Source organism: Melozone crissalis, unplaced genomic scaffold (assembly GCF_028551555.1).
Source record: "Melozone crissalis strain CALT ecotype California unplaced genomic scaffold, PUWL_Pcris_2 ptg000005l_1, whole genome shotgun sequence".
In the NCBI taxonomy this organism is placed as follows: Eukaryota; Metazoa; Chordata; class Aves; order Passeriformes; family Passerellidae; genus Melozone; species Melozone crissalis.
This window is the reverse complement of record NW_026535783.1, coordinates 46884244-47028422: the sequence shown is the minus strand read 5'-3', so window position 1 is coordinate 47028422 and position 144179 is coordinate 46884244. Positions and strand designations below refer to the sequence as shown.

Genomic DNA, 144179 nt, shown 5'->3' with positions numbered 1-144179 from the left:
TTGCTTCAGGCTTTTCAATAATGGAGTTCAACAGGACTCATGGCTACTGCCAGCAAACACTAAAAGCCTGTTCATGACCAGTGATGTCCCTCAGGGCATCAGCATGCCTCCAAGGAGGATCTCCAGAGGAGCCAGTATGGCTGAGTTAGCGTTGATTAGGGGGTTGAAATCCTTTGAAGAACTAGCTGAACAACTGGCCTTATCCTCTCCCCACAGTATCTCACAGAGTGCATCTAGTTAAGCCCTCAGGATATTTATAATAAGCCTGGAAGAAGGCTTTTTATCACCTCCAGCTGAGCAGGAGTCATCCCTTCTCTCCAGATAAGCAATGGTCACAATGACCCAGGCATGATCACTTCTGAGCTGGATTACTCTCTCTCTCTCTCAAAGGCTAGATGCAGACTGCACCAAACTTCTCTTTCTCAGGCTGTGACAAGAGTGAGTGAAGGCTCTGCTCAGTTTTATCTACTGAACTCCAGTAATTTTCAGAAGATAGATTATAGCTTTGGTCCTTGTACTCCACACACATAATGTGTGGGCCAAACAATCTGTCAACAGTCAATATGCCTAAAAAGCCAGTTTTCAGCCCACCATCTACCTTGAGACTTCCCTGGAGTAATGAGCAAGGCAACTCCATGCAGGAACATGACAGCCAAATCCAAGAGCATCTCAAGTGAGAGGATCCAGGTCTAGAATAAGGCACTACAAAAATATAGTTAAATTATGACTTCACAGTTTTAAGGAAACTTTTAGGAAGTCAGAGAAAAACTTCTCTGCTGTCATGATGTTGGAGATATTCTGTAAAAAGGAACAGCATCTCGCACCCCAGAGACTGCATAGCCTTTTCCAAAGTTTGTGTGGATTTGCTCACACAAATGGCAGACTTGAACCTGGTTCAGACCTCTGAACTTGGAAGGGGAATTATTCTGCACGAGGGACATGAGAGAACTCCAGTGGAAATTTTTTCCAGGTAGGCAAGTAGCAGCCTGAAGTGGGGCCAGAACTGTTCTCCCACATAACCCTGTGGCAGGTGATGGGTGCTGGGATGTGGCAGGTGAGGTCACTCAGCATCTGACAGACCTGCCTGTGACTAGTCCAGAGCTGTTGGCCCCCTGCAATAAATTTCCTGGTTTCTTTGGAAGAATCTCCAGGATCTCCACCAGCTGTACAGTTAACAATGGGGTCAGAAGTTTATGCAGAAAAATCATCTGCTGTGGCTACCATGCCTGGAGGACACCTTCTTGTTTGCAAGGGTGAAACAGTGTGTTGGAAGGGTATGAGGCAGAGTGATACACAAGCTTGTTGAAATAAAATATAATTAGAGGGTTACAAATTTACTGAAGTACGGTGCAGGACAAATAAAAGAGGTCATTCCCTCATTTTATTTAAAGAGAAGGAAGAGCCAAGCCTGCAGGAATCAAGAGCCATGACTCAAGAAGTAAGAACAGGACACTGTAAATCAAACTATTGAAAAAAAACCCCAAACTTGTTGATAAAACTAAAGAATTACTTTGACTGAACTTTGTATTCATCTTAGTCACTAACACAGTAAAATCTCTGCCCATAGGTTATGTTTGCCCCTTACACAGGCCTCTTCTTTGTAGAGCATGAGCCATGTAACAAGTGTGCACTGTGTCAAAGACAGACAGGAGAATGCTAAGCAAGGACTACTGCTTTAGGTTGTTATATATATGGGAAATGCCAGTTTTTAATTTTAAAAGTCATACTGAAGGTGTGCTAGCTTTGTGGATTTACCACCTAGCACCCATCTCTGCACAGAAATGAAATTAATAAGTCCCTCAACCCTGAGTGCGAATTGGCTTCATACACACTGAAGTATGTGGCTTTCACTGGGTGAAAGAACACATATTTGTGGCCACAAGCTGAGAAAGTAATTTTTAAAGGTGTTGTGGATGATTTCCAAGTAGATAACCCATATCTCTTCAGGTCCTGAAAGGCAGTTTGGTTTCAAAACACATCTTGCTCTTCAGATGAAATTAAGAAGTTGCAAAAGCCCCTCTTAAGTCTCATTCTTGCTTTATATAGACTGAAGTTAACACTTCCAGCAACATAACATCTGCTACCCATATATATTCTTCTCCTCCTCCTTTTTTTTTCTTTTTTTTTTTTTTTTAATTTACCTAAGTACTTTCTCCTCTTGCCTTCAAAACTCCCATTTACGTAAGTAACCTCTGGTCTTTTCTGCTTTTTCTCTTCTTTCTCTCTTGCTATTTCAATTGTTTTAGATGTCTGTCCTTTGAATGTTCTTTGCTCATTTCAGAAGCAAGATAAAAACCCTGCGGCAAGTCAACAGCAGATACTACTAAATGGAGATACTTGTTCCCCACTATGACATACCACAAGTGAGCAGCAAAGCCTTTCCCTGTACCCAGCCTCCTATTTGGTCTATGTGGAGAATTTCAGGGGCCTGAAGCCCCTGAAAGGGGTGCAATGCCATATTTTGTGAAGACGAAGTTGTGCTGATCTGGGGGAAAAGATTGGAGCAGGCAGTGGTTATGGGAGGTTTTAAGTTAAAGGGTACTATAAGAAGACAGTTGTGCTGTCGAGATTCAACAAGAATTATGAAATGCACTGAATCTACTGTTTCTTCCACCACTTTGGAGTTCAGTATAAACAATTTTAATCCTTCAATTTAATTAAAGAGGAAGTAGACTTTAAGGTATATGTCCTCTTGTGTAATCACAAACACCCAACAAACAAAAACAATTTGACAAATTGTCTGCCTAACAAATTAATTTAGCTAAACAAGCGGCAAAGCAGAACCTGCTGGATGTAGCTGAGTAGTAGTCCCTCCACAAGGACATTAAAATCTCAGATATGCTGTTATCCGATTCCCAAAGGAAATTAAGAACATTTAGAGCTAACTAGTGCTATTGCTTACACAGTTAGCAAGCAACTCAGCGGACTACAGCTGGATGGTAATGCACAGCCCAGTTCCCTGAACAGCTGAAGTCCAAGCTGCTGGCTCTCAGGAGAGTGTGAGCCACTGGGTGTGCTCTGCTTTCTTTTCTATCTATGCTATCTTAAACTATCTGGCACAGATAAACGAGCAGAACATTGTCGTTGTCCCAGCACCTTCATTTAGCTTCAGGGAAACACCCTTCACTAAGTGATAAGCACCACCTCTCTGCCTTTACAGAAGAAAAAAGCTAAGGAATAGCAGAGGCTATTCCTACACTTCTGTTTATTTCATCACTCTTTTTGTCTATATTCCTTTTTGTTACGAAATCAGAAAGGTTCTTTCCTAAGTAGAATCAAGTCCCTCTATGCAGGCTACAATTTTTCTCAACGAAGTAGTTGTGACTACCATGGTCACTTCTCTTAAGCAAACAAGCCTCACCAGTCAGCTGTACTTTAAATTTGAAGTGACTGGAGAGGTCTCAGCAATATTGTAAACTAGTAGGCTTTGTATCCTGGCTGCTTAAAGAACTGGAAACAACACTTCGGTTTACAGCAGTGCAGGAAGGAAAATTAAGTCTGAAGACAGAAGTTCACTGAGTAGCTTCTCCTAAAAATATGGGCCTTGAAGCCTGTCTGACTCAGATCCAGAAAAACTGCTGTCTCCAAAATTGCTTGAGTCCCTAAGGTCTGTAGCTAGAGAATTGAACACAAAGTCCCTAAAAGTGCAAGAATCTAGTAAGGTTCATCAGTCACACTTGACCGCATTCTCAGCAGGTTTCTGGATACCCATTGAAGATAGCTATCAGGAAAAGCTGTATAGTGTGGGCGCTGAGCCATGCCCTCATTGATTGGAAGCTCCAGTACATGAGGTAAATGCAGACACTATATCAGCAGTAATTTGTATCATATGTTTTGGGAATAGCCATAAGTCCATTTGTTCCAGAGATGTGCTTAATTAATTACTGATTTAATTTTTCCTATCAGTTAGAATTACATTACATGCTACCTATGTAATGTAAACCTTACAAAACAGAAAACAAGTGACTGTATTTGGCTCACACTAGCACTAATCATTGTCTGCGACTGCTTTAACAGACTGGCCCATCACAAAATATATTGTATATCACATCAAAAGTGCCCCAGATGAAGATTTGAAGATAGAAGGTGTCTTTTCAAAGTATTTTAATAAATTTAATTGCTGTCTTACTCTCCTCACTTATCTGTTAATCTGTAGCTCAGCTTTGGTACACTTTAGCAGATAAGACCAATATGCAGCTGTGATTTCCTTGGCACACCCAGGACGACAGAAGAAGTAGGATAAATGCCCCCTTGTTTTACTCCTCCACCTAGAACGGTGGAATTATCCTTAATTCTTGGCAAGGTTTAGAGAAGCCCTAAAATGCTTTTTCACTCTCAGGAGCATCATCTGCCAGCTCTGTATCATTCAGGTGCATTCATGCATCCTGTCCTGGTAATGCTACGTCACAGCCTTTGGCTGCAGGCCTGTTCAGTTTCTGTTTTCACATTGTCCTTTTCCACACACTTTAAATAATCTTCCCAAAAGTTAATAATTTGTAGCTCCTAACACCGAAGGCTTGCAGTTCATAATCTTAGAAGATGAAAATTTTACAGTCAAAAGAGAAAGATATTTTTCTAATCAGTTCCTGGCCAATTCCATAGCACCCTGAATTGAGAAACTGAGAGCTGAGGAATGTATTTTAGTTCTTGTTAATTAAGTACAGTGCAAGAGACAGACTCTGTAATCCATATTTCAAAGATTTGGTGAAGATTATAATAAAGCCTAAGATATTTGTTTTACACTATTGTTAGCTCTCTGCTTTTCTTTGAGAACTGTTTGAATAGTGTCCTCACAGCTCATTATGAGCTATTAGGCATGAGAGCAGTGGTGGCTTTCCTGATTTTGGAGTTTCCTGTCATTTCAGGTCAAGGAAGTTCAGGATCTGTTCTGAGAATCTAGGGGTGAATGGTTTGGAATTGCTTGAAGACAGTATTATTTCACAGCTTACCCCACTCAGAAACACGCAGGCTGTATCTCATGTCACACTTCTCTACAGTGCTAAAAGTGATGTGTGTTGTTAGCACCATTTCCTTACAGGCTTGCACTTGGCTACTGCTTTTCAGAGAGTCTCCAGTGCCTATCCAGATACCCCTCCTACAAAACACAGAGGTAGTCTTTGATTTTTGTTCTACTACCATCGGCATCCTTAGTACGTGGTCCACAAAAAAGAATATTTGATACAGCAATCTGAGACGAAGTCTGCAGCACATTGCATGTAACATCTGTCACAAAGTCCTCATGAAAACAGCCGTAAATAGCTCATTGACATGATGGAGTTTTGTTTGCTAGTGAGGATGATGATGGTGGTAGTAATAATAATAGCAACAATAATTGATGTGAGACAGGTAAGGTTTGAGCCAAGAGATAGGGATTTGTTGAAAGTTCTGCCTTGGAAAAAGAGGTGGAGAAGTCAACTCCTCTCTTTTTAAGCTGAGACTGGCAATATTAGACATAGAGTTAGACACATTGTAATGATGAATATTTTGAGACTATTAATTAAATAATATGTTCTTATACTTGGTTTATGGCTCCCACTGAGACATTACTGGCTACTTAAGTACATTACAGTCATTTGACAAATTTTATAATCCTCCATACACTGTTTTCTGGAATCGTATGATACAATACTCAAGCAATGGATAAACAAAGAGTGTGTTCACTTGTGCCTTCTCTTTTGAACAAGAGCTCTTCCACAAAAAAACCTGTAGAAAATGCCTTCAAGAGTACATTATATAGTTACATAATTTGTCTGATCTGGTGGTCCCAAGATGCTGTGTTCTCTAAGGGTTGTCTGTAAAGGGTCTTTAACATCTCAGTAATGGATGTTTGAACCTGCTCAGTTCCTGCAGGCACTTCTCAATTCATTCAAAACAGCCCAATGAAAGTATCTCTGACTTTAGATCAAACCAAATTTATTTTGAGAGGCATCTTGGTTTCTAGCTCTTAATTCTTTCCATATATGAAAGAGAGGAATTTCGTACTCATATAAGTAAAAAAATAAAAGTATCCCAATATAAATAAATATACTAAGGTACCTAGAAACAGTACTCTGACATTTTTTGCCACAATTAACTACAGTGAAGCATGTAATTCCTCATGTTTCTTATTACTATCACCACACAGTCTACTCATCCTTCTGCAAAACCCAGTACAGCAAAATTTTTGAAGTCCAGTAGTGCAAAACTCTTTACCAGGTCATGCTGACTGACAAAAGCAAATGGTGGAGTTCCTTCATCTCTGGAAAGGGTAATTCTACTGTTCTATGCAGTAGAATCAGCTAGAAATGGAAGATACAGACAGAGTAGGAATTTAAGGAGCTTGATGTTAGGAAGAAGAAGAGCCAATTTGCAGAGAATGAACGTGGAGAAGAAGGACACTTGGGAAGTGGTGTTAGGAAACACACAAGTCACTGTCAGCTCAATCAATGGAGAAGGTGTTAGAAACAGAGAAGGAGCACAGAGTAACAGTATGCCCTAATAACCTAAGGCCAATCATGTACCTTTCTGACTGACTTACTTTTGGCTGGTTGTGCTTTCCCATGCAGAACAAGGATGAAAGAGACTGCAAATATGAGCTTCCAGTACTGACAGACACTTTTTTTCCTCACCATCCCACCAGTTGTGGGTTCACAGTCAGTACAACCAAAACAATGTGGAATGCTCACTTATGTTGCATAACATTTATCCCACTAAAAAAAGAAAAGCTTCATTTTCGCAACACAGCCAGGGTAGCTGCTAATGCCAGCACAAAAGAGGCAGCAGGAGTGTATAGTCTGGAAGCTGAGACCATTGTGAACTTGCACACTGCTTAAGGACAGGGCCATTGTACTGTCACTCCAGGAATACTCTGTAAACAGAGAAATGCATGACTGGCTTTTGAGAAGCCATGGTTTATCATTTGCCAAACACTGCTTTGTTCTGATGCAATGCTCCTCCTTGCTCCTCCAAGAACACATCAAAGTTGTGTAAATTGTCAGAAATGCAAAAGGGGTACATATCTGTGTAAAACACTGCTGGTCACAAAAATCTCTTCACCCATGTGACACAACCTGGAAATAATTACAGCTTCTGAGCATTTTTTGGTTCTTTTCTTTTATGGTTCTTCTGCTCAGTTCTTTTTGACTGAATGAATAAGAAGATACAAGTATTTGAAGACATGTCAAAAGTTTCCTATAAAAGTATTTAATTTAGTAGATAGTCTAGGAAAAGCTGATTTTAAGGCTCCTGCTGTGTCAGTGTCAGAGATTAGTTTATTAAATGAAAGATATTGTCAGTACTGAGACCCAGGGAAAAAAAAGTTTAGGTCACTTAAATGCTGTGGCAAAAAATCATTAATTTGGCAGATGCAAGAATGGACTTTTTCAGGTGGTGTTTAACTTACTTTCACTAAGATGTTCCAAAAGCAGCAGGAAGCTTTGATAAACAAGGGTTTAGGGTTGAGAAATTTTGAGCCTCACTTCATTCAGCATTCTGGTTAACCACAGATTTTTGATGTGGAAATCATAAGCAAAGACTGCAATAGAAGCTAGTTTATAATTTAACTAAAGTATATACAAATGTGTGTGTGTATCAATACATATATATGCCTATATAGACATATAGAGATAGAGAAATAAATCCAGAGCTCAAATGGTGATTACAGTGAAGTCATTCCCTTAGCCTAAGACCAGAAAGGAGACAGCAGGAGTGAGACCCTGCATTAAGTCCTGTTGCTAAAATATCTTTAATGACCATGCAAACAGATGATGAAAGTGTCATGTGCCATCTGTTCATACTACATAATAAAGCAGACAGATAAGATAGCACATTTCCCTAATTTTTGTCACCTCTGTGTGACAAATTTCTTTGGATCACCAGAGCTGAAGCAACACCACAACAAAGTGACTCTGAAGAACTGTCTCAGCATTCCTAATGAAGAATAAGCAGAAAAAAATCCCACAGCTTCATGGGCAGCCCCCCTGTCTGAAAGTTGGAAGATACAATCATTCACAAGCAGTACTTACACACAGAGTAATGCTAGACAAAGTCAAAAATAGCTCCTTTTGTGGATAAACTCTCAGACTGAAGGCCTTTGTTCAGTGTTCATGCTTTGGGGGTCTGGATTAAGATGTGGGCTGTGTGTCCCACAGAATTAGAATTCTATTTGAAAAGCTGGTCTCCTTGAATCTCAGCATAGTGAGGCAGTATGATACACCTGGATATGGAGATGGTTACAGGCTGTGGCAGAAAGCATCTGTTGGGTCATGCTTTAAGGGAGAGCTTTCTGTCTTTTTACATTTACAGCCTCAGGGGAAACAAATACTAGCAACTGCTCCTATACTGTGTGAACTTCCAGTGCAAATAAAAACTGGGGAAAAGAAAATAAACTTTTGAAACTGCATCTTAGACTTCAGTTTTCCATTTTAAAAAATATAAGAATTTGAAAAATATTTTAATCAGATCCAGAACTTGTTCATTTTAAAGCATTGTTTGTCAGGAAATATCTCACTGACCAAAAATCTGAAAGAGTACCTCGTGATCTGATTTCATAAAAAGGAGCTCTGATAGTATGAATGTGCATGATTATTTCAGTTTTTTGTTTTCTGAAACAGTGATTTAGTGCTGTTGTGTTGTTTGCTATTAAACTATTGTGGAAGATAGCTCACAAGATCAAGTCTTTCTGCAAAGAAACAAACCAGATGTTTCCTCATCTTTTCTATTAGGGGTTTTTTAAAAATTATTTTTGACATCAGAAATAATGTTATTGCTGAGAGGAAAATTTGCCTTGTAATAAAAACAACTTCTCACCCATTCCACCTAGAAATTTTTTCATTCTTACAGTAAATTCTTCTCAGGGAGCTAATTAGAAAGTTCTTTAATTGATGAGCATTCTGACCATTAGGGCATTTTCAATTTTTCAGAGCTTCCCAGATGACACTGTTACAGAGAGGCGTAACTGAAAAGAGACTAATTGGAACAATTAATTGAAACAACATACAGTTAATTTCAATTATAAGAATCATCCTGACTGCTCCCTTGCCCCTTGTTGTGTGGCCTGCTGCACTGCAGTGATGTTCCTACAGACTCCTCAGCAAAAGCCGTGTGAAAATCCCATGTGCTGCTGATTATTCCTGTATTTACTATTTGTATTATCATAACACACATCACCTTACACAGTACCCAGTGTAAGGTGTTCTATAAAAGCAGAACAAGAAGATTTGTGACTGTAGATGGGAGCGTGGCTTTGCATGCTTGAATTACCATTCAGTCAGGAAAAAAGTTAAGCCACTCGCTTGAATGCTTTGGCTTTTAAATGTTCTCATCACAAATTTCCTCAAGAAATGTCAAAGAATGCTTCTAAGCAAGAAGTCAGTTTCCAGCTAAAAATTCAGCTCTGATACTAAATAAGCTCTGGGAAAATGTTCCAAAATGTGCTTTTTACAGGCAAAGGTTTCATGCTCCAATTTGGAAGCTCACAAACATTGAGCTACAAAGTCCTACCACCCGTTCATCCTAAAGCAGGAGGCTTCTTGCTGTCATTTTTACAAGAAACAACTGTGTATCACTGTCTGTGGCACCCTGCTAAAGGGTGTGCACTCATACCCTGTTGGCTGCTCTCAAAGCCCTCACCCTCCCTTGCTCCACCAGTTTCTGCTAGCCATAGCAATTAATGAAGTTATGATTCTGTCAAATGCATGCCAAGGCTTCCACTGCTTTCTGTGGGGTTAGGATTTCCTGCTGCATCATGTAGCGGATGCAATTGCTTTTGTGCAGTGCGCATAATTACCATATTCACCTGCAGAAGTTCTCCAGGCTGTAGCTTGAAAGAGCAATTGACTCTTTCATCTTTACACAGCTGGTTTTGACCCCAAGACTTAAGCAGTGCTACAACTTCTTATGAGAAAATCTGTTTGATTTTTTTATACTAGCATTCATTTCCTATGCCATGACTCCTAAGTCTGCCACAGGGATCTTATATAAACAGCCTATTCAGCAAGCTGTGCTGAGTTTGGGACATGACTAATTATAATTTTATATGGTTGAGAGAATCAGGACTGTTCTGTCAAACAAAGGGCTGTCTGGAGAGTTACATTTATTCATAACATTCACCGATATTTTACCTCACTTTCTCATGTATTGTCCTCCCTTCGACAAACTAGAGAAGCCATTCTTACTCACATCAAATTAATTTTTCCTTCTGTATGATTCCCCATGCCCTTCTCATGGACTTTGACAGCTCCCTATAGGAAATACAATAATTTCACAGTTCCCTTTGCAGGAAATATCATCTGAAGCTGCATTTCACACTGACATAATCTCTTCTGCTGGAAGTGAAGTGAGCAACCATCCTGATTATCAACTGGATTAACAACTCCTGAGCCTTTGAATCACTGTGAAAACACAATCTATGGAAAGTCTGAACAATGATACAGCCTTAAATGTATGTCAAATCCCTAATTTTTTTTTTGCAAACCACTCTGTTGAAAAAGTAACATTTCTTTGTTAATGCAGGCTATGCGGATGGGCTTTACATTGAAACAAACCTAGACTTGTACTGACTTTCTGAATGAATAAAAGTAACCCTAATGCCTGAGAACCTACATCAGGAATATGATGTTGTATAATGCAGTGTGCCAAACCTGTTTATTGAGATTGGTCATGTTGGTCTCATTTTAAAGTACAGTCTTAGGTAAGACAGTGGTGCACTGACAAAAGCCGGCTGGCAGACATCCACCCAATTGCTCTCTCAGTCCCCCTCCTCTGCAGCAGAGAGAACAAAAAGAAGTCAAAAAAGCACCGGGATTGAGACAAAGTCTGTCAAGTAAGAAAAGCAAAAGCTGCATCTGGAAGCAAGGCAAGAAAAGGAATTTACTCACACCTTCCCATCACCAAGCACATGTCCAGGGCCTTGGTACCTATATAAGGATTGTTTGGGACAGCAAATGCCATGAGTGGAAGTGTCCCTGCATCCTCCTGTTTTCCCTCAGTTTTTATTGCTAACAATGATGCCATATGGTACAATAGAACGTCCCTGAGATCAGTCTGTGGTCCCTCCCAACCTCTTGCCCATTCCTAGCCCACTGGCCTCAGGAGGTGGAGGGCTGGTTTAGAGGGCAGGCCTTGACATTGCAAGGCAATACACTCAGATAGTGCTCCTAGATCAACAGAAGTTGTGTAACTGCCATGAGAACACGACCTACATCCTCTGTGGGCAAAGAGAAAACCTACATTGCAGTGAAGTCTGCAAAATGCCACTTGTCAGGGCCTGGCAAAACTAAAAATTACAGGGAATTGAAAAATGGAATACAAGAGATTTCAGAGTTTAATTAAGCTAAGCCATCAAATAACAGGCTACACACTCCCAAGCAGGTGTAGCATCTTCATGGCATCTTCAAACACAAAGGAGAGCTTCCTTTGACTTGTTTCCATCATCACTTTTCTACATTTTCACCTATCCTACCACATTTCTATGGTTAGAGAAACCAACTGGAATGTCTCATACAAGTGGCTTGTGAATGAGCTTTTCTAAAATATCCACAACTTCTGAGTCATTAAAAATCACCAGGAAACTGATTGCAGCAAAGGAAACACGTTGTGAACTGAAAAATCTGAATGAGGGAATACTTCATATTTTTGTGTTCATGAATGTTTTCAAGGGTTGATGAGAGGGTCAGTGTTCTGTAAGACTCTTGGCTCCTCTGTAGAATATAGCCTACAGCTCAGGATCTGGGTGGGAGATTTCACAAAATTTCCAATTTCCTTTGCTAAAATTCTGCCACTGGCATCAGGTATGACTGAAATAGACTCCATATATTTGTCATATGTTTGTGTTCATATCTAGATACAACAGCACTCAAGATAGGTTGCTTTATTTATGTTTGTCCTGCCAATGTATTTCATGTCAGTATGGTTCTGCTATTCAGTAGAGATAAAAGAAAATTTAGAACTTCCATTTGTTCACACAAGAAACAAGACAGGGACAATAAAATCTCATTTACTGGCATAAATGGACTGATCACTCGCAGAAGGAATTTCTCTGTGATGTAGTCCTGTTGCACAGTTGGTTAGATGCAGACAAGAACAGCTGATTTTAAAAATATAATAACTATTATAACTGATGATGATGACTGGAATCAATAATCTGATATGCCATACCAAGCCATATGGTTTACTACTTTCATGGCAGTATGTAATGTTGCTCTTGTCTTTAGGTTTACAATACTATAACCTAGGCAATATTTCAGAAATACTGATTTTTCTTTTGAGGCCTTTTGTCAATCTGAAATTTTAGGCATATATTACTTTGATTATAAATAGCCCTTTTCAACTAAGCTATCACAGCAGTTGCATCTGTATGTAATCACCAGTACTGTGTAAATTTTAAAATTTCTATAGAAGATAGAGTATTTTCAGATTTTATAACAGGCTTTCATGACTTCTAATAGTCTTAACCAAAATGCAACATTCTTAAATAGTGGAGAATACATCACTGTTTCAGCTCTTAATCCATTTTAGCTTGCTTGTGGGCTGTATGTGCAAGAAACAGAATCCTTGCATCTGGTTGCAACACAAAATACTTATGGATGATTCATTGATCCAGATGTAATAATAAATGTCACCTAAGTGCGCAGCAGAACAAGACTGTACTAAATTGGACCTCGAGCCTTGCTTTGTAATAGTTGTCTGTAACAGACTGTAACCCATGAAAAATGCTGGAAATCTGGTACTGGTGTTTGCCAACATCTAGGTCTTTATTTATTCAGTACCTTGGTTATTGTGGTCAGCTGTTAATCCCATTCCCTCTCCACTTACGCAGGTGTAGGCACAAATCCTCCATCTCTCCTTGGCACGCCTACACTGCACTGGCAACATAAAGAATCTTGGTAATTGAACAGTTGTAAACACAATTGGACAGAACTCGAGAGCGTCTCTCTCACTATGCCACAGTGATACAACGCAACCTTCTTGCCAGTGAGGTTGGTTACTATGCAACTTCTGTGCTTCTGGGTAAGACACAAATAATAAGAGCTGAAAAATGTTACCCCCAGAGACAAGCCAATATCCAGAACACAAGGCTAATCATACCTTTTTGTTGAAACACATTATAAATATGAACACTAGTCGACCAAGAGTCACTGCAGGATCTCAAATCTATGTGGAAAAAGAGCAGTATAAAACCTGACAAAGAATCTGGGGCATGGTGCAGGCACTTCCATGCATAACATTTCATTACTTTTTTGAGTTTATACGCAGACCTATGACCCACTTCAGTTCCCACTGAAATCCATGGCAGATTTAATAGGTGCTCTATTTTTTCTTTTTAATAGGCATTCTATTTATAGAAAAATGTGTAACTTAAAACAATGTGAATTCTAGTCTTGCTTCACCTCTCTTCCTCAAGGGATACTTCTTACTGAAGAACTAAATATTATTCCACAGCATAACTGTGACAGCAACCATACACAGCACCTAAAATGCCCGTCATAGTATGTTCAGCATATTATCTTACACTGGAGAATAAACTTTATTTCCCAACAACAAAGATACCATGATCACAGTTTGTCATTAAGGCTGTGCCTACTTTTGACAGATCATCCATCAAAATAAAATAAAATTATTTTATACTTCCTCATCTTCAACTTCCACCAATCAGTATTTGTCAAGGCATAGGGCATTCAGAAAAGGTACTGATGACACATGAAAACAGCAAAATGTGGAGCTGCTTCCCATTAGGCAGTCTTCTACTCTCTTCTGCAAAAATGTCTTAAAAGATATGTCTTAAACAGGTCTTGATTCTCTGATACAGTCCACCTTTTAATTTTTTAAGATGATCTGAAAAAAGTCCAAACTGTCCCTGCTTCTACATCTGGGAATTATCAAGGCCATTTCCTTATGAAAGACTTCATTCTCAGTACCACGTACTCAAAGTTCAGTTCCTATGATGGGCCTAATACAGCTTTCAGGACTTCAGAAAAGGTAACATCAGGCAAAAAAAACCCCAACACATCTGTTTCATAAAACTAAGTATATATACAAGAGGGGAAACAAAAACACCAAGAAAACTCCAAAAACAAAACAAAAAACCACCACACAGATATTGTCAGGAAAAACCAGAGTGATGCTTAAGCTTACAGTCCACTGCAAGCCAGATTGGAACTTAGAAGCAGTGCCCACAACACCTGGGCTATGATGTGCCTCAGGAGAAGTGCAATTTGATGTCGAGCCATACAGGCATACTCCAAGAGAGGTAGGCAGTGTGCAGGGACAGCTGTACAGGCAGTGAAAATCAGGGCAGCAGCAGAATGAGTGGTTTCACCCCCTTCTCCCAGCCCACAGCCATTTTCCCCCTCGTGCCTGTGCCATCACCCTGGTGGCCACACAGAGGGGCTGGGACTCAGAAGCTCCTCAGCTGAATGCCAGCTACAGGGAAATAAAAGATTTTAGGGTTCAGTCAGGTGGTCCACCAGCGCAGTTCTCCATGGGGTGCAGAGATCTCCTGCTTGCAGCAGGAGGCCATGGGGAGGAGCAGCCAGACACAGTGGCATCTGCAGGGGCAGCCCACACTGCAGCCGAGTGAGCAGCCAGAGAGCTGTGAGTGGGTAAAGCCAACCTGCAGGTCAGGTGTGCTTGCAAGCCCTGCACAGGACAAGGCTGGCATAGCAGCATTTTCAGTGTGTGTTAGCCTGCCTTAAACTAAAAGCCTTTAACCTCCCTTTCCATGGCCTTTAAAAGTATATGAATGACAGTCTACAAGTAATATACAAGCTTGGTTAATAAAACTAATTATGTTCAAAAGAGCCCCAGAGCATTCTGTTCACTTTTCTTAACCTCTGTGTTACTGCTTATCCTCATAAGCTCTTATGGGATGTGGCTAAAAGAGCTACAGAAAGTACACAGGAGCTCCCTTTGCCTGCACACCAATCTAATGGGCCTCTAGCCAGCACCGAGCTGAAAACCCTTGTGACCTTGCTGGGGTGACACTGCGCCCAAGCTAATAAGCTATATGCCGAGGCTGAGTGATCTGGGCTGGGCTTCACAAACATGCTTTTGAACTGGAGCTGGCTGGTCTCCAGGAAGCTGAGCACCCATGCAGAGGGCATTTGTGCACGAGCTCAACCAACCATAGACACATATTTACAGTATCATCAGACTGCAGGCTACCGCTTCTCTCCACAAGATCTCAGTCTCTGCAAAGCCTCTGCTCTAGATTTCAACATACTGCCATGTATCTCACCTAAAATTCCATTCTGAGACAATGGGAACTTTCTGCATTATCCAATCATCGTCTGGCACGGTTAACTCCCAATAAATCATAGGATAGACTTGGCTGTTCCTCGCTGCAGGGACCACCCACTTCCATGTGGTTTGGGGAATAGTCCTGTAATTACCATTGTTTTGCAACACATACAAGGCACCATGATGTGTCTTCCAGTTTGTAACTGATATGCCTCACAAACCTAAAATTTGGCCATATTTTTTATTCAAGAAACCATGCATTATGAAAGTCCTCTTCAGCTAAGCTTTTTTTTTAAGAGATCAATAAACCTATACAAATGATGACCATGTAAAACAGTTAATGTGTGTTTTAGTTCATATTACTTCAATCACAACATAAATAAAGGCTAATATGTTTTCTAACTTGGCCATCATTGGTTTTAGCCAGTTCCTACTGGACACTTCAGCAGGGATATTGGAATTATTTACCACACCACCACTGACAGAAAAACAAGTATTTTTACTACTTGCATTATTTTATTAATACAACTGGAACTTAACTCAGTTCTTTCATTCTTCCACCCCCAACCCAGTTTTTCTCTCCTCTCTAAGGCCTGCTGACAAAGCTGGATCCCTTCATACATCTGAAAACATGTAAGCTTTTGCAAACAGAACACAAAATAAGTGTAGAAAAAGCAACTGGAAAGCAAGAATATTCTCTGTCTATGCATAAGAATAATAGACTGTTTAAAGTATTGAGCAAAAAATCGCAGCTATAATTAAATGTTAGAGAGTACTTCCAGCAGGAACAAATAATCTAAAAGTCAGAACAGGAATGGGAGGGAGAAATAGGCCTACTATTGTGCAAGTCAGGCAGAAATCAAAATGTGGTATTTCAAGTGGGGAATAGGCACACCATGTATGTTAGGCAGCTATTCTGACAACTTAGGCGTGTCTGGCAAATATCTGCATACTAGTTGAATGTTGAAACTTCCTTTGAGAAGTACGCCTGTACAACTAACACATGTAATATCTCAAAAAGAAATTCAGATATTTTTTCTGACTAAGTTATGATTTAATTCTGTGCCTTTACTGTGTAACAGCTATCTAATGTTAAGAAAGGCCAATTAGGTCTTATTTAATTTCCCACATTGGTCACAAGCAGTTGCTTCATTTATTTAGAAATTGTCTGTATTATTTGCCATTGTGTGTCTTGCAGCCATCTCAGTATTCATAATACCTTATTTAAACTGGAACTAAGAAGCGTGATTTACAAGCTTGACACTGTGAAAACAAACTTCTATTAAAAATGGTGCCATTATTTATGTGTTAATAAACAGGTGGGAAAATTCTGTTGGCACCAAAAAATATGTATTTAAGCATACCAACTAGCATAATGAAAGCAGAAACTTTCAAACTGTTTAATTAAGCTACTGCACTTAATGGCTGAATACAGTTTGCCTGCACTGAAGGAAATAGCTCAGTTTCCTGGATTTCCAAAATCCAATAGCAAAAAACACACAATTGATATTTTTCCCCTCTGGGAATGGGAGCAGGTACCAGCTGCCACACTGTATACATAACTGAGATCTGGCTCGAGGAGCAGTATTCAGATTTGCATAAGAGTGAGCAAGGAGTGTTTTCAAACTGCCTATGTGACCCAGGAACGTGTAAGGGCTCCAAGTGCTCCTAGTGAGAGTTAAAGCAAGCAAGCTAAACTTGATACTTTAAACTCCCTTTAGGTATCTTTACCCTGACTCACTTAAATATGCCTCTAGGAGATGTCTTTGACAGGAGCAGAGGGAAATCTGAGCACAGTAAGAACCTACTATATAAATGGAGGGATTTCCATCAACTCTAAGGTGGGCAAGAGATGGGCTTACATGTAAACGAAGCATTCTCACAAGACTTGCAGTTTGGCTGCATTTGATGGTAAGAAATTCCTGCTAATGTAACTTTGTTACATGTCACACCAGTGCAGCATACTGCAGCAGAAAAAATATAGCTTGTGGCCATGTTTTTAATATGCAGCGCAGCTAATCTCGTCCATTTGGGAACATGCACCAGCTCTTACAGGGCTCTAGCCGTACCACTCAGAGAGAAAGGATCTGCACTGCTGCTGCCCAAACTCTCTGCTCTGTCACAGAGGTCCTGCCACAGTACTGGGAAGGTTATTGAATCTCTTGAGCTCTCAGCTCCCTGAGCCTGTAAAGCTAAGGTAACAGAGCATCCCAACTCCCATCCCTGCCCTGATGGGAAATACATTAGAGCCTAAGAGCTTCTGAGCTTCTGATATAGGACATGACTGATCACTGCAGTTACAACATTATCCTTAATCTAGGCCATTATGAGAAAATTAAGGCTCCTTTGTGTCCTCAGTGTTTTGAGACACAAATTTGGTTCCAAATAAGGAATTACTCCTTAGTTAACAAAGTCTTTCCAGCATCATGATTTTCAAATGTTTTAAAATTTAAATAACAAAACAAACCAACAAAAACAAACAAATAAAGACTAAATAAAATTAAGCCTATATAAGGGGACCAATATTAATTCAACTGAAAGATTGTACCAGTTAAAAATGGCAAAGTAAATAACACTGAAACATAAATACCTGAAATACAAATGCTCTGACCTTCTGTGAAAGATCATTGTTTCTGTATTATAAAATTGCATTCAGCTATCCTGCTGTACTGGATTTTAATATGTAGGTCTTTCTTTAAACTCAAATTAGATTACAATGTTAGTAGGTCATAATGGAGGTATTGTTCTCATAACATGTGCCCTCCTGTGCAATTCTGCTGCTGATAACTATTCAAATTAAGGAATCTAGGTGGAAGCAGAATGTTATGCCTTTTATGTCAAGCCATCTAACAAATGTGAGTGTAAAGAAACAATAAATTCTACATCAACAAATGCTCAAATAAGTTTTCACTTCTGACAATACCAGTGAAGATAACAACCTCAGGCATCTTTCTAGTGAGGCAAGCTCTATAAAAACTTACCTAGTCTGACCTTTCAAATAAGATCTCTTGAAATGAGAGCAGGGGAGAAGTGAATTTGGCCATGAGTGTTGTTTTATCACACTGCCCCTGCAAACACAGTTTTGAGATGTTGAAGTTTTCAATGACAGAAAATTGTGCTTTCTGCATAAACATGTTGAAGCTACTGAATGGAAAAGGTGGGACTGAGAGGGAAGTGGGATGTTTATATACTGTGTCAGCACTCTGCCCTGTAGCCTGGCTCAGTGAGGAATTGCAGTACAGAACTCCATCTGCTACCACATGAATTTACCACTTCAAAATAATTGTTTAGAGCTTGCAGAGGCCTCTAGCACCGGGCTAGATGTCACCTGACTTTGTTCCTGCTTTGCAATCCACAAGTGCAAAAGTACCATGTGATGGAAAACTTTGCCTTGGAAACAGCAGAGGGCTGGGACAGGAGCCCGGGAGGGGCCTGGCTCATTCCCTTTCACCAGAGTCGGAGCTGAAGGGGTACAAGATGCACAGGGGAAAGGGAGCAAGCTGCTGGCTGCCATCCTGCTCTCTGCTTCCTGCCCTCTGGCTAGCAGAGGGTAGATTTCATCACCCACCTGCATCATGACTATTAGGAGTGAGGAGCCCAGTTGGCAGTGTGAACACCGAGCATTTTATTCACAGAACCCAGATCCTTTTGACTTCTGGTGTGAGCTTTCACCAAATCACATTCAGATCAACTCATCAGGTGAATTTGTGCATAATCCTAGGACTGTTTCTGGCACAAAAAACAGCTGTAACTGAAGTTCTCACCTCTCCTAAAGTGCCCTTGAAAATTTCTTCATACATTAGACAGGCATGCTGTTAGCACCTGGCTTGTTAAAACAGGAATAAAACTATGTCATTTAAATTTGCAAAGATACCCTCACAGCCTCTCAGTCTTGTCCAAAACATAATACAAACACTGCATCCTTAGCACAGTTAACCTCCTCTCTGTAAGACTTTGTGCATCTTAAATGTCAAGCGGAAAACTGGAGGTAACAAACTACAGAGCCAGTAATATCCTGCTGTTGCAGAAAAAGACCTGGGGTCTCCACTGTTGAAAGGTTTTAAAAACATGTTATGACATACTTTTTCCCATATCAAGAGCAACCCGGGAGTATCGGACTTTTCTAGAAGCAGGAGGGGATCAGATGATTTTGGAGCAGCAGTTCTAGCCCAGTTTTTCTATAGGTCTGTCTTGCACTACTTACCACCAACCTGCACTTAGCCAGATGTAAGTTTACAAAGGCAAATACTAACATCAGCCTTTGCTCACCCCTAAGTCTGATAAAAGTCTCACTGGAAGACTTAAAAAATTCAGTGAAGATGTTAAGATTTTATTTATTATGTGATTAGTATTAATTTTTAATAATAATTAATAATGATGAAAACAGCTATAAAATAATAGTATCTAAGACTTAATTCTATCATAATGGTAAGACAACTCTCTGATGATTCACATCACTATACTTTGGGTTTTTAAGGAACAACTACACTTTACCTTTACAAATATTTATTTTTTGAAGTTTTTTCTTCACTTGGGATGATCTGTCTCCAGCTTACAAACAGAATGTTATATACTACCTTCATGCAGGGAGATATGCAGCTGCTTACCAACATGTTTGCAACACTGACAGACATTTCAATTCGTGGATGCTACAAATGCTTTTTGTTAAAGTAGTTGACTGAACATTTTACTTTATTAGTAAACTCTTAAAAAATAAGAGCGAAACTAATTAGTTAACTGACCATATAAGCACTTCCCCAGCTGCTAATGCAAAGTTCAATAATACAACATCCTTAGCCAAAATTGAAGCCTGGGAAGAAAGTTTGTTGCTTCATTTATAGCCATAGTAAAATCAGAAACACAGTAGCTAGCTATACCCAGGCAGCTGCCAGGTGCAAGATGCTGCTCTGAGAATTCTTTTGGCCTACAGTTACATGGGGGTGAAAAGCAGAAAACCAGACAGATTGACTGAACCAGAGGCCGGCAGTTCAACTACATAAAAAGTCCTTAACTTTCAGAGTGAGTAGCAAGATGCTTCTGTTTAAGGTCCAAATATAGAATTTGTACCCCAATATAGAGCATGTATGTGTTGACCTTATTGAAGAATCTGGATTCAAATGGAACTGATGGGGAAAAGCACATCTAAAACTGCATAAAAAATACTCATATCAACATTTCTTTAAAAAAGTTGAGATAAGATCTCACTTAGAAAGTGTCATCCACTTGGCACAGGAGAAATTTAGCACTTCACTATCCAAGGAGGGTTGGCCCTGAAATATAGAGATGCCCCTGCTTGACAAGCCTAAGGATGCCTGGGAAGATTTAGGGGCTTTGGCTTTTTCAAACCCAAAGTTTCTCCCTCAGATTGACTGCTCCTGGGGATCACTCGTCCAGAACCAACTCCTGAGGCAGTAACTGCACTGAGAAGTGAAAACAAATAAAGCAGGGCTAAAGACTCCATGGCGCAGTGAGGCAGCAAGATTGGATAAACAAGCAGGGCAGCTTAACATGGCAATTGCCTTCCTGCTGAACCAGTCCTGTGGCTGTCCCTCAGGCTCACATGCACGAGTTCCTTCACAGAACTGTCGCAAAACTTAAATTATTGATACCTATGGAGCACAGCCTGTCAGGAGGTACCAAAGAATGCTCTCCCTGCAAAATAAGTATGAAAGAGAGTAGATCCTGCAGCCACTTAAAGCCTGCTGACAAAGGGCTGAATGTTGCTCTGAGCTTGACCCTGCAGATGGGCCTTCCACCTCCAGCTGAAAAGCAGCATGTAGCACCAAGCCTGGTCACATTTCCATTTTGCAGTTAAACAGTCATGTTCCCAAGCTGCAGTTTCTTGCTGGAGCTGTTTATTTGGAGCCTAACACCATTTCTGAGCTAACTTTCAGGTTAAAAGCAGGAAGTCTCATTGCTTGTTACTTGCTCAGAGCAGTGTAACAACCATGAGTAAGGGCAAACTATCAAGTAAAAGTTGTTGAAATCAGCGGACAGTCTGGAGATCAGTGCATGAAATTCCCTGCTTTTTCCCATCACGGGAATGACTACCTAACAAAACCACCAAAGATAAAACAGGGACGGTTTTTCTTGGCAATTTGCACTAATGAGGACCTAGAATTTCTAGTTCATAACAGGAGAGGAACTTTCAGGGATCAGGAACTTTCCTAAGATTTCTTTTGTGTTTTTCTCTGGAATGTGCTAACACCACAAGGGCTTCTGCTATATCCAAGCCAAATGCAAGTAGACCTTGACTCTCTCTTTTTTTCTTTTTTTTTTTTCTTTTCTTTTTTTTTTTTTTTTCCCTTCAAATAACCCAGGTAAAGCCTAAATAAGCCACACTGATATATTCACCTGCTGGAATTAGTATAGATGGTGTCATTAGCACAGCAACAAGTGGAGTAAGATACACAGGAAGAAGGAACAGATTAGGGTCACACTGGACCTTTCTTGCATGCTTTTGCTGATGCTTACACAATAGATAAGCACTGCAGTGCACTTGAACATGACAATGAAGATGACAATGAGAACTTACTTAGTGAGTAAGCAACAGTGAGAGAAAGATGAGGCCTGCTGGGAAAACCAGAGCAGAAGACACGCTTAATTTCAATAGAAAATGAGACAAGGCAGACCCTTATCTCACTGAAGCCACTGGGGTTCATGATCCTGACTGCAAAGAGGCATTTCAGTATGATAGCCCATTGGCCCAATGTGACTGCCAGCTGTAGGAGGATTTATGAAGATGATGTAGAGAAACAGATTGACTTTTGTAAGCTCTTGAAATAACTAGCAGCTGGAGAAGCTCATCTACGTCACCTAATCTGTCCAGCTCCACTTTGCAGGAATGCTCATGGCCTCAGTAACCCATCTGCAGTGCCACTGCACTGCCCTCTAGTTCACTGCACAATTACTCTTATTGAAAGAAACATTGAGATTTTCTTGTTTCAGCTTCAGGCCATTGCACCTTGTCTTTCCTTCTTCTGAGAATGTGGTAATTCCCTTCTTTCATTTATACTATTATCTCTGCAATTATTTATAGTCTGTAACTGTAAATCTCCTGAGTCCTTCATTTAACACAGCTCTTTCAGTGTCTTTTTCTGCAGTCTTACTTTTCTGTCATCATGCATTACCGGCTTTGTATCACCTCTGTTTTTAATAATTGTTATGATACGGGGTCTTGGGTGAATTCACCATTCTAACTGTAAGAAAATCACACCTATATTAACCACAGGACTCATTATTTTAATACTATTACTTGAGAAAAGGTAGTGTGTTTTATGTGACAATGAGACTCAAAAATCACAGGCAACCTCATTTTCAAATGGCAAATCACATGTCCCAGACTTGGAGTGCAGAAGCAGAGCTCTGAGAATTCTCAGAATGAATGCCCAAAATGTAGCAGATTCCTTCAACTATATGGTAAGAAATACAAGAACAAGCAATTTTCTGCTAAACTGATAAACAGTGATGAGAACATCAGTCTGAAAGCAGGATCTCATAATAGAAATTATCAACAAAACCCTTTTTCTAGGTGACAGTTATTTCCTTTTACATATATCAACAGAAATTTAAAATTTGAATAGTGGTGTGTATTTACCTGAAAATAAGCCAAGAGCTCCAATAATAATAACTACTGGGAAAGGCATGGATAGCATTTATTCTACAAAACAGTTGTTGTATTTTGAAATTTTTCTAAGCTTTCATTTTCCAGAAAAGAAACCAAAAACCCGGCAATGTATTAACTGCTGTTCCGCAGGCTGAATCAGTCACTATTTCTGCTGTATTTACTACTAAATTACTTGAGCTCTGGCCAAGCACTGATAAATACACCCCCTGGAAGTGCCTTCTGACACAGGGGGACAATTTTTCCTTCATTTTACTGGGCAAAGAGACATCAAAAAACTGATCTGCACAAGAACATTTGAAAAAGATTTCTACAAAGCCAAGTAATAAACTGAATTTAGATAGCCTGGGCTGCTGTTCAGTATCTTCACAGCAATATTCTTAGAAAAAAACCAGGGAAGGTAACTGCAGTTGAAAATCCTAAAGAATCACGTGTTATATGCAAATAAGATTTACATTCTTGTAACAGGAGATACTATGCTGTATGGACTGAAACTAACTGCAGAGATCACGATAAAATGGATCTCCAAGGAATAACAGAGATCCATTTTGCAACCATGACAAAAACACAACTTTGAAAAGATACTCACCTCTATTTTAAAGATTTTGGGTAAAATGAAATAAGGTTACGACAGTGTAGTAGTTTTGCATACTAATGATGTGACAGACTTCAGGGAAAAAAGATCCAAATAGGTCTGGAACAGACAGATTCTAAGGGGATACAGCCGGAGTCTTATATGGGCTACCAGACAGGATGGCAGGCACAGCTCTACAGTGTTACATGGAAGAAAGATATGTCAGGATTTTGTATTTTTACTTGAACTTTCCATATGCAGAAAAACATACTACTGACTGCTGTCAGTTCTGGCTACTTCAGCACATGAATGATGGTGTACCTTCACCAGGTAGACAATAAACCAACACTACTGTAGTTGAGGAGTTTTTTCTATTAAGTTTTCCACATCAGAGCTGGTAAAATATCATTTGAATGATCACCAGCCAACTTACTTTAAACCAAATTAACTGTTTATTGTAAAAGATCAAATTTTAAAAACCTGAGAGAAGTGGAGAGTTCAAGAATTTGCAACTCCTTCAAATGATCATTAAATGTATTAATAAATTTAAAAAAGAAAGTCCATTGCACACATATTAAATATGATATTAAGACCAAAGATCCCCTAAGTATAGATCTGTAACTAAATTAATACTTGATTCACTTTTCAACAGAACAATCACAATGCTATCAAGTGTAGGATGGTTAAAGGAAAAAAAGGAAACAGTTCAAGTGGAGCAGAGTTGAAACCCTAAAACACTTGCGGTGGCAAAAGACATGCTAAGACATGCTTTGGAAGAACAAAATGAACACAGTTTACATTTAAGGAAGACAACGGAAAGAGTTTCTCCAACTGCTCAGCCAGGCACCTACAGTCTCAACTTCAATAATATACTAAGTTTCAGAACTAATACAGAATAGAAAACTTCATAAACTTCATGTGTGCTTGGAAAACGGGAGAAAGCAATTGGGATTTACTGGAATTTGACTGTACCCAGCTAACTTCACTCTTTCTTTCAACAAGCCATGTGAATTTTTCAACTAATTAGGTAGATCAAGTCCACATGTCACTCAGTAAAGAATCTAAATGAAATGAACATGGGGAACTATTAGTTAAGCAGCAAATGCTGGCAATTTGTACAAGAGTTGCCAGATGGGGTAACATATATAGCTTGAAGGGTATACGAGGAGTAATGGCGAAAAGAAAATTTAAGGAGCTTATTAAGAGGTGAACAACCATGGGACCTATCAAATAGTATCACCATAAATCTTAAATATCACCACCGATAATCTAGAAATTAAAAAGGAGGTTAACGAAATTAAGGACATGAAGTTGGACGGCACACTTTAACAGACAGCCAACAGACAAACACAATAATAGAAGTTGTATCAACGTCTCTGTATGGCCCTGCAGAAATGTCCATTTCTCCCCTTTGATTATAAAGGTTCACTTGCTCCTCAAGATAAATACTTAGGGGAGGTGGATATGTACACCAGAGACCATGACACCATGTGATGCAGCCAGAGGGAGAGCACAGCATATCAATCAAGGTACTTCCAGCAAGGAAAATTATCAGTATCAGCTTAATGTCAGCATAGAAGACTTGAAAAAGTCCTCCTGTGGAGCTCTCTGAGCACTGGAGCAACACCTACATTTTTGTTCAGCCAAACTCAGGAAAGGTGGATTCCAGCTGAGAGAGGGCCTGACGATCCCAATCACAATGGTTAGATGAATGGTCTCTCAACAGTGAAGAGCTTAAAAGAGTTTGGCTAGTTTAGCTTGGAAAAGAGAGAGCAAGAGGACAAGGAAGAATGTCAGGCACAGTCACTGAACACAAATCTCAGTCTCAGAAGCAACAGGAACAAAACTAACAGAATAAAGAAACTGTGTAAATTAAAAGGAAACTGAGTAACACAGAAACAAGACATCAGGTTACTCTTCCTAAGGTTTACAGTAAACGTCTCATTGTAAGCAAAAAATAATCAAGAAACCCTCATTTTCCTTTTGAAATCAGTCATAAGAAGGAAACAACTGACCTTAAAAGGATAGAATATTTCTATCCTATCTAGGTATGCCCTAAGATGGCCCAGTCCTAGGAAAGCTGATTTGCAGCTTTCTTAGGCCTGGGCCTAAGAAATTGAGAGGCCTGGGCCTGCAGAATTGAAATTGGAGTCTATGTACTGCTATAGGCAGACATATTTTATTATACACATTATGCTACTGAAATAGATTCAGAAACTGTATTTCATGGCATCATTTAATTTCACAGAAGCAATTTCCTTGTAAGCAAAATCTAACAATATTTCAATATGCAGAACAATAGAATCTTGCAGATAGATGCAAAGGCATCAGAACTGATCAATACAATGTAAGTTAAAATGTAAGAGAGTGCTGTTATATTGCATTTCCTTTAGTTTATAAATCTGTCTACCACTTCTTGCCAAACACCACCTGCGGCAGAGACAAGCTTGACCACTTGCCTGTCAAATATTACACCTCTTCCCTAACGAGAGTATCCAAAAAAAGACTGAAATTTAAACATATGGGGAAGAGGAAGGGCTAATGAATGAAAATGGCAAGAGTTTACAACACCCTTAGTGATGAAAAATGATATCTGCATTTAAAATATGAGTAGGCAATGCAGAGTGTAACAACAAATAATTTTTGCAAGAATTATGGGACATGGAAAACACAATACACTGTTAAGTCCAAATAACTGATGAGCCTAGGGCAGTTCTCTCACCATGTCCTTAGTTTGTTCTTTTTTTGATCAGCAAGTCTATCTGCACAGAAGAGTGAGAATTTCCCCAGTGAGCATGGTCCTCTGCTGCTTATTCTTACACAGAGGTACACACAGGTGTTCTGCACCACCTGTTACCTTTTGTGTGAAGCAAGAACGTGTTTGGGGATTTCTATATTACACTTTATAAGCACAATATACTTTATTCTGTTTCCACATTATCCTCCAAATCTAAATGCACCCAAAATAGTGCAAGAACACCATGGCCCACTCCAAGCTTGCCAGTAACATCCTTGCTCTGCCTTCTATTTTCTATGCTCTACAGGCACAACACCACAATCAGAAGTTTTAAGCCACTTAATTAATCACATTTCTTATTTCTAACACACACCATATCATGTTTTTATCCCTAGTAAAGAAGAAAACAAGTATTAATATCCTTCTCCACTACAGAGTTTTTCGGAACACAAATGTCAGATTTACCATGTGAATGCATGTGTACTCCCACAAAGGTGAACATATTAAGAAAAACATTAAAGAAGAACAAACTTCAAATTCCTCATTTTCCAGTGCAAAACTTTACAAACATGCACTTCCAGTTGAATTTTAATATGTCTTCATCCTAGCAGGTTTTCTCACTAGATAATCTGATCAGAATATACTCCAGTTTATGTATAATAAATCTTGCAATATCAGCAAGATCAAGTTTATTTGGTTTATTACTAAGCATACAGAATTGGTGCCACATCAGGGCATGATATTCTATAGAGTTCCTCATTTCTAAAGATAAGAAATGCATAGCTGTGAAATTGGTTAGGGTATATTCTGAAGCCACATCCTATGCCACATCTGACAGAAACTGAAGCTCTTTTTTCACAACTAAAGTTTTATCACATATTACTGAAACAAATAAACAAGCAAACAAACAAAAAGGATAATGGAATTTTTGGTTCCAAAGCATGACTTACAATTCTCTCATTTTCAGGCTTACACACTGCACATTACCACCAATGAAATGCAAACTTGTGTTTTGAAAATAAATTAAATGCTTCTGAGGTTCCATTCCTAACATGACATAGCTATTATGAAGTCTTCTAGTACTGTAGCACTAAGAAAAATGCATTTGTATTCATAACAGACATGCTCACAAATAGGGGAGCCCCATTAATAAGTAACCATACAAAGAAAACTGACTAGTTTGTAGCACAGAGAAGGAAATCTTGTCCTTACAGAAATCAGAAGCAAATTCCAATTGTTGATATTGGGAATTGGTGGTGGTTTTTTTTTTTTTTTTTGCCATTGTGAAGAATACAACCAAAGGAAGTAACTATTTTCTAGACTCCTTCAGAGATGAACGATACATTTCTTGTACCACAAATGATCGGAAAAAAATAATGAAAAAAGTGGATTAAAATCACCAGTGAAACTTAAGTTCTGCTTTCTCTTTACAGCTCAGATAATAATGGGGGGTAAATAGGACTTTTCTGTGAGTCCTGATTCACTCCTAGATATCTTGAAGAACACAGGAATGGTGCATTTTCACTGCAAAGTTGTGTATGTGTTTCTTTGTTCCCCTTCTTTTTGTGTAAAGCTGCAGACAGAACACAGAACATGGACATGAGCAGGACTTTTTAACCAGGGTATAAACCTCCACACAGTTTGTAGAGAAGCCTTTAAAAAATAAGAAATAGGCCAATTTATCCCTCAGATACAGACACGCAATCACATGAACCAGGATTCATGCACATACCTATTTTAAATTATTCCCAAAGGATGCATTCTCTCACATCCTCTGTAGAACTCCTCTGAAGTCAGTAATACAGATCCTGGCTCTGCACTTCCAAAATACAGCCATGAACACACCTCCTTCCTTTACTGTAAGTTCAGGCATGCAACCTCAAAAGCAGTTAATGTCTTTAATGCCCACACACAATGATGAAAATATTTCTGCAACTGAACCTAAGGCAGGGTGTTATCCCATCATACATAGCTGCTGCTTTTTCTGCCCATAAGACTTTCCTTTTCTTTATTAGATTAGGCTGAATATTGTAGACACATCCTCACTTCATGTCCTCCACCAAAGGAGCCGAAGGCAAAAGTCCCACTGATTTAAGACCTGAGGCTTCAGGAATTCATTTTGAAATGGAGGCTATATGGTGTTTAAGGCAATAAGAGAAAGGAACAAAACACACTGAGTTCATGTTACGTGTACTCCAGAAGGTCCTTTTTGTTCTTTATTTTTTCTTGTAAGCTGACTTTACACTCTATAACCAACGAGTAAATTAATTATTCCAAAGGATCCAAACCAAAGGATGGGACCACTTATCCATTTTTTTGTGAGTCCAAATGCGTTAACCAGTGAATTGATGTTATAAAGTTTCAGGAAGACCATATCTGCCACAATTCCCAAAAGGACAGGTAATATGATGCCTTTTCTTGTTGCGTCATATTTTAAGGTGAAGGAAATGCCTAAGTGGTTTGCTTGGCTTCTTGGCAGTACTTTACAGCTTTTTCAAGAGAACATCTCATACTCAAGAATATTCACCAGTTACAGCCAGAAAAGAGGGTGGAGATTTGGAGACTTTGCTAAAAACAATTAGCAGTAATAAAACAATTATGCATAATATTCAATACCATATACCACGTGACTATGGGAACTTGCTTAACTGAGATGGCAATGCCAGGCTTCTCTACACACTCCCTCTCTGTAGTGAGGTTGTGCACTTACTTATCCACATGCTGTCTGCAGCTTCCTGACTTCGTCTGAGCTGAAGAAGTTTAACTCAAACACGTATTGCAAAAAACAAAGGCTGCAGGTCACTAATGGAAACAAACAAATGTTAATGCATTTTCCCCAACAAAATGAATAAAGGAGTTACAATTACAAGAGCCAGATCACATTCCTTTCAAAGTTCAGCACACTTCCTAAACCTTAGACCATCCTGGGTGCTTTGCTCCTACATTATCACTAGCACAGTAGGACTGATATTCTTCCATGTATTTTTAACAGACAGAAACCCACAATTTTATTCTATTCTCCTGTAGAGATATATTCTGGCTTGTATCCTTGTATGAACAAATGACTCTGTATTCATTATACACACTGCAGACATCCCCAATATACCGTTCATACCCACATGAAGCAAGATTTTGAAAGAATATAGCTGCTGCAAAAGCATGAAACCTCAGTGCAGATGGCACCCATCTTGCAGACCATCTCATAGCATCCTGATTCCTGCCCCTTTCCTGAACAGAGTTCCTGTAAGGATGGTGTTAAGGATGGAGAAAACTTTTCTGTCTGGAAATCCTTTATGGAGATGCCACCAAAACCTGTAGATTGTAAGATTCATACACTAACTTACTCAAGCACTTTAATATAGCTGAAATCATAAACATTACTTTATACCAAGTTCTGCTTTGGAGTCCAAACCCTGAGGTGTGTGAAGAGCTAGGTAAATCCCAGACAGAAAGTTGGACCCCCATCACAAAGCCAGGTGCAGATGATTATGGAGCAGCCATAATGCAGGGCACAATGAATGATTTTTCTCCCTCCAGTAAACCTGTATCTTCTACTGACAAACAAGGAAGGCCATCAGCTACCAGGATACACCAAGGTATGTCCAGCTTTTCATTTCTCCATGACTAGAGTCTTCTTGTGCACTGCATACCAGGATTTGGCTTATAAAATATTTCTGTAATGACAGCAGGACCTTTATGAAAATTCTGTTCAGCTCAAAGCACAGCAGACCATGCAGCAGTGAGCTCTGAAGGCAGTATGTTGTGCTGTAGATCTGCAAGGGGAATTATATTTTCAACACACTACTTACACTAAGCCGCCTTCTTGAGGACCCCAGTCAACCCCCGTGTACACAAAAGATTTTTCTTGCTTGAAGCAGCATATGTTTGCAAGAAGGCTGTAGCATCTAATGCCACATAGCAGGCAGGCTGGGAAAGCAGTCTTTGCCCTTGAGGCCATGAAGTGGAAGAGCTGTAGGAAGGCAAACACTAGGAACTGCTCTCTTCATATTTACACATACATATGAGAAATATAATCCCCAGATGTATTTCAGTTACACTAAAACAAATCTTGACTTTTAAAAATCTTTTAAAGTCTCTGATACAGCAGCTATTTGCCCATTTGGATGGCATGTGCAGTCATTTGTTACATGAACTGCAAGAGATAATCCACTCCAAAGTTATTCATGCAGTAGTATGGTTTGACTTTAGTGTAGTCATGATACAACCAGATGTGAATCAAAAAGAGCTTCACTCTGCAAATAACATACAAAGAAATATGTTATGACATGGAGGAAACATGGAAAATCAAAGATGCTCGCTTCACTGGAGGAATCATTCATGTTACTGGAGAAAACTTAAAGTATTAGGCTAATAAATCAAAATTTCATTTCCAAGGGAAGAAACAGCAATCAGCTTTTTCATCATTTTTGGATGAAGCTGCTTGCTGAGGTTTGTATCTGCACAACAGTATTAAAAAGCACAGCACACAGTACCACCATGAACTAGCAGGTCTATAAGCATACTTTTAAAAAAAAAAAAATCAGAGTATTTTAGAAAGCACAATTTCAAATTCGAAGGGTGCCGCGTACAAAAGCAACTTTGCATTTTATCAGTCCTTCTTTTCTATGTATATTTCACCGAGACGTAATTGGATGTATGAAACGCTACAAACGTGGCATAAAACGACCAATTCTCCTCCTTAAATAAAAGGTTAAGCTTGTAATTACACGATTTTGACATATCGTTTTGTAAAATTACTGATTAACTACGATCCTTCGATCGGATTAAGCAGAAGTAGCGCTTGTCTTCCTCTACAGCCGCGCCTGCTTCCTTGTAAATCAAGTTCCGCTACGGAGGGAGGGGAAAACCGCACAAACACGAGAGCATGTGCGCATGGGGCGGTGAGCGCCGCGTGGAAGAAAAGCTTCTTCGGAGGCAGCCCGGGCGCAGCGCGGGTTTCGGCACGCCCGGACCGGGGGAGCCGCATCCCCCCTCCCCGTGGCAGCGGCGCTGGGGACACGCCGGGGAAACAAAGCCGCCGCTGCCGCCGCGCCTCCCGACCCGCTGCCGCCGGGAGTGCCGCGCTCCGCCGCCCCGGCGCAGGCTCTGGCGGCAGGGTCGCACCGCGCCCGTCCCCGCCCTGCGGAAGGAGGGCCGGGCGGGGGGGCGCAGGGGCTCAGCCCGCAGCACCTCACCGCTCCGCGCCGCCGCAGCGCCACTCACCGCGCCGCCCGTGCCCCGCCGAGCCGCGCCGAGCGGTGTGCGGGCGCGCCGCGGCGGCAGCAGGTGCCGCGGAGGAGGCAGCGGGGGCGGGCGGTGCTGGCGAGCCAACCGGGGCCCGGCGCGGCGCCGTGAGTCACTAGCGGGCGCGCAGGGCGGCCGGGCGGCTGCTATAAGAGCGCCGTGGGGACGGCCTCCCCCCGTGTATGTCTCCGGCTGCCGCCTCTGCTCCTCGGCTCCCCGCCCGCAGCGCCTGCCTGCCCGCGCACCCCGTCCCCGACGCGGCGATGCGGCTGGACCGGCAGCGCGGAGAGCCGAGCCCCTCGGCCGGCAGGCGCGGCGCGGAGCGGAGCGGGGTCCCGCGCTGCTGGGCGCTGCTGCTGCTGCTCGCCCTTGGCTGCCTGCGCGCCGCCGCCGACGGTGAGTGCGGAGCCGGGGAAGTGGGCTGGGGCCCGCACCGCCGGGGCGGCTCCCGCCGCTGCCCCCGCGGCGACGCCGTCTCCCACCGCCCTTTACTTTTGCCTCGCTCTCGTTATTTTCTCCCGCTCTTTCGGACTGCCTGCCCGCTGCCCCGGGGGGAGCGGGGCGGGCCCGGGTGAACAGGGGGGCGCTGCCGCCGCGTCGGCCCCGCCGCCCCCCGTGCCGGGCGAGGCGCCGCCTTCCCCCCGGGGCCCCGGGCGGCGGGAGCGGCGAGGGGCGACCGAGCCCCGGGAGCCCCCCGCCCGCTGCGGGAGGGGCCCGCCTTCCTGATCGATACTAAGGAGGAGGGTCTGAGGGGCTGAGGCTAACGCGAGAGGGTCGGGGAGGATTGGGGCTCTATTGTGGACGGCGAAAGAGGAGCGCTTGGGAAGCTCGCGGCGTTAAAGGTGCTGTCAAACTGCGGTGCAACTTAGGCTTTGTGTTATCCAGCGGTGTTGGCATGGCTCTAGTTCAGGGTCCGGAGCAACCACCGTGAGGGGTCTCCACCTGGTGGCAAGGCTGGGTCCTGCCGGCGCCGGGTCCCTGCTCCCGGGGCTGGGCGTTCGCCAGTGGCGCTGCTCGTGGCCGGCTCCCGGGCTGCCTCGCGGCGTAGAAGCTATTGCCCGTATTGGCAGAGGTTTAAAAACGACCATCCAACTGGCTTATTTTACTCTTTAGTGGAGGTAATAATCATTGGCTGACTCCTTTCTTCCCTGAGGAGCTGAGCTTCAGCCTGCTCTCCTAGGTAGGAGGAGGGCAGTGGGAAGTCTGCATTGTCTTATTGCTCTTAAATCTCCTGACTATTGTCCTAAAGTAGGCCTAAGTGTCTGATCTCGGTAGTGTTTCCTATAACGGCGTGCGGTTGTTTAGACACCAGGTATGTTGGGTAGAGCCCTGTCAGCATGTTGTTGTATCCAGAATTCATAAAAAGAGAGGGAGGAGAAATGTCTGCTAGTCACCTCTGGTCTCCCAGTCCTGTAGGTTGCTCACGTGCCTGGTCACAACAGACATGGTTAAATAGTTGTAGAATGAAAGATCAAGCTGGCTGGCACTGAAAATGCTACTTCACTGTGCTCAGAAGTCATCACAAGAGATATACAGTTATGGGAGTTAGTAGGCTTGCTAACCAAGTTATTCTGATTGTTCTTTCAGTTTGAGTTAGTGGCCCCATCAGCTCTCTTCTGCTGCTAGTTGTAATTGCCAGGGTCTGGGAGAAGTCTAAGCTAGTTCCTATATGAGCTCTCACAAGGTTTCCCAATCACGGTCGGTCGAAGCTTTTCTGGGACTTGGTGTCAGATGACAGTACGCAAGTGTCACATGTTTGAAGCTGCCCAGACAAGTAATCTGGCAACTTGCTTAAGGGGCTGAGACTAACAGTGATAGCAGAGATATGGAGAAGGGTAGTTTAACTTGGGTAGCCAGTGTAACTGTGCTCCTTCACCCTACACCCATTGCTGCTTCTAGTAAGTAGTTATCTGGGGAACAGTAAAACAATATGTGTTAGCAGTCACAGGCTCTGTTGTTACTGTTATCAACATTTTTCAGCCTAAGATATATTCCAAGGAAGAGAAAATGTGTGAAGGTGCTTCTACTGTAAGAAGAGCACATAAAGAGAAGCTTTGCATTTACACATCTTCAGGAGCAGTAGCAGATGCTGACCTCTACCTTTGTGCACCTGTGTAGGTGTTGGGTCTTGTTGATTTTTTTTACTTGTTTGTGGGCTAAAAGTAGTACCTCTGACATTTCCCTTGGTATCAGCTGCAGAAGCAATGATATATTCTTGGAACGGTTTGTTGTTAGGATTGTAATTGTAAAGTTACAGCTGTTGCTCCAAGCTCAGCTCTGGTTTCTGTTAGTCTTGTGTGTAGCTTCCCTGTAGCATTTGATCAAAATGGTGTTACATTTGTAAGTCCCAATGTACTAGGCAGCCTTAGCGATCCTTTTCTGGTTATTCTCGCTTAGAGTAACTAAGGGCCATGGAGTTATTTTGGGATCTCCTTAGTGGCAGGCTTAGTCTAATATCTCTGTATGCTATTTTGGGAAAGGTTGACTGTTCTCACTCTGAACGCCTGGATGAGGAAGTCCTGAAACTAGCAGGAGTTGGTTGTTGTTTCTTTTATTTCATGCAGTGGTACAGTAAAACCTGAAATATGTCACCAGGGCCCACAACTCTAACCCTCCTTTAGAGATTGCTGGACAACAAGATATCAGGCTTACAACAAGCTTCTAATTGTGGCACCTACTCCCACTCTTAGGTGGCTGGGTGTGCTGTCTAGCACAAGGCAAGCTAATTGACTGGCAGCTCATGACCAAGTAGTAGTAGCAACTTTACAAAGCCACGCTATTAGAAAGCACATGCTGCTGTAATTCCCAACCAGAAAAGGAAACAAGGGAATGGAAATAGTATACACAATAACTGATGTTCTGATTTTTGGTACTTTTTAAACATAGTTCCCATTAAAAAGTTGTTAACTTTGTTCTTACGACTGGGTTACCGCTCTACTCCCCCCATAAGGCTACTAAAACATTAGCAGAACTCAGTAAGGTGCTTTTTCACATCCTTGCTCAGGGATTTACATGAGACATTCAGCAGATAGAATTGCTCATGTTCTTGCTTGTACTGTCCAGCATTTGAATACCTCATGCCCGATGGCTAGCCAGTATAATGTAAAATGGCTGAGTACCTTCCTTCTGCTTGGAAACTGTCCTGCATCTTGCGTGTCATACTGAGAGGACATAAAAATAGCAAATAATACTCTACTAAAATTTGATGCCCTTTGAATGCCAGGACAAAGCACTCTCACTAAATGATGCAATAAACCAAGAAGGATCAGGAGTCTTGCATCATGCTCTGGGCATGTGCAGCCAATACTGATGCACAATCTTACACACTTGCCTGCGTGCATTAAGTGGAACAGCTCTGGCTTAGCTGCTGAAGATGCAGGCTGCTGCTTTTAGTGACAGTTATAGCAGGGCTTCCAAGTCAAAGCGCATTCCCTTGAGGGATGGGGTCATACAGTTGTAGAGCTGAAGATACACTGGAAAATGCACTCCAAGGATCTTGCAGAAAGCAGTACCCTACTCAAACATACTAGCAAACCAAGATTTGCCAGTTGTGAGACAATGGACTTAATTCCAGAAGGAGGTGATAAATTACCTTGCTCTTTTAGCATCACACTTTTTTTAATGTATACCAAGGAATGTCTCTGGATGCCACTTTTTGAGGGGTTACATAAAGCATGAAAACTTGCTCAGCTACAAAGCAGTTATCTAAGCTACCTTTACAGATGTCTTGGGGATTCTGCTGTAATGTGTTAGCAGCAGAGCATTGAAATGCTAATCTAGCTTGACATTAATCAAATTTAAACCCAATTTGCTTAAAGTTTGAAGAGTTTTGAGAATGTGATGCTAGGTGCGAGGCAGCAAAAGTGATTTTGGGCACGCATTTTTGTAAGCTTGACCTTGCCTTGAAGAGGAAAACTGAGTGAGAATAACACTGAGACTGTTTGCTGCTGTTTGGCAGGTGAATGGCTATGGTGCTTAAACTTTCTTGTACTGTGAAGGAAAGCTTTTGGCTTTACTTTCATAATCTAATAAGGTGATTGCAGAAATTTGGAGCTCATATCTGGTTTTGTGTTGATGTTATGCTCTTGATTAGGCTGGGTAGCTTCTTGATCAGTGGGGAAAGCAAGAAGGTATTGCTTTGTGGGAATCTATAAAAATCAGAAGGTTTTAGGGAGGTGGTAAAAAAGACAGTCTAGCATTGCTTAACAGTATTGAGGTGTAGGTTTTTTTTCATTGAAGGTGCAAGAGCAAAATGTGAAGAATCTCAGTTTGCATGTGGTAATGGACGCTGTATTCCTCAAATCTGGAAATGTGATGGTGATGAAGACTGTTCAGATGGCAGTGATGAGAGTGCTTGTGGTAAGTAATCAAAATAATACCTCTGTAGTAGTACTTGCTAGTTGGAAGTGGGGCTTAACAGTAGATAGCTGGAGAGATACTTTCCTGCTCAGCACTTCAGGCAGTTGGAACACAAGGACAAATTTCTTAGAATAACCACTATTGATTCCTTGTACCCATCTGAGGCAATTGAATTTTCCTGAGTGTTATCTAACTCTCCTGAAATTGGCAACTGAGACAAAGCTTGTGACCAAAATTCTTCACTTGTGAGAGTGATGACTGACAGGAACAGAATATAAGCCTGTTCTCAGTTGTTTCTTGAATACATAATAGAAAATGTTTGCTATTAGCACTCTGCTGTTGGCTATTCCATGGCTAAAAGCCCTGTTTTATATGTGGAAGTAATTCTGCTGTGTCTCCTATAAACATTAAGTCTAGCTTTGGCTGCCAACCTTTGCTTTAAGCAGGCATAGAAGCCAAGATAGATGACTAGATTTACTTGGAGACCAGGCAAAGCATACTCTATATCCATCACTGGTGTGGTTGAACTGCCAGTCTCCTCAGGCAGACCTAAACTATTACCCTAGAGTTACATAGTACCATGCTTCTGTAATGACAAATCAAATGCCTTGACTATAAACTCAGAGTTCAAAACCTAAATATTAATATCAGCAGACTTTATTTTAACTTAGGTCTGTTTAAAGCAGCAGCTAATATAAACTAACCTGCTTAGTCTCCTTAGCAATAGTGGTCCTTCAGTGCCTGATTAGGTGCATATAAATGCTTCTCTGTACACAGAGAAATACTTGACCCCTTTCTACTCTGTAGGAAGTGGTCAACAGCACTGTTTACTAGGTTGGTGGGGGGCAACACCAGGCATCCACAAACCAAGGACATTGAATAATTTTCTAGGGCAGCAAAGCTGATCCCTGTTAGCACTAAATAAGCTAACCTCTGGTAGCTAAACAAGTGTCTTTTTCTCCCTTGCAGTGAAGAAGACGTGTGCCGAATCTGACTTTGTGTGCCTCAGTGGTCAATGTGTGCCTAACAGATGGCAGTGTGATGGGGATCCCGACTGTGAGGATGGGTCTGATGAGAGTTCCGAGCTGTGCCGTAAGTGAACCTGGCGTGGTGGTGTAGCCAGGCCTCTGGGGAGGAGCATTTTGACTTCCTGCCTGCTTGCAGTCTGGCTCTCCTCCTGAAGCAGGGATGCACTTGTCTTGGGGAGCACCTTCCTAAGTGCTTGGCCTTGTCAGGGTCTTGAGGAGACTTTTCACTGCAGTATAGATCTATAGTATAGAAAGTGTCATTTTCCTTTATCAGTAGGATCCACAGTGGGGAATATTTCAGCCCAAGTCCTAGTGCACTTTGGCATTACTCCTCCCCACTACTACTTGTTGTAGCTCAAGCTGCTACAGTGTAATCAGCATGCAGTCACAAAGCTACCACTACAAAGGTACCCTTAAAATATTAATCTCTTAGGAATTAGAAACATCTTTTTTTAACTGAACATTACAGAATAGTATAGCCTTTTCCATCAATTTGTACAGATGTTGGCATCTAAATAATTGCAATTTTGCCCAGACCTGAAGCCTTTCAGTCTCAATTTTCAGCACAAAGCTGATACCCAAGTGGCTCCTAGATTGAACTAAAACTTTTTTTCAATAGACACAAGAACATGCCGGGTAAATGAGATCAGCTGTGGTCCTCAGTCAACTCAGTGTATCCCAGTGTCCTGGAAATGTGATGGTGAAAAAGACTGTGACAGTGAAGAAGATGAACAGAATTGTGGTAAGGAGAGAAATGGCAATTGCATAACTCTATTTGAAATTGACTTGTCTGGAAAGGAGCTACCTGGGCAGTACATCTGGGAAGATAAATTTTTGATAGTGTCAATATCTCTCCTACATTAATCTTGTTTTGCAGCTACTTAAAGCAAACTTTTTGTAACAATCCTCCCTCCTGCTAAATTAAGAGCTACAATAATGTAAGCTTTTTAATGTGTGTCTTTTTTTCTCTGCTCATTTTGGCAGTAGCCATAGGTATGTTTAGTCACTTGGCAAGCCAACTGTCAGAACTTGTTTTCTGGAGAGTTCCTGAAATTGCTACTTACATTAACAAATTGTCTCCTAAAAGTGTAGCAGCAACTTTTAGCAAAGAGCATAGCTAATCTACCTTATAGTCCTATCCTGAAATATCTGTGGAGCTGGATTTCTGATGTTTGGGTGGCTGGGGCAGCGGGGAGGGAACTTCAGGCTGGTATGCAAGTAAAGCTGCCATTGCAGCATTAAAGCCAACATTCCTGACTTATTCAAAAGAATTTGCATACATTTGAGTTTTCTGAGGTGTTCTGAGACATACTTGCTGTAACCGAAGGCACAGGGCTGGCTTCCATCAGAACCACCTTACGTGGATGGCCTAATGAAACACAGATCTCCAGAATTTTGCTGTGTCTGTGGAGTTGCCATCTTACTCAACAAACTAATGCCTTAATCTACAAGTAAATCTACAGGCAGTGTTTCTAAAGGAGCTGATAAAACTATGAGCCTAGGCACACTGAGCTATTAGCTACATTGCTGTTAAACCAGCATAATTTGTACTGACATAAATTGCATGGGTGTGCTTAACCACAGGATCAACTCAGGCAACACCTTGGTCTGTTATCCCTACTGGTCCAAGCGAATGGGGCACTGCTGTCATGGGGACCAGCACAAAACACTTTAATTTCAAATTACAGTACATGCTGACCATCAGACTACCTTAATCTTAGTCTGTACTCTTGAGTTAGCATTTCTTTTACCTTCTGTCTTTGGTTCACAGTGTTAGACCCTGTTTTCTGAAAGACTTGCAATCTGAAGTGCAGGACAGCCTAGCTACTTCAAAAGGTTATTTTCACTCAGTAGTTCAAATCTGATGCCTATCACTTACAATGTCCAAAGGCAATGAGGATGGTCTGTGGAACTCAAGTGTCCTGTAGGTGGTCATTTGGGCTTCCCTATTGCCTTGTACAGGATGCTGATATTGTGTCAGCTAGCAGCTGAAAAACAAAATATCTTCACACAAAAGTCAGCCTTCTTGTGACAATGTATTAATCTCTCTTACTCCCATTACCCCAGGCAATGTGACTTGTAGTCCAGCAGACTTCACATGCAGCAGTGGGCAATGTATTTCCAAGAGCTTTGTCTGCAATGGTCAAGATGACTGCAGTGATGGTAGTGATGAGCTGGAGTGCGCACCTCCTACCTGTGGAGTTCATGAGTTCCAGTGCAAGAGCTCGACTTGCATTCCCCTCAGCTGGGTGTGTGATGATGATGCTGACTGCTCTGACCACTCAGATGAGTCTCTAGAGCAGTGTGGCCGCCAGCCTGCACCTTCTGTGAAGTGCTCTGCCAGTGAGGTGCAGTGTGGCTCAGGTGAATGTATCCACAAAAAGTGGCGCTGTGATGGAGATCCTGACTGCAAGGATGGAAGTGATGAAATCAACTGCCGTAAGTTCACTTGGTCCTTCTCTAGGAGATACTGCTTGACTCCTCTTTTATTTCCTTTGCTTCAGTAACCCTCAGGAGTAAAAGTCTGTAATGACTGTGTCCTCAGCTTCTCGGACCTGCAGACCAGACCAATTCAGATGTGAAGATGGGAACTGCATCCATGGGACTAGGCAGTGCAATGGTGTGAGAGATTGTCTGGATGGCACAGATGAAGCAAATTGTAACAATGGTAAGTGTGGAACTGAGCAAGAATAAAGTCTTTGCAGAATATCTGTTGAAGTTGGGAGTCACCCTCACAATCTTCTTTATGTCAGTTATTCAGTGCTCTGGACCTGGCAAATTCAAGTGCAGGAGTGGCGAATGCATAGATATCAATAAAGTGTGTAACCAGCAGAGAGACTGCAAGGACTGGAGTGATGAGCCCCTCAAGGAGTGTAGTAAGTGAATAAACTCTTTGCACAATGCTGATTACTAGATATGCTTAGATACAGCCTCTGAGTTGTCAGATGTCAGCTGGAATGCCCATTGGCACTTCTTGGTGGCAAATTTACAACTGAGACCAACCTAGTTAATAGGCTAGTTTTATCATAGCCAAACTGGCTGATAGGATGATTTCTTTGTAGTCAGGAAAGCACTTGAATGCATTAGAAACACTGAAACTTCAGGAACCTCAATCTTTATTGCTGCCTGCTTGTAACACAGAGAAAGTGCTGGTAGCTGAGCGAACGTGAATTTGGGGGGGTTCTCTTGTATATGACTTTGCGTGCCAGAACTGTTTATCAGATGTGGCAGGCATTGTTAGAAAGTGGATGCGTACCTGGAAAAGTGCTCCATGGCTAAGACTATAAAACTAAACAAGAATACCTTCTCAGAAGTGGCCAATTCTCTCTTCTAGACATCAATGAATGTCTGGTGAACAATGGTGGATGCTCTCATATCTGCAGAGATCTCATTATTGGCTATGAATGTGACTGTCCAGCTGGATTTGAGCTTCTGGACAGGAGAACCTGTGGAGGTATGTATCTAATAGTTTGACATGGCCTCTACTGGTGATATTGGAAGTGAGCATAAATTAAATTTTTGTTTTTACAGATATTGATGAATGTCAGAACCCTGGTATATGTAGTCAGATCTGTATCAACCTGAAAGGGGGCTACAAATGTGAATGTAGCCGTGGCTATCAGATGGATCTTGCTACTGGGGTGTGCAAGGCAGTTGGTGAGTGTTGACATGACTTTCATATCCCCACTTTAAAATGAGTCAGCAAATGATGCACTGTTTATACTACTGTGGTTTTTACACTAGCTATTATGGTGTTACTGATCACTATTAACACTTCAAATGATGCCATGATACAGTAATTAAAGCTGCCTGACGTAAACTGCTTGTGTCTACTCCCTGGGCAGGAGGATCCTCCCCATCAAGTTGTGGAGGGAGAAAAGGATGAGGTATGGTACAGCCAAGACCTCTGTCAGCATCTGCTAGCAAGTGTGGAATGGCAAATGCTAAATATGATGACTCTTAAAACTTTCTGTAAAAGAAAAGCATGTGACTGAATATCCAGAAGTATAGATAACAAACTCTTTTTACAGGGAAAGAACCAAGTCTAATTTTCACCAACCGCCGGGACATAAGGAAGATTGGCCTTGAGAGAAAAGAATATATTCAGCTTGTAGAGCAGCTAAGAAACTCTATAGCTCTAGATGCTGATATTGCTGAGCAAAAACTTTACTGGGCAGACTTCAGCCAGAAAGCAATCTTCAGGTAAATGGGCTTAGCTTTTGAACCTAGTGTACTTCCCTAAACTATCCCATGGTTTTACCCAAGGAAGACCTATTTCTCTAGTCTCTGGTAATGAAAACTAGATTCCTGGTGTCCTAAAGACAAAGTACAGTTGATGCAAGCTCCCACAGCTACCAATGTGTATGCCTGCTGCACTTCCTAGTAACTGCTGCTACATTTGTACAAAAGGCACTCTGTGGAAAGTCCCACATGCATCTTCTGCCTGAAATCTTGTGCAGTATTTGCTGAGGTGTGCCAAGGGATAGTATCTGCAGTGGAAGTGGTTGAAAGCAAGTAATTCTTGTCTTCCAGTGCCTCTATTGATACCCGTGATAAAGTTGGAACACACATCAGAATCCTGGACAACATACACAGCCCTGCAGGAATTGCTGTTGACTGGGTTTATAAGAACATCTACTGGTCAGACTCAGCTGCAAAGACCATTTCAGTGGCTAGCCTAGATGGCACAAAAAGAAAGGTTTTGTTTCTCTCTGAGCTGAGAGAGCCAGCTTCTATTGCTGTAGATCCTATTTCTGGGTGAGTATTTGTCCAGGCTCTTTTAAAAGAGTACACCTACCAGCTATGTGTTCTGATAACTGACTTAGGTAGCCTTTGTTAGTTATTGGTCATAATAAAGAGTGATACTACACAGTACTATAGTGCATCATACAACATAAATTCTGCTTCACAGCTTTATGTACTGGTCAGACTGGGGTGAGCCAGCAAAAATTGAAAAAGCAGGAATGAATGGATTTGACAGACAGCAGCTTGTGACAACAGAAATCCAATGGCCTAATGGAATTGCTCTAGGTATGTTGAACTTGTCTCTGCCAGAGGTATTCTGGAGCTTAAGCAATTTTTTTGCTACCAAGGTCATTCTTCAGAGAAGTATTTTCAGCTTCTGAGAAAGGGAAGCTTCTGTATGCCTGAAGACACTGCAACAGGCATCAACACTTCTCAGATACTGAAATAGTAACTTTTCCTAAACTGCTGTATATTATAGTTGAGGCACAGGCCACATAGGCATCACTGCAGCAGCCCTCTGTATGCTGGAATGGTAAGAAACTAGGGCAACACTGCCACCATTCTCAAACCTGCGCGTTTCAATTCTTGCAGCGAGCTTTGGAGGTTTCCTCCATGTGGACACTAAATGCATTGGTGTTTTCCCCCTCCTAGATCTTGTAAAAAGCCGCCTATACTGGCTTGATTCCAAACTACACATGGTGTCAAGTGTGGACTTGAATGGCCAGGATCGTAGAATTGTGCTGAAGTCACATATGTTCCTTCCTCATCCTCTTGCTCTAACCATTTTTGAGGTAAGAATGACTTCCTGTGGTCATTGTCAAAGATCCTCTTCTTGCTGCTATGGGGCTGATAGCACCATGGAGGTAATGGAATGCAATGGCATTGTCTTCTAGGACCGTGTGTACTGGATTGACGGAGAGAATGAGGCGGTCTATGGTGCCAACAAATTTACTGGAACAGATTTGATTACTCTTGTGAACAACCTCAATGATGCACAGGACATCATTGTGTATCATGAACTTGTTCAGCCTTCAGGTAATTTCAATACAGTTTATAGTTAAGTGGGTGCATACTTGTAAGAAGCCTGCCCTGCCTGGACAGTGGCAAATGTTATCCCTTCACTGTACAGCTGTCCATTCCTACTCCTGCTCTTGGAGCTTCTCATATAGGCAGCCCCAAGGGGGTTGAGAGGTCTAGTTGCAATTGCTCTTTCTTGGGCAGAGCAGATATAAATCTATAACCAGCTGAGACATGTAATTTTACTAAAACAATTACTGACCAAATACTTCAGCAGAACACCTGGAGCATGAAGGCTCACTCTTGTTCACTCCTGAATTGCTGTACCAACAGGTAGGAACTGGTGTGAAGAGCACATGGCAAATGGAGGTTGTAGCTACCTGTGCCTGCCTGCTCCTCAGATAAATGAACATTCTCCAAAGTACACCTGTGCATGTCCTGCTGGATACTTCTTACAGGAGGATGGTCTGAGATGTACAGGTACTGTAACACAACTGAGATAATTCCCAGGATGAATGGCGAAGGAGTATGAGAGTGTTGAACCATTAGGGGGAAGGAAATACACCACTATAGGCTACAGCTTTGCTAAAGTTAATCTGATGTAATTAATCCTGGAGGGGAGGTCCTTATGCATTAATGTGGCCCTTAGAGTCTGTAGGTGCTGTTCAAAGTCCATGCTTTGCTTCTGTGTCATCATCATCATTTGCAACAGGATCTTGTACCTCCATGGCTTTCTGCAGACAGCAAGCACAAGGACAAAATATACTCAGCCTCTTACAAAACAGGGGTATAAACTAACATGGCTGTACCTATAAATACACAGATCAAAAGGTGATTGGCTAATGCTGCTGCCCGAGGAAGCTTTTACCTCCCTTTGAGCATGCTGCTGTACTAGAGTTGTCACTACTGACTATACAGCAGGCTTGCTTTGTCCTGTGGAGTGGAACTAGAAACTCCAAGGTGCCACTGACTATATTGCATATTGATTCTGACTGCCACAGAGTGCTAAATGCAAGGATGCTGGTCTCCCTTGGCTGCACTAAAAGGTTGCTATGGGTATCAAAGGCTGTACTTAACCAGTAAACTTGTAAAACTAAAATCTTATTCAGAAAACCTTATGCGAGGGGTGGGATGGCTTGTGACTGTTGTGACTTTAAATGCCTGTAATTCATTCCTGATTCACTGCCTGGCCTTGTTCTTGGAACTACTTTCCATCAAGAACTCTCTGCTAAGGGTGTGCTAGTGAAATAGTTAAAGTCAGTGTTCCCAGTGAAGCTAACAGCCTGCATGATCATTTTTGCCATCTGCTGAACCTTCACTACCATGGCTCTCATAGCAAAGCCATTGCAGAACTTCAGGATTAACTGATCTATAATTAGCTCTTGATCTATAATTAGTTTCAGGTACTGGAACAACTGTGGCTTACACTGAGGCTAAAGATACCAGCACAACAGAAAAATCTCCAACTGTTGGACTAGTTCCTGGAGGTACTGGTCCCAATAACTCACACTGCTAAACATTAGAGAAATTAAATGCAAACTGACCAACTAGCCCACGTGGAAGCTTTTTCCTTTGCATGCAAGTAGAGAACACAGGCCAGATCACTTGTGTAGTGTAGCATCTGGAGCATGTGTTAAACAGATTTAGTTCACATAGGACAGTGTGGAATCTGTAGGTTCCATGAAATCCCAGGAGTGCTCGGTAAAGGCAAGCAATAAAGAAAGCTTCCAACTAATACAGGATGAAGCATGTTAGGCTGTTCTAGCAGAGAAACTAATCAAATAGGAGCTTCTGGGTTTGGGAAATGCTTGATTATGGCAATCTGCCAGCCTGTCAGTACGCAAGCTCACTGCGTCAAATTCTCATGCAGCGTTCAACACTAGTGGTACAACCTCTGAAGTAACGGCAGCTGGAAGAACATCAGCAGCTTGGATCATTCTTCCTGCTGGTGAGTAGAGCATTTACTAGCTTTTTGGACCCCATATTGTGGGACAAGCCACTCTTAGGAGCTTGACCTGACTCTACTCCATGTTTGCAATCTCTCTATCTCCTTGCAGTATTGCTGATGATGGCTGCAGCAGCTGGCTACTTCATGTGGCGTAACTGGCAGCACAAGAACATGAAAAGCATGAATTTTGATAATCCAGTTTACCTGAAAACCACAGAAGAGGACCTCACAATTGATATTGGAAGACACAGTGGTTCAGTAGGACACACCTACCCTGCAGTAAGTAAACCTATTATGTCTGAGACTCCAGGTTAATAATTGGAGTAGAAAGACTGCCAAATGATACCTGAACTGAATTTAGGAGAGGTCTCTGCTTTTGAAAGCTGCTGGCTGCAGGCACTACTGGGTTGAACCAACTGACAACTTTACCCTATAATTAAGGTTAAAGTTCTGGTAGGTAACTAGTGTCTGTACCTAGGATGGAGTAATCTGTGCTGAATGTGGTCACTAGCCTGCAGAATTAGCAATGATGTGTGTTGCTTTGTCTTTTATTAGTGCAACTGTAGCTAACTTGTACTTACTTTTTTTACAGATATCTGTTGTCAGCACAGATGATGATATGGCGTGAGCACTGGGTCAGCAATCACTTTCAGTTTACTTGTGTCTTACACTCTTTGGGGATAGTAACCAGGTTTGTGGCTGAAGGACTTCCTCCATTCTTGGAAGAAAGAAGATACTTTCTGTGTTTATGGAACACTTGTGTAAATAGTTATTTTCTACAGCTTAACAACTCTGTAAATACCTGTCCACAACAATTCAGCTGTTAGTGGTTACAGTTTTATCAGTAACCCTTGGGTTGGTTAGTCAGTAACATCACTGACCAAATATAAAGCACTTTCCATAGAAAGCCATATTCCAGCCACAACTTGTAACACCTGTACATATGTCTATAGGCCACTTGTAAATAATTATTGGAAAATCACTATCAAGCACTTTGAAATACTTCAGATGTAAATTATTGTACACTCTCTTTTTCAATGATTGGGGCAATGGCAATAGGATAAAACGGGTGATTATGATTGCCAAAAATTTGTAAACATAAGTAATTTTATATGTACAATTGCTTCAGTGTTGTCTGTTACCTCCTAGAGGTCTACAAGAATGAATGATTTTCAAGAAACCACTGTAAAACTCAAATGCAGCCAAGGGGATAAAAATAAAATGAGTCAAGCAGTTAAAGTATTGTTCTTGATTATTATGCTAGCACTGAAGTAAAATGATGTATCTCCTAAGTTGAAAGCTTTAGTAGGCTGCACTACCACTGCCAGCCAGATCATGAAGTATTTCTTCAATTATTTCAGCAGCATTTTAGGCACAAGTGTCAGGTAACGTGTTTGTTCTTGAGAGTAATAGTCTGCGCAGAGTAATGGACAGTGTGGGTCTCCTGTTGGAGAAGCACAGCTGATCTCATAAGTTAGCACTGACACAGGCGAAAATGACACAACTACTGCTGCAATATTTTGAGAGGCAGCACTGGCAGACGTGCAAGATGGAGACAGGTCAGAGCTCACCTCTGCCGGGTGAGTGTGAGGTCCTTGCAGTGCCAGGCTATTGGCAGTTACTCCCTGTAACTTTTGTAGTATGAGGTGCTACTTGACTGTTGCTAATCCTTCCCCCTTCAAGGTAAGAAAAAAATTGTTTATGGTGGGAGGGATGCAATTTCAAGGCTAAGACATAATTTGGAAGAAGCAATAATCTCTTGGTTATGCTTTCGTGATGACATATTAAATCATTCTCAATCAATCCTGTCTCTAAAATAGTAACAAAAAAAAAATCACTGAGTCAGAACTTGGATCAGTTCCTCGGCTTGCTTCTAATGCCTGTTCTCATTGCAGTTACAGTGGGGTCTGTTCTCTCAATGGTCTTCTTGTATTGTGGACTCCTTTATTAACAGAGGAGGACAGCTGCCAACTTGTGCAGATTTAAAATAAGTTGTTTCTAGCAAGTTCGCAACTCTTCAGGGAGTTGAAGCTTCTAACCAGCTATCTCTGGCAACTCTTGACTGCAGGCATTTAAGATATTGGGAACTCATGTGGACAAAATTGTCTTGCAAAGATTAGGATGTCAGGGGGCCTCTATAGTTTCTGGCTAGCAATACTGTATCTATTTTACCAAGTACCTTTTGGGATAAAGTGCCTTTCATAGCTGTATGTGAGGTTCATTAGTTATGGGGTAGAATTCAGCTTTTTCAGTTAAACTCCTAACTCTGGATACTCTGAAGTTGTAAAACAAAACATAATTCTCAGTCAGATGGTTAATTATAAATTCACATGGCAGCTACTCACAGGCAAAATGCTCTGCATTCCCAGTCTTTGTACAGAACAGCTCTACTATTTTTGATTAAGTTCATTGCTCTTGCCAGTATCATATCAAATGGTATAAGGAGAGACCAGTAAGACCAATAAAGACATTTCTTCCTGAGGTTAATATTTATTTGATGTAGCAACTCAAACATATTTTGGGAACCCGAGGTAGTTTTTGCAGACACTGTGGACTCTAGGAATTTGTTTTCTGACTTTAGTCCAATGTGCTGAACAAAGAATAGTGCCTTGAGAAACAAAATTTATTCCTATAGTTTAGAGGGGACTTAACACTTTACCAGATAAAATTTATATGGCTTCATATAGCAGGAGGGAGGAGTGGGGAGTATAAGGCAATAGCAGGAGATGATACAAGACGGCTTGTACTTATTTGCAAATGTTGTTTGGTTCTTAGTCTCACTAGGTTTATTCTTTCCTGCCCCTCTTCATTTTTGTGTTATGAAATCATTGTTTACTTGCACAGCAGGCTTGGATAGTGGTAAGAGATTCCTTCTGTAAAAAGAGATCCAGCTTGCATTGACAAATACCATCCTCTCTTTTTTTGAACAGTTTTTTTCCCCTGCCATTTCCAAGTGTTTGACTCTGTTTTACTCCTTGTCTTATGACTCCTCTGGCATCTAGTGAAGGTGGCATAGCCTTACTGAGCACTCCTACAGCAGCACCCTGTGGCTGTGCTGGTGTCCACTGAAGGAATTCTCAGTCATCATCCCAGTCTCAGCTCGTCTGCTGCAGTTTTGTGGTACCCCAGAGCAATGGGACATTAATAACCTCTTTGGTCAGATTTCATTATTAGGTCCCTTTTATATTCCTCCTGAAGAATTTTCTGCTTATAGATACAAAAATATGACTGTAGGTGGTCATTGAGGGAGTATCAAGGTAATGGTATAGTATTGGCTTCCCAGAAAAATAAATAAGCCCTCTGGTTCTAAATACTGCCTATTTCTGTTCAGTGTCTGCTGGCCAGTGTGACTGCAAAGCTAAATTTAAATCTTGTAAGCATGCAAATTTCTCTTAATACCCCCACATTATGATCTGGCTTTGTTTTTATAGCACTGTAAACATTTTACATTATTGCTCAGAGGAAAATTAACATAAAGGGAATTAATGTTGTGTGTGTGATTTTCTTCCTCTTCTGCACCTTGTTCCTCTACAGCTGGCTACAATATACCTTTTCCAACCCAACTTGTATTTGCCTACATTTTTAATGGACATACCTTTTTTCCAATCGGATCTTTCCTGAAACAGCAAAGATACATTTATCTATTTTTATATAAGTGCTGAATCTTGCTAGATAAGAGAAGTACAAAACCAAAAACTTAGGCTGGAAGAAATAGTGTGAGAGTCCTCAGATAAAGGAAAAAAGCATACAGCTGCAGAAGCTCTCTTCATTTCACAACCTGGATATAAGTGGAGGTCTGCCAGTACTTTCTGTAGGTATGGTACAGCATGTCTGGGAAGAAATGTGCTCATGTTCCTTCTTTGAGCTGCCTCACAACAGTGCTTGGTATTGTCACTTACTGGAAGAAGGTGTTTGGAGAGGTTGGTCTGCTCTGTTGAAGCAAACTTAATACATTCCTTGCTTGCTGGTTTTTGCTTTTCCTCTCCTGAAAGAGCTTTGAAATTTGCCCATATTGATGAAAAACTCTTCAGAGCAGGGGAGGGACAGACAGGCTATGCAATCAGGCTGCTGAATATCTAGGCTGTTAAACATCTAAAATAAAGACTGCCTGTGGAAAGAATGATTGTCTTAATTCTCCTTGCACAACCCTAGTTGGGACACTTCCACACTACTGTCAAGCAGAGGAGAATGCTTCGTATCATCCATAAAACTTCCCTCCATCCCAAAAACCTAAACATGTAACTGAAAGCTAACTTCACTAACATACTCTTTGCTCTGTAATAAGTTGCTTGAAGATAGGAAACAGTAAGCATTAAATCAAAACAAATGATTGTGAAAAGCACATTTCACAGAAATGGATTTTTGCTGTGCAATGTCCTTTGTAGAAAAACTAGATGTTTTTAAGGTAATTTTTTGCCTCCTTCCTAAGAAGATCCTTTCCTAGATCCTTTCCTAGAGTCAAACTTCAAAATACATGGAAATGTTATATCATAATGTCAGTGCGTATACTTGAAGCTGATAGGTAGATAGCAATGTAAAAAGATTAACTTAACATTCAAAACACTTGTTTCTTTCCAGTGAAAGTATTTTTGAAAGGCTGATCATTGAATACAGTCAATGCCATAATCATCTAGAAACAGTGCTGCATGTTCTAATGTCCCCTTTGTGGATGTGTGCAGCTGAGAAGTGTGGTTTGGTTTAGACAGCTTATTCATTTTTTGGACCCTTAAATATGACAGGTCATATGTGCATTTAAATGAAGACTTTCTTAAAAGTTAGATTATAATTCCACAGTGTCTTGTGGCTACTACTGTCTAAGTTAGAAATGCTGTTAGTTTCTAACATTTGGCTGGTGCCTCTAGTGGTAAAAAAATTTAATCCTATTAACTTTCTACAAATAATGATCCTTAATGAAGCCTCAGTACAAAATTCAAGTTACATGTGCTATATTCATACAGGAGCAATGTGGTCATTCTAGTTTTACTAGAAGGTTTCACTGATTATTATTTAATTAGACAGCATTCAACTCACTGCCCCTCTTCTTTTTTTGGTGGAGGAATAAGTGGAAGTCATTTAGGGGCAGAGGGTGAATGGTATCTGTTGAATTAATGTGTAAGTTTTTGGTCATGATCCACACACATTGTCGAATTTATGGTGCCAGGTAAAACCTGGTGATTTTGTAATTGTAGCATACCTATATCTTGTCTCAGGAATAGAGTTTGAAGAATTGCTTGGACAGAAGTGGGTAGCTGGCAGATTGTAGCATATAAAGAGCTATTTCTTCATAGCCCTTTGTCTTTCTGGCAGCCTCCACTGTTAGTTTAATTTATGTAAGTGAATGTGGAGAAAGAAAAGTTGTAAAACTGCTTGCTTACAGAGAGCATAATTCAAATGGTGTAGTGAGAACTGCATTTCAGTATTTGATGTAGTGCATCCATCTGAGAGAAAAACCACTCAAAAAAGCCATTTTTCACCATCTTATGTTTCAGATGCAAATACTCCCTGACTGCTGAGAACTAATGTTTTGTTAGCTGTCTTTGTAATTTGAATGTCACAGGCAAGCAGTGGATGGTCCCAATTACATGATATCGCATGAGGGTCCCTTGCTGACCATCGAGAATCTCTGTCAGAAAGCTGTTTAGTGCTCCCTGTATTAGCATAACAGACATGACTTTCACTAGGAGCTACCCCAATGCTTTCTTTCAGTGCTCAGCAGTTAAGAGGATCCACTCCAGAGTAGGCCTCTGCAAGTGACTGTGACGTATAGCTTTAATAATTAGACCTGACATTCATTTTGCTCTTCTCATCTGACACTTCAGTAGCAGTTAGTTAATTTAACACTAAGTAGCAGTTTTTTTACATGGTACTGTAGGGGCAACTGAGAAAATGAAACTGCCTTTAAATTACCTCAGAATAGGAGGAAGTCACGCAGCCAGCCTGGTCATTAGGAGCCTAACAATCACGTTAATGAATCAGTGAAGAATTGAAATAATCACAACTTATGTAAATCAGTTATCTCCAGAGCCTGTTGGCCTGTAGGGAAGAAGTGAAGCTTCACTATCTGCCTCAAGAGACAGGGCTGAGCTAGGGGTCTGCTGTGAGAAGCTCGATCCTCATCAGAGACTATTCCAGTACCTCTGGTGTGCTTAAATATGTGGCACCTTCCCCTTTGCCTGCACCTCCTCTTTCAGTTGTTTTTGAGAAGACTCTTGATGCTGTAAAATGAGGTCTTCAGTGTTAGCCATAGTTCACAGGAAGGAATCTGGCCCAAATTCATAACAATCAGAAGCAATCACATGGCTAAATCCAGGAACAAAAGCAAGATATGCAGAAGCCCCACTGCTCACGTTGCAAAATGTAGGGCAACTGAAATAGCAGACAAAGTCTGGGAGGCATCCATTAGGCCTGCAGCAACATCCCTAGGTGCTCCTTGAAGGAGGAGTCCCTGTCAGCAAGTCTGGGTCTTATGGAAAGTCTCCAGTCCTCTTCTGAAGGCAGCATGCAATGCCTCATCCATCTGTTGAAACAAAGGATCAAGGACTGATAATCAGGCAGAAGGACATCCTATGATATTTAAGATTTTCAGAAATTAATATTAAAAGGGGAGCAATACATTGAAGATGAGAGCATAAAATCAGTTTAAGTCAAAGAAGAAGCTGCCGTATTAATTCTTCTTGCAGGGAATCGTTCTCAGTACAAGCTATTAATTTACAAGCTGCATTAAATACCATTTTCAAGCTTGACTATAAATGAAAGTCCAGAGGACCAGCTAGGTACAGATCAGCTCTTAAAATGATAAGGATTAAAAGGGCCATTAGCTGGCAGTAGCAGAGTATATACATTACCAATGATTTAATTTTGTTTCTTTGTATTTGTTACAAATAGGGAGGAAATAGAATCAATGTCTTCTCATCTTGGCAAATTTGTAGCTTGATTTGCTAGGAACTTACTGTTTGCTTTTAGAAGCAGTACGCAGAGAAGTGTACTGAAAAAGAGCCCAGTTCACTGGAAAGAGGAAACAAAACTCAGAGAAATCCTCAGCCTGGCACAGAAGAAAATGCCTTGCTCAGCAATTTATCTTAAGCACACAAGCTGACACAGTTAGCTATGAAGAGGAATTGTCACGGGATTCCTTGGCCCTCTGGAGTTTCTGTGCGCTGGTCCATCATGTTTGATTATTTAAGCTTCATGGACCTTAGAAGTATAGACAATACAGTCCTGTGCTTTGTAAGGAGTCGCAGCTGCCTTCAGATTAGGTATGTGTGAAAGGCTATTAAACAGCTCACTTGGTAAGTAAGAGGAAAGTGTGTTGCACTTATTCTGCTATTTGTTTCCTGCTTCATCTAAGACAAATCTCTTCTCTGCCTCAGCTTTCCCACTTGTACCAAGTCATGGGGCTATTACAAGTATAAACCAGAACTTGTAAAGCTTTAGTGGAATGATGGGTGCATGTGCTTAGTGGTACTCATATGCAGAAGCACACTTCTATGAGCAGATTTCATTCAAAGATGCCCAATGCCATTACTTAACCAAAGTTTAGCAGACACCTGAGGTGAGTTGTTGTGGTGTTCTGCCTCTGTTTTTTTCTGGTGGGCTGTGTAGGTGATTCTCCTGGTTTTGGCCAAGGACAGGGTAAATCTTTGGCAACAGCCAAGAGTGGGGATGGCCAGACCCTGATGTTACACCATATCACCTCAGATCACTGCCAGGGACAGGCTAAGGGACTCTCTCTTCCAAAAAGACTGAGATTTCTGGATGGGAGAAAGCATGGTGGGGAAGAGCTGGTTGGGATTCCTTGTGGGCTTTCCATGTAAATGATTTCTATGTGTCACACATTTTGTTGTTAATATGGTATTTGTTACTGTTAATTTTCTTATCGCTTTGCTGTTTCCAGTAAATTGTTCTTACCTCAACCTGATTTTAACCTTTTGTGGCTCTGATTCTCCTCTCCGTCCTGCTGGAGTGGGAAGCATTAGGGGAAGGGGGGCAGTGGATGACAATTTGGTTTGGGAGAGTCTTGGTGGGGGCATTGAACTGGGGAATACCATTCCTAAACCACAGATGTGTACCATAAGGATGTTTACTTCTCTGTTAGTTGTAAGATTTTGCATTAAACATGCGGTTCTAAAGGAGAGAGAAAACAGAAATTACTTATATATGAAGTTTAATCCAACCACATAAATTGCATATATGTTCATTCTGCTAGACTTACTGCATTAGTAAGATGCATGTTTGAAAGAAATAGCAGGAGTAAGCACAGAATATTATGTCATTAACTGGATTTCAAATAGTCATGGAAAAATCCTTGGAGGTGATTTTGTACAGCCTACAGCTCAGAGCAGGGCTCCTTTCAAAGCTAAATCAGGCTGCTTGGCTGGGCAAGGTTTGAATTTGCAACTTAGATCAGACTTTATTACTCAGATTTGATTAACATATCTTTATGATGCTAGTTTCTTCTAGCAATGAGTTGACAAGGCTTTCTGGTACAAGGACACAAAACAAGGTATTGTTCTTTGAAAAGAGAAATGGACCCAAATGCAGATGTCAGCCATCAGAGTAGTAAGAATGAGTTATTTGGCACAATTAGCGTAATGCTTTCAATGAAAAGAAATATATTTCAGGACCTGACTCCTGAAGCAAGTTTATATGTTGATGTGCTTAAGACTGATTTTTTTTTTGTTAACTCTCGACCTCAGTCAGTAGCTCCTAGACTCATATTGTGCATATATTCAGGTTACATGGGAAGTTCAATAATAATCTGGATTTACTGTATGTTGTTTGGAAGTCTCATACACATGCCTACTGTACTGGTCATACATTAACAGCATAAAAACATTTTCAAAAGCTTCAAGCTAATAGTGTAAGAAAAGACCTTAAGAACATAGTTTTGCCGACTTTCAAATGGTTTTATTCAGTTTTATAGGACTATGCTACTAAGAATATTTTTTAAATCAAGATTTCTCTTAAACTTAACAAAATCATAATACATTGCTGTGATCGTGACATTTACATCATGATAGTGCTAAACCATCTATGTCCCAAAGAAATGGAGAATTTATCAAAATTGTAAGTAAAAGGAGAGACAAAGGAAAGCGTCTGGGGCTGATTAGTTTCTTCATCCCAAAGACAAAAAGTAAAAATCAAGTTAACACAGCTTGTATCAGTATACCATTTTGTCTTTAGGACAGAAGACTGGCATAGAAGCTGAATGTACTGTACCAATCTGCCCATCCTTTGCTGGGTTAAAGGAGGACAGTGAATAAAATGTGGTACTAGAAAACTTCCTGGTGGCATTAAAAAAAAATCAGTAATGTTTTAGCTCTTTGATAAAGCTGGAGTACTGAACATGTAAACGGTTCCCTGACTTTGCCTGTTTTGGTTCCAATCCTGCACTGCCTTCTCCCTGGAAGTAGGCATTTTTCCACTGTAATTTTTCTTTTTTATAACAGTCATGAAGAAATGCTTCCTTTCTGGGTTAATATTGCCACGTGATGCTTTCATTTTTAGTTTCTACGGTGCTGATCTTCCTTCTCAATAGACTCCTGAAGCCATTAGCAAACACAAGCAGTCTGGGATAATCAGTTACATTGGAAGCAAGACAACAGAGTCAGTATTATAGGAAGAGACATCTTTCTGCTGGAAGCTATGTCACCCCTGTATTGTTGATGACATCAAAACAATCAAAGGGGTTTTTTTTTCTCTGCTGAGTGCTCAAGTTTGTGCTTGAAGTGCTGAGCATTCAAGTTCACGTGCTGAAGAAATAAATTTCACTGCTAAGTTGGCAGACCACTCCCCCAGCTGGCTTCTCTCCCCTTGCCCTCCTGCGGTAACACAAACGGAGCAGAGAGATGTGCCTGCAGGAGAGCTGAACACTTTGGAGTGTGGTGTGGCACGCTTCGCTGGAGCGCTGCTGCAGCCCGGCAGACCCTTTGCAGAGTGGTGCCCTGTGGGACTGATCCTGATGGTGCTGGGGGACTGGGACAGCCCTGAAGAAGCCAAGGAACACAAAGGTTGTTCGGTTGCTCAGTTCCTTCCCTTTCAGCTGGGACCTGTGCCAAGCACAGGGAGCCCTGAGGATGTGTGCTGTCTCTCCCCCTCCTCCCTGCAGCAGCTGTGCACTCCAGCACCCAAATAAGTCTTAATCGCTCCATGGTGGCTCTTTTGTTCAACTGTTTTTAAACTTGGAGACCCCTTTATGCAGTCAAGTTAACACAAGATTCGGGGCTTGAATCTGCACTGTTGTCTGCTTTGTGCAGTAATTTAATGGGCATGCCAAATGGTAGCTGAACAGCACTAAACCCTTGACCAGCTTTTTTTTTTTATCTTTTGTGTACAGACAATCAATTATACAAGAGGCAAAATAGAATAGCTTGTTTGGTGTAAAACAAGCAGCAAATTTTGTCCTATTGTCATTCGCATCCTTACTACAATTAATTCAAATTCACTTTGTGCAACTAAAGAAGGAGAGGCCCATATTGAGATACATTCGTGACCTGTACCCAGGCATAACAATTGACATTAGGTGTAGCATTGTGCACACTTAAGATGGAACAACTTTTTTTCCTGTATGTTTATGAATGTTTGCCCTGTTTTCAACAAAATCAAAACAAAATTATGAGCTTTAGATAAAGGGGAAGAAAGAATGGCACAGATTGCAAAAAGTACCATGTATTAGGAAGGTTTCTTGATTGGTTACTGCTTCAGTGTTAGATATAATTTCCTTTTTCACAGTAAAAGAATGTCATTTTCTGTGTCTGAGATATGATCCTTTGGAGTCTGGAGCACAGTTCTTCCTCAAACATCCACACAAAGCTGAAACCCTGGAACTGAAACCTGGTTTCTTCAAAGTAGCAGCTTCACAGCCAAAGCAATAGTGTGAAGGTAACAGTCAACTAAGTTCAGCAGGACACATTTTACAGAAGAAAAATCTCCAGGATCAGAATAGCCTAAATGGTACTGGTAATGAAGATATTACTGAGATTAATTGGTTAAAGTTACAGCAAAACTTTCTATCTCAATTTTCAGGCATCTTGTTGTCTGCTCTGTGCAGGAAAAAGCAGTCTTTGTGCAAGGGGAAAATGTCTGTGATGCTGTAAAACTCTGGAGTGTATATTTATTGCAAAGCAATTTAATCTTCTTGAGTTGATAGGGTTTGCCACAATTATACCAGCTTAAGAAACCAATGAAGCTTTAAGGATACACTCTGAGTTTAGAATATCCCCTCTCTTCTAGGATAATTTTGATCTGCCTTTAAAAAACAAAAGAGTTTTCTTCAATTTTTTGGGTTGAGAAATCTATTTTTACCACATGGTGTTAAATGCCAGAAGGAATTCTCTTACTTGAAATTATGCAAAGAAAACATATATGACATATTTCAATAGTGACATTCTAAAATTCAAACTGCCTTGGCTGGTAAAGGACATCTTCACAGGTTTAAATATTTAAATGGGTAGAATCATCTGTGTTGCTTTAAAAAAGAAAAAAAACAACTAAATAAATCATTGGAAGCAAAATTTTATCTTCTGATGTACTCAAATGCACACGTAAATCTAGCACTACTGTGAGACATGAACTGATTTGGGTGATATTTCTAACAAGCAGAAAGAACCATGGTATTTCAGGGCTTATGGAAAAAAAAACCCCTGTACTTGAATATGAAGACCTATGAAACAGAGCAAATGATTGTTTTTAAGGAAAGAATATTTTTGAATTTTTTGGTATGTAATAGTGTTATGTGTTTTAATGGAAGAAAATTAATAAATATAACAATGTCAGCCACCAGCAGGAGCAAGAGAATTCGCACAGAGAAATAGCCTTTTCTGAAATAGTTGTTTTATAGCCTTTATTTTTTGTGCTATTTTGTTTGTACATCCACCAGAGGCTAAAACTATGATATCATGAATACTTTCCTCTTGACACGTTGTTGTGTCCACCACGGAGGGCAGCATGATAAATTTTCATCAGGCAGTCTGTCACCCAGCTGGCAGACAGTGAAATACAATACTGTCAGAGGGCAAGCCAATAAAGAAAAGAAGACAGAGACACAGTGTTTTTCTGTCCTATGACCACCATTTTAGTTATGCTAATCCAACAAATTAAATGCAAGAAAATCTACTTAAAAGGCAATGTTACGCTCCAGCTGCCAAAAAATCGAGAAATTGCAGTGTGATGCTGCTTCCAAAATGTGCCCTCTCCACGTGCACATGCACACGTACACACACACACACAGAGCGTGGCTGTGTCATGCTCAAAAGTAATGCTGAATGTTCCCTTTAAAGGGAGCCAAGCAGACAAGATTAGTGTTGTTAGAACAGCTGGAAATGGGGTTTTCTGTCTGGCCCTTTTCAATTTGTTCTCATATATTGCATTAATAGTCTGTTTTCTGCTGTAAGAAAGAGGGGAAAGAAAGGCAGCAGATAATAAATTCCTAGTTTAGCATTTCCATTGTCTTTCATGTTAATGGGTTTTCCCAGGCTCAGGGCTGTACCTTACACTATGGGGCAGTGTGTAATAATTCCTCTGAACAACTGGCTGTTATGCTTGAGTATTAATCTGTAGGCTTAATTCTGCATCAGAGGATAGATCCTTATTAGACCGTATTCTACTCCCTTTTCACCACAGACCATGTGTACTAACATATTTTCTTTCCTGTGATTTAAACAAACATTTGTTTCTATGGCATGGGATTCACCAAGAGTTACCTGTAATAATGAGACAATCTCATTTTGGTTTCTACTATTTTAATTTTAGATTATGTTTTAAAGATAATAAGTAGTTGTTTTATTGAATTAAAATAGGACTGTTGTTACTATATTTGTAGATTCTTTCCCAACAGCTTCTTCTGTACCAGCCTAATTCTCTTGTGATTGCATGTCTTTCTTAGACAAGCTGAAAGGGGGTCATGTTACTAAACTGAGATTTTACTTTTTAAACAAAAGGGGTTTGGGTCCTGTAACTGGTAGCTGAGGCCAAACATTGTACTATGAAGCTGAATAAAAACCAGGCTCTCCAGGCAGTTTCCTGCTCAAGGAATTCAAAGATGGTTAATTGAACCTCGGAGCAGAAAACCTATGAGCTGTTTTGCTACTGCAAATCTGAATTTCTCAGGAAGACAGTTGGTGTACTTTCCTCCTCAGAGGGCAGGATGGGTATCCCCTGACTGTTGGGAAAGAATGTGAAGGGTTTCTGCATACAAAACTATTTATGCACCCACTTACAGATAGAAACCAAATAGACAGAAAGAATCCAGTAAACCATCATGAGAGAAAGATTATAGAGAACACATAGATTTTTGGCTCATCACAGTATGATTACACACAATTTGTTTTGGGGCTTCAGTGGCCCTCAGCCATTCAGCAGCAGCCTGGGAAAGGTCTGAAAACGAATTGCAACTGTTATTGAACTCATGAGCCATAAATCTTCCAGACTTAATATTTCTTAATTGCCAAGACACCTGGTGAAAAATAGCAGCTCCAGAACAATGGTCCAAGCATGCCACTAAATACACAAGCATGATGGCAGCATTGGCTGTGTTAGCATCACGCTCTGCAACTTGGTGCCCAAGAAAGTGTGAAACACAGAGCCCCATGGCTGACTCCACATAGAAAGTGCAATTTCAAGTGATTTTTTAGGTTCCCCTAAATCAACCCTGTAATATCAGGGAGGTGCAGTACAGGCTTGGAGTTGGCACACTTCGAGGAAGAGGCAGGAGAATGCTCCAGCATGGCACCACCACACGGGGCTCAGGGCTCTCTATGCTGCTTCCCAGCAGAGGGCCTGGGAATGGCACTTTGGCTTCTCACTTCTGCTTGGTGAAAAGCAGTCCCCAGAGGTTACCTGAGAAAGCACTGTACAAGTGGAAGATTTCAAACTTCTGCCATGGCTCTTTCAGTGAGGCTACTGTTAGCAGGAGGATGTAACACACCTGCCTTTGGTGTCTTTCTATGTGGCAGGCAGATAGAACAGGGGAAAACTGCGCACTTATACACTCAGGAGAACTTTAAGTAGTTTGTGTCTTAATGAATTAAAATTCCTTGGGTTACTAAGAATGAAGAACCTCCAAAATTTTTTGGCCTATTTGTACACCATGGCTTGTTCCAGACCTGTAAATCCAGACCTGTCAGAAACCTTTACTACCATCAATTATATCGACCATCTATTATATCCCCCAGCCTTTCAGCCATGCTTTCTATATTCTCTCATTTCCAGTCTGACTGACACAACAGTTGCTTTCAGGGAATGTAATCTTTAATTAATCAACTTACTAGCAGATGTTTTCTGCAGGCTATAATTTCTCATCTAAAAAGACATTTTTCTACGAAGAAAATGTAAGACTGGTAAAAAAAACACCCCAAATTGTAGCTGTAAAAAGTAGTCCTTTCCTCTGCTGTAAACTTCATCTCATCACTTCAGTGATGAGATTTGGCAGCCAAATCTTCAGGGTCTTTGCTGTCAGTGCCCATTATTGCACCTTCTGGTGAATGCTGGAGTGTTGAAGCACCATCACAAATAAAAGAAATTACGCTGCTTGTTTTTTCACAGTGATGGCTGAACCACAATAGTAGCAATAATAACCAACTTTACTCCACAATTAGTGGAGTGAAATGTAGTGAAAATGGAGTGAAATGTAGTGAAAATGGAGAATGTAGTGAAAACTGGAGAAAAAATAGGAGAAGAGGTTCCAAATCTTTTATCAAGTAATCTAAATTGTTCATCCTCCTCTGCAAATCTTAGTTTTACAGCAATTTACGTATAGAACTGAAAAGTGTTGATGTATCCCTAACCAAATGTTTATAAATATTAAGAAAGCACAGTGAGCCCCTATTCCTTAGCTGAGTTTCATGTAGCTGTTATCACAGAAGGAAAACTGATCATTAACAATTTTTCCAGTCTTGAAACTTAGTGTTATGGATGCATCATATGCAAGAACATCTAGGGTCCCAGAGAATGTTATGACCTTGACTTTCAATCTGTCACAGCCTGTGGCTGTCAAAGAAAACAAAGAAAGACTATACAGCATGTGTGCAGATCTATTATTAGGGTTATTGAGCCATTTTGCCTACCACATATTCATATAGCTAAAGTCAATATCTATCTTTCTTACAAAACTCAATTAATCCAATTTTTCTATATATAGCTATCGGACTTTCTTGTGTAGCCTTACAAGTTTAGCCTTTTGTTTCCTTGTAAATATAATAATAAATAATATTTGGTGATCTGTGCCACATCTCCAGCACCTGTAGCCTCGGCTAGGCAAGGCCCAGTGCCTTCACACACTCTCGTCTGTCTGCAAGGGGCAGCAGAATTGGGCAGCAGAAATGGGGGCTGAACTGCATGCTTCAAACTGTGGAAACAGCAGCCAGCATCTGAGCGCCAGTGGTTGCATGAAATCACAGGTCCTAATGTCATGAGTCAGGATAGATCTGCTTTGGTGATACAACCTAAAACTGAACTTGTGGGCTGTGAAGTCTCTCTGTTTGGGGTACTGTCTAATCACAGGGGCCATTTGCATTCCTACTAGCAGCTAACAGAGAACTGGAAAACACAGGATGTACATTTTCCTCTCTTTCATTTCCCTGTCTTTCCAGTCCTTTTATGCTCTAATTAGACTCAATAACATGTCCAAAAAGCTCCTGAATGGGAGATCTCACATGAGAAATTCACATATGACAAAGTTATGCAGAGGGCAAGCCCTCAGGGAGCTCCTGTTGCAGTGACCAGAGTCAGAGTACTTTTACTCCCGCAGGAAATGAAGAAAGTCTCAGTCTGAGCTGAGAAATCACACTGGAATTCCTCTTTACAAAATGAAGCTATACCACTGAGAATTTTGTAGCAGGACACAGCTGCTTTTCCCATCTAATTCAGCACTAATAATTACAATCCACCTCAATAAAAATAATTGGTATTTCGTCACATCTTATCACTTTAATGTTGCTGTGTGGCCACTGTGTGGCCACATTTTTATTTGGGGCACATCTGAGGTCTGAAATTTGAAAAGGCTCACTCTAGAGCCAGAGAGCAGCAATTAGGTAGTTAGGACATGTTGAAATCTGAGTGTGCAGCTCATTGCACAATAGCAGGGAAAGTTAATATAAGATTATCATCTTTATTTTAATGTTATTGACATTTCAGCATAACCCAAATTCACTATAAAAGTAGGAGCTGCACTGTGCTCAATAATGAATAGAAACAGGAAAAGTGATCCTACCCTAAGGATTTCCACTCCATTGGGAACAGAGTGTAATATAAAAAATAACATTCAGCCAAAATATACAATCATAACATTCTTGAAGAAAATGCTTTTTTCATTGTCATAAGTCATGTTTTCCATACTCAGGACTAGATCTATTAACTGAGCTGCCTATCACAATCCTCAGAGCCACAAAGTGAAGCCTTCAGGCATCATTCCAAACACCAGAGCCCTGCACAATATTAAAATACTTCCTTCCAAAACAGGAGGGGGAGGGGGATCTGGGCATCCATATTAGGATTTCCCCAAGCTGCTTCCCCCCAGAAAGAACAGGACAATAGTTCTCTTGAAGTTTTGTAGATTTCTTGTCATTTTTAAAGAGTCCACAGGTTAGCATAGTTTTGGTAAACATGCAACAGGCAAAATGGGGGCCAAAGCAGCCACAGAATTGAAGGAAGCACCAGAAACTAAAGCTGGAAAAACATTTTCAGCACCAGGCCAAAAGAGCCCATAGCACAATCCAATAATGGGTTTTCTATATTTTTATTGATGCAGCTGTATTTTAATGAACAGAACTGGTGATGAGCTAACGACTCAAGAATGTGTCTTGCAATCATCTGCTGTTCAAGCAGGGAATCTGCCTGCAGGTGCAGCAAGATCATCTCTTTCCTGTTGTAATGGAACCTCTGGAGCTTAGAATAGATTTGCCTCTTGAGGACAGTCCACCTACTGGTGTTAGACTTAAGAACCTAAGATTTGCTGTTAATCTCCCTGGGGATACACCAAGGTCACTGATGCTGTATGCCACGTAGTATTTTCTTAATGGATTATTTTTATTGCATTATTCCTTGTAAGTTTTCTGTCTTCCCTGCTACCTTCATCTCTAAAGTTCTTTTAGCCCCTCTGTCGAAAACCTTGGTTTTGTACATACAAACCACTTAACTTTTCATAGTTTGAACAAAGAGCTGCCTAGTAGGAGCTCCACACATAGATCTGTCTTACGCCCCTCCCCACTCCTTTGTCAGGATTCACCTTTTCATCCACTCACAAATCTCAGCCTTCAAAACTCTTCAAAAATTAGATAGCTTCTTGTTGTTGTTGTTCCCTTAAAAAGAAAAAAAAAAAAAAAAAGGAGGGAAAGAAATAGTTCTTTCCTCCTCACAGCCCAAACCTTTCATCATTCTCTTAACTAACTTCCCAATAGTTGGGACATATGTATTCCTTGTAATCAATGCAAGGTCATGGCAGAAGAGGCTCAGTTTGTTCATTTTTTACTTGCTTAGGGTGCCTACTGCCCAGGTAGTATCCCTCTGTTGTCACAGATTAACAAAGCAGCAGGGACCAGTCCTTCTGGAAAGGTGAGATTGGGTACAGAAGTACCAACAGCTCAGGTTTCGGCAGAGTAGAAGAAAACCACAAATTTTGATTGGCTAATATGTACATTTGTGTTCTTTCGCAGATGTTTAAATGGTCTATACAAAGATTTCTAAATTCCATTAAGGCTTTCTCCTTCAGGCTAGTGCTACTGATCTTTAAAAGCAGGAGCCCCACTAAAGGAAGAAAGTAGAAAAATTTACTATCTAAAGTAGAAATGCCCTAATTCAGTATAAAAAATTTTTATTTATATAAATTTTGAATTATTCCTTGTTTCTCTTCTGAGCTCAACTAAATTGCTCTAAAAAAGCTTCAGAAGAACAAAAAGCCCAATGAGAAATGCTTTCTCATTCAACTGCAGTTTTGATATTATCCTTTGTTTCAGGTTTACAACAGCCAGAAATGTTGCAATATTGCATTTTAAAGTCTTTTAAAGGCTATACTAAACTTTGACAGATTACAAATACTGCACAAATGGACTAGCATAGGATCTACACTGTCCTATAATTATGTTAGATATATCATTACATTATATATAGTTTACGATCCTGCAGAGATTTTAATCTCTTTTATCCTATCCCCAAGCACAGTGGCTGAATCATAAGCACCCTGACCAAAGTCCATATAATGTTCAGAAAATATACATACACCATACAATCCCAGAAGGGCCTCATGTTCTTATCCATTTCCTGCTTTACTGTGCTTTATTGTGCAGTGTTAAGGATCTGAATAGGTGCTGTCTGCCAGCTGGAGATAGCTGTGATTCTGTGATGAATGAAGCAACCCATACACTGCAGGAGCCTAAGTTTACAGCAAAATGCCCTCAGTTGGTGTAAATTAGCTGGAGCCCTTTAAACTTAATGGAGTAGTGCTGATTTACTGCCTGGGAAAATGGAGATGTTGCTTACTGTGGAGTGTGGCTCTCAGCAGCTCATTAATGAGATCTAATGGCATCATGTTTTTATACCTCACAGAGACCAGATTGAACAACTCTCAGCCTTAGCTGTCCTGAGAGAAAAAGGCTGTAAAGTGTGTTGTAATTGCTGTGCTAACCTCTTGTCTCTGGAACTGGTGATCCAAACTTGCATGCTGCAGGATAAAGAAAGCGTGGTAATGCCAAATTCTACATATCCATTCAGTTCTCAAGGGAGTTAAAAAAATGTACAGACTTCCAAGAACTCTTGATCTGCTTTTCCAATTGAAAAGGTGATGATCAGTCAAAGGTTAGATGTGACCTTAGAGGTCTTTTCCAACCTAAATGATTCTGTGACTCACAGCCAAAAAAATCCTTTCTCAAATGACAGATTATTTGAGATGTCAGTTAAACTCCTCTGACTGATCCATCAACATTTACTGGAATCCTTGTTCTCTTCAACCTGTTTATCATTCATCTTTAATGATTTGTCTGAAGATTGCTCAGCGCTATCCCAGCCTTAAGGATTCTTCAGGTTATGTTATGCCCTGCAGGCCCTTCATCATCCACTCTCCTGATTCCAAATTACATTGGGAACGTCGCATTTTGGCCAAAGCAAATGAATTGTTCATGACACATTTTACCTCAAGAATTACTGCATTTGAAAACCTGTGCCAAACAGGTAATTGTGGAAGGGTATTCTGAGTACACTGCTAGGATGAGTGGTGTATTGTTCTCTTCTCCAAATCCTTCATTAATGCAAATCCAAAATCTGACATACTTCCAGCGTCACAGTTAGAGTCCCTGAACAGATTGTTACTCTCAGAAGTGAAATCAAATACAGTAAATTGAAAGCACTTCTGACTCCCTCTTACCCTGAGGCGCACAAATGACAAGTGTGCACCTGCAGTGGGAGGCACTGATCACTCTACTTTTTTTCAGTTTTGCTTTTTGAAATGCCTTCTGCCTTTTTTTCTCCTATATCTCATCAGCTGAAAAATCTGAACCTTATTTTGATCTTTAATAGCATTCAGTGGATAAAGATGACCTTATGGCGGAGGGAAGGCTGATAAACTGTCTCTTTCCAAAAGTGAAAATTCTTTCCTGAAGAGTAGTCTGTTATTTTTAAGGTGTAGTGTGATGAAGGCACACCCTCCTGTGAATTACATATTTCATACCACGAGACATGGTGAAATAAGACCTTTTTTTTTTTTTTTTTTTGAGAAGAGAGAGAGAGAGCCTGGAATTGAGAGGGGAACATTATGCAAAAGTCCCCAAATTGCCTTTTGTTTCCACAGCAATTGTGTCACTCTAGTAACAGAGATTCTCAGTGTGATGCTGAATGAATTGTTACATATTTAGGTTATGGGCTGCAAGAAGGAGGAAGGGCCATATGGAGTCCCAAGATAGTCAGCTCCTGTGAGGGTAGTTCAGCTGTTGAATTGATGGTACACATAGCAACTGACAGGATGGCGCAGTAGGATAATGCAAGACACTGGGCTTCATTTTTCTGGACTGCTGCGTGGTTTAGATTTTACATATCTGGAGATGTTTTACCTAGTCACTTAAGTGTTTTAAACCATTTGGGAGAGCTGTGTCCTCAATGCAACAAGTAAAAAATGCCATAAGAAGGACAAGTTGCATTATCACAACTACATTCAGTAGTTCTGATTCCAGATGTGCCTGCAAAACATCCCCTCTGAGCCAGGCAGCAACCATTGCACAGAGCAACCCTATAAATCAGCTTTATCTGGCAAAGGCAAAGGTTTTCCCTTACCATTTCTCAACCAATAGCAGCAGCAGATTACCAGCTCTAGGAAAAAATTATATTGTGCAGGCTTCGAAGAGGAATACACTCTGCTTTCTGTTTAAACTAACCCTTTAAAACACTTCATGCAACACCTTTGCTGAATATGGCATCACAGCCTAGTGTACATTCGAAAGTCATTTAGGCAGAAATGGAACTGGCACCACTGTACAAGCACCAGCTACAGAGGAATGTGCTGCAACACTGAGATACTTATTTCAACATTGTTACTTGTATTGTCTCATGGCTAGGAATACAAAATATTTAATCAAATTCCCTTGATTTTATAAATACAGAATACCAAGGCTGTGCTGCCCTCATAACTTCCTGTCAGTGGGCACATTACAGACAACAGTTATAGCAGATGGACAAGGTCGTCACATGAGGAGAAAATACCAGTTGTGCCAGGGCATTTCAGAGGTCTATCTCACCCACTGTCTGCTCCCTGGCAGTAGCCATCTGTGGGTGCCTAGGGAGAATTTAAGGACACCATACAGTGATACTTTGACAGAATACTTTGACAGAATGCTTTGTCACTTAAATGCAGTTGTCTTCCTTCACAACTGTCCTTCATGTTTTATTCTAAGAATTCATCTAGTCTCATTTGTGAGCTAGGAAAACTTTAGCACACACAGTGTCTTTGTGTGAGGGGCTTCACAGATGATCTGGTTTTGGTTGGAGCAGAGTTGATTTTCTTAGTAGGCAGAATGGGCCTGTGCTTTGGATTTTTGCTGAAAACAGTGTTGATGACATGGAGATGTTCTCATTATTGCTGAGCAGCGCTTACACACTATCAGGGCCTTTTCTGCCCCTCGCCCCAGGCCATCAGAGAGCAGGCTGGGCATGCAGCTGACCCCAGCTGAGCACAGCGATACCCCTGTACCATATGGTGTCATGCTCAACACACAGAGCCAGGGAAGGTTAGCCAGGGAACACCACAGCTTTGGGCCATGCATTTCTCCACAGAAACTGACAGGAGGGGATTGGTAGCAGAGCAGTTTGAATTTCTGACCTCAGTGTACTAGGACACCTTCAGCCTTGCACCTGGTGACCTGGCTCAGCCTTTGCTCATCTGCATCACCGACAGAGAGACCTGTCCACCGCTGAACCCTGCAAAGTCACGCCCAAAGCTCTCTGTTTCCTGTCTATCCACACCTACAGCTGTGCTTTCACGTACTGCTCCCAGCTGGGGAGACTGCAAGGTCTTGCATTTTAATCATATTGCTGAATTCACTAAGGCAGGGAGAAAGGCTGTGTCTGGTCTCATCAGCATACTGAATATTACACTTATCACGCAGAGAGCAGCAATAACTCCAGGGTAATTAATTACTTAAGGTACTCCAGCTCCCACAAACACAGTAAACAATTAGTATAATTTAACTTAACAGCTAACGCAACAAATTAAAACAGAGAAATAAATTCCTTTTTCTTTTTTTTGGGGTTCATTAGACAGGACATAAACTCTTATGTGAACAGGCCTGATAAATGAAATTTGCCTTTAGGGCATTACTGATGAAAAATGACAAGTGTAATATTTTTATCTAGCACTTTGCTGAGATTCTGTCAGAAAATCTCCAAACCTCGCAGTTCCAAACTACTCTGAGGAAGATTTTATCCCCTAAGTCTCTTAGAAGATCCTTCCTTCCCAAAATATGTTGCTGTTCTGACATTATGGCATTGTCCCAGGAAATGCTTTAAAACCCCAAAGTATTGCTTCTCCCAGGAGATAAAGACTGCTTCCTAAAAAATAATTTTGATCTCATGGGTAGATAAATGTGCTGTGCAAGCATTATGCTGAAGTGCAGAGAATTTTTCAGCTAAACTGGTATTTTATGCAATAAAGAACCAATGTTTCTATCCATCTAAACCATCTGCCTATTTATACTTCCAATCACCATGGCATCCAGTCACAACAAATGGAAAAAACCTCACAAAAACCCCTTTTCATTTGTTAGTCATCATTATCAGCGTGTACAAGCCATCAGATCCTGTTTTCATTGCTCATGCAAGTACCCTCTGCAGCTCCCAGGGTGCTGCATCTGCAGTCTGAACGTGCAGTACTCACTTCAAGCTAGAGACAACACGCAATCCTGAATGCTTAAATGCTTTCTCCACTGGAATTTCTTTTGATCGCTAGCTTTTGAGGTGGAACACCACTGGAAGCTTGCATTAAAAAAAGGCTAAAAAGGGATTCTCTGTCAGTGACCTATTAACATCTATTAATACATGTCTTAGTATGCATGTCTTAAGTCTTACACTGTCTTGAGTTTGAAGGCATCAGTTTATCTCAAATGGACTAAAAATCCATCATCCCATAACATGTTAGAACTGCAGCTAAAGCAGGATTCCCTTCTGGCATGCACAATATCATGATGACTTAAATTGATTTCTTCAGACAGAGGATCAAGCTTGCAAAATATTTGCTTCTTCTACCACTGCTGAGCATGTGTGGGTGCAGATTTAGCTTGCCTAAATCAAGTCAAGGATCGACTCCATGTTCTTGAAATTCAGCTGAGTTTCAAGGGCCAGTTTAACCTGCCTGCTTTCCATTAGAACCTAAACCACCTAAATTATTTAGCTCATTCCACCATTCTAAGCAGACTCATGCTTCTGTGGTCCTCCCCTGGTACCAAGTTAGGGAGTAAGATATCCCTGCCCATCCCAAGGGATACTTGAGGGTACAGGCACCCAGGCTCCCAGAGAAACCTGAGAACAATTCCAGGCAGGGTATGGGCTGGATTTACCATGGTGCTGCTCCCTGGGAAGCAGAAGGTTGGAGTCCAGTGCTGCTGCTGCTGGAGGGACATAGTGGTGGCAGCGTGAGGCAGGTTCCCCTCTGTCCATGCCACAGGCCCTAGCACTCTAAACTCCCCCCTTAGTGCCCTGTAACTTGAACATTTAAATTAAATTGACTGATTTATGCCATGTGTAGTTAAATGTATTATGTGTCTATGTTTCTTCAATTTATAAATAAGACTGCAGTCAAGTAAATTATATTCCTTGTGTGCCGCTTCACTTACCAAATGGGCTATATTATCTTTTCTGTGCTCATTACACTTTAGTCCCACCAGCCTAGGATGGATATGCAATTGCTCACATTTGAGAAGAAAAAGAAAATTAGAAAAAAATCATAAAAAGTGAAATCCAGGAGCCAAAGATATATTGATTAGTCAATTTAAGATCAGGATTTAGCTTAAAGCATGGTTCATGCCATAACAAAACTAACTGCAGTTCATAATTCTGAGCACCAGGAAAGCAACCTAGGACATTGTAATGTATGCCAGGTCCCTCCTATTCTCAGGTAACAAATATTCCCCCAAAATGCATGCAAATCACTGTTTGCAATGGAGCACCATAGGCTTCAAGACAGGCTGTGGTCATCAGCAGCAGACAGGAGCAAGAAGGCTGAAGTGAGGAACACTAGTGGGAGCATTTGAACTGCCAGTGCCTCAGTTTACAGTTCTAAATGGTGATCTAATTCCAAGAAAAATACTTTACACAAAGTCCCATGCGTATGTGGCAAGTTCAGAGCTGCCCTGTGACGCTTCATGACTGCCATGCACTGCCGTGCCTCCAGCAGACTCTGTGTGAACATGTTGGTTCATCTCAATGGGGAAACATGGAGGAAGAGCCAGGAAAAATAGAAATAGCTCTGGCAGCCACTTCTGTGAAGGTTCAGAAAAACAAATGCTAGGAAAACAGTACAGAGAGAAACTTGCTCTTTATACATCTCTCATCTTTTAAAAATTAGGCTTTCTCCACAAGGTCTGCAAAACCCACCACAGACTTAGAAAAGGTGAAGTAACTGATGAGCTGTGACTACTGGTTATCACAGGATCACAACAATTTCACTCCCACTGTAATCCTTCTCCTACATGAGCATTACTTACTTTACCTCTTGCTGTAAGCTCCGATGATAATTAATTTTGGATGAACCACATTGCTTTTTGTATTTCCTGGGGTTTTTCAGTGAGGATGTGTTTTGGTGCTTCTTCATCATCTTCCTTGTTGATGAACATCAATGTTCATTCCTCAGTATTCAAACATCATTCAATGTTCAGTACCTCAGTATTCCTTAGCCATAAACTATCATTCCTATGCTGATGCCCTCCACTATTGTGCTCCTGTTGCACAGAGATGAAGCAGCTTCTTGTTACGAGGTGTAGGCTTCCTTACTGTTTCCAACCAGAAAAGACAGCAGACCAAAGGATTCTTCCTAGTCTTGTCCTCCACTGAAGATGCCACTGGTGGTGATGTGCTTGTGTTAGTGGTGGTGAGCTTGTGTACACGGCCCCCAGCAGTAGCTAAAATCCTGAGTGCAACCTGAGAGAAGTAGAGAAGTAAGGTATCACAAAGTGGATAATTTATTTTTTCATTGCAGAAGGGAAAGTAAGGAAAAGAATGCCCTCTTTAAGCACCCTCTTTATCACTCTATGGAATCTGTGAGCAATTTGGTAGGATGTCTCCCTGTCTCCTTGCCTGACTTCCTGTTACATCTTTAAACAGGAATACCTCTGCATGTGCTGTTTTACATCAAGTCTCCTTCTTTCCTTGCTTCCTCTGGTCCTTCTGATCTGCAATCACTGCTCCCTACCGTTCCACCCTCACACTTATCTCCCTCTACAATGGCATCCCACACTTTTCATAGCTAAATAATGTCTGGCAGATTATTGAACCCCTTGACCCCATACAGACAAGTTTTGCTGTGAAGATACATGTAAAAAGTACAGTGATGAGCCAGTGGAGAATTAAACTGGTAACAAAGTAAAACATTGGATGGCAGACAGTTAATGAAGTAAGACATAACCTAATGCAGCTAGTGAAGCAGAATTGTGACAGAGAATTGTCCTTCAGGACCCACTTGTCCTAGTAGGATATTTTAGCAAGTTGCTGAGAAAGAAATCTGTATAGAACATATTAAGGAAATCACTGAGTGACAGGACATGAAAATGACTATTGGACCATATGGTCTCTGAGGCAGGAAAATATCACACAGGCATGTGTGCCTGACCCATCACAAATGACTGACTAATCACAGGGCAAAGATCATGATGGAAGGGACCTCCTGGCCATTATCTCCATACCCTTGGTCCTGTAAGTGGTACAAAAACCCATACAAAAAAATTTAACGTGGAGAATAATTACACTTGTACTGTGCTTTACAGCTCCTCAAATGGATTTCAAAGAGAGGTGCTGACAATTTAGGCAAATCCCTGTTTGCCACACTGCCAAGAACCTACATTAGGTATTATTAATTAGTTATGTATGGATTGTTTCTCCCAAAACCCCTCATTTGTGAATGAACTGTATACTGCCCTGACTGCATTTCTTCTTCCTCTTACTGCTCCCTCAGATCACTCAGTGCCAACTTAGGAAATGTTTTCCTTCCTTCCTTCCCCCCTTCCCCCCTGCCCTCCTTCCTTCCTGCCTGCCTGCCTCCCTGCCTCCCTGCCAATAGCTCGCTGCTAAGCCATCCTCACACAGGGTGAATAAGATGCTCTCACACTTTGGACATTAGCTTCAGCATGCCCAGTTTGAGCTGCAATGAACCCACTCCAGCAACCGTGTCTCACCACTTATGCCACTCACTTGCACTTGCGTGAGGGAGAAGTTCATCTATGCCTGACTTTTTCTTCTGATTACCTGAAGTCACTCATGATCAAATTAAAGTTACTGTGAATCACCTTTCATTACATCTTTTACCTTCCTAAGGCTACTTAGAGAGATAAAATGCAAGTCTGCTGATACTGTTTTTTAAGATGTCTAGATCCTTTATTTGTGCAATGGTTATTCACAATAGCAATGCATCATGTTTTTGCAGAGTATTTTCTAAATACTCTCTTCCAAGCAAATTTCAAGAGACCATCTTTTGTACAAAGGTCTGCAACTCCAGTTTGGCAGAAAACATCTTGCAATTAACCTGTCATTACAGCAAAATTAACATTCACAATTACAAAATAGGGATTTATGATCTTTTTTTAAAACAGCAGAACACAGTGTATTTTCTAAAAGAACAGATTTTCAGGACCATTTTTAAAGCAGTATTTGACAAAGGTAGTGATTAGCTTAAACAGGCACTTGTTATTCTGTCACATTTGAAAACCTTCTGCAGTTTTGCAGCTCTACTTATTTTTTTCCTCTTGCCAGACTTTGAGGGTAGGGTAAGGAATTACTTGTTTTTTACCAGAAGTCAATATCAAAGGAATACTTTCAATACTTTCAAGATATTCATTATATCTTCAGAGACAATATCAGCTAAAGATCTTTTCTTGATCTTGTTCACTCTCCAAATAATGGCAATTTCTGAGAACAACAAAGAAAAAATTTGGGGTATTGCATTGCATTGAGCAAGAGAAGTACAGAGTTGAGAATTGAAATCTTCTCTAGAAAAGTTTAGCCTGTAAATCAAGCTGGTGCAGTGCAGTGTATGGCCACAGCAAGAAGAGAAAAGATAACCTGTTCAAATCACTGAACTATATGTTCATGAATGCCCAAAATGCTCACTGCATTGAAGTGGTTGGCAAATGGCACATGGTTAGGATAAGGATAGCAATCTTGCTGACAGATTTGCATACATATGCATAAAATATGTGTGTATGCAAACATCCATACACAAAAACTGGCTAAAATCCAGGCTTGCAACAGATTTTTTTGCCCCTGAACCAATTTGTTCTTTTGTATGCAGCTTTATTATAAATCTGTTGATGTTTGGAAAATATCCCCCAGAACTTAAAATCACAATTAGTTTTGAATTAATCTCAGCAACGACTGAAATCTTTTCTTCCACTGCACAAAGTTATCTAATTTCCTCTGAAAAGTTCAGGGAGCAGCTAGTTTATTTTTAGCTAATCTTTCTTGTGTGTAAGGAAATTCTAATACTTTTGCAGCATTGGTAAAAGAGTTCTTTGTATTCTTTGAACTTCATCATGATGGAGCACACTACACACTCATAAAGAAGCTGAGAGATGAGCCCTCAAACATGCTGTCTTCAAGAGGAATATAAACACCTGACTTGGAGGAAAGCTGGTGTCACTGATTCTGTAGGGAGAGATGCTGCTGTAGAACAGGAAGAGAGGTGGGACCAAGGCAGTACAGAGCAGATACAACAGGGGAGGACAAGGAAGCAAGAGATAAATGTCAGAAAAGCAGAAGCCATGCAGCTGCAGTCTAAACTCAGAGGGAGAGGGAGAGGTGAGACATGCATATACACGAAGCAAACTAAATTTCGCAACAGCACAGCCTTAAAAAATCACTATGGATTATGGACTTTAAAGTCTAGGGTCAGAAAATGCACTTCGGGGAGTGTGGCCCCCTTTTCCCCTCCTTAAAAGTAATGCTGGGGTGAAGCTAGATATGTCTCTGGTGGAAGATCTGGAAGATGCCAAGCTATTCTTTCAGATTTCGGGTGTAGCACATAAAGGTAATTCAGCTGCAAAAGAAGCGAGTAAATGTTAAGGAGACAGGTAAGCTGTGCTAATTTACAATCACTGCTAGTGCTCATATAAGAAAGGCTCAGGAGGGCCAGTTACACCCAAGGAAACAAGAAGGAAAAATGGAAGAAGTTATTGCAATGGATATGTTTGTTAAAGGACAGAACCTGGAAAAGACTATTCCTGGATATGTGCTTTGCATTAAGTCCTTTCTAATTCTGTGTGATCCTGTTACAAGGAGCATGCACAAATGAATTGGGTTTTTTTCTCTGTTGCTAGCTGGTTTTTAGTAAAGCCTAAGAAAAGAACAAGCAGTTTTCAGAGCAGTGTGTGACAGAATGCATAAATCAAAACAAAATTCTCTCCAGAGGCCATGACACATGTATCTATCATATTGTTCTGTAACTGAGTCTAACACAACTCACCAGTATGCCACCAAGAGGAGTCCAAGGTTAATGTATCTCTTTATTTTGCACCTCTTTTTTTCTTTTTTCTGGGCAAGGTGGCATGGGGCAGAGGGGAGTTGGTTGGTTGGTTGGTTGGTTGGTTGGTTGGTTGGCTGGAGTTTTTTGTTTGGTGCTGTTTGAGCTCTTGATTTTTGGATCACCATAAACTATGTCACATTGAGACTTGTGTTCCTGGTGGCTGGTTCTTGCTAGGGGTGGAATGTGAACAGGGTAAAAAAAGAGGAAGGGTGACCGGAACAGTACCAGAATGACACAGTTTACAAGCTCAGTAGGCTCTTTGTAATTCACAGGACAGATTGATGTCTAGCCCACCAGTGATCCAGAAATCTGAAAAGAGAATGCATGTCATGCTGCTTACTGTGCCAGGAAGGGCTGTTTGGTGCTGTTCCACACCTTCATCTGTGGCTTCCATTTTGTGACTTTATTGCTGTTGATTTTTTTATTGTTTTTTTCTTTATATAGCAGCATGGTTGTTTTGCAGGGGCCTCTCACATTAAAAAAAAAAAAGCACTGTATTACTACATGCTGCCTGTCAAAAATGCCTCTATCATACACAAGGAAATGGCAAAACAAATAAAAAACCCCAAAATATAAATTCCAGGCAGAGAGAGGAAGTGGACACACTGCATAAACATATCAGTACTTCCTCCCTTTCAGTGATATGAAAAAGATTTCAAAGCAAAACTGGCAACTCTCTCAGCAAGAGAACTGTCTATTCTCATAACTCTGTAATGCTCAGAAGATGTAAAGCCGTTGATTGCACAAGTCACTCCTCCCATAGCTTTAGCAATGTGTTACTGCCACGACTCAGTCTCTGCTTCCAGCATATTTACTGTTTCTTTACATATGGTTCATACTCATTCCCACTCACTCAGTAAATTTTTTTTCTTGCTGCTGTTAAGAATAAGAAGCTTGACTAGGCCAATATTCAAGCAGCAATCAATTTATTATTTAATATGGTAAAGTATGAGCAATACAGCACTGCGTACAGCGGGGGAAGTTTTCCCTCCAACTGCACACCGATAATTGAGGGTTACAGGTATTTATAGGGGTACTCATCAGCTTTTTCAGCAGTTTCTATTTGCAATTTTTTTACTCATCAGTAATTTTTTTTATTCCAAATTATTACATCACGATCCTATATACTATTGTGATATTAGTTTCTCAGTATGTATCTCTAAAGGAGTACCCCCAGAGGGTGATGGTCCAGTTTCCAAAAGAAGAAAGACAAATCCCATCTGGTGGGGTCCAGCTCCCCAGATGTGTCCACCTTTTAATTGCAGAGACTCTAAATCTCATAACAGTGATGTCTAGCTTCCCTTGGGTCGAAACCATAAATCCTTGAGGTGATGTTCATCTTCCTTTCTCAAGCTGTTTTTCTTTGCTTCAATAAGGGATGAGATAAGCATATTTCCTTTATATATATTCCAATGCTATAGTTTCAAGGATATAAGGAATATTCTAAAATTATACTTCAAAAGGTTATTATTGCAGAACTCTTTATGGATTAAATGCAGGCAAAAAGCAACATCTTTAACACTTTAATTCCAATGCTCCTAAATCAACTAGGGTTAATTTGCAAACAACAGATAGGTTCAAAGGCCTTTTTCCATGCTTTATTCTCTTCAGTTATTATTACAATTCACAGCTCTCCCATTGTCGGGGTCCACACATTTCACATTCACAACTACACATATCGCCTGTTTGTACCTGACACGAAACACAACTTTGTATTTCACAGTGCTGCTGTTGTGTGTTTTTTCTGTTTGTTTGTTCTCACTGCAGGGCTGGCATCAGTTGCCTGTGTCTGAAGAGCTGCTAATGTTTATGAATGAGACATCACATACAGTAAGCAAGGCCTAGTGGAAAGCCCAGCAATATGAAATAGGGAACATACTGGTTTATTCTTCTCCTGCTTGTTTCCAGGTTAAATCATTTCGTTCTTCAGCATCCCATCTGTAAAAAAGGATTATGAATTCACTGAGATAGGGAATATGGTAGTGTTGCTTTTGTGTGTGTCACATTTTCATGTGTATTTGCTGCTGTATTGCATTGACTTGCTGTAGCACCTAAACACTGTAGGTTTACCTGTTAAAAAAAATTGCAATTTACAAAACTAAGCAGAAGTTCACTAGGAAAAAAGTGATAATGTAGAGTGGCCAAGGCGGAAATAGATACTGCCAAGGACAGGTTGATACACAGCAGCAGTGGGAGCACACGGCATTTATCCTGGGTGCCTGTGCTCAGGTATGCTGCTGCAGTCAGCTGGTACACCCCTGGGACACACATCACTGCTGCTGCCCTGGATGGCACAGCCTCAGTGCTCAGGAGACAAGACCACAACCCCAGCCTGCCGCTCTGCCTCTTCTCAGGGTCTGTAGCTGGCATTCTCTGTGCTTTTCCCTCCCAGATGAAGGCAACACTGATGAGTGAAGCAAAGGCACGTGAGCTCTTCCCTGGAAGCAGGAAGAGGTGGACTAGATGACGCTGATCATCCCACCCCTCAATAAGCCTCTCTTCCCACTTACTCATCCTTTCCTAGCATTGTCTGGCTGGCCACAGCTGCAGGGTTGGCAAGTGGGGGAAAAGAAAACCAAACAAGCAGAAATAGAGAAAGCAGTGAACAGGCAGGCACTTGTTCAGCAACAGCATGGCATTCTGATGGCTGAGAAAGTCTGCCAGCGTGGTAGGGTGCAAAGACAGCTGACATTACAGAGCAAAACAGGTCCTCTTGCTTACCTCCTTCCATTTGAATCTAAGTAACTGAACTGAGTGGAGACAAAGCATAGAGTGAATGTTAGTTCAGTTCTGCATAGATCTGGTATCTTGGAAAAGCTCTAGCTCAGGACTAAAAAAAAAAATCCATTTTCTGTTTTATTTTTTTATTTTTTTTTTTGACAGTCCCTCTTACAAAGTACTGGTATGTGGACAGGCAGACAGAAAATAATCTTAATTCTCTTACTTGTTGAGTCACCCCTTACAGTTTTAGCAGACACTGCAGTCAGTCAGTTTACCTTCAGTCCTATTACACAGCTTCTTGAGGGCCCTAAAAGGATAAACAGGACATTATTAATTATTACATTGCTAATAATCACCATCAGCAGTATTTCCCACATGGTCAACTTGGCTTCAGAAGTCACTGGATCTTAAGGAAAGAGCCTGGCTGGACCCTTTGAAACATGCAAAATGACAAAATTCTGGGGTCATTGTTCAAGTAGGTCAGAAAAAATGATCTTATAGGCCTGTTCTGACCTTAAAAAACTACTAATCTACAAAAAATTCCTCATGAGGTAGGAACTAATCGACTGATCCTTATAGGATCATATAAATTCTTTAAAACAATTTTAATTTAAATTTTCTCTTATTTTTAAACCAAGAAAAAGTACATGCACTCAATTCTGAAGCTGATTTGCTCAGTGAAAGAGCATTATAGCTACAGTTGTATTACTACAACAGTGCCCTATCCTGGAAAAGTCAGCACTCCTAAAAATGAAGGTTTGCAAAGACCGATCTGCTCACTCCATTTTAAGTATAGTTTTCTGTTGTTAAAATCCTGTTTTCAGGAAGGTGGTACCCAGAGCACTGTCAGGATGACAGTCAGCATTCTCCAATGTTACTGACTGCTAAGTTTTCACATTTCTTCTTCTATCCATAGAATCAGAGAATCATACAATATCTCGAGTTGGGAAGAACTCATAAGAATCACTGAATCCAAATCCCCACTCCTCGCAGGACTACCTGAAATTGAACCATATGACTAAGAGTGTTCTTCAGACAGTCCTTGAAATCTGACAATCTTGGTGCTGTGACTTCTTCCCTGGGGACCATGATTCAATCACTGATCACCACTTCCATGAAGAACCTTTTCCTAATGTCCAGTCTGAACTTCTCCTGGTGCAGCTTCATTTCATTTCCCCTTATCCTGTACTAACCACCAGAGAGAGGAGATTAGCGCCTCTCACTTCACTGCCCACCTTGAGCAAGTTGTAGATTGTCCAGAGGTCACCTCAGCCTTTTCTTCTCCAAGCTGTGGAAACCAAGTGGCCTCAGTCATGCCATTGAGAATTTTCCCCATCTTGGTCTCACTCTTCTGGACACTCGAATAGCTCCATGTTCTTTTATTGTGGCACCCAGAGCTGCCCCCAGCACTCGAGGTGAGGCTGTCTCAGTGCAGAGCACAGCAGGACAATGCCCTCCCCTGCCTGGCTGGCCATGCTGTCCCTGATGACCCCAGGACACGGGTGGCCCTCCTGGCTGCCAGGGCACTGCTGACCCATGCTCAGCTTGCCACCAACACAAACCCCTCAGATCCCCCCAAGCCTCTCATTGTCAAATCTACATGTACATCCAGGATTACCCCATCCCAAGTGAAGAATCCTGCGACTGATCTTGTCTAGTTCCTAATGGTTGGTAGTTGCCCAAATTTCCAATCTACCCACATCTCTCTGCAGAGCCTCTCTGTCCTCAAGGGAGTCCACAACTTTTCCTAGTGTAATAACATCACCACGCCTATTCAATGTGCATTTGATCCCTGCATCCAGGTCTTTTTAGAAAAACATTATAGAGCATTGGTGCTAAAATGGAGCCCTGAGGAACCTCTGGTCCCTGGCTGCCAGCCTGATGTAACATTTACCAAAACCCTTTGAGCCTGACCCACCAGCCCGTTACTCACACAATGTATTATGGACTCAACTAGCTGTGTGCCAGGCAGTTTATCCAGCAGGGTACTGTGGGAGACAGAACAAAAATCTCTGTAAAATAAAACCAGTCCACATCTACTGACTTCCCTTGATCACCTAAGGTTACTTTGACATAAAAGAAAATTAAATTGGTCAAACAGGACTTTTCCCTTGTGAACCCATGCTCACTGTAATGACTGCATTTTCTCTCAAACAATATTTTTCAGTAACTCCCAGAAAAACCTTCCCTATGATTTTACCACACACTGCAGTGAAAATGCTAGACCTATATCTCCCAGAGTTTTCTTTTTATCCTTTTTGAAAACTGGGACAAATTTCCAGATTCCAGCAGACTGGGACATCTCCAGACTCACAAGACAAATTCAATACGATGGAGAGAGGTTCTGCCAAGTGCATCAGCCAGTTTTTCCATGGAAAGAATCCTATCTGGCCCCATACACCTGTGTGCATCCAACAGCAAGTCTCAAACAATTTCAGGATTGCCTGGGAATCTATCATGCCCCAAGTGACAGTCTTCCAACAATGGGCTCTAGGATCCCAGCCCCTCATTGGTCTTGAAGACAGATGGCAAAGGTAGATCATTCTCTACTGTGTCTGCAATTTTTTTTGGACCTCATCAAGCAATGGACCGATGTTATCTCTGATTCTTTTTTTGCTGTTAACATATAAAAACCAAACAAGCCCCTTTTGCTTTCCTTCACAGCTTGTCCTGCACAGCTTGAATTCTATCTCAGTTTTGGTCACACAAATTTTCTCTCCACAGAGACGAGCAACATCTCTGTCATCCCCCCATGTCACCTTGTTTCCAAGGTTCATATGCTTTCCTTCTCCATCTAAGTTCACTGCTCAGCCTAGCCAACCTTCTGGCCCATTGGCTTGGCTTTCAACATGTTGTGTTTGACTACTCCTGCACTGTTAAAAGAGAGCTCTTGAAAAGAGACAAGCATATCACTCAGATAACTTTGAAAAAAAAGATTGCCAAGAGACTTTACTAACTACTTTTTTAAACAGCCCATACTCTCCTCTTCCCCATATAAGAAAATGAGCAATTACTGCTAATGGCATTTATGAAGAAAAGCAGCACAGTAAATAAGGTAGATAAGGGGGAAAAGTGGGCTCTTTCTAGTCACTTCATTTTCTTATGTGTCTAGACTGAGAATCTAGCACCTCAGAACCAACTCCCAACTGAAAATAAAGAACATATACAAAATAATTTTATTTTAGCTATTTTGCCAGCTAGAGACAAGTTTGAGCAGAGTGCAGCAGGTGCCCCAGAACTCTGTTCCCAAGAATATTTAGGTCAAAGAGATTAGTCTGAGCAGACCGAAGCTAGTGATCTTCCTTGCTTTTCTGAGTAATGATGTCCAAGATCTGAGTCCATGTGCACGAGGAGCTGGTACCTGACAGCCGTGAAGTTCACCCTGTAAAAGCTCCTGCGGCTGCATTATGGCATAAGAAATGATCTCTTGAATAGTGAGCAATAAGCGTTAGTGGATACTTCTCAGAAGTGAGGCCAGGGAGGCTGACAAAAGCAAAATTAAATGTCACAGCAGAGACTGGCATGAGGAATATGGTTATAGTCTACCCTGGATCTTGATTAAGAAAAATTCCAGCATTTTTGGCACTAAAATGATGGTATTGTGAACTGCCTTTTTCTTAGGTCTGAATCACTTTGCTTAGGAGAAAGAAACAGCCTTGAAACTTGGCATTAATTTGTGTTGAAGTTGATATACAAAGATTCACCATGGCATGGTTTAACGCTCAAAGCAAACTGCAAAGCAGGTTGGTATCTCTAAAGAGGTGCTGACAATCCCTATTAATAGGGGGCTTACCTTTCTTGCATCAGGAAAGAGAACAGGCAAGGGAGACGAATTCACTCTCAAGCAGAGTTAAATATGAATTACAAATAATTCAGGCCTTAAACAGTGTGACTCAAAGAAACCTTGAAGAGTTTCATGTGATCGACTCAGCAGAACAAAGACTGAGAACAAAAGTATTGCAAAATGCTCAGCTGTGGCATCTTCCATTTTGTCAAGAACTATTAAATATAAATAGAAAAGCTATAACTGGAGGTAAGGAAACAGGAAAAAAGAAGGAGACATTGTCACAGCAGCAGCAGCTGCTTCACATAGGACTACCAAAACAACAGTATTGCGGTCTGCAGGAGCAAGAACCTGAGACCAGTGCAGAAGGAGTGGGAGCTTGAGTACAGCAAAGGGAAAACACTGCTGCAGTGCTCTGGGATACCCTGTCCCAGCAGCCTATGTGAAAGGGAGCTGCAAGCAGAAGGCAGAATACAGAATTGCACATGGGAGGCCTTACAGACCTGCAAGGATGTTGCCAAAATTAGTAGTTTTCCAGTGCTTTGTCCCTTCCTGCACCAGCCTGGATACAGGCAGAATAATGAGCTGCTGTTTAGGAGCTATAAGTGAGGTGCTAAGAGCACGCACAAGGAACCAGCACTTTGTTGTGTGCATCCCCTGCTTTTTAGGAGCTCCAGCTTAGCTGAAGTGCTCCCAGTGACAAGGGGAAGTAACCTGGTTTTGGGGATGGTCATTGTTACAGGAATTGCTGATGCCAGCTCCAACAGAGCTGAAGATGAAACCTCCATCCAAACACAGGGAAAGCCTCTCTCCTGTCCTGCTAGTTACTCACTGCATCTTTATACGACACTAACACCATCTGCAAGAGAAACAAGACTGGCTTTATGCTGTTTCTCAGCAGCTCATGAAGAGTTTGAAGCTGGAAACTCCTTCACACCTCTGCCCTTTGCTTCCACTGAGCCCAGCAGAACATTAGACCTGCACTCCCAGAGTACATTCAAAGCTTCAGGCACAGACTGAAATATTCCTCAGCTATTAACCAAATGGAGGTATTCTAACTGTGAATAAAATGAAATTACTTTTATTTCCTCACCTTTTGAAAACATTTTCAGAGATACACCAGTGAGTTCCTGCCCTTTATCTGCATATCAATTATTCATTATTTTCATTAAAGAAAGCCAAGCCATGCTATGCCCATGAGGATGAAAAAAATCCGTACTGCTCTCTTTCTCTCTGCCCCTCATACATTTTTATTTCAGATTACTTTTAATCCATATATATTTTAAATAGGAAAATGTGTGGATTTTATTAGCAATAAAACTTTAGGGGATTTCCCCCCCTAATGATTTTTCATAGATTTATAGATCCATAATCATTCACGTCACAGCCTAAGGGAAACGAGGCTCGAACAGGATAATAGCCCTTAAATCCCCTCCTCTAAGCACTCAGATCTTTGCTGTCAGCAAGATTAAAACGGTCAACAGCAGTCTTCATGTGTCTATCTCCCACACAGAGCTTTCACAACAACTGGAGTGGTGGCTGGCAGGGAGACATATGCAGAGCTATTGCTGTGCATAATACTTCTGAGATAAAGAGGAAAGAAAACCAGGTTGCCAGCTTTTGCAGAGTTGAAAAGGACTGGTATTAACCACTTGATTGCGTGAATGCAAAGAGGGGAGAAGAGTAAGGAATAATATTATGTTGCAGTTTAACAGTCAGCAAGAGTTTCTTTTCCTAAAACATAAAGGCAGAGAGATGGAAGCACCAAACATCCTTCCGCAGCCCTGCAAGGGGAAGGAGAAGGAAGTTGTTCATGTAGACAAGCAGAGTGGTACCTCTGCCACCACTGCCTTGAACACCCAGCCCCTGCTGCAACTAGGACCTGAGGGGAATTACAACTATTATGTGGATGATGAAGATGAGGAAGATGAAGAGAAAGAAGAAGGAAATTGGCAACATGAAGATGCATTTAAGGGCGAAAGCAAGGCCTCATCATTTATTCCTTGTTCCCCTGCTCTTTCCTCTAGATCCCCGGCCACATCATCTACTCCATCTGTGCTGAACATCAATGTTGGTGGCCAGAGTTACCGCCTCACCTACCAGGCAGTGGCCATCTACCCCAAGACGCGCCTGGGCCGCCTGGCTACCTCCACTGACCGCCGCTGCCAGCTGGGCCTGTGCGACGACTACGCTGCCCAGGTGGATGAGTACTTCTTTGACCGGGACCCAGCTGTCTTCCAGCTGGTGTACAATTTCTATGCCTCAGGGGTGCTGCGGGTGAGGGACGAGCTGTGTCCCCGCAGCTTCCTGGAGGAGCTGAGCTACTGGGGTGTGCGCCTCAAATACACACCCCGCTGCTGCCGCATCTGCTTTGAGGAGCGCCGGGACGAGCTGAGCGAGCAGCTGAAGGTGCAGCGGGAGCTGCGCTCCCAGGCAGAGGCTGAGGAGAATGAGCAGCTCTTCCGCCACATGCGCTACTACGGGCCCCAGCGCTGGCGCCTCTGGAACCTCATGGAGAAGCCCTTCTCCTCTGTCACCGCCAAAGTGATGGCAGTGGCCTCCAGCTTCTTCGTCCTCATCTCCGTGGTTGCCCTGGCACTCAACACAGTAGAGGAGATGCAGCAGGTAGACTGGAAGAGTGGGGATAGCCGGCCTGTCTTGGAGCATGTGGAGACCTTGTGCATTGCATTCTTCACATTGGAGTACCTGCTGCGCTTGGTCTCTACCCCAGACCTGCGCCGCTTTGCCAGCAGTGCCCTCAATGCAGTAGACCTCATTGCCATCCTGCCCCTCTATCTGCAGCTGCTGCTTGAATGCTTTACTGACGATGACCAGCCCCGGGGTCGGGGCTCCCAACACGAGCACGATATCGAGAAGGTGGGGCGAGTGAGCAAGGTAGGACAAGTGCTTCGCATCATGCGCCTCATGCGCATCTTCCGCATCCTCAAGCTGGCCCGCCACTCCACAGGGCTGCGTGCCTTTGGCTTTACCTTGCGCCAGTGCTACCAGCAGGTGGGCTGTCTTTTGCTCTTCATTGCTATGGGCATCTTTGCCTTCTCTGCCATGGTCTACACAGTGGAGCACGATGTCTCCAGTACCAACTTCACCAGCATTCCCCATGCCTGGTGGTGGGCTGCCGTAAGTAAACACGTTACCTTGCTGAGTAAAGAGATCCTCCCTTCCTTCCCTTCCCCTTCCCCTCTCCTCCCAGCTGGAGTTGCTGACAGTCTTGAAAACAACAGGCTTAGATCAGTGAACATCTGCTCTGAATTCTGAGCTTACAGGACATATGCATGCCTGCGTGCACACAGACACACACACACATGCACTCATTCACCTCTCTGTAAGCTTAAATCAAGACTTAATCAGGCAGGTGGTCTTGAAATTCCCATATCTCCAAATGCAGACAGTATTTTCACTTTTAAAGAAGAAGTGGTCAAAGACAGGGAAAAAAAAGCATTTCCCAATTTAGTGCCATTGTCAGTGTTGTCAAAACAATAGGGGGGGAAATGCATGCATTTGGCACTCTAGAAACAGGATTTTTGTTCTTATTCTATGTGTAGGTCTTCTGCAACCCATAAAACTGCAAGATGATGAGACATAGTTTATTAACTACAGTCAGATCACCCACACTTTAAAAGTGAAAGCTGTCCCAGAACTCTGGCTGTTAAAAATCCACTAGGACCAACAGTTGTTTTACACAAGAGATTGTGCTCTGCTGTGTTGCAGAAGATGTCTGTATTTATAGCACCCTAGCTGAAACTAGAGGGTAGCTAGACACTGTCAATGCTGAGGGAAGGCACAGGACCCACACCTTGGCCATCCATAACCCTAAGGCTTGTTCTAGACCATTGTTACATACATTTTGTTTTGCAGCAGCTGATGCCAACCTGCACAGTCTATTTCTGTGTGGGGCCCCAGGAGCACTTCTGACCTCTGAGCATGGCTATGGGTCTAGCTCTGTCCCAGTCACTTCCCTGGAGAAAAAAGCTCATACGAATAGACTGGATAGGAGTTAGAACATCTCATGCTGGTTGATCAGCACTGACACTGGATGCCCCAAGATGCATATGAGGCCCACCAGACAGTAATCCCAACCCATTCAAGGTCACTTACCCTGGCCAGCCATCCTGGAGCCCAAGGTCTGCGCTTCTGGCTCAGCCATGGATGATGAGATGTGGTGGTTTACCACACATTTGCAGTGATTCAGCACATGGCAGAAAAAAAGCCTTACAGACGAGCATAGATGCACACATTTATATGTGTGCACATGTGTATGTGTAACTGTGCCGAATATCCTTTATTCACTGATTTTTCCATCCTTCCATGGGCCATGTAAGGATGGAAAAATCAGTGAATAAAGGAAAGAAGGTCTTGTAATCTGACCTTCATAGATCATCTGTAAGTGATATACAAAGGCTATGAAAACACTGGTGATTCATACATTGCTAAAATACTCTGTCTTCTGAACATGCAGGTCATATGCAAAATCTTTAGGGCTCATTTTTGCAAAGTGGTGACACCATAATAATTTAGATATTCCTAGTAAACTTATATGGCTAGGTGAAAAAGGACTATTTAACTGAGCAAGTGCCTTCAAAACAGGAGCTGTATCATGCACATTGCAATTCCAAAGCATAAAACACTTTTGACAGCCTGTAAATTAATATATCTAGATCATTTGAATTTTATAAAAATCCAACAGCATTCACCAACTCACACATGCAGGAGAAGAAGCATCCCTCCTAAACTGTTACAGGCAATGGTACAGAACCTTATCACAGGATAATGTTTTTGTCCTGGCTGGTAGACATAAACATCTTGCCTTCATCTCAGTATTTATTTTTGGACATATTTATCCTGTATTATCATTCAAATCCAGTGACTTAATTTCCATTAAACCAAATCACTAATCCCTTTTATTCCATAGGAAGCACCAGGTGCATCCTAAAAATGTGCTCACCCAGTGCTGTCTCATGAACTCTAATGTTTTCTTCATTTGAAATATCATTCTATTTACCATTTTAGAAGATGACAAACTCTACACAGTGACCTTCTGAAAACTTACTTTAGTGTTAAAGCCACAAGGGCATTACAGTCAAAGTCCTACTGTCTGTGGCTTATTTTTGTCAGAATTTTAGGTTACTGTCTAGCAGATATATACAGTGTGTTGAGACACTGTGAAAAAAATCAAATAAAATTCACTGGCTGAAAAAGGTCCCTTGCACAGACCAGAAAGTGAGAGGTGACAGCAACATGAAAGTTTTACCTGCCAGAAAAAAAGTAAGTTATATTTACTCAGTGTAAAAAATATTAAACATCAAAATGTGTGCAGTGAAACTAAATAAATTAGGAGTTATCTTATGTGGACTGTTTGAGAGTAGATTTTTCAAATGTAGCAGCATCTCCATAATCAAACATCCATTAATTTTAATCTGAATTTTACAATGGAAATATTTCAGTACTTGGTGTAGCACTGGACCCATAAAACAGTTCCCTCATATATCCATAGGCTAGAAAGAGAAAATTAGATTGGCTGAGAAGAAAAATGTAAGGGTATGTACATAGTGAGCTGGCAAATTGTTCAGAATCATATCAAATAAATACACTAAACACCATCACTCTCAAAAAAAAAAAAAAAAAATAATTCAACAACCAAAGCTGAAACATTTTTAACAACCCCTAAATCCTTCTTCAAAAGGAAATTCAGCAAAAATTACACACCTGTGTACTTATTTAACACTATAACTATACATATTGCAACCATACACTACAAGCAAAACCTTCCAGGCTACAGTTCCTTGTAGGTATGTAATCATTAAGGGGGATTTCATCTAGTAACTTTGAGGTCATGTGTAATTTCTTCCTATAAGGCAAATAGGAAAATTTATTTCAAAATTAATTGAAGGGTTTTGTGTGTTTTTCACTAGTTCCTAAAATACATACGAAAAACAAAGGTAAAACTCAAAATACAAACCAGAGGATAAGTCCCAAATACGGGGTTTTATCAGCACAGTGGATTTAGAAACAGGACATCTGTTCCAAGTGACATGATGAGGGAGCAGGGTTGCAACTATCAGTGGATTTGCATGGCTAGGGAGCCACATCTATCCTTTCCCTACAGCCAAAAACTCACCTTCTGGACAGCCTGGTATGGAATTTGTCTGGGAATTCCCTCTGCAGGGTAAAAATCTAAAAATCCTCCTGAATGGTGTCAAACCATTATCTCTCTTTACTCCATGAGAGGGTTTTTTTTTTTTTTTTTTAATTAGGAATATTTTGCATAAGAAAACTAGTAGACACATACACACACACAGGCACACACACACACACACACACACACACACACACACACACACACACAAAAGCAGCACAGAATATTTTAGAGTTACAATGCAAATTAAAAGAGTTAACCTTGTCCCTGATCAGTGAACATATCTGTCTGTGTTCTTAGCTCAGCTAATAAGCTGCGTGTTGGTTTGCCTATAGGTCAGCATCTCTACAGTGGGATATGGAGATATGTGTCCAGAAACGCACCTTGGACGCCTGTTTGCTTTCCTCTGCATTGCTTTTGGAATAATCCTGAATGGCATGCCCATCTCCATCCTCTACAATAAGTTCTCAGACTATTACAGCAAGCTGAAGGCCTATGAGTACACAGCTCTCAAGAAAGAAAGAGGGAAGGTCGACTTCACACGGAGAGCCATGAGGAAAATATCTGAGTGCTGTGGAGAAGGTGCACCCCACCCTTTGTCACAGCAATGATAGTTTGTGCTTCTTTGGATATGGGGAGGCAACCAAGAAGCTGGAGGAGAAAAAGGAAAAACAAATCAGCCAAAAGATAAATGAAAAGGGCCAAAAGTAACAAAAGTAGATGGTGAAATCTGTTTTGAAGGGGGTTGTTTTCAAAATTAAAAAGGCTCAGATTAAAACAACAGAATTTTTTAACTCCAATAGCCTCTGAGCAGCACTTGAATGCTCATCAACTCTCTGAAATGAATTCCTTCAGATTAAACACTCTGAATAAGTCTCACATTAAGATTTAGCCCCCTGCTACTGATTAGATTGACAATAAAGACCCACCATAATTGTACAAACACAAAACAAATTGTTGTCATTAAGGGTCAGCCACCTTACTTCTGCCATGGCAGTGTCAAAAGTTAAACTAATAGAATACCCAATATACTGACTGTGTCACTTAAATTGGTTTTACATCAGCTTTCAATTAGAGGAAAATGGCCTAGAGCACTTACCTAAATACTAGCAGCAGCTATAATCCCTAAAATGTCAGCCTCTGTTTCCATTGACAGATAGCTATGCTTCATTGTTCTAATTTTATTTTTCAAATGCAGCCCTGCAAATGAGCCCTCCTGTTTTCATGCCTAGTCAAGCAATGCACTGTTTTTAGCATTTCCCACCACCCCACCTCTATAATCATCTTTCAGTATGACAAGAATTAGTGAAGAATTCTGGAGTCTGAGTTGATAAATCTCATTGATCAAATCTGAAAACATTTCCAAACTCAATCCTTTTTAGGTATAGGATTAAGTAATAATTTATTTTGCAATATTTAATGTATCTACTTATTGGATTGTTAGAATAATAGACCTGTCAAGGAACATAAGTATTGAAGCAGTAATTTTAAAATAATCAAAGGAAATACATGGGTAGCAACTCTGAAAGACTATTCATACAAAGGATTTTATCAGCACTTCACTGTAACCAATTTTAAACATTATTTAAAATCAAGATAATTTGTCTGGCACATACAGCCATAGGCACACAATCCTGACACCTTAGCTCATCCCCAGGAGTACCTTATATCCTAAGATTACTGTGTCTTCTTGCACAGCTGGACGGGATTTCTTATGTGTCTAAACTCATCTCAAAATTTAAATAAAAAATAAAATCAACAATAATTAGATGGAATTTCAGTTTATGTATTACTTCTGAGACTATCAGGAATAATTTTTTACATAAGAGCAGTCATCCCAATTTAAAAACAGTAATCTGAATAACAGATCTGAAAGAAAAAACGTGTAATGAAAAGGATCAACAGTAACAGTGCACTGATATGACCCATGGCTGTTAGTCAGCAGCACTCCTGCAAAGCATCTTGATGACAGCGATGCATTTCAAAACTCTTGAACTCTCACGTTGTGTCTGTGCTGCCCTGATGAATGCAAATGGCTGCATTAAGATCTCAGGGCCACATGGGACACAATGGTGTGAAGCTCACTCTGGGACAGCTGAGGGTGAAAATGTTCATTAATTTTGACACATCCATGCGAGTTGTGTCAAGCATGGGGACATTTCTCTTTTCCGTGTTGGGAAGGTAATTAGTAACCAACTTGCTCTTCTCATTCTCTACCTCCAGACGAATGTATCATAAGCCCATCTGTCATTTTGTTCTTTAGGAATGACAGTCAGAACACTGTGTGCTGATCAGCTCTGTTAAAAGCTAAACCATGTCTTTAAGGCACAGCTGAGCCCTGGGAGATCAATGTGATAGATGTTTGCTGTTCTGGACTGCACACAATGCAGCAGGCACAATCCTGGCACTCACTGAGAAGAATACCTGCTTTGCTTGGGCTCTAGGGAATTTGCATAGCCCTTCTGCACAGCAACAACAGGACAAGAAGCTTCCAGGAACCACAGGAAACCTCTTACTGCAGTTCAATGAGGTGGCAAGTTACAAGCATGCAAAAACACAAAAACGTTTTATATTCAACATGCAAATTGATTTAGACCCATTAAAAGTATTTTAAACCTGGTGATTACTGAATTTTCCAAAATATAGGATACTGTAAATCAGTTTCTTTGCTGAAGGAATTCATACTTGCATGACCATGCAGATGGGATGCACATGCTCAGCCTTGCATGACAGGCTCAGTAGCCTTTTTCTTGCCACCTGCAGAAATCCAGAGCCTGAGGACTAACTCTGCTGAGACTGGACTTTGTCACAGCCTCAGACTTGACAAAGATCACTAGTCTCGTTTTTCATCCCATTTGCCTCACCTGCAGGACCTATTCAACCAGATATTTTTGAAGACGTGTAATGAAATAGATTTTCCACACCAAACTCAAGCAGAAGAAAAAGGAGTCTTGTCTCTTAATCAAGAGTCAGAATTTAATGTCCTTGGCAAATGCTTTATCTATTCAATAAGATTTCAATGCACAAATCACTACTGCTCTAACTGCTCAAATGCAGCTTGAAGAGGGTCTATTGCACCCCTCCAGTTGAATCTGTTCCACTTTGCACTAGGTAAATAATGGCCCACAAGGTGACAGTAAAAGAACACCATAGAGCTTGATGCTTCCAGCACGTAGCTGTGTGGAAAGGAGTGTACGACAGGCCCTGCTGCAATAAAGAGCTATGAAAGTACCCTGACCAAGCAGCAAATCCTTCCCAAACACCCAGCCTCCTCTGGCCCAAGCAATCTTTAGTTTGGAAAGAACCCAGAGTCTCCACACATGAAGGTAAAACAACACATGAAAGTAAAACTTAGAGTGCCTCACAGCCTAATGGCTATGGGCCAAAACCACAGCCAGACACAGAGGAGAGTGATTTCTGTCCCTTCAGAAGCACAAGACATTGTGACCAGTACCACCAGGTGCCATTTGGGTGCCCTGAGCACCAAGGCCATCACACTTTGGGCAGCTCAGCTCACCTAGCAGCTGCTCCACTCTCTTTTTTCTCAACGCACTTTGCCCCCTCATCTGTCATCTAGCCCCACCATCTCACAGATGGCAGCCTTGGTACTACCCCGACTACTCTGTGCACTGACTCAGCACACAAATGTGACTCTTTGGGGGAGTGGGGATGGATTCTCACTTGGCTCACGACCAGGCTCAGCGCCAAGAGCTCTCACTAGCACTAGAGTTGGCACAAGGTACATATTAGAAGTGTGCAGCCCAGAGGACACGCGTCTGGCAGTGAAATACTAAGCATAAGACTACAGAAAATTGCTGCATTTTGTTTTGCAGTAACTGCAAAACTCCGGTCTGCTGCAGTGAGGAGGTGAATTGGAGCTTAGTGGAGTAAAGCACTTTCCAGAAAACTAGAAGTTAGTGCTTGGTAGGCACTATTATTTTATGCAGTTTTCTGCCTTTGGCTCAACTATTCTTATTTTATGGGTGACAAGCATTAGCTGTGCATTTAAATAGGAAGGATTCTGCCTAAATTTGAGGTACCATTATAGGAGCCAGACAGTGCTGGATTGCTCAGGGCTCTGTCAGTGCCACCACTTGTTACACCTCCCGTGTAGATGGGAACCAGCAAGATCCTTCCACAAATTCTCTCCTTTTCCTACCATACAAAGGGGACCTCCAGCCAGCAGACTTTCAAGAACCTGCAGAAGGCTGTGCAAACCTGTATAAGCTGGTTTTGAAAGAGAATGAAGCATTTTTGCCTTTTTTTTTCTTTTTGACACAATGTTTCCCACAGAAGACTCAGTTAATTTATTGTACCACATTTACTGTACCACTTTCAGTGGCATCACTATCCCTAAATTACTCAAACAAAACAGTCAAGTGGTAGACATGATGGCATCCAAAAACAACACAGGAAAGTCATGATTGTCTTGGTTACTTGCATTCCATAGGGCTTTGGCAATCAAAAGGTTTTGAAATAACACATCAAGGGAAAACATGCTTAAACACAACAAGATGGGCAATACTACTAAAGATAGAGTGTCTTTTTTTATGAGATGCTAATTTGGCATAACTAAGGTTTGGAGAAACAGGGTGGAGAATTCTCAGACTACTGAGAAATTAGAAATCTCTCTAAATATGGCTATGCTAGAGTCTTCTATTTTAACTAATTGCAGATATTAATGAGACCCAGAGGGAGAAGGAAAATATATTCTATCATTATGTTTCACTACAGACTTGGCAAACATGGTGTCTCTGTAAGACAAAGAAACAGTCAGTTTATCTGGATGGCTGGCTTCATTTTAGGAGAACCAAGTATTGTTTCTTCTACTTAATTTAGTCCTGGGAATTACTGGGGGAAAAGGGGGATGAAAAAAACAAGAAAAGTAAAAAGGAAAAAAAAAATAAAAGAAAGAAAGGAGAACATTTTTTTAAAATACAGGTGAGGATAGTAGAAATGCAGAGTCTGTCCCTACATGAGATAGTGCAAAGAATTTCACTTAGAATATGCTCCTGCACAAATCCTGTCTTTGAAGAACATCACTTTTTCAGTGCATTTCAGGAGCTGTTTGCTTTTCTCACTCAGAAAGATAGCACTTAAAGGGGTAGCTACAGTACACCATGGATTAATAGACATCTGGTACTATTCCCAGGTTTCAAAGGCAAATAGAAATATTCAGTCTTTAAATATTGTAAGTAAACTAAGTGAAATTTTTAAAATATCAATTATGAATACTTCAAGGTTTTTGATGAAATATAATTACTGTCAATAAGACCAAGAAATAAAAGTCATCACCTTGCTAAAAAACCCCTTCAACTGTTAAGAACATTCTGGCTTTATGTCATGCAAAAATATGCTTATCTGCTATTACAAAACTTTTATTAACTTATTTAGTAGTATAAAAATTACATGCCTTTCGACTGTAATCCAGTCCTTTATCTAGGACTAAAATAGGGAAAGGTCAGAGGTAGAAGCTTTTTATGTACTTAGTTAATTTAATGGAAATATGCTGAGAAAAATTAAAGCTTTCTACAAGTCCTGAGATAGAGATTATCAACAAATAAAACTTGTCAGAGTTCTAGTTCTACACCAAAAAATTACTCTGTACTGTCATTCAAATTCCTGAAGTGGATTTGCTCGATTTATAAGCAAAATAATTAGACATCATTAATAACTAGATAAGCAAGTGCCGTACTTTAAAGCCAGTCTTTTGCCACCACTCAGTAACTGCTCTTCAGGCCACCGCGTTCACCTTTTCCTTCAGCAATTTTGGCAGGGGCAGGGGGTGGCAGGGGAGGGGACGGGGACAACGATGACAACACAACAAAGAAGCAAAAAACCCCCAAAACCAGTACGTTCAGGAAAATTCAGGAAATCACAGGCAGGTTGTGACAGCACCTTCCGCTGTGCTGGGGGCCCTCTTCAGGGCAGGACAAAGCAGCTGGGTGGGTCTCCCTGTGGGAAGAACCGCTCCTGGCATGGAACATTGTTCACTGCTGCCGCTCAGAGGTTACAGGCTGCCAGATTCCCCCTTTCCTTAATGTCTGGTGCCTGCTGCCTGCCACGTTAGCCAGCTGTGCTGCACCTTCCTCAGGCAGTCTACCAAAGTCTGAAGTCTTGTCACCAAGGGTGGAGTGTTTACAATAATGTAAAAGTTAAACCATTTTTAATTCATTTGAAGACTAGCAATTCAGACATATGCCACACATCTTTAATTGATACTGCCTATTTTTTTTTTCACTGTCCACTATAAAAAGATACAGAATTTAAAAGAGGCTCTAAATCTTTTTACCTGTTTAGATAAACAGAGGGGGAAAACCCATACAAAATTGAAAATGCCTATAGAGAAAAATGGGTAATATCAATTTGTAAAACAGCCTTTGAAAGAATTTCAACTGTAAGAACAGTTGCCTTGAACACTGGTGCTATCACCATGCTGTGAACATGACTTCATGGAAGTATTGTGGCAGCTGATGTTCATCTCACCACAGCCTGGGAGCAGAAACTTTAACAACCACAACATACTCAACTAATTCTAATAATAATAACAACAACTTAATATTCTTCTCGCCAAAAAATGTTTTCTCAGAGATGCTTATAATTTAGTCTATCATTAAAATAACGAACCCTGGGTTTTTCTTCTTTTTATTGTTTGTTTTTTTTGTTGGTGGTGATGGTTGGCTGTTTTGGATCAATTTTCTTTTTTCTCCCCACAAGTGTATCTGTTTTGCAAGGGGTAAAAACTTTTTGATGACTTCTTACTTCAATGCTTATAGCACCTGCTTGTCTATGTCTGTATACCCAGAGGTCCTGCAGGCTCTCTCCTGTGTGCATTTTATTTTTGGTTTTAAATTCTAGTAAAATATGTTCTCCATGTAGACACACTCCAGTTAGAGAACAGACTGACAAGGGAGCTGAATGGCAGGCAGAACCAGTTGTGGGGAGAACAGTGGAAATCAGTAGGATTTTTGCATTGTGTAAAGCATAAGTGTACTTGTAAGACACATCCTGATTGAAAGATGTATGAATCCAGCAATTAAAACCATCTTCCATGACAGCAGATAACAAGATGGTTCAATCCACTTCAACCAGTATAGCCCTTGACAAAACTTTAATATGACTACTGCAAGAGGAAAACCACAAAGGCATGTGATGTTTAGTCAGGCATATGCAAGGAATTAGTGCTGATAACTGAATTTAACTCACAAATTTCCCAGCTTTCCAGCCATCAGTGACTTTCCCTTCCCTCAATCCCTCCACGCAGAACAGCGTGTAACACCCTACTGGCTGCTTTAATGCCAATGTAAAATGGGTTAGACCTTCTGTATACATTTACAGGAAAATAATCATGTTAAGTAAAACTTCAACTGCTGAAATTAAGAGTTGCAGGGATGAGAGAAAAGGTGAAGGATCCACTATAATAGATCAGTGTTTTTTAAACATTAATTATTTCCAGGAATACCTATTCCTCTTTTATTAGATGGTTAACCCAAGATATTTACTATTTACACATTTTTAAAAAGGTTTGACATCTTGAAAGTACAGGTCTTAAAACAAGACCCACAAAACCATACAATGGTATTTAAACAACAAAAACTTACTAAAAGAGAAAAAAAGAGTGCAATTTACATAATGGTGAATGTAAGGGAGCAACTCAATGCAAGAGTTTTAAACCCCATGCAGAAAACAAGGAAACCAATGGAAAAATAATATGGTTAAGGGTAAATGAACTCTGGTGTTTTCACACAGCAGCTGAGCAATGTGATACACACTGAGGCAAAATGGATGGGTTTTAGCAATGATCTTAAACCTGATAATGCCAAATGTTAAATGGGCAGTACAGATTTCTTCCAAGAAACCAAAAGGAAATATCTATTGATTAAAGCAATGAACTCTAGCAAAGAATCTGTCATAAACGTGTAAGAAATTAAAAAGGTACCAATTTTAATATCAGATTATTATAATTTAATTTTTAGACATAACACAGGAACAAAGAAAGCACACAGTATAACTCCATAAGTACCAAGTGGTGTGCATATGTGGGCATGGCCTTGTGTCCATTGTGACAGTCTACAGCCCAACTAGACAGGACGTGGACAGGACTAAGAGAGCAAGTCTCAGTTATGGGTCACAATGTCCCCAAACATTCCTCCTGTATTTCCAGCTAAGCCAATCACTCTGCATTTTCTGCTGATCCCACCTTTTCCCTCAGTTCTGCACTCAGACACAAACTCAAAGTCATTGTGTACGGTTTTTTTGCTTTTGAAGAAACAGAGGTTGGTGGAGTCAGTGGGAAAGCAAAACACTGCGTGCTCTTGGTAGATCCCATTGTCAGCAGCAAAGCTGATTCTTCTCTACCTTAAACCAAGAGCTACTGAGGTGCAACTGCACCCATCTGCATGCACCTACTTCCAAGGTAACGTAAAATACACTCTTACACTGTAATATATATCAATACCAAGGAAATGGGTCTTCTGTCTTCTGAGAACAGAAAATGAAACAATCATTACCACCTCTTCTGTCCCAGTGCTCATAATGGTGGTTCACCCTCCAAATTCTGCTTAGTAAGGTGAGAGGTGTTAGCCGGTCACAAGGGACAGGTATTTCACCTCAGGAAAATGGTTTTAAAACAAATGCCTCATAATTGCTGGCACAGCCTTTCTTCTGAGCAAGTAGCAGGCAAAAAAAATTTACTTGCAGCCTGTGCACTTCCATTGTTTTCTTGGCAATAAAAAATTACTACAAGCTATATTAAGTTGCTGGCAATAATTTGAGCACTTTGCATAACCTAAAGTAGACAAAAAAGTACATATGAAACAAAACAAAAAGCATACATTTTTAAAAAGCCACGAATCAAGAAAAAACCACTGTTATTTCAGAAACTTCCAAAAATTTACTTCTCTGCCTCCACTCAGCCACAGAGACCCATGGCAGACTGGGACAGACATGGCACTGCATCCAACCAGTCTCCTCACTGGGAAAAACCATGCCACTCCTTGATGTAGCTTAAGCCATTGAAACAATCTTTCATATTCCACATATCCTACTTTTTCTCTCCTTCCATTTAGGCTATTCTAGAATTTGTTTTCAATTGACATTAAAGACACCTTCACAGTAAAATTTGTGTTGTATCTCTGGTAGGAAAACAGTGATAACTATAGCATAACCCTTAACTGATGCCTACTTAATGAAGAGAGGCATTTCTCAGGTTGTGGTAAAGAAAACTAACTGCTAGTCACTGCAAATTACTGCACATAACTTCAAATAAATGATGTACGTAGACTCAAAAATGCAAATAAACTGCCTGGTACACATCCAGCTAAAGCACCTGTAATTAAAGTACACAATCAAAGCATCAGATCAGATTCATGTAAGTACACATTCTTACACAGCTTTTTGCTGTTCTGTTTATTAGCATCTTCTCTAGCCATGACTTATTTTCACTGCTCCCTGTAATCCTCTTGGTTGGAAGTATGTCTGTACCAGATTCTAAGCATTAGTTCCCCTTAATAACCCAAAAAATAGAGAAGGGTTGTACCAGACTTTTTTTCTCTCCCTGTTTTATTGTACCATTAATTATTCAATCACAAATCTGTTGCATATTTCATTCAGGTTGGGTTTTTGGCAGTAACTGCGACTTCTTTAGAAACAGTTCACTACAGTTTAAATTCATTATCTGCTGCTAATTAAGCCGATCTGTTTTATTGTCACAAAAGAAAATCCTGTTACAGAAACTAATGAGCTCCAATCTTCAGTAACTGAGAGGACATGTTTACAAGCAGGAACACTTAATGCCTTTGCCAATCAGAGGCTGGAATTAAGTACATTTTCTAGATGTGTATGATTAAGTCTAAATAGTTTAAAGCAGTGAAATGCACTGTTTCATCTTTATAAATAATCTCTTGCTTCTCACTGGGGACAGTATTTGTTAGTTCACAAAAAAATTATAAGATATTCAAATAGGCAAATTCATAAAAACAAATAAATCATAAACCTAACTGTAATTTGCAGTTTACTTAGGTTACTTTGGACAGTACATAATGTTATAGTTATGAAAATGGTTTCTAACATTGTTTGTTTATTTGCATCTGTTGATTCACTAATACTTTGCTGACTGTGCTCCCTTCTAATTCCACCTAAGTTTTTGAGTAGGTGTAAATACTTAAAGGTTAATCCCAATTAGACCTGCTTGGCAATGGCATTAAGTGTTCCTGCTTGTAAACACATCCTCTCAGTTATTGAAGATTGCAGCTCACTAGTGTGACACGATTTTCTTTTGTGACAATAAACAGATTGTTTTAATTAGCAACAGGCAGTAAATTTATATGGTAGTGAACTGTTATTAGGAAGTCTAAGTTACTGCCAAAAAAACCAACCTGAACAAAATATGCAACACATTTATGATGAATAATTACAAAAGTACAGAATCATAGAACGAATCCGTTTGGAACTGACTACAGTGGGTCACTTGGTCCAACCCTCCAGCTCAAGCAAGGTCATCCTACATCACATAGCACAGGATTGTGTCTAGAGTTCTGGAATATCCCCAGTGAAAGGAAACTCCACAACCTCTCTGAGCAACCTGTTCCACTGGACAAAAAAACCTCTTCCTCATGTTCTGGTGGAACTTCTATGTATCAGTTTCCGCCCTTTGCCTCTTTTCCCACTGCTCAGCATCAAGAGCCTGGAACTATCCTCCTGGCACCCTCCCTTTGGACACTTACAGGCATTGATGAGGTCCTCACTCTAGTCATTTCAAGGCTGAGCAGGCCCGGTTTCCCCAGCCTTTCCCCACTGGAGAGATGCTCCAATTCCTTGATCAACTCTGTAGCTCGTTAGTCGTAGAGCAAAGCAGGGAGGGCAAAAAAATCCCCCTCTCAATTTTCAGGTTACTGAGGGCAAAAATATAATGTTTAGAACCTGGCACAAACATGGGAGCAATGAAATTAAGCCATAGCTAGAAAAGGTGCTGATAAACTGGATAGCAAACAGCCATGTAAGAATGTGTGCTTACATGAATCTGATTATTTGATTGTGTGCTTTAACATCAGGGCCATACAGGTTCTCCCTAGAGAACGAGACTTCTACCTCATGCTATGCATTCAAGTCTGAGTCTAACACTGGGTAACCTGGTTGTGATGTGTGCTGAGCACTGCACTTCCCAATGGAGTGCAGGACTAGTCGTGGACCATGATGACCTCTGTCAGTAAATGCAGTAGTTTAGGAGACTGATTTCAAGTATGTAAAACATGGGAACTTAAAACAGTTTACTTAACCATGGCAACCAACCACATGAAGTATTGTATACCTCATGTTGAGGAAGCTGTTATCTTAGGAGAAGCAATGCCTAAGTATCTCCTATTACTAATGGAGCCACATCTTGTCAAGCTAAGCAACAGTAAAGAGTGACTCCTACAGCTGGAGATTTAATCAGTCTGGTTCTCTGCTTGGATCAGTCTATCAGCACAGCCTTGAGCACCAGCAGGTTGGGTGTTCTTTGCCTTATGAAGGAAGTTTTGGATTTTTTCCTAAATGGACAAAATAAAACATTGGCTTCATTTTTCTAAATCAAAATAATGTACAGGAAAAACCAATAGGATATGAATTTGGTATCATGTGGAAGAGAATTCACCCCTCCCTCCTTACCACAAAAAAACCAAAAAACCCTCCAAATCCTTCTGGTTTATTAGGGCTTAAAAGTGTCTAGTTAGAAGACTTGAGTGAAACCAAACTGTGGTCCATTGGAACAGTCAGCTGTTCCTTCAGGACCTTCTCTGAAAAAAGTCAGACACTATTTTCATTCTATTCTTGTTAGTTCCTAGGGAGGATAGCCTCCATCACAGGGTAAGAGTGGGACTTAAGTAGTCTTCCTGGATGGTCTGGTTTGGTTTTTTTTAAGGAAACTAGGAGGGAAGGCGAATAAAACAAATACAATTGCCTAAACACAGTATGTCCAGAACAGATGCCTGTGTTTCTATGGTAACTGTGACATCATACGTGCAAATTTTAACACTTAAAACATTTTTGTGAAAGTTATCAGGAAAGATTGAATGCCCTGATTACATGTTCAGAAGTTTTCATTAGCTCTTAAATCTTGAGATTTTAACCTCTGAGGACAATGTTCTATTGTGCACAACAGAATGAATACAATGACAAGTTGTTTTAGAAATTATTTAATATACAAATGCATACACTGCTTCTTAAAACAAGCACGGTACAAAATCTTACCAAATCTCAGCTGACTGCATTGAAGTAAATGATTATTTTAGATTAATTTACACTAGGAAGTCAATTTCTCCAGTAATGCTTCTATTCCTTTTACATTTTTATTCTGCTTCAGCTTTGGGATGAGCTTTTTTAATCCTTTTTTGACTGTGCTTGCCACGTTTTCATCAGTGCTTCGGAGAAGGCTGCAAGACACAGGAAAAAAATGAAGGATATCAAAGATCAGCATGCAGGTTATAGAAAAAGAAGCAGTCCATGACAGGAAACAATAACTATTTAAGACGACTGTAGCTCAAGCCGGACACTATCATCCGGCTATATATACTATAAAAAAGATGCAAAACATTCCATAAAGTATGAAACTTCAAGTCAGAACACAGCCAACAGAGGGTAAATCAGTCTGCAAGAAACTGCTGATCCCTATTCAATGCACTTTCAAATACTGAGTCAGACCACATTGTTCTGGGTTTCACCCAGTCTGGGCTTCAAACCTGCCAGGCTGGGGACAGCCAGAACTCCGTGGACCCCAGCCCCACTGCTGCACCATCCTCATGGGGAAAAGGTTTTTCCTTATCTCCAGCCTAAGCCTCTTCTGTTTAAGCTTGTACCACTGCCTCTTACTCTCTACTCACACATTGCTGTGAAGGGACCAGCTCTCCATCCATCCACTGGTGCCAGACATGCTCTCAGGAGCCTACAAGCTGCCCCTTTTCCCAGCTGAAAAAGACCTGGCCGCATAGCCTCTCCTTCCAAGCCAAAGGACCCAGCCCCAGGCTATGCCAGTCGCCCTCCATTGAATTAACTCCAGCTGTTGGTGCCTTTCTTGTAATGCAGGTCCTAAAACTGGATGCAGTGAAGTACATCTAATATACATCAAGCACCTTCATTATTGTACTTTCACGCTGCAGTTAGTGAAGAACGATGAAGCCTAACCAGTTCTGCTCTCCTTTCAGATACTACTTTTGGAAACCAAATCAGATTTCCCAGATAAATTCTCTTCCTCAGAAACAAAGAAATTCATCATAAGCTGTAAAATACTATCAGCTTAGTAGTGCCTGTCCTTTTCTTCAGTTAACATTGAAATATTCTTGGATTGAAGATCTGCTGAGTAATGACATACCAAATTTGCTACTTCAAAGTTATGAGTGAACACTGGCTAGAAAAGTGCATTCTACAGCCAGTTTGTGCAACTGTAACACCCATGCACTGGTATGAAGCAGGCTGCATGATACTGCAAGTCCTTACAATCCCTAGGATTCTTCCAAGTGGCTCCCAAATTTACATCAACCTAAAAGCTTACTTCTTATCTACCTTTTAAGCAATGATTAGACATGGCAAACTGAACTGAGTAAGACATAAAGGAATTAACGTAGCTTAAGATGAGATTTAAATTTTGTCTCCTTTAGGGCACCAAATCCTGTGCTGGATGGCAACAATATGGGCAGAATAGCATTGGATGTCCATCTGACAACGCCACAATTTTCAGCTACTTCATTCCCAGATTTATTTCTATGACTTTACAACAAACTTTAGCAGCAAATTGTGTTACACTTTTAGCTGTAATGGTACCATTTAATCAAGAGCCCTTCTTTAAAACTGAATTCAGCTGAGAGTGGTATTTTCTCATCTCTTCTATGACTCACGTGCCCCTGATAAAAGCAAGGAAGTCCAGAATCCTGGAAAAGGACTCCTGAACACACTGGTAATTAACATGGAAAGGTATGTTAACATGGAAAGGTACGTATGTTTCACTCACCACAAGAGACAAGGACCACACAAAGTAGCAAGCCACTCTGGACTGCATTTTACTTATGTCTAAAAATGAATGCCAGCTTCTGACAGCTATACACGTGGTGTTGCTTTCAAACTCATAGTAACCACAGGTATGTCAAGAGAACATTACTAATACAGAACATCTGCATGTTTGATAACACAGCCAAAAGACCAACATAGTGACAGAGAGGGATATTTTTAAACTACTATTCTCTAAGTTCTTACAAGGTCTAGAAAGCTGGCACCTATTTATTTTGGGGATGTAAAACATAACTTCCACAGATTACAGAAATAAAGGAAGTCGATAACACATTTGGTGAAGTACATTCTTATCCATGTTCTACTCTGATGCTACACATCATTTAAAAATTTAAAAATATACCAAAAAGTCATATATAGAAATTTAAATAGGCAAGCATCTATGACATTCATGTAGTTACAACACTTAGTACACATGTGAGCATGCAGAGGGTCCTCTCATTACCTTTGGGATCCTCAAGATAGTACTAAGTCAGAACCAGGTCCCATATATTTTTATTACAATCAAAAGCAAAGTAGAGCAAGGAAAGGAGAAGGTCCAGAGGATACCAGGTTACTGAGAAGCCAAGCACATGCACTGCTTATAACTGACAAATAAACTTAAAGGACTAGATAGCCAAAAATTTTCAAATGGACTTACTGAGTAATTCTGAGTTTCAGATCTCCACATATGTGACAGATGGCTTCCAAAAGCCAACAACAAAACAAAAATCAATCATGGCTTTAGGAGGAACTAGCATTGTCTGAAAATTACCTCTGTCTGAACATTTGAGATTCTTTACGACAAAAGAAGTGTGTTGGTTTTATATGGCCTAGCTTTTGGTAGCTGGGGGGGCCACAAAAGTGGCTACTGTGACAAGCTGGCAGAAGCTTCAACCATGTCTGGGAGAGCAATCCCTGATGGCTATGAGGATGGACATGCTTCTGGCCAAAACTGGGCCAATGAGAGATGTTGGTAACACCTCTGTGATGACATATTTAAGAAGAAATTCCTAACAAAGTAGACACACAGTTTTTTTTCTACCCAGAGAAGAGGAGGAGGTGAGAACGTGTAAGGGAAACAGCATGGCAGCACCAAGGTCAGTGCAGGACAAGGAGGGAAGGAGGTGTTCTAGGCACTGGAGCCAAGCTGCAGGCCATAGTGCAGACCATGGTGAAGCAGCTGTGCCCCTGCAGCCCATGGGGATCCATGGGAGATCCACCTGCAGCCCGTGGGGGATGTGTCCATGCTGGAGTGGGTGGATGTCTGGAGGAGGCTGTGATCCAGTGGGAGACTTTATGGGAGAGAGAGGGCCCCTGCTTCCAGGGTGGAGCAGCCTGTCCTTGGAGAACTGCACCCCATAGAAGAGTGACCACACCACAGCAGTTTTGGGAGGACTGCTGCTCATTAGAGTGGACCCACACCGGGGAAGTTCACAGAGAACGGTGTCCTGTGGGACGGACCCCATGGCCTCACAGGGGAAGGACTCCTCCCCCTGAGCAGCAGAAGAAAACCCTGAGTGACAAACTAACCAAACCCCTATGCCCTGTCTCCCTGCACTGCCTGTGGAAAGGAGGGAGGGGTTGGAGGAGAAAAAAGTGGGTTTTTATTTTCAAGGGCTTATTTTACTTCTCATTATCCTCTGCTGATTCTGTTATTAATAAATTCACTTTCTACCTTTAAGTTAAACCTGCTTTGCACTTAGAGTGTTTTCGCCCAGCCCTTATCTTAACTCATGAACCCTTTGATAATTTTTTTCCTCTCCTCTGCCCAGCTGCGGCAGGGGAGGGTGAGTGAGTGGCTTTCACGGGTGCCTGGCATTTGGTCAGTGTCAAACCATGACAAGAAGTACCTGGGTCTTCTAAATGAAAAGATTTTTTAAAAATCAGCCATTACTTCATGTTAAAGAATCTCCTGCTGTTACTTTACACCGGACTAAATTAATCACTGCTGTACAATTTAGGTAGTCTCTTGGCTTCAGTGCATGCAGTTAAACAAAAATGCGATTAATTGCTATGTGATAGTGAAGTAAGCCAGTGTGACATGAAATGGAACAAAAGGAGATGGTTATGTTTGTGTGCTCTCAGCTGCTTAAACAAAAGGACATCATGCCTAAAAAGTCATCAAGAGAAGTTCACTCTAGAAAGAATTTAGATTGTGAAATAAGTGTTATTTAAAGTGAAATAAACCAAAGACTACCAACAAAATTAATCAAACATACAAACAGCCCTACAATATACTTTTTTCTCTCATTCCTGTTTGTTAAGTTTCATTATGGATGAAATACTGCCAGTCTGGGAGGTAAGATCCCCCGCGTGGTAACAAAGGACACTTCTTAAGGCTCCACTTGTAGTGACATGAGTAATAGCGGAGACGGAGAAAGATTGCCATTCCTCACAGACTTTTCCACAAAACACACCACTCCTGGGCCAATTTCTTTAATGATCAATTAAAACAGTTTCCTGTTTATCTCTAAGTCTTCTATGTCTATTAAAAGGCTATTACAGTGATCACGAACAGTTATTAAAGTGTTAAATATAGGAAAAAATCTATTAATTTACTTTACAAATATATTTCGACAATCCCAACAGCTTAGTACATATACCAGCAACATCACATGTTAAATGAATCTTGTTCAGCCTTGACTTAAAGGAAAAATATCCAAGCATTATATGGTGTCAGTGAGTAAGCCTTTCTAACAAAACTTCACTGAACATCTGTGCACAGGATCAGATAACTTAAAGGCATTAGGTGCATTTGTTGAATTCTAAAGGCCTGTTATAAGAGGCAAAGAAAGAGCATTATCACTTTGGCAGCTGAACAATCTTAACAGCCACATACATATGACTAGTAAGATGTTGTGTGAACTGGTTTTGTATCTGGATTGCAACTACTCTTCTACTACCAGTTCTTCTCACTAGTGATCTGAGTGACAATGACTAAAAAAAGTTAGAATTAAACTCAGATTAACTAACAGAAGTAAAAATGGTTTTTGATTCACCTTGCAAAAGAGCACAAACGTTGAAGCAGCCCTACTCTAAACTGATAAATAGCAGAGATGGAAGGCAAGAGCAAGGAATCTAAAAGTAACTTTAGGACAGAGAAGAGTGGAGCAGAAAAAAGAGATCAAGGCACTTAATGTTCAAAATCATATTGTCTGTTTGAATTGTTTGCTGACTTTGCTTCAGTGAAAGTCTTTATGAGGTGCCAGAAGGGCAAGGCTGATAAAAGAAGTTCCAGAACACAGACCACATACTTCAGGTTATAGGACAAAACCTTGGGTTTCTGTGACCTGATACTGACAAGCAGCTACAAAGTGAAAGCAGCAATGATTAACACTGCAGTTCACTCTTGATAAAAAATGTTAATCTTAATCTGATTCCTGTGGGGTGTTTTTGATTTCACTAGTTGCATGGCTCACTGCTTCAAATTTGTGAGCCAGTTAGCTCATCATACGCCTTTGCATATAAGTCTATTCTTATGTATGGTCTCTTCCAAACACTTCTCTGCTTCAGTGTGAGAACTTTTTAGGCTTTGCAATTAAAGCATCAACACAAAACAGTAATTTACCAAAACAAACAAAACAATTTACAGATTTTTGTATGCTGCCACCAGTCCCAGGTATTCTGAAGTTAATTATTTTAATGTAGCTATTTGTGGACTGCTCTTTTGAGAGTTTTGTGCTTGTAAAACAAGACATGGTAGGCACAATTAAAAAAAAAAAAGTTTTTAATGTCCAGATTTTCTGATACTGAGCTGCTTCCTAGTACTACAAAAGATGAAACTCAAGGAATAATCTATAGAAACACTGATTTGAATTTTTCTAATCCTTGTTTCGTTCAAGACTTGCCAGCTGCATTCAGGATAGCACATGCTGAATATCATTTTGTTGGTATAAATTTCAATTTATGTTCTCGCAGCTGTTCAAGAAATTAACAAGGTTTATTTAATCAGAAGTAGTCACGCGCCACACTTACCAACAAAGAATAATGGCACCTCGATTTACTTCTGCCCAAGTCTTCAAGTTCTCAATACCAACATGTTCTACCAGTGTTCTCCCAAAGCAAACTGCAAAATGTGAGAAAGAAGCAGGGAAGTAAAAAAATGAGACAATATCTTTCTACAAAGAAGCCTGTTGAAAGTTCTCTGTAGTTTTGATTTAATCAAATAGTTTTTAGTCCCCCAAGTATTCACAAAGTTCTGCCCCCTCAAAATAATTGACTGTTCAATGCATTGCAGACCTTTATAGATATTAGACTGCTTCCAAGTACTGCATGGAATTTGTTAAACAACAGCAGCATTGTGTGACAGTTTACTATTATAAAGTATGCAAACTTGTTTGTTTTTTAAAAAGGGTGTAAAAGGCTATTAATATCTTAGAGCAGCCATCCAGTCCAAAGAGAGAACTCAGCAAGAGTCACAGAATCATTCTGGTTGAAACAGATCATGGTATGCAATATATTAAATACGTAAACACCTCTGTTGAAAAATGCTATATTTTTAAGCATCTGACTCTACAACTGAAGGAAAAGAATTTGAACAGAAGTTACTTAAAATTTCAGAGCTAATCCTTTATTGATGCAAAAACTTTATCTTTTTCAGCTGTACTGGTGCTCCAGAGCTCTATTTCTTCAGTAGCTTCGAAAGCCTAAGCTGACTTCGGACTAATTACATTACCTAGTTTGACTTCAAGGCCCCAGCTAAATTTAAAGAACTGAACTGCATGGAAACTGTTCTTTCAACTTAGCCTGCTGAGCAAACTTATCGGTAAACAATGAAAAAAACCCCACTCAACCCCAAAAACACCAGCCTCCAAGCACTGCAGCTGTTTTTCGCTGTCACTTTAGATCCCAATTCCACCTGAAGACAGGTTACATTTTATACAACTTGCTCCCCATGTGATAGCAATTTGTTTAGGGTTTAATGACAATTTAATAAACTTAGAGCAGAAATTATGAATGGTACTTTTTTGGAGAAAACCAAAGGGAACAGCATGTGATTAAACTGGAAATTGTACAGTTTTTACAGAAATAAATCCAGATTAAGATCATCATTTCAGATAGGCAAGTCTCTGAAAGACACAAAAGTTTTCCTTTGGACATTTTCAATGATCTGCTTGAGAAGAGGGAAAACATTCAGAAACATTTAATAAAACACAACTAACATTTTTAAAGGAAATAGTGGCTACCTAAATGTAGCAAGAGGAAAAGAAATAAAAAGTTCAACAAGATCTGATAATCCTACATAGACAAAAATACTATTACACACAGAGAAGTTCCCTCAAATTACACTTTGCCAACCACGTGCTTTCATTTTTTGAGCTTTCTGTATGAGAAAAAGTTATTATTAGGATAGAGTGATACCCACAGAACATTTTACAGTTACATAATAACATAAGTTTAAAGCTAAATTAAGATGAGAACATCTGTGCCCAATATCTGCCTAATAGAACATAAACTAGCAAAGATGTCCTATTTTTGTGCACAAATTATTTTAGTAACAGTTACAAAGCATTAACCCAGCAGCACTAATGAACACAGTAAAGATTACAGCCCGGCTTACAAGGACTAATGGAACAGGGGCTCCTGTAAGAAAGACTTCACTGTTTCTATTATTATCCTTAAACTACTATGTAATTTAGCAAAGACACTGTAAGCATAGAAATGAACTCTGCCCCAAATACACAATAAAGTACTGAGAAAAAAAACCCAACCGCTGCTTGCATTGCAAAAAAAAGCAAACATATCCTTGGCATTCTGTTTGTATAGCAGCTCACAACAACAAAAATATAGAAACAATAACATTAATTTTTCCATATACTAGCATACTCAAAGAAATAACTGCAACTATCTTATCTGAGGTCAGATAGCAAACTACTCTGAAGTCAATCTGAGAAAATAAAGCTGTATTTCCAACATACCTTCTTTTCCACTCGCTTTCATTTTTTCATCTTGCTCTATTAACCATTTCAAAACTAGATGGCCTGCCGGATGTTCTGCAATGTGGAGCTTTAAGGGGAATAAACAAACAAAAAAACCTCCAAAATTATTTAGTGATGTTGGTTCAAAATTCAGTTACATGCCTGCCCATAAATATTTCTGCTTGGTTTATTCACTCTGCCGTCACACTGATTCACTGAGTCATGACCTATACTAGTATAACAAGTTTGAAGTAAACTTCTGGTTACTCATTTAAATTGACCATTTTAACTCTTACCATCTTCCCTGCAACATTTATCTTTCAGTAATATAAACTATACCAACCAACATTTCATCCACCCTTCCAAGGACTTCTTAATAAACAAAACCTCCTGGTCTGTCTCTGCCAGAACTTCTAGACCCTTCACATTTCCACACCTGAAAATCAACTACAGTATGGTTTACAGAAAGTCACAGAAAACATGTGTAGTTCACATTAAAATTTCATTAAATGTCTATCAAAGAATGTGAAACACAGAGCTAAAACACCACAACTATGGAAATCTGGAGATACCTATCTCAAACACACTACACATCATATTTTTTTGTTTCCTAGTCTATGGACACATATCTGACTGAGTTTAACAAAGTAGGGGAGGGGAACTCTTTGAAGAGAAGGTCATACTTTGAAGACAAACAGCACTTATCTAAGATCTTTCCTTGCATGGAGATATGCATGCCTGAAAGGTAAGAGATCCTGTCCCTCTCAATGTAAACAGTCCAATGACCTATAAAACTTTGCTAAGGGCTTGACTGCACATTAGGCTGTGTAACATGCTTGTCAGTAACCTTTCCACTAAGTGTTTAAAGCAGTTCTGAAGATTGAACATCATGAAGCACCTTGCCCTACAACTCATACGAAATGCTGGCTTCAAGCCATCTCTCCAGATGTGCTAATAATAAACTATGAATTCAACAAGTCAGAAAACAGGATCATATCTAATGTGCAAGTGCTATCAGTGCAGTACAGTGATGACATACATAAAGGAAATCAAGACCAGACTTCATTTTACTGATGCAGATCTGCAGGATATCAGCATCTTGTCTTCTGTACATTACCTGTCCATCACGGCCCCCTGGAACCAGCTCTTCTGCTGCTAACTTAGCAATTGCATCTAGTGCAGGCTGGATGTCACCAAGAGCTGTTCTTAAAATATCAGCAACCAAGACAAAAGTCGCTTTGTCTATCACTACTTCTTGGGTATGTTCTTGCAAATATTCTAGCAAAGGTGAGGAAATGGCTTCCAGGAGTTCATGACGACGGAGTTCAGTATTCTTCTTACTGATGAAAGAGACAGCACATTACTGCAGATTTGCACTGTATGCACATCAAGTAACATGAAATTTCAGAATGTATGTGCTATTTGAGACATTTAAATTATTGCTAGATTCAAATGCAGGCATTATTGTTCCCTCTGTTCCATGTACAATTAAACGCATGTTGGACACAGAATTTAAGAACGCATGGAGTGAAAATGTGTTTAAAGCTGACTGTCTCAAAACCTCTTGAGTTTTTCTTGGAAGTAACATTTACTATTTCTTTTCATTTTGTTATCTCAACTATGGTAATGTATTTTACACAGCTTACTAGTCATCTAGAACAGCTCCCTCTTCAAAAGCTGGTAAGCATCAATGTCAATATCAGAGACTGAAACCAAATTAACAATTTCCATTCTAATTGCTAGATTTTGAGATATACTTTTATGATAGCCAAAGAACCAGTAATGCATATCACAAATTTTCTTCTACACTGAATTTGATATATGAGCTTACACACAAAATATATCACAATATTTGCCCTTTATAAAAGGGGCAAGCGTGTATTATTTATATATATTTACATTACTTAGATTTATTATGAAGAAAAGTTAAAATTAAATCATGACAAAAAGTTGCATGACTTCTTCTGGGCTCTTAAGAAAAACCATGTAATTTTCATATCTGAGTTACCTATAGGCGTTTCCATCTCCCTGTTGCAAAAGTGTGATGATTTCTGGAACAAAATGGGCAGGATCTCTAGGACTTAGCAAGTACAACAAGACCTTCTTTCCATATTTGTTGTTTATTATATCAGGCAAAGAAGCCTTTATTTCCTGTGGGAGTAAACAAACCACAACAAAACATTAATGAAATAATAGTTCTTGGTCACTACCAGTATTAGAACTGCAAAAAAAGTACCAGGAGAAACTCTAAATGACAGAGACATGCTGTCTCTTGTTGGTAATGTATCCATCTTTCTGGAGTCCTCATGAAAAAGAGGGATTTTGTGCTGTAATCTGCCTGAATCCTTACACATGCCAGGCATTCAGTGTACAGTTCCAATCACATACCAAAGTTCAAAGCACCACAGATAGACTTTGGTCCAGGATTAAGATTCTGTGGACCTGGGAGATGATGGTAAGAAGAGACTTTCCTTCAGAGGATTTAAAGAGCTTAAAGCCCTCATTTACCTAATTCTCAACCCATAGTGCCAACCCAGACAAATGTGAATTTTGCAATACTACCAAAAAATTCCAAACCAACAAAAACACCCCCAAAACAAAAAAACTACCAAAAAAATTGCTTTTTCTCTGTCTCAAGTTCTCCTAGTTTTTTTTATCTTCCTAAAGCTGTATTTTTTTATGGACAGAATGATAATCTCTATAAGGTATCTTTGAAGTGCAACTGCTCTTTGAAATAATTTTAAAGATTGGTTTCCTCTACAGAATATGCTTCAATGCTTGATTTTAAGATGCCCCCACCCCAACATCTGCTACTAGTTTTCATTGGTTATCTGAAGAGCTGGTTTTGATCCTAAGATTTTTTTTCTCCCTCTTCCACCATCCTTTCCCCATTATTCACCACACCTAAGACCTGATGGCCAATTGTGTACGTGCAAAGGCCACGTCATGTTCTCCATTCCCTGCCCAGACTGATGTTGTAGGATGACCAAACAATAAACATTCCATTACCTTTGATAATGGATTAATTCTTGATCTCAGATGATTCTGTAATTAAATGACATCTTGGAAGCTCAGCTAAAGACACAGTATCTGAACTAATAAACTCTCCAGAAAGCAGAGTGCTTGTTACATAGTACAGGAATAGGTCAGATATATCACACTAGGACAGCTCAGATATGTCAGAACTTACTTCCTTAGACCTTTCCCAGAAGTTGTAACATTCCAGGCCTGGCTCTGGGAACCAAACCCAGCTGCAATCACAGCTGTAATCCTTGAGGAACAAAAGCCACCTCCACACGGAGATGCTTTCATCATTCCAGGCACATTAGAGAGGCACAGTCTAAGGGCCAAATCCCTATGACAGGGTACAAAATCCTAACTGCACCCTACAAAAAGTTTCACAAAGGAAAAATTGTTCCTCTACTTTGCAAAACAAGCCTCATCAGAACCACTTTCTCCTCATATTCCTTCTCCACACACAGAAGATTTGCCTCACCTTTATCTCCCTGCCACTTCCCCTAAACCCATCAGCCCCTACAGCTATAGCATGAGTACTACTGCAAGCAGATTACACCACGTACGTCAATGTGAATTTCTCTGCTGAGAGGATGCAAATAGTTTAGCTTGTAAAATCAATAAGGTACCACCACCATTCTCAAGTTTTCCACCAATTTCATCTCTAGAAATACTAGTAGAGTTTAAACTTCTATGATAAAAGATATTGACTTTAAAGAGACTCCAGTCACCCCTTATCCAGAATGAATGTGTACTAAAAGGGAAAATTCCAGCAACCGCTGAACCTAGCTTAAAAATTAATTCAAATAAATAATTAAAATTATGTCTGAAAGTGCTACAGTCTGCTAGGAAAAGAAAAAGCTAATCATGATACATAAATATCATGAAACAGAAAAGATGGGAATTATTTAAATAGTCTAAAAAAGCAGATGGATTCCTACTTTCATCCTCCTATACACTGACAAACACATTGACACTATTTAATATACTATTTTAGGAGAAATTCAATTACTTACTGATATAATTAACTGCTTCACAAGTTTAGTGTCATCAATGCAATCAAATGCTGCCAGCAAGACCAGATGAGAAAATTCACCCTGCAAAGATGAGACATCAGAAACCACATGCAATCATTTTTTATGAATATACTGACTTATAATCAGGATTTCTGAGGGTTTGTCTCAAATATAACACAACATGAAGCAGAGGCAAATACTGACTACTATTAAAGAATGAGAAGTCCAACATTTATGTTTCTTTTCAAAAGCAAGGCTTGTTAAAAGAAATGTGTTGTTAAAACAAAGAAAAATCTTCCATTTCCAGTGGATATACTGTTTTATCACATGCAAACTATTAACCTAATCCTACTGTATTATCAACATTTGAAATCATAGTATTTTCCCTACAGCAACATTAATACAGACTTTATTTCTATTGTTGATTTGCTTAGAAGTGAACTAAGTCACATACAATGTTTTTGGAGATCATATCTCTGCAATGAGCCATACAGTCTTTACTGCATTGCTGGAGATCAAGTCTCCAGTACACCCAAAAGGGCACAAACAAACCAGTTCACTTGCATGTCAGTGAGGCGCTACATCGAAGTGAAACCAGATCTTCTGCGCTCCAGTGTTGTGTCAGTTATTATTTACCCACTGTCTCATATTTCCATATAATTTATAAAATTAAAAAATTAATTTATTCTAGGGCTAAATTATGGAGAGAAAGATTACCTAGACCAGTGGCCCTCAAAGTGGGCTGCACAAGACAATCCACTGTGGTGCAGAAAGAAAATATTTTTGGAACCATTAATAAAAAATAAAATTAGCCTCTGGTTATTTTTATCTCATCCTTTCAAATTTTCTATTTCTATTATAATGTACACTACTATAGTAGTAAAGGCATATGATTTATACATAAATATATATATTGGGGATATATGCCCGGGATGCGATCAAAATGCTTGAATGCCACTGATTGAGGCCACAATAACTATTAGCAAATAAAAAAACCCACAGCAACCAGGAAGGGAAGTTTAAAAAGTTCTTTACACCTACTATTTTGCCCCTAGGTGTAGGTGTGAAATCTGGTTTCAACTGTTACTCTGCTGGTACTGCAGACTACAAAACCATGTTTTTCATTAAAAAGTAAAACAGACTTCTTCCATTGTATGCCAATGTATTTTGAAGCTTCCTGACTTGAAAAAAATATTCAGCATCTTCAAAGCAATACACATGTTAAGAGAGCCTTTTCAGTGACATCTCCAGCATATCTTGATTTTAATTCCTCCTCTTTATACAGGCTGTTTTACTCCCAACCAAGGAGAATTAACCAATGAGACACACGAAGATGCAGTACAAAGTTTGGATCAACATAATAAACAGTAGAAAGAAAACTAAGGAATAATAATGAACTTAGCCATAATGAAGCATAGTGCTACATGCAGTGCTCACAATGAAGCCTCTTGGCATGTCTTCAAATATTCCATACAGTTCAATTATTTTATATTACCTAATACATCACTGCTATTTTAAGACTGGTTTTATTAAGATCTCAAAATTGTTCCCAGTACCAAAGAACATTCAAGCTAGCCTCTATCAAATCACTATTTTTAGAGACTATGAAATAAATGGTTAATATACACTCACCGTTGCTATTTTTTCAATATACGTCTTCATAGTTTTCACAATGACTTTCCTGTCCTATCCAAAAGGAAAGAAGAAACTCAAGTGAGCCTAGAATACTAGTGATTCTGAGTAACTAAACTGCTATTTACACCTTTCAAAAAGATAATCTTCAATTTGCTTTCTAAGGCAAAGGCATCTATCAAAGACTAACACATATTCTATTATTTTACACCCAGAACCAGCACAGAAAGTTAAACCTGAATTGTAACTTGAACCCAGACAGATCCCATGGTATATTTACAAGCCCAGATCACCAATGGGACATGTCAAAAAAACTTGGAAAAAACCACAGCAAACAAAAAACCCCAAACCATCACATATGTTCATTCATATTTTGTCCATTAATTAAAGAAGAATGCATTCCATCTCTTCATTTGGTAAGAAACATATTCAACAGAACTTGAAACTCTAGTTTGGTTTAAACCCCTATTACTAGCAAGAATATTTTGTCAGAAAGTTCCTTCCCTGTAATTTTGGCTCTTGGAATCACTGTTCAGTCTTCTTTAGATCCATTACTATGCCTAGATCCTAGGAATTTTTTTTTGTGCATTCTTTAGCAAGTGGACTATATTAATAAGTACTCTTTTTTATTTTTTAACAGAGAAAAACATAGGAGGCATTACATTATGTCCAAGATGTGATGACATGTATTACACCAAAATTTCTGGATACTGTATCAGCTGATGAAACTAAACCACACTTCCTATAACATTTTGCAAGTCTTGGCATTCTAAAGCCAAACATGGTTTCACACTACAACTGCTTTACTGTTCCTTCCCTACCGTCAATTTCACTTATATTAAGAAACCCATGGGATAAATGAAATGCCAATAACCTTGCAGTGGAAAAATTACTCCAGGCGTCACTGCCAAAACCCCTGCTAAAAATAAAAGGAGATGCTTCTCCTATAGAAGTTCTAATGAAAGCATTTGAGTCACAAAAAGCATTGCTTAAGTTTGCCAACAGATAAAGAAGAGCCAGTTTTTAACCTTGCTCTTGCTCTCAAATTGTTAATTGCTTCAAAATGTGCATAAGTAGAAGGACCCATATGGGCAGTCAGAGAGAACTAATTAGAGGGAAACCAAACATTACCTTGGGAGTGCCATGCCACAAACAGTGCATTGCTACTCGGGCTCCATCGTGAGTGTGTGCCAGGTAGATGACAGCCTCTCTGATAGCTTCTATCATTTCCTGGGGAAGAAAAGGTGATAAAGCAAAACATCAAAGAAAAGGCTTGAGGAACTCAAGGCAGGTGGGCAAGAAATAATTATTTTGTCTGCCCACAGGATACTGTTCTACACTCCATCACTGGCTCTACAGAACCACTCTCATTTCCCTGACCTATGAAAAACTGCCATAACAGGAGTCCAAAAGACTGTACATGACACAAGCTTTCTCTCTTTAAAATTACACTGTTCATCATAAACATGCCATGAAATCACAACTGTATTGAAGCTTGTCTGCTGTCCTATTACAAAAAAATCAACAAAGGGTGCTCAGAACTGAGACAGAAATTAGAGAAAAAGAACCATTAATTTAGGAAGAAATCTTTGAAGATGATGCATATTCATCGATACAGAGTATTAGCCAGAAAGTAAGAAGGACCGAAGTCATTTAAGCACCAGGTTATGTTATAAATCAGGTATTACAAGACATAGCCAGAAGTTTTGTCTTCATATCAAAGGAACAAAGTTTTCTGAAGTTATGTAACGATACATTTGTCAGATACCTTCAGAAAAGAAGAAAAAAGAAAAAACCAAAGAAAAAAATTAAATCAAATAAAAAAATAAAATAAAATAAAATAAAATAAAATTACACCCTCTTGGGTTACTAGATACTACTTCTGTTACAATCCAATAGATTTCCTCAAAGTGCAGTTCCCACCTATGCCTCTTTCTATCCCTAGTTCTTCTTGCTCTTTAGCCAAAGGCTCCAACCATTTTACCAATAATTTACAAACTGTTCAGTCACAACACAATTGGTGTCACTACTGTAAGCACAGGCAGGAACAGATCTGCAGAAGGGGTTTCCAAACCCCGAAGACCATGTCCATATACCAGCACATTTGCCCAGAAAGCCAAGCAAGGAGATACAACCTTATTCCCCTGATTCATGCAAGCCCGCCAAATCAAAAGCATTCTCAGACATAGCATCACATAAAACCGCGCACAGGAATGTTCTGGGCTCTGAAGATTTAGACTCAGAACAGGTCCTAAATAATCCACTTCCCTAGCCCTAGCTTTAGGTTTATTAACAGTAACAAAGATGTATTCAGGAGGCCAGTCTGGCAGAAAGAAGCAAGAGACAGCAAGTTTACAAGGCTCTGCCTGACTTGAAGTGAGATGGCTCTGAGCTGCAGAACCAAGGTGAGGCTGATGGACAGACCTCGAAGACAGGTAAAGTCAAACAGGATTCCAGCTTAAACCATGTCACATCACACAGACAGACTTAGGCCTAAATACAAGAATGTCTGATGTAATCTTAAACCTGCAATTTAATATGGATATAGCAAACAAAGTTTTGGTTGCTGACAGAAGGGCCAATTTCACTGTATTTTGGTCAAGAGATTTTTGGACAATGACTGCAAGTTGTTAAGAAACGACATACTGGAAAGCTTAACTACTCCAAGCAATGGTCCTCACTTAAATATGTTCTCCAGCTACTGAGAAGGTCATTTAGCAGGAAAAGAGGAAACATCAAAGTCGTCTCACTTTATTTTAAGAATTCAAGTATCATAAACACTTGTGAAAGTTCACTGTAGCTATAAATCTCCATACAACAATACTCTCCCATCCTCTATCTAGAATCACCAGATGTGTAGAACTCTATTAACAAAAGATGTGTATTTTTGTCTAGTTAATTTACAACATTTTCACAAGAAGATGAAAAACCTTCCACAGAAAGACAAAAGAAGACAAAAAGCAAAATAAAAATACTTACAGATTTTTGTTTTGGAAGAGCGTAAGTGAAGAAGTCCAAAAATACTTTATGTACCAGTGAGTGCTTTATCACCGCCTCTCTGTACATGGATAGTTGAAAATAAGCAACAAGCTCCCCATAAACAAACATTTTAAATTATGTTAGCAATACCTCATTTGTATTTAAAAAAGTTAGGCAGCATGGTGAGCAAAAAACACACGGTCATTTTGGATTAAAATGTTTAACATTTACAGTATGTGGAAGATTCTAACAAAACTTACAAATTACAGAGCGTATTTTCTTCACTGGAGAAGCATATCAAATAATGCATTATGGAAATATATAATAGTGCAACATTTCTGCCAATTGTCTGACTGGGACAGAGGACACTAACTCAGAGAAGGAGAGTTCAAAAATCAGGGAAGATACTCATTATGACACCTGGGACAAAACCACAGACTATTCAGCACCACAGCATTACAGCTTAAAAGAGTATCAGTATCTGTCATCTGAACTTACAAATATGCTAGTTGTATGTCAGAAACAAACTGATTTGTGCTAGATTGTCACACCTTCAGCTGATTTTTGTCCTTACTTTTGTGCCATTGGTGTAAGAATCTGCTTCATTTCATCCAAGATAGTCTCTCTCTTTTCTGGTTGAGCTTCTAGCACTTTATCCAGTGTTGGGACAGCTGGTGTCTGAAACAAATGCACAATCAGAGGTTTATTCATACCAGTAAGAATCAAGAGTTCATAGAAAATTACAATGCTTAGAAATTTTTCAATCAAATGTCAGGAATATCAAAAATAAAATTAATTTTCTGCAAAACTAACAATTTTTACAATTTTAAAAATAAAAAACTACCTTTTCTGAGTTTGTCAGAAGCTGTAAATTTCAGTTTCTACAAATTAAATATTCCTCAATAGCAAACAATACCCACTTCTATAGCCTGAGCTGCTTTTTGCCAATCACAACTGTATTGTGACTGCCAATTACATCAGCTCTTCATGCCAGATAGAAGGCAAAATACATAAAACTGGCATTGTGTTAAGGTGCTCCTGAGCTAAGCAGAAATCCTGCTTTAGGCACACATCAGAGGGCAACACAACAAGTTAATGAACTGAGAAGCAAACAAAGGCCCAGGAAATTCCAGTTCAGGAACAGCAGAGAAAGGGAATATTTACTATATACCTTATACACAAAAGTACTTCCTGGTAACTCTTTTAAAATAATCTGCTCTCAGAAGAAAAGTCTGACTGGATAGACAATTAGAAGAAATATTTTTTAAACCATCTCTGCTACTCTTTAAAGGCTACACTGCAATTTTTTACAAACCTACATTTGCTGAATCTTGGTTTTGCACCACAATGTATGGCTACCTAAAGCACTTACGCCAAAAATACCAGAACGATGGAAGCTAACAGTGCCCTTCATTCCATGGGCTGTTTGACTCTCAGTACAAATTACAGCCCATAATCACAACAAACAAGTGTGATTACTCAGCGCTGCAAAATGCCTAACTAAAACCTACAATAACCTGTTAAGAAAATACAGGTTCAGAAATGAGCTGGTCAATTTCTTATGACAATTTTAACAGAAACCTTGGGTATAAGGGAACAGGTGAAAAAGTCATTAGAGTGGAGTTAGTAATTTTGTAAAACAGTTTTGTACTTTGTAGCAAAATTCATAACCCTAATGGATACCAACTTCACAAGTCAGCAAAAATTAATAACAGAATTCAAGAATGGTAGTTTTTAAGAAGGTTCCAACTGCCTGGAGAACATCTACCATAGACCCAAATTTTGGTGGAGTTTGAACTCAAGTCCTACAGTCTCCACGAGAAAAGAAAACAAAGAGAAAAATTAATCCCAAATTGAACACTGTATGTGGATACTGGCCCATTCTGCCCACACTCAGTTTTCACAAGACACAAGATAGTTCTGACACAAGAGTCATCTACAGCATTAATGAAAGATTACGCCTAAGTCTTACCTCAGCAAGGATGATATCAGCCTAGGCACTATGAGAACTGAAACTATCTAAGAATAAACTGTCTCTGATGAGCAGAGCAAGCTCATACATGAACAGAGCATATTTTGCATCGTACAAATTAAAACAACCCACAACAATTTCATCTAAACTAGAAATGTGCAAGTAATCATTACATTTAAACATGCTAAACTAGACTGCCTTTGGACAGCTGACAGAAAGAAATGTTATCAAAAGAAATAGCAGGTAAGACAGTTAAGGCGTTACTAACACAACACCTTATGGGCTAAACTGTCTTGAAACACAAAGTATTGAAATACCACCTTGTAAACCTGGAAAGTGTTCCCATATAGCTCTTCTGTCAGCATATTCCTCTGCTCCAGAATGGCTTTGTCATTATATGCATATTCCACCACAGCAGATGCTTCGGCATGACGGAGCATTTTTTTCACATGGCCTTTAAAACTTTTTATTATTTCTGCAACTTGTGCTTTTGTCCTGTTTTACAAATAAAAATAGTAAAACTTCTAGAGATAAGCTTACCTATTGATAGTTTTATTTTTAGAAACACATTTTTTTATCACAGAAACCATGAAATTTATGAATCTGAATCAGCCTTATGGCACTTGGGAAAATATGTAAAGAAAGCCAAGAATGTGGGAAAATTGTAAGGCATTTTGAGGGAAAGTAAACAGCGAATAAATTCTAGAGAATAACAAATGCCATACTGAAATGCTTAGCAAAGAAAACTTTTTTAAACCAGTGTTTTATATACAGCAAAGACCAACTCTGACAATAAATCTAACCATTTTTTTGGTCATGTTTTCCTTGACACGTACGGCATTAGCTTTATTTCTTGCAAAAGGAAAAATACAGTTAGCACCCCCCTGCCTTTACTCCATAGTATTACAAAGGTGTTGCCAGAGACATATTTATTATTAATGATCGATCCACTACAGATTAAGAAGGAGCATTCACACTGGAAATGAAACAACACTGATGAGCAAATTCACTTGATACTCACCCATACATAAGAAACTTCTTCACAATATTTCTGGAATATTTTGACTTGCTCAACTCTATTAGGCTATCTAGAAGAAGGGAGAAACATTCAGCTGGCTTATTTTTCACTACATTAACTCCATGAAATGATAAGGCATTATTTAAATAAGTATGAGGAGTTCACTAGAAATGATGCATCAGTTCAGAAAAAAAGGTAAAAATATTCAACAGAAAACAACATGGTTTCTTAAAATCCTTCCTAACCACAATACAAAAGCATATAAGCAAAATGAAAATACCTTTCAATTCTTCAAATGTCTCTTGCCTTTGCTTCTCATTACCATACTGAATAAAGCACTGGATCACCCGGGTTGAATCGTGTGCAAACGCCAGCTAAAGGACAGATATTTTGTTACTCTAGGCCATTCAAAAGGCAGTAGGCACCATAATTATTTTAATGTATGTGCTCTTGGTATAGTTTCATCCCATATGTAATGCTAGTTATAGAATTAGAAAAGCAGTTACCTGCTTATAACAAACCAAGACTTAAGGGTTTTTACCTTACGTCAAAGAAAATACAGACAACAGCTGCTGGCAATTAAGGACAAGCATTAAGGTTTTCCATACTGAAATAAAACCACTAAATGGTATCTCCATTTTGTTCCTCTTCCTCATAATTTCAGAATAAGTATGATTAAACAGTTCCACTTCAGCACAGAATTTGAAAAGCCCAACATGCTTCTCACTGCAAATTTATACATTTCAAGAATAAAGCAAAAAGACTATTTAGTATGATTAAGCATGAGGACACTAACTTCCCTAGAAAATCACAAAGCAACAATTGTGACTAATTAAACCTCTGAGCTCCTGAACCCCAGCTAACATCAAATTTCACAGGACTAAAGCTACTTGGCTACTTTGTACAACAGCCAGCTGACAGACAAAGCATCCCAAGACTACTGTCCCGAAATACAGGTGCCAAATGCAGTCTTTCAGCCCTGTTTTTATTTTTACTCACAGTTTCACCATTCATTAAAGAATAATTTATGAATTTGTGCACTATGTCATTAGTATTTTCTTACATTTTTAATTTTCCCATGAAGAAGCTTCTGTAGTTCATTCATCAGCTTTTCTCGTTTCTCCTTATTGCATTTCTTCCTACAAGCAAAAAAAATCTAGTAAAACAATTCTAATTGAGGAAGCAGCTTTTTTGTAGCATGATTCACTTATATCTATAAATTAAGAGCAAGACAGTACAAATAAAACCAGGCTGGCTTCTGCCAATCCAAATTTATACTGTCATTCATTAACCCTGTACAGAGATGTGATTAAGCTGTTTCAGTTTGTGGAAATCAAACCAGAATTCCACACTTCAGCTTTATTCTTTTTTTGAGTAAAAATTTCAAAAATATTTTTTGAAACATAAACTCAAATTTGCAGTCAGAGTTGCTTACAGGTCCAAAAATCTGTAAGCATGCAAAGCACAAGCACTTAGAAGAAGCAAAATTAACTTTTCTTGCTGATATGGGGCACCAGTTCTACAATTACACCCTCAGACAGAAACAATGAACCTTCACATAAAACTCATGCAGTAATCCCACTGCAGAATCAGGGTGAATCAGGGCATGCTCTGTATTTCAGGGCTGACAAAACCAAAAAAATACAATTTCTTAAGCAATTACTCACAAATTTATGAATTTTAGCCTGAAATGCAAGTTCAATCCAGACCAAATTCCTAGGACCACAGGTTACCATACTCTGTTTGATCTACCTACAAAATTGCATGCAATGTTACTGTTCATTCAAAGAGACTCGGTTTGGAAATATAGTTTTATATAATTACAAGATAAGAAAGATGGTATTCTGGCAATTTATGACTAGAAGTCAACAGAGTGGAAGAAAAAAAGTCATTACCTTCTCATGCCTTCCCATATTTGTTTAGATTTTACAATTATGTCATAATTACTTTTATCATTAATTTGTCTGGTTTGCTTTAACTCTTTCCTTTTCTTTTTGAAGTCATTCCAATCTGGCTTCTTAGAATCCGACCCTTAGGGGAAAAAAAAATTTATTTTCTACAGTCAATAAATAAAAGAGCAGCAATAGAATTCTTTACCAGTCTAAACTGTGGCAGTTCTATGACTTGAATTACTAACAATTCAGGGCCTTCGCTTGCAGTTACCCAGCTAGCCATAAATCTTGAATGAGTATGCTAAGCTAGTAATCTTGACTACTGGGAGAACAAGGCAAACAATTTCCTCAAAACTGTCACAGGATGCATCACAAATCCCTTAACAGCTTGCAAGGTGACTGGAGATGTATTTAGCAGCTATGGCTGCCCCAATAATTCTCCCATTTTAGTTTACTTGTAATTCATGCACACCTTACCCCTCTCCCAAAAGGAGAACCCTAACTCAAAGACACATACCTGAAAACTCTATAAAAGAAAAGAAGTTAAACTCTTTTTACATGCCTAATCTTTTTACTCAGTCGAATTCCTTAAGCATGGTATTTTACTCTACAACCCTTGTACACTGCCACACAACGAATTGGGGCAAAATAATGTTATAAAAGCCCACAATTTATGCATTAAAGACACCACCTAAAATTTGTATAGCTTAAAGCACTGTTCATTGGTATTTAGCAGCATGTACTTAACTGTTTTACCCATTCAAAAACTCATGTTCTCCTTTTTACAAAGCATATTATTGATTTTTATATCACTCTTCTAAAGCAACAGTGACAAGAAAAACTTGTAATGCTTTGAGAGCAGTGCAATATACAGAGGCTTTCATTTATTCTTATGAACAACATTTAAAGGTTTGCTGTGGGTTTACTTTTTTAAAGCAGGCTTATAAAAACATTCTACTGTTATTAGATCTTCAGACATTTAGTGCATATTCCATGTGAAGCCATTCTGCAAACATGCAAGAACAGCAGTAATAAAACACTTGACACAATCTACTGTCCTTCAAGCAAATGACATATTTCTGCAGAACTTCAGAATCCCTCATTTAAGTTCCCACTTCTCATTTTACAGCACTGATTAACTGCCCCAGTAGAACTTTACTTTAGAAGAGAGGATGGGAAAGGATGAAGATCTCAAGCAGAAGGAATTAATTTGAAAAAGAAATCCATTTAACATGATTATACCAGACAACGCTTCAGGCTTTCTGTATAAACATCAGAAAGAAAAAAAGCTGTAAAACATAAAAGCAGTGTTAACACCCATTATGCTTTTTTTTCTCTTAGAGGATGTGACCAGATAGTCTGGACAGAGAAAGGAAATAATGTAAAGGATAATCAACACGAATTTCTGTTCCAAAACCTATAGCAAGTACTTTTAGAACAGTCCAAAACACACCATGGAAAGCTCTGTGTTTGTAAATCATGTATAACAATTGCCAGCTTCATGCTGACCACTTAACACTGCCATTAAAATAAACAGCTTTAGGATAGTAAGACATTTTTAAAATTTGCTACTGGGTCTTTATTTTTGACTTCCAAGAACACTCCAAACTGTTGATTTTCATGACTAGACTAAGCCTCAGGCTTAGTCAAGTGAAGTAGTCTTTCCCGCAGCAAAGATTAAACAGGAAGTTAACCTGGAGTTATTCAGCCAATTTGGAAAGGCAGACAGAAAGAGGAAAACCTAGATGACCCATGTGTTTTCCAAAACCTGGTTTCCCTTGATATCCAGGCTTAAAAATCTGCTCACCTCCCTCTTCACCATCCTGGCATTTTCTTTTCTTTGCAAACTTTTCTGGTTGCTGTTTATTCTTGAATTGTTTGACAGTAGTTTTTCCAGGTCTTAACTGTCCTTTAACAAATTTCTTGGAAATGAATTTTGGCTTTTCTTCCTCATCTCCTTTGTTAAAAACTTTCTTTGGTGGACCTGAATCTATTAACCAACACAAAAGAAATTAAAATGCTATCACATAGCTACTATCGCTCCAAAATAAAAAAAAAAAAAAAGATTAAAAATTACTGTAACAAGAATTAAAATTCTTTCTAATAACAATTTTGTATTTAACAAAAATTATTATGTGCTTCTCAAAGCTGATGTTATCACTGCAACCCCTGCGTATGTTTTCTCTAGGGAAGTTCTGCCCAGGCTTTATCTTCTGGGCAGCAGTGTAACAGCTCAGGCATAAAAAGGATTATTCCATATTAACAATTTCACCATCCCCGACATCAAAGTCATCAATCCCCAAATCCCCACTCCTTTCATAGTTCATGATCAGAGCTGCTCCAACATCATCTGTTCTGAGGCAGCAGAGAAAGGGATTTTCTCAATTCTAACCCACAGTAGGTTCCCATCTAGCTTCACCTCTCAGATAATTTTGTCTTAATGTAGGAACGCCAAGTCTAGAATCAAAAGGTTATCAACTTCAAATTTTTAACTGAGAATATTTCAGGTGGATCAAACAGAGATGAAGGGCTTGGATTGCAACCTGTTACAAGCATTTCAGCAAATTAGTGGCTCATACAGTCAGCACAGTTTTGAACACAAGACAGAGTTAAAGAATGGCTGTGGCAGGGAGGCACCTCTCAAAGACATTGGCTCCAACCCTCCTGCTCCCACAAGGCCACTCAAAACCAGCACCATGTCTGGGTGGCTTCTGACTGTCTCCAATGTGGTAAACTCCACCATCTCCAGGACAACCTGTCCCCGTGTGCAGTCACTCCTGGAGTGTGGAGGTTTTCTTGATACTGAGAAGGAATCTCCTGTGTTTTAGTTTGTGCCCACTGTTCTCTGGTCCTGTCACTAGGCACTACTGGAAAAAGTCTGGCTCTGTCTTTGAACTCTCCCTTCAGATACTGTACACATTGAGCAGATCCCCCTCAGCCTTGTCTTCCCCGTGGGACAGGCTGAACTGACCCAGATGTCTCAGCCTTTCCCACCAGAAGAAATGCCCTAGTCCCTTCACCATCTTTGCAGCCCTTCACTGGGCTCTCTCTCTCTGTATATATCTCTGTTGCACTGAAAAGCCAGAGCTGGGCCACAGCACTTCAGGTGAAGCCTCACCAGGACTGAGGAGAGGGCAAGCACACAGCCCTCAGTCTGCTGACAGCACTCCTGCTAATACAGCCCAGGATGCAGCTAGCCACCAGAGCACACTGATGGTTCATGTCCAGCTCAGACCACCAGGAGCCCCTGGGCCTTCCCCAGTATTTTCCAGTGCATGATGGAGCTGTTCCTCTCAAGCTGCAGGACTTTGCCCTTTGCTCCTTGAAGAACTTCACTGGCTTCTGCCATCCCATTCATCCGACCTGCTGAAATCCCCCTGCCGGGCAGCACGACCCTCTGGTGCATCTAACACTCCTTGCAGTTCTGTGCCACCTGTAAATCTCCCGCACTTTGTCCCATCATCCAAGTCCTCCATGAAACTGTTGAACTAAACTCGATCTTGTACCCACTCCTGGGGTCCACTGCTAATCAGTGGTCTCCAAAGAGCACACCAGCCTCTGGACCCAGCCGTTCAGCCGGTTTCAATCCACCTCACCAACTGCTCTTGCAGCCCTTAATTCATCAGCACCTCTGTGAGGATTTCAAAGGAGAGAAGACACTGCCAAAGTCTTACTGAAGTCCAGGCAGACACCCCCCACTTTCTTGTGCTCATCTGCCAAAACTAATCGTTTCAAAATATGAATTTACCAAGAGAGAAAAGATAAAGAACTCCAAGCATTCCTGTACACAACCATAACCATTAAGTCAGGGCTCCTACTGACGACCTTCTTACCATTATCTTTTTTAAATCTCCTTTTCCCGTGCGGCGCTTTCCCACGAGGTCCTTTCCCACTCTTCCCCACGAACTTCTTTTTACCCCTGTTCTCCATCGCGGCAACACTGCAAATGGAGCAAGACACAACATTACTGTACCGCCGCGGCTCCTCCGTGAGGGAACGACAGCCTGCGCCTGCTGCTTAACACCGATGGACAAGCCAAACCCTCGCAGTGGAAGGCGGGGTACCAGAGGCCGCGCACGGGCAGGCAGGCAGGCAGGCTCGCCCCGGCACACCCGCGGTCCCGCTGTCCCGGCCGCCCGGCCCCGGCACACCCGCGGTCCCGGGCCCGCCGCTCTCACCGCACACGTGCGGGCCGGCGGCGCCTTCCGCCTGCGTGCGCTGCTGCGGCGCGACAGTGCCGCGCTGCGTGCCGTACAGCGCGCCGGGACGCTCCTGTGCCGCCACGCGCGCGGCACTTCCCGGCTGCAGGGCGGGGGCGGGGACGGGGCGGGACAGACCGCCCGGACAGGGCTCGGGACAGGGCCAGACAGACCGGGACAGGGGGGACAGGCGCTCGGACAGGGCTCGGGACAGGGCCAGACAGACCGGGACAGGGGGGACAGGCGCTCGGACAGGGCTCGGGACAGGGCCAGACAGACCGGGACAGGGGCGACAGGCGCCCGGACAGGGCTCGGGACAGGGCCAGACAGACCGGGACAGGGGGGACAGGCGCCCGGACAGGGCTCGGGACAGGGCCAGACAGACCGGGACAGGGGGGACAGGCGCTCGGACAGGGCTCGGGACAGGGCCAGACAGACCGGGACAGGGGGGACAGGCGCCCGGACAGGGCTCGGGACAGGGCCAGACAGACCGGGACGGGGGCGACAGGCGGCGGGACAGGGATCGCGACAGGGCGGGACAGGCGCCGGGACAGGGGGCGGGACAGACCGGGACAGGGGGGACAGACGCCGGGACAGGGGTCGCGACAGGGCCAGACAGACCGGGACAGGCACCGGGACAGGGCCAGACAGACCGGGACAAGGCGGGACAGGCGCCGGGACAGGCGTCGGGCTGCGGCCTGCGGAGCGGGAACTGCCCGGCAACGAGCCCCCCTGAGCCAGCAGTGTGCCCTTGTGGCCAGTGGTGTCCTGGGGGCATTAGGAACAGTATTCCCAGCAGGTCCAAGGAGGTGATCCTTTCCATCTGCTCAGCCCTGCTGAGGCCACACCTGCAGTGCTGGGTCAGTTCTGGGCACCTCAGGACACGAGAGGCATGGAGCTCCTGGAGCTCCTGGGTCCAATGGAGAGCAAGAGAGGTGACTGAGGGACTGCAGCATCTCTGAGGAGGAAAGGCTGAGAGAGAGAATTCTGTTCACTGAGTCATAGAATGTGCTGAGTTGGAAGGGACCCAAAAGTATCATCAAGTCCCATTCCTGGGGGGTGCACAGATACCCCCCAGAATCACACTATATATCTGAGAACATTGTCCAAATGCCTCTTTAAATGCCTCCACGAAGCTTGGTACTGTCACCACTTCCTTGAGGACCCTATTCCAGTGCCCAGCCACCCTCTTTGTGAAGAATTTTTTTCTACTGTCCAACCTAAACCTCCCGTGACACAACTTCAGGCCATTCCCTCAGTCACTGGTCACCACATGTACTTATACTCAAGATGTACTTATTAGCATAGGAATTTTTTTTCTGTTGGGATTTTGTGTGATAATTATTTATTTTAGAGGAAGTACCATGTTCAGTTCTGTGCTATTTCCTGAACTCAGGTGTATTTCATGTTTTGTGGCAATATCCTCCTTTATTAATGTTGTTATGAGTGTTTGATTAATGTACTTTTGAGGATCTCTGTAGTCAGAGATCACCTTAGCATAGAAAACTACCCGTAACTCTGAAAATAAGTCTCTCCTTCCCCTTGCATCAGTGAAGAAATGCTAAAGATTGGGATTTCTTCACAGATACTCACAAATGTTTACTGTAGAAAAAAAATCAAATTAAAAATAGCAATTCAAAGCAAAAGCTTAACACTAATTTTTGTTCAGAGGCCATTAAGCATAAGATTTATTATCTTAAGTTCCATTGAGCCATTGAGCATTGCTCTGTTGGCAGTAGTTTGAAATCGTGATCCACTGGATATCTGACTACAGACTAACCAGTTACACAAGGAACATCTAAAACCTCCTGCAAAAAAATGCTGAAGTCCCAGCAAAAACGGGCTGAAGTCTCCATTTAGTGTTGTGAGATCACAAGCCTGAGAAATGGCTAATCTGGGGAGGGGCAGCCACTGAAAGATATTTTTATACTTCCCGCTCCCTTTTCTTTGTTTTCTTGACTTTACTTTTGTTTTTCTTCTGTAACTATGTCTATCAGAGTGTCACTAAAGTCAGTGTGGGTTCAACCTGGGCAGCTGAACCTGAGCAGTTAACAGGTATTCAGTGACCTCTTGGATGCTTACAGCAAGAAAGTAATTTTTCTGCCTGACTCTCCTGTTGAACTCTTGTCCTCTATCCTGCTGACTCTGCAGTTACATTGTGACAGTGCATCTTTCCCCAGTTTTAGCTCCCATCTGATCAATGCACAGTTGTAAATATGTGTGTTTTCTAATTATGAAACGTAGAAACATGTATCTCACAGGGCAGGGCTTAAGGAAGAATAAAATGCATGCAGTCTGGAGACTTACTCTTCCAACCTCTAAATGCCTTTTTTCTTTTTTCCCCTCTCTTTTTTTTTACGTTTTTTTAATCTTAAAAAATAAGAAGCAAGCACAACATGTAGAAACTTAGTTAAGCAAATTAACACCAAGCAAATTAACACCATAGTTATTTCACTGCAGTTAGATCCAGATGCATCAAAGTTGTTTTTTGATATTGCAGTTGTCATAATTATTGCAAAGAATTCTTTGGATCTAGCACACGCAACATGCAGTGAATCACTGGTTCTCTTAAACACATTGATTTCCTATACTATTCCTAAGGACAGAACAGTCTAATACCACTTCAGATAGACAGACATTCAAAATGAATGCTACTGAAAATACAACTTACCATGAATTGCTATGTATATATCATTGCTTACAAAAATTTAAATATATCTGTCTGGGGTGAATGTAAAAAAATCAACCATATGCAGTTGATAAGCCACAAAAAGCATTTCTTACTGCTGTAATTTATTGAAGATGAGCCTGCTACATGACCATGAATCCAACGTGACAGTGCTGTCTGCTGCTGTTGTTTTCCTCCCTCTCATTTACTTTCTTCCTTAAAAAGATGTGAAATTTTCACACAAAATTCACAGTGTAAGGTTTTTCCCCATAGAAAATAAATGTACAGATTGAGACTGAAATGTGAGATCAAGACAGACATGCAGGTCAATAGGAGATACAACAAATCTCTCAGCTGAATTCAGATTTCATGTACTCCTTCCATTACTGGCAAGGGAAACTTGCCAGACTCTCGAGAACTGAACAATGGCTGCCTGGTCTTTGGATTCGGACATTCCTGGATTTGTTGCCTTCTCATAGAGGCCTCAAACTGTCACAGACAGTTTTTCATAAAATCCTCTCTTTGGGATTTTTCCTCTTCTGGGAAGCTGAGGCCTCAGAAGAAAAATGTAAACAATTATTATCTGCTGATGTGGAATGCAATAGGTGCACCTGTGATTGGCTCATGTTCCATGTAATAAACAGGGCCAGGAGACTTCTTCTCCTTTTTAATGCCTTTATTAAAAGCGATCAGCTCAGGATTGGGCAGCTCGACAGGTCTGCAGGTCCCGTCCTCGGAGCCTTTTGGGCATGGTATTCCCCACCAGGTGGTGCCCCTCCCACTCAGTCAGCCTGGTCTCACCGCCGGGGTCGTCTCTCTTGGTCAGGGCGAGAGGGTCCGAAGGTGTTCCGCATCTCTGCAGGCTCAGCATTCGGCTCCTCACGTCCAGACATCACTCCAGTCTCTCAACTCTTAGGTGGCTTGTTGTTTTGGGGTTTTCTCCGTACAGCGGGGGACCCATGCTGCATTGTGGTCTTGGAGTCACTTTGCATAGCCCCTCCTCACCCTCTCAGGTGTCTTCACTATTCTGGGAAAGGTACAACTTAGCCTTGGGAAGGTCCCCACCCAGGAGAAGGGCCATTAACTCGCCCCAGCCAGGGCTTTTACTAATACAAAAACAACCATTAACGACAACGACCCATGATTACAATAACAAAACACGAAGAACTTCGGCAGCTACAGTGATCTGGCTGCCTTTTTTTGTAACTTTTTTTCTCAAAAAAATATTAACCGAATTTTGTTCATAACATTCCATGTTTACAATTAAGGGCCAATCACAGGACCAAGCTCGGGGACAGAGAGCTCTCTTGTTTTAGATTCCTATTCTATGCTTAGTTTAGCAGCTTCTGCAACTTCTCTCTCTATTCCTATTAGTATAGTCATAATGTATCATATATATAATATATTAATAAATCCAGCCTTCTGATCATGAAGCAAGATTCTCATCTGTCTCTCTCACCCTGAGGAACCCTCACAAGTCACTGCAATATCAAACCACCAATCCCTGTACAGACTAAATTTGGGAAGGATAAATAGTCAACTATGTGACATTGCATCAGAAGTCTCATTCCACTCCTTGTGCAGCATAGAATGATAATTTCTGTTATAATTCAGAGGCAGCACACCACATAAAGAAGTGTAGTATATGGTAGAGAAAATTCATGCTATTAATGTATAAAATATTGTAAAATCCAAACCATGTCTTTTGACCATTCTGGCCGAGAGCAGTTGTCTTATTCATATACATCTAGTTCCTGGACTGCTTTAAGATAAACATCGACACATTAACGTAAGAATAGAAGCTTCCAGGTCGATAATCGTCGGCTTCTCCAGGTCGCTGGGCCCACCTGAAAACGATTATTGCCCTGCCGATTGCATCTATGAGATAACCAACAGTGCCACCCTGATACATGCGAATACACGGCTTCTCCGGAGCTGACTGACAACACCGAGATACCTGGACGCGGCCTTTGTCCACCTCTGCACATGGAAAGCAGCAGCAATGCATGTGAAGAGACACAAAGAATATTCGGTCATCTCTGCCTGGGGCAGAATAAACTGTGTAAGAACTCATTTGTGAACTGGGGAGACTCTGACACTCGGGGTCAGATCCGTGTTCACCCAGCGCCGATCCCGGGCTCCATGCTGACCCTTGGCTATGGTGGTTTCGACGACCGAACTTCGGTCTCGCAGATGAATTAATAAAACTTTGCTAAATTTTCTTATAAGTTTGGCTCACCATTTGATCATTTATAATAGCAGTATTTTTTTATAACTGTGTAACAAAGCAGTCTTTTGTTGTGCCATCTTAATTTTATACTAGAAATCTCTCACCCTGCCGTATTAAATGTTACTAGAAATAACAAGCCAATTATTGTCTGATGCTACCTTCAGTGGTTTCATGGCCTCACCCAGGAAGCTCCAGCCATTTACAACTCCCACAGTTTTAGGGACTACTTTCCATAATGTCATAAACTATCTTTAAAGATCTGCAAATGGCCGTTGACTTGGAGAAAGATCTCTGAAACTACAGCTATTTCTTAATTATTTTGAGCAGCATGTAACTTCCTCAGAGGAGGAGGGTCTGTTTTCCTGGGGCTTTTCATTCAAACCAGCCTTTCAGCAGCATGTGGAAGGCTAAAGGTTGATCATGTTGTGCTAGAGGTAACACTGCAGTTATGTTTTTGGTATTAAAATTATATCTGCATTTCTGATTTGACTCTAGTTCATTTGTTCAGAATGAGGCCTACACATATAAATGTGCTAGTGGACGGCATTACATAGTGAGAGATCTCATTAAAATCTGTTCTACAACTCTATAGATTTCTTCATTTGCTAGGTACACAAATGAAAGATAGATATTTATATAGGTTGTACTATCAAAACTTCTCATAGAGCTACAGAAAAGGTGAAAGACACACATATCCTGTAATTTTTATCACACTGTGCTGAGGGGAATTTACAGATATGTTCTGTTAGAGTTCTCTAGGGATAGAGAAATCTCAGAATACTTATAAAGGGTGTTATAAATTATCAAATCGGTAGCCAAATTTATGAAAAATTTAACAAGGATTTATTAGATCAATAACAAAAATAGAAATTTCAAAAAAAAAAACAAACAAAACTACCACAGCCAAGACAGCATCAGGCCCGGGTGCAAACGCTGAGTGAACTAGGGTTCCGGCTGACAGAGTGACAGTGTTCCCCCAGAAGTTCACACTGAGTGCTCCCAGCAGCCAGTTTATATACAGTTTATTCTGCCTGAGGCAGGGATGACCACATATTTCTTTGTGTCTTTTTACATGTGGAGTTGGATCCATACATGTGCAGAAACAAAGACGAGCTCAGGGACCCAGACGAATGTCTGAGTACCCAGGCAGAAGATGTATTCACATTTAATAGGGTAATGCCAGCTCCTGAGTACCACAGATTTAATCATATCCAGGTGGAAGCCTTGTGAGCTTCTTTGAGACTTTCCATTAATCATCGTCCAGGAAGGTCCAGATGTTATCTTCCAGGTGCAGGTGCCAGAGGAAATCCTCTCTGATGGCCCAGGACTGTCCCATTCCTATGGTAACAGATCTGGTACTGTCTCAATGCTGTCTGGGAACTGGTTACAATGTGCATAACTCTGTTCCCACCCAGAGTGGTTTCAGGCATAGCTCATGGCAAGGACTGTCCCATTCACATGGTAACAGGTCTGATATTATCTTAACACTGCCCGGGAACTGGTTATAATGTGAATAGAACTCTGTTCCCGCCAGAGTGGCTACAGGCATAGTTTTGGATTTCACTAATATTTTATACATACATATATCTATTTCTACAGCATGAATTATCTCTACCATATATAACAAGGGTATGCAAGATGACTCTAGGTTCATGTCTCAAAATGAACCAAATTGCTGAGTCCATTGAGAGAAAATTGCAGTATTTAACAGACTTCTGTGGTGAGCCACAGGATTATCCTCACACAGGGAACTGAGAGGTGCGGAATTTTTAAAGCATGAATGCTGCATATTGCTTGTTATAAATGATCAAATTTGGAGCCAATTTATAAGAAAATTTAGCAATGATTTATTAGGTCATCAGTAAAACAGAATTTCGAAAAACAACCACCACAGCCAAGAGTCAGCATCGAGCCCGGGTTTCGGCACTGGGTGAACAAATGGATCTGACCTCTGAATGTCGGAGTCTTCCCCTGTTCAACCCCACTGCTTCTCCCAACGAGCTTATATACAGTTTATTCTGCCTGGGGCAGAAATGACTGAGTGTTCTTTGTGTCCCTTCACATGCAGAACTGGGGCCAAACATGTGCAGGGTTGGACAAAAGTCCGGTTCCAGGTGTCTAGATGATGTCAGAGCACTCCAGAGAAGTTGGTATTCACATGTAAAGGGTGGTGCCAGTAGTAGATGCAATCCAATCTTCGAGGTGCAGATCACTCTTGAGTGGCTCAGACATTCCAGGGAAGTCAGTGATCACAGTCCAGGAAGGTTCTATTATCTTAACATTGTCCGGGAACTGATTGAATAAAAATAAGACTCTGTTCCTGGCTGGGGTAGTCAAAAGACATAGTTTGGATTTTACAATATTTTATACATAAATAGCATGAATTATCTCTACCATATACCACATTGCTCGAAGATCTTCTGACATGATACATTCACATCATGAACATGCTGTGGGTTTTGTTCAATAACCTAGAATATTGGTAAGAATATTTTTAAAAGTAAGACCAGTGAACCTATGCAAGCTTACTGTAAAACAGTAAAAACAAATGCAAAGAAATAGTTCTTTATCAAATGATCTCTCAGGAATAAAACTGAGTCTGGTACAATTCAAGTTTAAATGTTAGTGCAAGCTAAATTTCAGATTAAAAAAATAGCTGGAAGGACAATATTCCCTTTTCATGTGACTCACATACAGTGATGCACAGCTACAAACTGATTTTATACAACACCAGTAGGTCTATTAGGAACCTCTGTTTTCAGATGCTGTGTTATGATATATTCTATCCATACGTATAAATGGATGAAATAATAAAGTGCTTCTGATAAAAATATACAATTCTGCAGCTTATAGCACTAGCTGAACTAAGTAAACTTAATAAATTCCAATATATTTTTTATTTTACTCTGTAGTAAAAACTATTGTAGTAAAAACTATTGGCAGCTTTTTAGTACTTCATAAAGAGTTTTATGAAATTGAAAAGGTAAGCACAACACTCAGCCAATGTGCGTCAGAAAAATATCACTGGAATAAAGCCAGGAAATCAATTCTCTGTGGTATTACTGAATTTGTTAAAAAAAAAAACATTATTTCAAATTTGGATTGTAAGACTTTTCATCTTGATTTGCAGCTGTGCAAGCAAGTGTGAAATGCTGCCAAATCCACTGTTGTTTACTTTGCAAACGCAGAGGCCTTCTTTTGCTCTTAAGTATAACATCTTGTTGCCTTCAGGGATGTGAAAGATTTCACTGTCTGGTGAAGTCCAATCTTTTCTTTTTACCTTATGCTGTAAAATTAGTAGGGAGTTGTTTTAAATCAGAAAAAAATGTCCAGAACTGCCCCTTCCCTACTATCCATCCATGTGGTACAGAGGTAAATATTTGCATCTGGGAGACTTTGAAGCAGTCAGGCCATATGTGTTGGCAGAATGTCCCACTATGCACAGGAATTAACGTGTCCTAGTTTAAAACATGTAATTTTTTAAAACCTTACAAATGCTCTGTAAGTTATCTCTTGCTATTAATATGCCTTTTTTTTTTCTTTTGAGAAGTACTCTTTGCCTTTGCTTTTTCTTTCAGAGTTCTGGTAATTGTTATGGGAAGGCAGAGGATGAATGGAAAAGAATCAATTCAAAAAAGAAATGTAATGAAGCCTCACAAAGAAAGTCTATTAAATATGGTTAGTGCTGTGGCAGGATTTCACAACCGAGCACTCTAAGAACAGTATATAAGAACAGTAGTCAACATTGTTGAACTCAATATGGTTAATTGGCTAGCAACTATGAAAAAAAAGTTATCCTTTACTTTCAGTTTTCAAACCAGAATACTGCTTCATATAACTTAGGGTATTTCTAGATGTAACACACAATTTGAACATTTTACTTGGTGCTTTCTTACAAACACGTGATAGCACTCTGAAACTGATTTCTACTTCTTTTGTTCCTTCAAAACTTACTAAAATTTCTTTTGCTTGTAAATAAATAGACTTGTATCATCTTTAAAGCCACTCATGCAATGGGTGCTGAGAATAAGGACAGAGATTTTAGAAAACCAGTAAATTTGTTCATAATTATCCTTACAAAAAGCTTTTAGACTTGCAACCACGATTAGCCAAAGCAAAAATGTAAGAAAGCTAGGCACTGTCAATGTCACTGGTCAGATCTAAGGAAACTGATATTTTTTAGTGCTGCACTTTTGATATGCCAATGAAAATTAATTAATTTTCATCAGACTCCATGAGTATTTGTTTTGTAGCATTACTGTGGAATTTTCATCTACATCTGAGTCAAAAATACAAAACAGCAAACAATTAATGTGTTTTCCATGGGTACTTCCAGAAAAAAAAAATTAGTTCCACCAGCTGTATTTGCATATTTTTGTGCTAAATACAGCATAAGAATGAGAATAGAGCACAGCCTGTTTTACTTAAAAATCTTCTCTTTTTCTTCTTCTTCTTTTGGAAAAATTGATGGCTCCTTCCTCCTGCTTGTTTTGATCTGTAATTAACAGCTTTTCTTATAAAATATGCTGCTGTAAACACCTAATTAAGGTCCCTGCTCAGTTGGAACGGGTTGCAGCAGGTAGATTTTTTTTTCCTCCGTTTGCATTTAAAACAGAAAGGACGTGTCCTTCATTTCCAAAGTCAATATACTTACTTAGCAGAGTGCATCTTGGCATACTGCTGATTCCTCCAGTCATGCATAACAAAAGGAAACAGCAAGGAATTTAAGAACATATTAGTTTAAGTAAATGTCAACTATTTTGTCACAGCACTAAATCATTACCGAAGTTATATGAAGTTTTTGTCTTTTGCTCTTTGTCACACAGCCTAAATAGAATTTTGACTTATATAAGTAACCACTGCTAATACAAAATAACAATGCCTGCACAAATACAATAAACTGTAACTGTAATAATAAGGTCAGAAACCTGTTCTTCTACAGTAGGTGTGCTTTATTTCCTGTCCTACAAGAGCTGACCACCACTGTAAAATACAATGGTGTATCTTAGTGAAAATAATTTCTTACCCAGAAAAATTGAGAGTTCATCTTCTTTTGCAATGATAGGACATAGAATACTAATTTCTCTCTCCTCTTACCACTCAGGCAACTTCAACAAATCAGGAAATCACAGGAAATGAAAGTTTGTCTTTAATGTGAAACATAATTCTTTACAATAGAAGTTTCCTCCTTAAATAACACTCACCAAGGTGGTGCTATAATTAGTTTTCTCTTCCAAGAGATATTTCTAGAATATACTGAAAAGGTCTATAAGTGCAAAAAAGGGGTAACTCGGATATTATGGGGAGACAAATTGACTGAGATTTCAAAATGTTAAGATAAAGAACTCCCAGAGTCATAGACAGATGAAAGAACTGCTGATTAACAATTGCCTACTCCAAAACGGAAGCCTTCTCAGTAGATAGTTTAAGTCAGTTCTTAAGTCTGCTGTTTTCTTAACTGTTATAACTGACGCAGACTTTCTGGTTCCTTTTTAATATTAAAAATGTTACTATCAGCTGTTAAACTAAATAAAAATGGACATATGTCAATTTTCTTTTAATGTATGTACTATTATCAATTCTTGACAGTTCTAATTTCAAAGACTAATAAAAGGCAATTATAAACACAAATTAACAGAAGTGCATTTCAGAACTTATTGATAAACATCACCCCTTTTGCAGAAATATACCATAGAATCAGCACTCATGTAGGAACATGTTAGTTCCAAGAATCACTGATATATCTGATGCATATTTTACAAATCTATCAAAGACTGTCCTATTCAGGCAAGAAACAATAACTTTTGTCCAGAGATTAATCACTCAGAGAAAATAAACAGTGGGTTTCTTTGACTTAGAGGTTGCTCTGTTTATTATAAGATAAACACATTTTAGTGTCTTCTTCTGCAATGCTCATTTGGGTAAGTTGAGCTAAGACAGTATGGAAATACTGGAAACTAAATGAAGTATAGAAAGCAAAATTATTTAATATAGGTTGTCCCTAGAAAAAAGTTAAGAGTGGTCAGCCAGCAAATGGAATCTTTTAACTTAATTTTTCATTCCTTAATCACATGTCATAATCCTAGTCTATCATTGCTCACAAACTTGCTTTTAAGTAAAGCAAACTTAATGTAAAGTCTTGTAGCACATTGCCCCAAGTTAATCCATTAATAATTAATATCTAGCTACAGAAAAAGGGTGAAGCATGGAGATGTGTGGTTTTTAAAAGAAGCAACAATTTAATCATATTATAACTGCTTTTATTGAGCAATTCATTCCTGGTCTTAAATGGAAAAGGAATCTCAGCTGAGAAATCAAAGCCAAACATGTATTTCATTCAGGATGCAAGTGTGTGCTGCAGTCCTAGGGATTACTCTATTCTCTAACTGAAAGCCAGGGAGTCAGAGAGACATAATGGCTGTGCTACAGTCAAAGATAGGCTGAAATTTATTTTAAAAAATGAAAGTTTTCTCTTATGCATTTCTAATATCAAAAGCAGTAGAGTGCAGAAGGTTGTATCAGTAACCTGATGGTCTTGCCAGATTTCTGGGCAGGTTTTAGGGTCGCCATGCAACAGCAGCTGGTATTGCTACTTAAACTACTTAGCCTAAAGATAGCCAATATTGGCTGTTTTTTTCTCCAGAGTGGTAGGAAAGTTTCTTCTTCCCACATTCTTCCTAAATAGATCCTCCCCAGATTTTAGTGATAAGAAAGATGAATAGTGGTGGATGCTAAATCCAAGCGACAAAAAAGAAAAAAGGATCATTACATATTAAAAAGGGTTGTTTCATTATATGGAAACCTGCTCATTTGGCTCCTTTCTCTTTTCCTTTCATTTGTGGATGGCAAGAGAAAAATCAAGGTCAAGTCTGTTGTAGTGTGTTATGTTAGTTTGTTTAATTACTCCCCCATTTTGTATAATGGTGCTGCCCTCAACTGTTTTTCCCGCCACTGTGTTGCCAGTCATTTTGTTACCATGGTTACTCCCACCCCATGTTCTGCCACTCCTAGTTCTCCTCCCCTTATTTCCCTGTATGGGAACTTACTCCTCCTTCCCTGGCCCTGCCAGTTATTCCCTGTTCCACCTATTTTTCCAGAATGTTCCTCTCTCTGGGAGATATGATTGGCTGTGGGACCGGGGCCCCTCCTTTGTTATGTACCTATTGGTTTTCCCTCCATGTCTGTTATCATAAGTTCACTCCCTCACCTCCCCCGATTGGTTCTTTGTAAACCCCTCCCCTGGATTCCTCCCCCCTTTATAACTCTCTGTCACTTGTTACTCGGTGTCACTCTTTGGCTGACTTCTTAGGCAAACCCTGGGTCACTCCTTAGTTGACTCCAGGCAATAAACCTGACCGTCCCCGAAGAGTGTCCGGCTCTCTGGTCTCGTCATTTCCCTGTAACTTGGTGATCTCGTCCACACGGACGCTGCCCGAGGTCTTCTGCCACCAAGGGGCGTCCGTAGGAGCAACCCTGGGGCCCTGCCACCGGGGTTGACTCCCCACCACTGCAGCTGCCCACTGGTCGCCTCAGCTAGCTGGACGCTTACCATCTAAAGGCCGCTGACCACTGCACAAGTCACTTGTTTAACAGACTAGAAACAATGAGGGAAGCTAGCTGCATGTTAGGAAGACAGTTGTTCACTGTGGCACCCTCACCCAGCTCAGAGACAACACCAGGCTGGCTGAGCCCAGTGGTGTGAGGTTCAACAAGGCCCAGTGCTGGGTCCTGCCCTTGGGTCACAGCAACCCCAGGCAGTGCCACAGGCTGGGGCAGAGTGGCTGCAAAGCTGCCACAGGAAAAGGCCCTGGGGGTGCTGGTGACAGCAGCTGAGCATGAGCCAGCAGAGCCCAGGTGGCCAAGAAGGCAAATGGCATCCTGGCCTGTGCCAGCAATGGTGTGGCCAGCAGGAACAGGGCAGGGATTGTCCCCCTGTACTCAGCACTGGTGAGGCCACACCTCAAATCAGTTTTGGGCCCCTCAGTTTTGGGCCCCTCAGTACAAGCAAGGCATTGAGGTGCTGGAGTGTATCCAGAGGAGAGCAATGGACCTGTAAAGGGTTCTGAATACAAATCTCATGAGGAGCAGCTGAGGGAGCTGGAGGTTTTTAGCCTAGAGAAAAGGAGAGGAGGTTTGGGGGGACCTTATCACTTTCTACAACTGTTTGAAAGGAGTTGTTCTGAAAGGAGGCTGTAGCCAGGTGGGGGTCAGTCTGTTCTCCCATGTAACAAGTGGCTGGATAAGACAAAATGACCTCAAGTTCTCATGGGGAGGTTTAGATTGGATATTAAGAAAAATTTCTTCACAGAAAAAGTGGCCAAGCATTGGAACATGCTGTCCAGGACAGTGGTTGAGTTACCATTCCTGGAGGGATTTAAAATTCATACGGATGGGACGCTTAGGGACATGGTTTAGTGGTGGACTTGGCTGTGCCTGGTTCATGATTGGACATGATGGTCTTAAAGGTATTTTCCAACCTAAACAAATTGTGATTCTCTGATTCCCAATGCGTTCACATTTCTAGGCATCTGTTATTAACAGCAAACCCAGAAATATTACATACAGTAGTTAGCTATTTTCCAGCAGCTCTGTTCACACTCGTGGAGTTAATTCCCGACTCTTTATTCAAGAGCCACTGTGCTCTGTTAAACAAGGAGGGTACTGTAGCTGTAGGATTTGGGGAAAGAGAGGGAAAAACAAGAAATTAGATCCCAGACATACAAACTTACCACAATACGTTGTCAAAAACACTCATCCACAGCTGCACTGCACAAGGTGCACAGGTTGATCCTATAAAAATATTTCTACTATCTAGAAACGCATTAAGTGTTCAGGGTAAAATTGTTTTTTTTATGTTCCAACCAAATGCAGGTACCCTAACTGTAAATGGCACATGTAAGTGGCAGGTGAAGTGTGGCTAAACAATTATTTCCCTTTCTTCTGTCTTCCAAAAGGCCAAATTTCAGCCTTCCTAATCTTACTTTACCTTTTCCCATACACTATACAGCACTGGGGCGTCATTATCGCCTAGAATGGACATATGGAGACATTTCACACTATGTCTCTGAAAGAACAGACACACCAAGCAGAAAACAGGAAGAAGGACTGAGGCATTGTTAAACTACTTTTGTAATCTTGAGCTTTTCAGAATTGGGAATGGACCTTGTATAAATCAAAACAGGGATAAGGGCATCTCTTTTACAGGTCTGTTATTTTTACTGATATCAAATAAGAAAATAAAGGTCAACCTATACCAAAAGAATGAAGAAAACCAAAATTTTGGTACTATCAATATCCAAATGTGGATTTGATCTATATTCCAAGTATTTCCAGTATCAAATCTGAAATGAAAATATACATGCTTGAAGTAATCTTCTTCTTGCTCATTACCCTCTTATCAATTAATTGAAAAATTTCATAGGTGTCTTTACTTCCAGGTAACATAAGAGGAAACAGAAAGGAAGCTCATCTCCTAGTCCCAGAAGTGTGGTCTAGATACAAAACCATGGTAAAGCCTTCTAACTTTTCAAGAAGCACTTAAAAAGGGTAACTTTGAATGTTTGTCCTCATTGTTACATCATCATACAAATCCGAAACTATAACAACTTTTTTCAACGTGGATAAATTAGTCTAAACCCTTCTGGCTATATTCCTTAATTAATTCTGCATTACTAGTTCTAAGCTAATTGTATAAAGGGAAAATGTCCAGCTGGCTGTGTGTCTTAAAGATACCTTAGAAGACATCCTTAAGGAAAAAACTCAAATGAACACTGCAGAGAATATCAAGTGACACCAGTAACTGAATGTGATCTTTTACCCTTTTCCATACGTTTGCTATGCTGTACTAGCACTGACCACCACTAAGCCATGTTCCCTAAGCATCATGTTTTTGTGGTTTTTAAATACATACAGTGATGGCTGCTCAATCCCTTCCCTGGGTAGCCTATTCCAAAGCTTGACAAGCCTTTTGATAAAGAAATTTTCTAACCTAGACCTTACCTGGAGCAACCTGAGGGCTGGCTCCTTTGATCCTACTGCTATTTACCTGGGAGACCAGCCCCCACTTCCCTACAGCCTCCTTTCAGGGAGCTGAATAGAGCAGTAGGGTCTCCCTGGTGTCCTTTTTCTCCAGGCTAACCAACACAGTTTGCACTGCTCAGGACCCAACTGTGCTGGGGATCACTCATCCCTCACACACACAGCACTAACAGTTACAGAGTCTGGGGCAGGAATCAGAGAGAGGAAGGTGTCTTGTTGATTTGAGGTGCAGATCTTTCTGCAAATAACTTTAAAATTGAGAGATTGGTTCACAAAAAGGCATACTCTTATACTTGCCAGTTCAATTCAGTCAAGCAAGGCAAATAATGTATGTTAAATTTTAAATTTTTTTTACACTTACTGGAGATTAATGAATAGACAAACAATATTTTTTAACATAAAACTCCTTTTTTTGTCAATTTTGAAGTGTTACGGTATAATTCCCAACTCTTCCTTTCAGAATCTGTGATTTTAACATATTTTGATCTCCAACTGATCATTTCCTTACTTCCCTTTGGTATTTTCTTGTACTGAAGTACTCACTTTAGTTCACTTCCCCCCCATCTTTTTATTTTCTCTATGTATTGTTCCACTTTTCTATTTGCTTTCATGTCTTCTTGTCTCTCCTATAGAAATAGATACACAAAACATTGTGTGAGTACCATTTACAGGAGCAAAATATAGGCTCTTCAGAAACATTAAAGAAGCAAACTTTCAACACTTAGAGGAGCAACAGAAGAAAAATTTCATCCCAAAATGAGATTTTTTTTTAAACAATCCTCATGTTTAAATATATTCCATTTAAATATTTTTCCTCCAAAACCTTTCCAAGCAGATCATCACATGAGAACCATGTGGTGCTTGCACAAAGTACCCAATTATGGTAGAAGGCTTAGAGAGGGATTACAAAGGGTGGGCTTAGGGTGCTTTGCATCTATGTGGTGCCTCAATAGAATTTGCATCTCAGACTGGAATCAAAATGGCTTAATTCTGAGTATGGAACTGCCTGGGCAGACTTTCTGGAATAGTCACACCTGGGCCATCAGGACAGATTTGAAGCAAAATCATAAAGTTGCATTTGTCTAAGCCACCTGCTTTGGAATGATCTCCTGGAGTAGGGTTGTACTTTCCAAAACTCAAGACCACTTGGGAAAATGTTACCCTCTTCTTTAAAGTAAACCATCAGAAAAATTATTAACCCAAGAAATGACGGTGCTCACCAGGGTCCAAATTTATTTGTCCCTGACTTACTTTCACAAGCTGCCTCAACAGTAATTTCACTTACTGGTAAAAAATCAAAACAACAAAACTCATCTCGCCTTCTGTTTGAGCTTGCCTACTATTAGCTAGATCTTGTGAAGTATTTCTTGCCAGGCTGAAGTCTTCTTTAGTACCAAGCTTCTGTTCCTGATCCTTCACCTTCTCCCTGAGAAGTTAACCAGACTGGGTTTCTCATCATTAGGCCCTTTTGACCACCTCTCTGTTGTGTTCTCATGGCTTTTCTCTGCAACCTTGCATTGGATTTAAGTGGCAAAGTCTTGTAAAGGGAGACAAGGTAGAACAGCACAAGTGGCTTCTGTGAGAAAACACCAGAAGAGAGACACTGTTTCTCCCCTCCAGGGAACTAGCTCTGCTCAGCAACTTCAATAGATATGGCTGGCTTCTGCTTTTCTACCATGACTGCCCTACACTCCAGCAGGTGAACAAGACTGTAACAGCCAAACTGATGAGACTGGTATGGGATTTACCAAAGCCATGGAGATTAGCGTGTGGGGCTGAGAGCCCCACAGGACCATCATTCCCTGTCTGTAGTAAACCCCTCAGGTTTAGCCAGGGCCCCTTGGAGAACAGAATGCTGACACAGCAGCAAAGAAGTTTCCTGTCTCCAGGGACATCCACCTTGTACCCTATCCCTATAGCCATGTAAGGCAATATCTTGTTAACCCTACTATTGGTCACTTATGGTCACTCTAACACCTTTGCCATTGGTCAGGATTGGATCCGGGCCTAGGCTATAAAAGTAGCATACTGTACCCCTACTAACCCGGAAGAAGAAGAGCTGAGACCCTTCATGGACCCTGCAATAAAGCCATACACAAGGAACAGCCGGTGTCTTCTGCTTCTCCTCTCTCTACCGTCTGCTGGAGCCTTAAGCCAAGGGAAAAAGCTACCTAGCAAGCAAAGAGCTTGAAATCATAAGAGCTGCCTAATCACTAAGAGCTGAATATTCCCTGCTTGCTAGGGCTGTCCCGCGGCCTTGGTCTGAGAGCGAGCTGGCTTCTGGCACCCAGTCCCCTTGGGGACTGAGCTCTGGAGCTGTAATAGCTTGCATAGGATAAGACCAAGTAAGGCTCATTTACCTGTCTACCTCAAATTGAATGATCTTGGCTACACAGCCCAGATGCCAAACCCATCCTTTTCAGTGTGGGCCCAGAACAGCAATAGAAGCCATAAACAGAAAGGACACGGAGTCCACCAGATGGTGTGACTGTAGCTGGCATGGCCAGCCTGGACTGTGCTGCATCTGTGCTTCACTGTGCTTTGTGCAGGAAGGCTGACACTGCTTGGGAGCACTTGGTTTATTGGGCTTGTACTTGGGCTTACACTTTGTTGCTTACCCATCACAGCTGTAACTGGATTGGATCTTCAGCACCCAAACCCATGCATACTGCTCTCTACTTAATGTTTTTTGGGAAGGACCATTGGCAAACTGATGCAGAGAGCAAGGTGTCAGTGAACTTCCCAAAGAGGCTGTGATTATACCCCATGGGTATATTCCTGTGAGTTTTAACAGGCAGTGCTGGAAGCCAAATGTTGCTACCTGCCACAAGACCTGCACACCCTCATCCTACCAGCAGAGAATTCACTGGGGCGGGTCAGGAATGTCCTGTCCCAACTTCTGCCTGCCTTCCTGCTTGGAACTTTCATGGGTGGTGGTGAGGCTGTCTAAAGAAGCTGTTCTATCCCTGGAAGTATTCAAGGCCAGATGGGATGGGGTTTTGAGCATCCTACTTTAGAGTAAGATATTCAGGCAGGGGAGTTGAAACTAGATAATCTTTATAGTCCCTTCCAACCCAAAGAAGATGATGCTACATTGCCCTTCCACTGTCCAAGCCCTAAGGTACTGTTACCAAAACACCGAACCAGCTGCTCTGTGACATCAGCCCTGGGGCCAAAGGCACTGCATTAGTTGGTGGCTGCACTGAATGAGCCCTCACTCCTTGCAGCACATGCCAAGGCAGTGATGCATTTGCTGTGCCTCCTTGTCCTACTGGCCATGTGCAGGTCTGTGCTCAGCACATGGCACACCTGTGGGTAAGTGGCCTCAGGCTCTTGGATGCAGTTTAGACAACATTTGAGAGGTGTTCCCTGTCCCCTCTGGCCACACTACAGTTTTGTGAGCTCCACGCAGGAGCTTCAATTCCTTGACAGTGCCCAAGCTGCAGCACAACTTTCTATGGAGGCTCAAGAAGAAAACAGGAGTGGACAGACGTGTGCCCCATGGGATTCCCTGGCTCTGCTGTCCATGCAAACAATGCCATGTGGGGAGGGAAGTTGGCTGACCTTCAACCTGAGAAGCAGCAAGACATCAAGCAATGACTTTCTGTTTACAGAGGGACCTGTGGTCTCTGGCCCATGGCTGCTTCCTATGGCCCCATGGCTTATGACTTTGACCCCATGGCTCCAGACTATGGTGAAGTGAACATCACTGGTGGCACAGATGTCCAGCCAGGAGCCTGGGCCGGGATTGTCAGCATCCAGGATCCCTGGAAACCAGGCACAGGGCACATCTGTGGAGGGTCCCTCATCAGCACAGAGTGGGTCCTCACAGCTGCCCACTGCTTCATCAACGCCAGGTAAGGAACAGCAGGGAATGGGTCTATCTCCACTACACCAGCAGGTACCCTGTTGGCAGCACCATGGGCTACTCCCATCCTGTCACCCTGCATTATGACCAATGTCTGTGCACTGCAGACCCCAGTTGAGAGACTACTCAAAGAACACTGTGATCTTGCCACTGCTTCCTAGAAGCCTCTAGGTCAATGTTCTTGGAGGCTAAGTCATGCTAGGGCAGTCATACATACTGCTTTCTTCTCTGACTTGCAAAGCAGAGAACAGGGAACTCCTGTGCTGCTGCAGCACATGGCTCTGCTCCCTCTCACCTCCTTCTCCATGTCCTTTCTTAGGAACACCAGCACATGGCATGTGGTGGCTGGGGCCACCCGGTTGACCCAGCTGGGCCCTGAGGTGCAAGTGCGCCAGATTAAGCAGCTGCGGGTTCATGAACACTATATTCCTGGTGAGGAGAGGAACAACATTGCCTTGCTGAAATTGGACCAGCCTGTCGTGTGCAACCACTATGTACAGCTGGGCTGTGTGCCTGACACCACACTGAAAGTGTTGGAGCTGGGAGCCTGTTACATTGCTGGCTGGGGTATTACTACTACAAGAGGTGGGTTCACAAAAGGGACACATGCCCTGAGGGCAGACTTGGCATGTAAGGGAAATGGGTTGGGCTTCCCAACAGCAGAGGCCAAAGCCAGAGTCAGGCTGTAGGATGTCTGCCTCTGGAGTGGTAGTCCTGGACCATTCCCCAAAGCCAGACAGAAGGGGGAAAGCACAGCAACATGCTATTTGCCTAGGGAACCCCAGGGAAGCCTTAGGGAAGGGATTCATCACCCAGCAAGAGAGGGGAATGGCCAAAGAACTGCTGTATGCTCATTTCTTTCTGTGCTCACAGCTCAAAGACCAAGTGATGTGCTGCAGGAGGCCAAGATCCACCTCATTGATGTCCAGCTCTGTAACAGCAGCCTCTGGTACACAGGAGCCATCCACACTCAACATCTGTGTGCTGGTTACTCAGTGGGTGGCATCAACCCCTGCCAGGTAGGAGCGTGAGATAAGCCACTCAGCTCCTAGCAGCACGGGCAGCCTGAGCAGCACCACCCCAACACAGCCCGTCCTGCTTTGTGGCCAGTCACTCACAGCCTCAGCTGCCCACCACTGTTAGGGCTTCCCTCCCCTTCCCCACGTGCAGGTCCTTCCCCAGTGCCCCCATTGTCCCAGAGGTATTACACCCAGAAAGCACATCTAGCGCTCTTGGCTGTTCAGAGGCTTAGATGCTAACCCTGGAACATCTGTGCTCTGCGATTGCTGTGCAGAGACAAGAGACAGCCCTACCGTACATGCCCCTCACCTGCTCCCAGCCAAGGTTCTGGAGGCTCAAGCACCTGGGCTGAGACTTTCTCTACCAGGAATACAGCTCTGTCAAGGGCTGTGAGAGAGAAGGAGACAGCTCTAGTGCTGGCAGCAGCTACCCAATATTACCTTTTTCCTCTCTTGCTCCACTGCAGGGTGACAGCGGTGGTCCTCTGGTGTGCAAAGACAACAATGCTGCCTTCTTCTGGCTCGTTGGTGTGGCCAGCTGGGTGAAAGACTGTGCAGGAGCAAACCAGCCTGGTGTCTACACCTCCGTTCAGCACTTCTATGACTGGATCCTGGTCCAGATAGACCCACAGACAGAGAGAAGGGCATCAAGACATTCTATGACTGCCCTAACTCCCCCTCAGAAGCCAAGACCAACACCAACACCATTGGACAGGTTTAGCTCCTCTCCATTTTCACTCCAGAAAATGGTGGGATTTTTTACTCAGGCACAGGAGCTCCTTCAGGTCTTAAGGAGAAAAGTGGCTAAAGAAGCAGGATGAACAGGATCCAGTGCAGGCTGCAGTGGACCATGACCATTTTCTTTAGGGGCAATGTCTGCTGATCCAAAGGCAGCTTCAGTGTCTAAGGCCTGCCCTATCCCGCTCCTGCTTCTCCTCTGTGTGCATACAAATCCTGAACCTCACTTAGTTGTGGAAATAAAGTTGTCTGGTTTCACTGTTAACCATGTTTTCAGTTCCATTCAGTCTCCCATGCCAGGCAAGGATTTCCACACCTGGTACATGCAAAATCAGGCTAAGGACAGACATCAGGCTCAACAGAAAATAATCAGTCCAAAGGACTGAAACTCTGCTTGGTAAGAGAAGAGGGCAAGGGTGCAGTAGAAGAAGGGAATACAGCTTACAGAGCAATGAGATCCTAGAAACAGAACTTGGAAGTCTAAAGTGTCCTAGGCTGCCTACTGAAATAAACAAAGAGGGCCAGGAGACTTCTTCTCCTTTTTCAATGCCTTTATTAAAAGTGATCAGCTCAGGATTGGGTGGCTCGCCAGGTCTGCAGGTGCCGTC

At 40.9% G+C, this 144179-nt stretch overlaps 4 protein-coding genes across 5 annotated transcripts; 3 read left to right on the top strand and 1 right to left on the bottom strand.

Moving 5' to 3' along the window:
• Positions 1 to 31508: 31508 nt before the first annotated feature.
• On the top strand, positions 31509 to 46182 carry VLDLR (very low density lipoprotein receptor). Of its 2 annotated transcripts, XM_054285665.1 has the most exons (19): positions 31509 to 31791; positions 35635 to 35754; positions 36724 to 36846; positions 37402 to 37524; positions 38850 to 39221; positions 39328 to 39450; positions 39536 to 39658; positions 40117 to 40236; positions 40314 to 40439; positions 40814 to 40985; positions 41316 to 41540; positions 41695 to 41813; positions 42180 to 42319; positions 42422 to 42563; positions 42879 to 43025; positions 43943 to 44032; positions 44416 to 44493; positions 44603 to 44772; positions 45086 to 46182. In XM_054285665.1, exons 1-19 carry the CDS (start codon positions 31578 to 31580, stop codon positions 45119 to 45121), a joined length of 2763 nt encoding a protein of 920 aa, XP_054141640.1. In that variant the 5' UTR covers positions 31509 to 31577; the 3' UTR covers positions 45122 to 46182. The 2 variants fall into 2 exon arrangements, with proteins under 2 accessions (XP_054141640.1, XP_054141648.1); XM_054285673.1 differs by lacking the exon at positions 43943 to 44032 and having other exon boundaries at positions 31659 to 31791.
• Positions 46183 to 80894: 34712 nt separating this feature from the next.
• KCNV2 (potassium voltage-gated channel modifier subfamily V member 2) lies at positions 80895 to 85980 on the top strand. The gene is made up of 2 exons (XM_054288767.1): positions 80895 to 82334; positions 85686 to 85980. The coding sequence occupies exons 1-2, from the start codon at positions 80895 to 80897 to the stop codon at positions 85959 to 85961; spliced, it is 1716 nt and encodes a 571-aa protein (XP_054144742.1). The 3' UTR covers positions 85962 to 85980.
• An 11527-nt stretch (positions 85981 to 97507) lies between these two features.
• Positions 97508 to 123046, bottom strand: PUM3 (pumilio RNA binding family member 3). The gene is made up of 18 exons (XM_054289041.1): positions 122990 to 123046; positions 122645 to 122751; positions 120619 to 120801; positions 118815 to 118950; positions 117983 to 118058; positions 117200 to 117293; positions 116923 to 116989; positions 116222 to 116396; positions 114504 to 114607; positions 113930 to 114008; positions 112082 to 112180; positions 110951 to 111004; positions 109319 to 109399; positions 107296 to 107438; positions 106405 to 106627; positions 105288 to 105375; positions 103345 to 103435; positions 97508 to 97760 (listed from the first exon to the last, which is right to left on the bottom strand). Exons 2-18 carry the CDS (start codon positions 122739 to 122741, stop codon positions 97631 to 97633), a joined length of 1920 nt encoding a protein of 639 aa, XP_054145016.1. The 5' UTR covers positions 122742 to 122751; positions 122990 to 123046; the 3' UTR covers positions 97508 to 97630.
• Positions 123047 to 140712: 17666 nt separating this feature from the next.
• Positions 140713 to 143654, top strand: LOC128945727 (acrosin-like). The gene is made up of 5 exons (XM_054289563.1): positions 140713 to 140726; positions 141561 to 141803; positions 142134 to 142399; positions 142688 to 142833; positions 143301 to 143654. The coding sequence occupies exons 1-5, from the start codon at positions 140713 to 140715 to the stop codon at positions 143652 to 143654; spliced, it is 1023 nt and encodes a 340-aa protein (XP_054145538.1).
• The last annotated feature ends 525 nt before the right edge of the window (positions 143655 to 144179 follow it).

Coding starts and splice junctions, on each gene's coding strand:
- VLDLR (XM_054285665.1), top strand. CDS start 31,578: ATGTCTCCGGCTGCCGCCTCTGCTCCTCGGCTCCCCGCCCGCAGCGCC. Junction 41,814..42,179: donor GCCTAATGGAATTGCTCTAG/GTATGTTGAACT, acceptor TCCCCCTCCTAG/ATCTTGTAAAAAGCCGCCTA. Junction 43,026..43,942: donor GGATGGTCTGAGATGTACAG/GTACTGTAACAC, acceptor ATCTATAATTAG/TTTCAGGTACTGGAACAACT.
- KCNV2 (XM_054288767.1), top strand. CDS start 80,895: ATGTTGCAGTTTAACAGTCAGCAAGAGTTTCTTTTCCTAAAACATAAA. Junction 82,335..85,685: donor ATGCCTGGTGGTGGGCTGCC/GTAAGTAAACAC, acceptor GTTTGCCTATAG/GTCAGCATCTCTACAGTGGG.
- PUM3 (XM_054289041.1), bottom strand. CDS start 122,741: ATGGAGAACAGGGGTAAAAAGAAGTTCGTGGGGAAGAGTGGGAAAGGA. Junction 118,059..118,814: donor ATATGGGAAGGCATGAGAAG/GTAATGACTTTT, acceptor TTTTGCTTGTAG/GAAGAAATGCAATAAGGAGA. Junction 105,376..106,404: donor CAGGGGGCCGTGATGGACAG/GTAATGTACAGA, acceptor TTCCCCTTAAAG/CTCCACATTGCAGAACATCC.
- LOC128945727 (XM_054289563.1), top strand. Junction 141,804..142,133: donor CACTGCTTCATCAACGCCAG/GTAAGGAACAGC, acceptor GTCCTTTCTTAG/GAACACCAGCACATGGCATG. Junction 142,400..142,687: donor GGGTATTACTACTACAAGAG/GTGGGTTCACAA, acceptor CTGTGCTCACAG/CTCAAAGACCAAGTGATGTG.